At 46.2% G+C, this 123,023-nt stretch overlaps 1 protein-coding gene across 1 annotated transcript; it reads left to right on the forward strand.

Moving 5' to 3' along the window:
* The first annotated feature begins 306 nt into the window (after nucleotides 1–306).
* CENPQ (centromere protein Q) lies at nucleotides 307–81,640 on the forward strand. Its single transcript, XM_069232869.1, has 10 exons — nucleotides 307–390; nucleotides 13,025–13,157; nucleotides 14,433–14,549; nucleotides 20,669–20,723; nucleotides 33,339–33,459; nucleotides 36,921–36,989; nucleotides 49,296–49,425; nucleotides 54,269–54,394; nucleotides 77,573–77,644; nucleotides 79,150–81,640. Exons 2-10 carry the CDS (start codon nucleotides 13,035–13,037, stop codon nucleotides 79,315–79,317), a joined length of 981 nt encoding a protein of 326 aa, XP_069088970.1. The 5' UTR covers nucleotides 307–390; nucleotides 13,025–13,034; the 3' UTR covers nucleotides 79,318–81,640.
* Nucleotides 81,641–123,023: the final 41,383 nt, after the last annotated feature.

Here is a 123,023-nt window from a genome sequence, read left to right on the forward strand (position 1 = left end):
TATCCACACTGTGTCTTTGTAACGTTACTACGTGACGTCATGTCACAAGGGGCGTCATTTTTCAGTACTAACTAAAGTTTCCTTTTACAAATCTATGGGATTTCTTTAATAGGCTAGTTGCGGGGGTCAATGGAAAGGGCTGAGGATGTGATGGAAGTGGAAAATGTAAATTCACGTTGCTACCATTAGAAGTATAACAAGAAGTGTCAGGGCAAAACAGAGTGCGGGCGAAAGCGACAAAAACTTTCGTTGCCTATTGTGTTGGACAACAGAACTGGGCCGCGCGAGCCGGTCTTGTGTGGCCCTTCCGCGTCGTTGTGTGGGCGCGGCTTCATTCGGGCTTCTCTCCGCAGGCCGTTGGCCTCGCGCCCGTGCCCCGCTTCCGGTGCTGTAAGTTTCACTTTCGTTTGGCGGGAAAGTCGGGGGACCCCTGGGTGCAGCTGCGATTCTTCGGGGGGCCCCACCGCCTCCCGGCACCCCTGGGATCCGCGGGCCCACGCTGCCGAGGGTGTGTACTGATGCGGGCGGGAGAGGAGGGGATGGGGGGGGGTGATATTTCACCCGGACGGCGGCCGGGCCCGGGTGAGGGGGTCTCCGGGGCACGGCTGCGCCAGTGCCGGGCAGGCCCGGTGGACCAGGCCGCCCGAACACGACCTCTGGCCCTCCGAGTAACGGCAAAAGAGGCCACAGAGAAACCACCTGTGAAGTGCCTCCTCCGTGTCCGCAAAAGTGATTTTTTTTGTGTCACTTTTATTTACTTTAATTATCAGTCAGGGGTCAATGAGAAATCTCTAGAAAACATTTTATAGTGCATTGTTTTAATAATAGCTATTTTACTTGTGTACTGGGGAAAAATACTGTTTTAAGATGATTTTCCCTATTTTGTCTACTGTCTGAGACAGAACTCTGGGTAGGTCACCCCGGTGGCGACCTGAGCTCATGTCTGAGGCAAGCTGCAGTGGGGAGCTGTGTTTTGAGAAAGAGGAGACAGGGTGTACCTGCCAATGATGCAGCAGGTGCAGTGGCATCAGAGCTCCGGTTGCAGGCTACCTCCAGAATTGTCCAAAATATGGCACATATTGGCCCACCCAAACGCACCCTTGGCCCGTCCAGAGATAAATTCCTGGAACCGGGTCTGGTGACAGCGTTGGCCTTTGAGCCAGTCCAGGGGTGCAACCAGCAAAATTGACTGAAAAAACAAAACCCTCATGACTTTCTGCCATTGACAGATTTGGAGAAATAGAAATGGGGCTTGGGCACGTTTTTTTTTATTTTTTACGCCCAATAAGTTCATTGAGTTTTTCTTTTCCTTAGTATATAGATATCGTGACACGTATTGTAACAATACGTGGAATTGCGTCCTGCAGGTAAATAAACATCAGCTTAGACATAATCAGTGCTTTAAATGGAAAAATAGGTGTGTGGGTACTCACTGTTCAGAGTACCTGCTTGGACCTGAGAAGTGCCGGTGCTCTCCCATTAAATGTATTGTGGTAGTGCTGAGAAGTGTAGGTACTCTTCCTAGCAAATTAAAGAAGTGCAGGTACTCAGCACCGGACAGTACCTACCCATTTTAAGCTCTGGGCATACATATGTTTCAATAGTGAGGACAGAAAAAATTAGCGTTGTGTGTAAACGTCTGTTCACCTTAATCGTGTGCGTATGGAGTAACATATGTAATACAGACAGCTGCAAACATAAAAGGGTTACCGGAGAATCAACCCCACCCATCCACTGAAAAACTCAAAACGCATCTGAATAAATAACCTTCACTTCCCCACCACCTATCTGCCTCTCTGTGAATGAATTTTCTGGATCAGGTGATATATCATGCGGTTAGTAAATGTGGCGTTTACAGTACCTCTATCGGGGATACAGGCCATTGCTACACTCACCCCTCCTATCCCCGGGATGGTCCCCACCACGTGCATCCCTCTCCAACACCTGTGGACTGGGCCGATGCCTCTTGTAGGTCAGATATCATGGACAAGGTTAGGAACTTTTAAAAGGGGTGTGTGTGTTGGGAGTGGAGGGGGTGTTGGGGTTACCAGTACACACCATGCCATCTAGGACGTTAGGTTAGATTTGTTTGTACAAATCAGTGTCTTTAGGTGTGTTCGTGCAGTTGAAACGAACCAAAACTACAACACCCACAATGTTTTGTATTACTAAGGAAAGCTCATGACTGCAAAACCATGCACTTTGTGACATGGAGTTTATGTGATTAATTGCAGAGCTGCCAGGGTCCTGAGGAGGAAAGTTGTGTGTGAGGACATGGATTAGGGTCTTCAGAGCAAGGGGTTCTGAGGAAGAATAGTGGGGGGTGAATATGAACGCTGTAGCTGCCAGGATTCCCAGGTCCATGCGCAATGTCATGATCCATTGCAGGTTTTTTTGCCGTTGGATTCTGGGACTTGTTCCCATGTTTTATAATGGAATAAAAAAGTCTACAATTGACTAGGCATGGGTATGAAAGGAGGCATAGAAATCTGAAGAAGGTCAAGGCCTCTTTTTGAGATCCATGGACGTCTCATCCATCAAAAGCTTTTGCTTTGCACTGTTGAGATTTGTTCTAACATTTAGCACATTAAAAAATCCTGTCTACAAGCTACGTAATGCAATTCAAAAAAACTTTGCCGGGCTGAGCAAGTAGCTTATGGACTTGGGTAACCTGTGCGCTCTGGGGAGACTTGAATGTGGATTTTGGCGTCAGCAGACATAAGGGTCAGACACTTTCTAAGTGGGCCAAAGTGATTTGAGGAGAAACATTTGCGACTGTGAAGAGATGTAGCTGTAGAGGAGGGTTGGGTGTTGTAGGAGGGCCAAGGGTCTCTGAAGAAGGAAACTGGGACCTGAGGAGGGGAAAGGGTCTAAGGAGGGTGGGGGGTCTTTGTAGGGCCACAGGGACATGAGTAGAAACATTGGGGTATGAATACAGACAGGTTTCTTAAAAGGGTCTGAGCGCCTTAGGAGAGCGAAAGGTACAAGAAGAGAAAAAGAAAAACAGTGGTCTTTTTTTTTTTTTTTAAATCTGTTTATTAAACACAATCTTCACACAACAATACAATAGCTGTACGCCATTTTGCAATACGTTTGTACAATTGTATAATTTTACACAGCATTGCTACACCGTAAGATGTCAAAGAGAGAAGAGGGGAAGGGGGGATAGAAAGAGGGGAACGAGAATAACTGAAAGGGAGAACATTTATAACCAATCCTAAGAGTGCGAGAAAATTAAGGGCGGAGTGAAAGGAGGGTACAGTGGCATTTAGCGTGAGAGCTATTATGGGGAATGATTGCGGCTTAAGGGGGTCTGGCCAAACTCTGACGGCATCCGTAATTGAGGTGAATTACATCTCAAGGGTGTAAAAAGTGTCTGTGGTATTGACAGATACAAGGGCAAGAATATTTTACATGTTGTAAATGTATGTTACATGCCTATGTTAGCGCGTGGGGTGTGAATGGGTGCAGCTGGGAAGTGTCATTTGAGAGAGAAGGAGAATATTAGCAATGAGTTCAGTTAAGGACAATCAGAGCTGGTACCGTGTAGCTAAAGTATTAACGGCGTCAGCCCAAGCTGTGTTGTTTGTATGTTGTATCCTGTTCACGGGGGGTACATGTCATCTCTGGCCTCTATTGCCACCACAAACTTGTCCCAAACCTCCGGGCCCGAAAGAATGAGACCTCTGTGCTGTAGCAAGTGCAGCGTCTGGGCTTCAGCTTGAGATCGGCTATGTAACTCCCGTAGCCATGTCGCGTGGGAGGGGGTATGTGGGGCTTTCCAATGTGTTGCTATCAAACGTTTATACACCACAAATGCCAGGTCTATAAACCTGTGCGTATGTTTATCTTTTTTGACACGATGACGTATGCCGAGTAAACAGGAGTCAGGTGTGGGTACCAGGGTGTGAGATGAGATCTCTGCTGTGATCTCCGTCACTCGTTGCCAGGCCAAGTTTATGGGATGGCAACTCCAAACCATATGATAGAAGTCAGCTGCTGGTGTAGCGCATCTGGGACACGTTGGTGTTGTATTGGGGTAGATTTTTTGGATGCGAGCTGGTGATAGATATGATTGGTGAAGATAATTAAATTGGGTGTAACGTAGGCGAGGGTTACGGGATATTGATTTGATTGTTGCAAGGGCAGTAACCCAGGTCTTCTGTGGTAATGGGGTAGAAAGGACAGAGTCCCAACGCGCTTTCGCATGTGGCAGTGTTGTGCATATTGCCTCAAGCAATGCTTTATATAGTGTGGTAATAATGCCCTTTGAGCTGCCAATAGTTAGGATAATGGTGAGCAGTGAGGATTCGGGAGGTTCCGAGTCTCCTACGCCCCAGATGTTGTTGAGCAGTAGCTTTATAGCATTAAATGTTAGAAAGGCCCCATTTTGCATAATGCCTGCAGTCATCAGTTCCGCGAACGTATGCATCGCGGAGCTAGAGTATAAATCACCTATTTGGAGCCTATTCATTTCTCGTGTATCGTGGTGTAGTGACAGGGTTTGGGTACCCGGCAATTGAAGCAGTGGCAACAGGGGCGAATAGGGGAGAGATGTGGTCTTATTTTGGACATATCTGCGCCAGCAGAATCGGGCTGCCTCTAGTAATATTAGTCTGGGAAGCGTGTGAGGAGCGTTAGTTAGTATCGAGAGCAGCAGCCCCTGTGGTGCTGTATGTGTCTGTAACATCTTGCTTTCAACCGACGGGGTGTCACATAACCATGTGGACAGCCAAGATAATTGAGCGGCTGCGTAATATCTTTCGAAGTTAGGCATTCCCAGTCCACCCATCTCCTGCGGGTGTTGTGTTATTAACAACGCCACTCTGCTTCTATCCTTACCCCAGAGTAAATCAGTTAGCATTGATTGTAGCTTATTAAAAAAGGAACGTGGCAAGCACAGCGGGAGGGCTGTAAAGTAATACAAAAACCTTGGAAGGATGAGCATCTTGGCTATCGCCACCCGGCCCATTGGTGACAGTGGGAGTGAGCTCCAGAAGGATATTGAGCCGCGAACAGAGGCAAGGACCCTATCTATGTTTCCTTCTTTTAGATCTATAATGGAGTGATAGATCTGCACTCCCAGATATTTAAAGGTTATATACGACCAGGGTAATTTATATTGCGGTAGTGTCGTATGGTGAGCTACCGGGGATGGAGAAATGGGGAATATGCTTGATTTGGACCAGTTGACGTGCAGTCCAGAGGCGATGGCGAAGGAGTCTAGCAACTGCAATACCTCCGTCATGTGGGCCGCATGGTCACGCAGATATATTAAGGCATCTGCATACAAAGATACGATGTGGTGGGTATTAGACTCCGGGATGCCCCATATATGTGCGTAGCTCCGTAGTTTAATCGCAAGTGGCTCCATGGCAATAGCGAACAGCAATGGGGATAATGGGCAGCCTTGTCTAGTGCCCCTGCCTATGGGGAATGCTTCAGAGATGACTCGTCCATTTTTGACACGGGCAGTGGGCCTGGAGTAAAGCGTTTTGATCCAGTTAATAAAACCAGTGCCGAAACCAAATGCTTTGAGTGTGTGTAAAAGATAATTCCAGCTGAGTGTATCAAATGCTTTTTCTATATCTAGGGAAAGAGCCACTGCTTCCGAGTTTGCATTGCTGTGTATTATATGTAAGAGTCTCCTAATGTTCAGGAAAGTGCTTCTGCCAGGAATGAAGCCAGATTGATCATGGTGTATTAAAGACGGTAAGTAGGGGAGGAGCCTGTTTGCGAGTGCTTTTCCTAATAATTTGCAGTCTGTGTTTAGCAAAGAGAGCGGCCTGTATGATTTGACATCTAGAGGGTCACGACCCATTTTTGGAAGAACCACTATCAATGCTTCGCACATTGAGTCCGGTAGTTGTAATTTACGATGTGCTTCATTGAGTACTTCTGTAAGTGGGTGTAGTAAGAGGGCGGCGTGGGAATTGTAATATTCTATCGGTAGGCCATCTGACCCGGGTGTTTTATTACGTGCCATTTGTGATAGTGCAAGCCGCAGTTCTTCAATAGTGATAGGGCCGTCTAGGGTGGCGGAGTTGTCAAGGATAGGTTGATTTTGGGGGACCAGGTATAGTGTGTTAATAAGATGTTGCTCTGGAGGTTGTGGAGGGGGTGTATAGAGGGTGCGATAATATGTGAAGAAGGCGTCGTTTATGCCTGCTTGGGTATTAACGATGGTGTCAGAGTTTACGCGTATTGCGCCAATGGGTGTTGATTGTGATGGCTGCCGAGTCAGCCAAGCTAATAATCTACCAGATCTGTCACCTTCAGCGTGTTGTCTGGTCATATAGGGCCTGATTCTAACTTTGGAGGACGGTGTTAAACCGTCCCAAAAGTGGCGGATATACCACCTACCGTATTACGAGTTCCATAGGATATAATGGACTCGTAATACGGTAGGTGGTATATCCGCCACTTTTGGGACGGTTTAACACCGTCCTCCAAAGTTAGAATCAGGCCCATAGTGTCTATAATCATGTTTACTCAATCTATTGTCTGTCTCCTTGTGAGTAGACCTAAGCAGGTGTAGTGTTGCCAGTGCGGGTACTGTGTTATCGTTTGCATTCTCTGCGCTTCGGAGCTTTGTTTCTAAGTCTTGTAATTCCTTAATGAGTACCTTCCTGACCCCTACCGTAGCCGAAAGGCAATGACCCCTTATCACCGCTTTATGAGCGTCCCATTCTATGGCACGAGACGAGGTTGTGTTTTTATTTGATAGGAAGTAATCAGTTAAACTTTTGGAGATATCTTGTTGAAAAGGAGGATCTAGGAGGGCTTCTGGTTGCAGACGCCATGTTGGTATCCGAGTGTGCATGTGTCCCCACGTCAATGTCAGGCATAATGGGTTGTGGTCTGATATTGTGCGTGCCAAATATTCAGATAAGCAAATTTTATGATTAATAGTGGTGGATACAAAGAATATATCTATCCTAGTATGCAGTTTATGTACTGGGGAGAAGTAAGAATATTCACGGTGAGTGGGGTGGTGCACCCTCCATATATCTCTTAGTCCATTGTTTGATGCCCACTGCGCCAAAGTCTCTGAGGCGCGATTAGCGGGGGCTGCAATAAGTGGGGGAAATGAGCGGTCTATTTGAGTGTCCAGGACACTATTGAAATCACCCCCCCATATGCATTCCAGTGTGGGGTCGCTAAGGTTGCCAGTAGTGAGCGTGGACAAGAAGTCACGCTGGTTCGCGTTTGGGGAGTATAGTGCGACCAGAGCTAATGGGGACCCGTCTAAGGCGCCTTCAAGTATTACATATCTACCATTTGGATCACATTGTGTGCGAGAGAGTACAAACGGGACACTAGGTGCTATCCAGATGGCTACTCCGCGAGCAAAGGACGAAGAAGTGGTGCCGTATAATTGACCCTTCCATTTTGAACGCGCAGTGTCCAGGATGGATTTGGTGAAATGTGTCTCTTGCAGCAGAGCTATGTGTATTTGATATCTTGTAAGAAAAGCATGAATTCTTTGGCGTTTTCGAGGATTAGCCATACCCTTAACATTCCATGTGAGTATTTTGTATTTCAGGGTCCCTTGGTGCTTGTGAGTAGCCATAGTTGTTTTTTGTATATTATATAATCTGAATTATAATTATCTGTCAACCCGATCTTGACATTGTCATGGGACCCAGTCACTATGATTGGCTGACCAGTAAGTAACAAGCTGTCAGCTGTACATTTGTTACTACAGTAAGCGTTCCATATGTGTTTGCCGCTTTTTTTATGTTTAACCCGCCTACTGTAAATCCGTACTCCTAATATAGAGGTGCACACTAAAACAACATACAACAAATAAACCATTAACATATAGAAAACGATACCGGAAAAATCCAGTGTGAGATACTTGTCCATATGGAGCAGGGGGGTGGCAATTAGCGTTGGTGCAAGAGTGCGGTCTTACCCTGCCCGGGTTTCCTATGGTTTAGAAAACAAAGCGCACCAGTCGGGGGGGGGCACCCGTTGGCTGCAAGACTGCGCGCAAGAGCATTGAAGAAGCTGTGGTGAAAACTTTTAGACGTTAAGTAAGCAAGTCCGACTTTTCAGCAGATATCATCCGCCGTGCGTGGAGTGAGGAGAGGACCTCGTGTGGACTCGGTTGAGTCAGAGTTTGTATCCTGTTCCAGTTCGATTTCCGTTTGCAAAGGTAGTACAATGGTAGAAGCATTGACAAAATTAGATGTTGCCCGGAGGAGCTGAGAGCGCTCGGATTTTGCCTGCTCAGGTGAGGGTCCGGCTCTTTGTTTCTTGCGTTGTTTACGGTTCAGAGTAGAGAGAGATCTAGTGTCATCCTGAGTACTTGCATCCAGCGGGTCCGCCAGGCCTTTAGCATGCAGCCAAGTCCAGGCATCTTCTGGGGTAGTAAAAAAGAAAGTGCGAGAGTCATCCTGTACTCGAAGTCTGGCTGGGAACATCAGTGAATATTTGATATCGTGTTTGCGGAGGCATGTTTTAACACGATAGAAGGAGTTGCGTTTTTTTTGCACTTCTGCTGTAAAGTCCGCGTAGGCTGTTATCGTAGCATTTTCGTAGCACACTGGACCTAATTTCCGAAATAGTTGGAGGATAAGGTCTCTGTCTCGGTAGTTGAGGAGTCTTATTATAAGAGGACGTGGCTGTGAGCCGGGTGCTGGAGGTCTGCCTGGGATCCTATGTGCTCTTTCAACCGAGAAGAACTTCGGGATATTGTTTTTAAAGATTGTGTCTATGAGCCATTGTTCAATGAACAGTTCCACGCTTAAGCCTTCTGTGCGTTCGGGGAATCCGACCAGGCGTATGTTGTTGCGGCGGGACCTGCCTTCTGCATCTTCCGTTCTGCGCTTCAGGAGATCAACTTCTGTTGACAGCTGCGTTAGCTGTGTTTGCAGGTCTTTCATGGAGCCAGGTAAGGACGCCGTGTCTTTTTCAAGTTCGGATACTCTATCGGCCAAAGCATGTTGGTCCGTGCGAAGGATGTTGAGATCTTCTGTTACAGAGCCTATTTTGGCTTCCAAGGTGGTCTTAGTGTCTAGAATGGCTTGCAAGATTTTTTCGAATTGTGAAGTGTGTGATTGTAAAGTTAGCTCCAGCTTCTGTAACGTTGATTGCGCAGTGATGTGGGCTTCTGGAGGGGGTGTTATAGTGTGATCCATTTTGGTGAGAGGTGCTCTGGTGGTCTTTGGTTTCACCATTTGAGGGCTGCAGCAGTGTCCGTGAGTTAGTATTGGGTTTGGAGACCCTGCAGTGAAAGCCGCTTGGTCAGATGTTGAGGCAAGCCAGCCGATCTGGGCACACGTCCGACGAATAACTTGGGGAGGATCAGCCAGAAGCGTTGACTAACAGCTTAAGGAGGACGCAGTTAGTGGTGCCAGCCAGGTACCGCACTGTTGAAGAGGCGTGGATTCTGCGCTTTTAGACTAGATAGGAGCAGTGTCTGTGCCTGAACTTTTGAGTTTTTGAAAGGAATATTTGATGTATTATGAAGTTTTGATCTGAGGGGTGTCGCCAAGAGGCTCACCTTGCGTTATTGGCTGCGCCCCTTGTGCCGCGGGTATCTGTACGCAGTTTGTTCTGCAGCTACCCCTTCACTACTAAGGAGTGGAGTGCGGTAAAATTGGTGTGGGCACGGACTGCCTGTGTAGGGTGATTCAACTTTACTGGTTCTGTTTTTCTTGGTGTCATAGGAGGTCACGGTGGGGCTTGGGGTGATATTATCACACAAATATGGTCAAACAGTGCACCAGGCGTGCATAGCGTTTGTGGGGAGGGTGCTGAAGCAGTGTGATGCTCTTTGCCGACGAGTTCGTAATTTCTGGGCCGAAGGATCACGGCCCCACAAATTGTTAAAGCACCCAAAGTGGCGGCCACCGATTATGGGATCCTTTTGCGAGCAATTTTCCAGGACGACAGCATTGCTTGGCTTAAATTAATCCCAGATATGAGACAAAACGTCTGTGGGGGATGTTTAAGCAATGTGGTTTCCTTTGTCGATGGGTTCGGCACTCCTGAGCCATAGGATCCCGGCCCCACAAAGTTTTGAAACGCCCAAAATGGCGGCCTCCGATTATGCGGACGTCCGATTAAATCATTCGGTTTTTTTTTCTTCCCCCGTTCTTTAGGCCGGCAGCGGTGCTTAATTTAAATTGGTCCCAGGTATGGGACAAGTCTACGGGACGCGTGGGCGTCCGATGGGTGCCTGGGCAAGGGGAAGGAGCGGCACGAGCAGACGCGCTCCAGCGCGGCTCGAGATTGAGCAAGGCCGTGTACGGGAGGACTCGGCCGGCCCTGCGCACGCCGGGGAGCCCTCCGCGGGCTAACGATCAGCCCCGGCGCGCGTGGCGGAGGCGCAGCGGCGAGCTCCTACCTTTGTGGTAGCGACGGGGACTGGGCGGCAGCTCCAGTTCAACCGAGCATGCGGCTTCGATCTGCTGGGCCGCGCGGACTTGTAAGCGAGCACGGGTTTTCCTCCGGGAATACGGCGACTGCAAAGTCGCAGTCGCGGTTGGCGATACAGTCCTCCGGGGCCCCCCAAGCGGTTACCCCACCCTGCAACGGAGGGAGGGGGCTGGGGGCTCAACAGCAGGATAATTGTGCGGGCTGGGTGACGGAGCTGCAGTTTATGCTGCCGCTCCGATCGCCATCTTGGCCACGCCCCGAAAAACAGTGGTCTTAAGAGGGCTGGACGATCTAAGGAGGAGCATTGGGGTCAGAAGAGACATGCAAAGGTATTAGGAGGAATGAGGTCTGAGTGAGACAAAGGACTCCTTACAAGAAGCACAAGGGTCTGAAGGTGTTGTCAATGATATATGTCTATAAAATGCATGTTAAAGGGAGTATTTGGGATGATGGACTTGAAACTAGCACAAGGGAATTCCCTGAAAAGCCTTGCTCTTTCACTGGAGAAAGGTGTATATACCTGTGTGTGAGAAACCCCAGGGGGCCTTTAGTTTGTTCATAGTGTGTAAAGTGGAATGATGTAAGCAAATGCAAAGAGGAAATGACACACTTGTCCATAAACATAAGGTTTTGCCACACCCTAGTCCAGATTGGAAGATCAAACTTATAATTGTTATATGTTTATTTTGATATTACTGACTTCTTTTTGTGAACACACTGCCGAATTTTGCGATTCGCACCATTTGCGAATGCAAAAACGCTTGATTCATATGGCCCATAGTGTATTGGCTGGCTGTTCCTGAAGGACTCTGGAGTTGGGTAATTGGACCTTAAGAGTGTATTGCAAGTAGGAATGGTTGTCCCCACTCCACCCCCTCCCTTCTTTGCCCCGTTCCTTACGAGTTACACACAAGTGATTGCAGAGCTCAGGGAGGAAGATTTGTATCAAACTGTTCAAGATAATCTCAAAGTCTTTCTGGATATCTCAAGGTGGTTCTGGTCCTACCTTGATTGGAGGCATTTTTGGTAGCAGAAGTGACAGTGTCTGTTTCACTTCCAGTAGCATGTTGCTCAAAAGTGAGCTGTTGCCAATATAGACCGAGTATAAAGTCTTCATGCAGGAATAAACGTATTTTAACGTAATCAGGATACATTCACAGGAGAGAGACGATCCAGTCGTTGATCCAGATGGACCCTCCGCCAGAGTCAAAAACACGCACACACAGAATGTAGAAGGCAGAAGGCTACCACAGAATATGTCGCATAGAGATACTGACAAGATGCCTCAGATTTTCTGGTGTGATAACACTCTTCTTCATGTTCAGCTGTCAATATACCGACACTTGATGTTCGCTATAGGGACAAAGCACTTTGTCGATATTAATCAATATGCACTTTTGATACTCTGTGAAAGCATGATCTGTGTATCTGCCATCGGACATCTACCACAGATGTGCTGAAATTACCTCTGTTAGTCCACGCATGAACAAATTAGTAGAAAAATGTTTCAGAAAACTGAGCTTCCGCTCCAGAGATCTGTGTGCAGTCCACAAACCCTCGTCCTCTCAGGTGAATACTTTAACTATCATTGAGTCGAACGAACTACGCTATCATCTGTTGTCACAGCATTTAGAAGCTGAAGGGGTACTGCGTGAAGCGATACAGGCTGCAGAAGATTTTTTTGTTGAACTCTGCAAATTATAATGCAATGTACAGACTTTATACAGAGTCCAGCCTACGATCATCTAACACAGCGCATTGTCCGGGCAAATATATTTTGGTATAGTTTAGTACAAATTCAAAGGGAATTAAATACATAATTCTCCCAAAATCACTTTTATTTTGAAAGTCAAGACTAAGCCATAACTACAGCTGTGTCATTGTCGATTTATTGATCAGTTAATTAAAACCATTACAAATAAAAGTAAGAAAAACACTGAGTGGGTTCAAATTTGTTAGAAAACTGATAAAAATAAAGAAGGAAAGAAAAACAGTAAAAAATAGTCTATGTATAGTCTCATTTGCACCAAGGGAATGCTTACACACGGTGAGAACCCTTGTGTGTTCTGCTATTTAATCCAGCTGCCTGAGCTAGCAGCCTCCTGAGAGCGGTCACATATTTTGCACATCTTGCCAAAGCCCAGCTGTGTCAAACTCTGCTATTAAAACGTTTTGACTTCATATCTCTATGGCTGTCCTAGAACACATACTTCTAGGAAGCAAGGCTCACAAGAGATTGTTGCAGCCCATACCTAAGCTTAGTAATAACGGGCACTTTGAAAACCAGAAGACATCCTCTCTGAACTCTACCAGAGTTTTACCATTTCATCAATAGACTGTTTCACAAGAGACTACAAGTTGGTATTGTTTGTCTTCCATCCCAGCAGCCATTAGGTTGCAGAGGTGCTGTGAGGTGACCTCTCTGGCACTCTGTATGTCATACTCCGAGGTTGTGCTATCACTATTCGTCTGTATATCGTACATAGTCTGAGGTTTGACATTGCAAACTGCTCTGTCTGAGATCTTGTAACTGGTATTAAAATATTTGAAAGAGAAGACAGCAACTTGACACTTTTTCCCTTGATCACATGTTTCATCTTTCCTTTGTGATTACAATTCTTCCCTTGTCTTCCAGTGTGTCAGTGATGGGTCCTCGAGTTAAAACATCTGTCGCTAAACGGACCAAGTTAGCCAAAGCCAAGAGAGGAGGTGGGCTAGCGAAGCACACCGACCCCGCAGGCAAGCCACCAAGACCTGCTGCTACCAGGGTGAGAGTCTAGAAGTTGTGGGAAGCAGCGGGGGATTCCAAGACTTCTATTTATTTGTTCACTTCAGAAGGCCTTGGATTGTCACCTTACAGCTCATACACCGGGGTAGATTGCAGAGGATGTAAACTGGAGATACGTTACTTTTTGTTAAAGATCGAGCACCTTTCATTTTACAAATCATATCTTAGTTTGACTACACCTCACTAATATTCAAACTCCCACCAGTTCTAAAATAATCATGGATCAGACCTAAACTCAAACGAGGAAATTGTGACTTTTGCAACAATTTATGTTGCTTCTTTCCTTATGAACCACTAGCAAAAGTCTAGGCCCTCATTTGGCGCTTGCATTACCAGCCTAGTTGTTTGCATCTGTGACTGCAGGTGGAACTAAGCGACCATTGGAACAGGCATGGCTGCTGTTCTTGAAAAACGAAAGCCGGAAATTAATGCAGACTTGATGAATTGCCAAGCATCCCTTATTTAACTTTTATATTTGAGGATTTAGCAAAGTTGAAGAGACCAGGCTTTTACTGTTCAGTAGCCATAAGTGATAGAACATCTTTCAAGACAGATCATGTATCACACACAATTAATACAATATAATTGCATGCTAATGTTTTTGAAAATGCAAGATTTTTTTTTCACATTAGGTAAAATTCCTTAGTAGTTTCTTGAAGTCTAATGCTATCAGTAACTGGGGGTTTCAGCGGGGAGGAGGCCACAATATATGCCTGGTTTGTGCGAGCAAAACAGCGGTCTCTTTCTGCTTTGTAGGTTAGTGAAATAAAACAGTAGCTTTTGGGGTCCCATCAGTGTGAATGTGTGCAGGCACAACACAGGAAACGTCATTTCCACAAGCCTTGATGGCTTGATCTGGAAAAGCTCTGTGGGTGGAAGTTACATTTCCCATCCACCTGTGAGCGCCGAGGCATGAGCACCGAGCTAAGGAAATATTGTGGAGTGAGTCAGTCTGCATCAGCCAAAGACATTAGCTCAAAAAATGTAATTTATTAAATGACCTTAATGTTGAAACACCGAGTCAAGTCTAGAATTATTTGGACACCAAACTCTCCCTCATTAATCAGGTGGGATGCCTTTGGATCACATGAATAGGTTGGGTGGTTATAGTTTTGTTGTAAACTCCATAGTTGTTACTTTTCTGTTGGTACCTATAGCATATTTCTTACTTCACGCTTTAGCATCTTTTCGTGTTTGCTTCTCTCCAGCTGTCTCAGTTCTTTTTTACTCATCATTTTTTCCCCTTTGGCTTGAGGCGGTGAAAGGTCCCATTCCATCCAGCAAGGACGCAAGTGCACAGGAAAGGCCAAGAGATGGGAAAGCCAAGAGTGGCAGTAAACGACCAAGAGCTGAAGCAGGTGACGAGCAACAGGTACAAAGCCGAGGCAGGGGGACATGTGTGGTGTGCTGGCCGGAGACTAAACTGAACTAACACTGACCAGCAAGTGTGCTTTTAACCTGATGTGTCTTGTGCAAGGCCAGAGGCTGGATTTGGGAGTGAGGTGTAGTTATGGATATTATTACGGATATTAATGTTTATTGTCAACAGCAAAAAACTTACAATATAAAATATACTTGTTAAAAAATACATAATTTAAAGCATCTTAAGTGAATACAATTAATATTTTTATAAATGATACTCCAGGGCATACAGTCGACTCTGAGCTCAGCTCTCATGACTGGTAAATAATTGTGCTTCGCAGTGTAAGATGCCTCAAGCCTGAGGGCACTTACTCGACCCCCCCTGTGCCCCACCCCCCAAGGCAGAATGTTAGAACAACTGATATCTGCCATTTGCCTCATGCCATAAAATGTGTTTGAAGAAAGTAACCGTTGTTAAGTACTTTGTCATTTTAAAAGCAGAGAATATTGAATTGTCTCTTTCCTTCATAGGTGCAGTCACAATAGTCTCTACTCTCTTCAGGCCTCCTCACATACATGATTATATTTTGTAAAAATTAATTGTCGTATGGCTAAAGCTTCCAATTCATTTAATCAGGAAGCTTTTAACCATCTTGGTGCAAAATGGCAGAAAGTGCATAATTATCTCTTCTGCACCAAACGCTTAATCTCAGTATTCATTCTTGTTGGAACCTTCCTTATGTTTAGATAAAAAATAAAAAAAATCTGCAGTTCAGTCCTCCAGTTCATTCACTGAGACAGACTCTAATGATCTTAGTGCAAAGTTGCAGAAAGTGCCTGTTTATCTCTTTGCCTCCACATTCACTGGATATCCCCTGGTAGGAAAAAGACTCCATTCTAATCTTAACATATAGGGTGCTTTTCAATTCAGAAAGCCAGATATTTCTCAAACGCCAATTCTGTCTCATCCTCAGAGCATCCTGCAGATGGGCGACCTGCTCTTATACTTGAGATATCTTTCTCTGGCTTCGGGCATCGCTACCATCCCTGAACAGGTTCTACTGTATCTCGACCCTCTAGAGTAGGGGGCGCCAGAGATCTTCTAGTGGTAAAGTTGTTAGAAATGTCTAATATATGCCAACCAATTGCTTCTACTGCACCATTACAGTTTACCCCATGTAGGGCTGACATTAAATACATTGCTGCTTATGGGTTTTTATGTAACCGTACCCAGTACTGCACAGGTGTTAAAGCGCCAAGTCTGAGATAGCGCTAATACCTGGTTGCAGCTATAGAGCCAGGAATGGAGTTATGGACCAAACTTTAGCAGGAATGTTCTTTACCACTTGCTACTCATTTAGGTTGCCATACCCCCATAACTCTGCTCCGTGAATGCAGAAGCCACTGTTTTTTGTTCATAAATTGGGATAATTGTGCTTCTGTATTGACTGACCGCCTCTTATTCAAGTCCAAGAACAGCCATTGAGGTTTGTAGGAAGGTGGTACTTGCCTTGGCTGTCTGCTCTTTCCACCTGAGTTGCCTCTCAAATCTTAGGCCCAGGTCATCATTCGGTGCCACACACTGTATTTGCTCTCCGTATAACCTAGGTTTTCGCTTTAGACTTGGGTGCGGCTTCATGCACATAACTTTTGTTTTTTCTATTTATGATTAGGACCTTCTTAACTAAGTAGCCTTCCGAATTCTCCAATAATTCACACATTTAATTTTTAGTTCTGGCTAACGGACAGCATCCTCTGCGAAAAAGAGGGTCAGAACCTTATTTCCTGCACTTATTGGAGCATCGAGTAGGGAAACTGGATGGTAGTCAGATGACTACCACGACTACCTTTCTTACATAGCAGTACCAAGATTGCTGAACGCCAGGAAGGTGGTATCATGTCTTTAACAACAGCACTGAAAATGTTAGTACACAACACCTTAACTTAGCTTTGTAATTAAATCAGGACCAGGGGCTTTGTTCCTTTTCATGCTTAGAAGGGCTCTTTACACTTCTGGTAACAACATAATAAATGTGAAGTTTTTACCAGAAAAACCCTTGCCCTTGATTGGACTGTAACTCTTTTCAGAGATTTCTGCTCTCTACAGGTTCCTAAAATAGACGGACCACTGACTAGCCCCAATATGGCATTCATGTCCATCCTTTCCTCTTTTTCTTACATAGGTCACAACTTCCCAAAACCGTTTTGAGTCCTTCCTACATGAGGCTTCTTTTAGTTTGAGTCATAATTGTTGCTGTCTTATGTCTCTTTACTTTTGATTAGGTTTTTACACTCTTTTCTACACTGCTGGAAGAAGAATTCATTCGATAGATGACGATGGCAGAGTATTAACGCAGGCAAACATTTTTGCTTCTCATGTTAACACTCTACCTCATACCATCTGCAATTGTCATGGATGTCTGAAGTTTTAATAGGATGTTTTAATTTGTTTCTCCATCAATGTGCCAAAGTCACAACTAAAATTGTGAGGCTGTGCTTACGTCTTCCTCAGATAGTCAGTGTTAATATCAAATTACAAGATCCAGATGTACTACTACTTCAAACAGCTGTGGTTATTAGTTAGTGCTGGACCGGGTCAAAGACACAAGTTCAGGCCTACCTTGATGGCGCGAGGGCCGGTTACAGGGACCAGGTTAGGCCCACTGAGAATGGTACCTTATGTCCTTGATGTGAGGCATTGTGTTGCACTGCATCGATTCCGAGGATCGATGTGGGGTCCTCCATCAAGTTGCGATGCACAGCGCCCGTTCCTATGAGGATCTGCGGGGGCTTCGATATGAGAGTCCACGTCAAGTTTATTGTGCTGCACCACTTCTGAGGAATGGCTGCGATGCAAGGTCAAGTTGTCTCGCTGGGCCTGTTCCAATGGGGACCGCAGCTGGGATCTCATAGCACCTTAATCCACACTTCCAAGTGTCCAGGACTGTGGTCCACCACTTGGGAGTGCTGGAACTCAGCGCTTAGAGTAACCTTGGTGGTCTTGGGTTCAAGGTTCAGGTCCAGTTCTTCCTCTAGCAGCAGGACAGCAGATCAGCTCTTCTTGCAGCAGAGCAGTCCTTCTTCTGAGTCTTCCACAGGTCTGAAGAGTGGGTCTGAGGGTCCTATTTTTATACTTGGTGCCCCCTTTGAAATGAGAGAAGCTTCTTGAGTTTTCTTCCTAGAGAGGTGTCTGGAATTTCCTGCCTCCTTGTCCTGTTCCCAGTCTGTCTGGGGTGCACAATAGGCTAGTTCTTTGTGTATGAGCTGGGCCAGTAACTTTGAAGTGCAAGTGTTGTAGGTGACAGCTCCAACGCCCCCCCCCCCCATCCTGACATAGATAGCCCATCCTGTCAACACCCAGACACTAAGGCCCACTGACAACTACACCTACGCATGTGACCCTAGAACAGGCTGCAGGTACCGAAGCCAACTTTCTAAAAGTGTAATTTTCAGAATTGTGACTTAAAACCCGACTTTGCCAATATGACTGTCTTACCTGCTCCCAATCAAAAAGCATGACTTATTAAATGAAATGAGGTAACCCAGTGTTATTCTATGGGAGAGGTAGGCCTAACAAACGAATTTAAGAGTTTGTACCACAGATAAAGGTGACCCCTACATCGTGGTACTGCTGGAATTCTCTGACACCACCAAAAATTCCACACTCATCCACATCCTGAAGTCTTGAATGGAAGTAACTGGCTGTGCCCTTTAATGGTTCGCCTCCTACCTATCCAGATAACATCAGTTCATTCAAAATGGCACCTTCAGGTCCCAGACGATCCCTATCTGCACTGTACGCCAGAGTTCCATCTTATCCTCATCTTCGTTAAGATCTGAAACTCCTTAGGGCTCTGGTTCCCAAAATATAAACTTTCACACATACAATGATGGCGGACAGCTCTACTTGAAAATTTCCTCCGTTCTAGATATCATTGCCTCAGACACTGTCCTGTACCTCATCCATTCCTCCATGGCTTTAGCACCTACCTGAAGTCAGCCCCACCAAAACAACATTCCTGATATTCTCTAAAAAAAAACACAAGTAACAATTTGTTCAAGCATGGGCCACCAACATGAACCTGGATCTTCACCCTATGCCAAATCACTGGGATTCACCCTAGACACCAATATTCAGAAAAACATTCCCAAGAAAACCAAGTTGTCCTGATACCAGCATCCTCTACTGAAGAAAGTAAAACTGTATCTCCTAGAAAGCCACCTTTAGAACCACTTTTGACACCTTTGTTCTCCTGAATCTGGAGGTTAGCAGTGCCCTACTGCACTGATTTGCAGACACCACTCTGGCCTGCCTTTATTGCCCCTCACATCAGTAGCCTGAACAAAATATGACCACATCATCCCCTCCTTAATGGAATTCCAGTGCTCTGCTTGCCAACCCACACTATCTTCTAAATGAAATGCATCCTTCCCAAAGCCTTCACGATCTGCACACTGCTGGTCTGGCTGACAAGCGCACCACCTCTGGTGGCTCTCAGCACAACTGTAGCCAGACCACCATCAGAGTCAGGACACATAAGTGCCAAAAATAACATAACTACATGCAAAAACATAGATACATGCAAAAACACAGCTACACACCTTTTCCATCTGGTAGGGTAGTTTCTTGTGACCTGTCGACTCCCCAGGCAGCTGTGATTTCCACCCAGACATCTTTGACCACCTGAACAATCAGAAGCGGAAAGTGGCCCAGGGACTCAACAAATCCATTTGGTGCAATGATAAAGAGCAGCAGCACTTGTGCCTCAGAAATCTAAAAGCAGGCTGCATGCTGGAAGAGTTTCTTACAGCGTGAGACAGCTAATGTACGATTCTGAAATGTATGTCGGTGTTTGGAGTTATTTAGATCCAACCTAGCTTCAAAGGAGCAGTGCACTGTACAGTCGAACAGAGTACAACCAGCAAGAGTGGTAAAGGAAGGTTGGGATACAGCAGGAGAGAGTTGAGGGTAGGGTTGTGCTGTGATTGGTTGACAATGGCAGGTGCAGGGGAATAGGAAGGGGAGGGCTGGACTGGTGAGATCTGTTTCCATTAGGAGTTCCGGAGGGAATTCTTGTGTGTGTTCCCTAACTGTGTGGTTCTGTTGCGCAAGGTATTGCTTGAAGAATAGGGTCTGGAGCTTTTTTCTGAAGCGAGTGATGTTGCCTGCCAGATTCAACTGGGATCTGTTATGTCTTGAGAGGATGGGACGAGGAACCATTACTTATTTTTTCCTTCCTGCAGTTCGTGGTTTCCGATACGGCGATGTGGCTACTGGACATCTTACGTCATCCTTCAGATCTTGGTTAGCTCATTTACTCCAGAATGGCTCTATTGGCTCTCTTATAGATGATGCAGCAGGCCTTGAAGTTGATGTGGGCAGGCAGCGGTAGCCGGTAGATTCCTCTGGGACTAGATTTCTCCAACTTGCCTTTACTTCCCCCTCTCTCAGGGTAATCAGAGCCATGAGGAGAATTAATTGCAAAAAACTGTTTTTAGAAGATTCTGAGAATTGGTTGTTTGGCTTATCTCCAGTAACACAACATTTATATTTGTGAAGAGTACATTCTTGCCATGGTGAATGTACCCTAAAAAACAGATGCTTATATGGGCCTCAGAGTGTCTCTCCTCATCCTCTTGGCCTCCGATTTGACATCTGGTAGATGTTTGATGTAACTCAACTGAACCTGAGGTTCTTGAACTGAGGGGTTTCTACAGTGCCTTTGTGAAGCAGATAGGTACAAAGTGTCTCTACATAGAGCCATGCTAGGAGTCACCCTTAGCTCATACAGTCCACAGAGAACAATTCTGTCTTGTCCGGTAAAGCACCTGGCTTTGCGAAGAAGGTGCTCTAATATTGTGTGACTAATCTAAGCTCATAGATTAAGACCAGCAGTGCCAGTTTAACACTGACATTTATAGGGAAGAAGTATACATTTGTGAAGTGCGTGAGGGACTTGAAACATAAAAAGTTGTTGCTGGTGTGGCCTCTGTATTGCTTTTCTCTCCAGTTATACCTAAAGCATTGCATCCTTAACTGCTTATTTTCTCTTTGTAACATATTATGTAGCCTGTTGAACTACCCCATATCTGAAACCTTGATGCAAGTCTGTGAACATCCTTTTGCAGGTTGTGCCACCATCTGCAAAGAAGAAGAGGAAGCAGAGTCCCAGAGCTCAGAAAGGTAGGTTCTGTTCTCAATATAGTCTTCTATTCCTGAAGCATTCGGTGAATGGCCAATGTCTATTTGTCAAAAGATGACCGTCTGGGCTTAAAGCGTGGGAACCTTGGTGAGAGCATCAAGAGACTGCACCTCATCAACCAGAGGAGTTCTCACCTCTTTCAGAACAGGCAAAAGGAAACCTCTAAGTGATTGTGGACACAAGGACAGGGCACCAGCTAGCAGCCCGTATATGGAGGTGAGAATTAGAAACTGTAATGTTTCCTCAGTTGTTGCCTCAGTGCCAACCTCCCTGCCCAAGAACAGTCACACTGGCCTCTAGTGGTTTGTTGTGTTAGTGCAAACTGTGCCCCAAGAAGCAAACACACTGATGACCTTCTTGATACTTTCACCAGTGACTTGGGCAAAGCATTTGATCTGGCCCAGCCTTTCTATCTACTTATTATAATGCCAGCATCTGGACGGAAACTTTACAGCTGGATGTTGTATCATCTGCCTAGGCTTAAGGTGCAGATCCACCCCAGTGAGCATCTTTGCAAAAACATATCCTAATCTTGGTAAATGGGGTGGCCAAGGATTACCCCTATTTGGTCAGACAAACAGCCCAAGTTTGGGAGAGGATTGTTGTTAGAGTCCTGAAGCATCCACCCTTTGCAAGGACCTTGGACTTAATGATGTTGCAGCCATCTAGGCGTATCCATGTGGATATATCCATCATAATGTTGAGGGCGGTGGGGGATGTAGGACAGTGAGTGGTTTATACGCAGGGAAGAGGTTCATATCATTTCAGGATTCCCACGACACATTATTCTCTGTGGGAGCAGGTTAATATTTGCAAAATGCCAGGATTTCAGGGGCAGCCAGGGAAGTCTGGACTGGGTTCCCAGAAGCCTCTCCCCACACTGAGACTTTAAGGGTGCCAGGTTAACTGTCAGCTCTGGTGGGCACCTGGTGTTGCTTTCGTGTAAGATGTTGAAAATGGATAAAGTCAGGACAAACTTGAAAGTAAGTTGACCTGAGACGACGGCCAAGGTGAACCGTTTATGGACAAGGAGTGGACGACAACGCACTTATGAAGGGTGTATCATGCAACATTAGATTTAAATTGATTCACTTTAAATATGTTCATCGAAGTTACCTGACCTTGATAAAATTTAGGAGAATAAACCCAGGAAGAGCGGTGGCATGCCCATAATCTGGAATTGGGGGGTTTCTTTTCTTGCATTTTGTGTGGATTTGCAACGGAATCTTAAATTTCTGTATAGTGACACAATGGAGGGCATTGACAGGGATCACACTTGTTGTCACCCCACGGCACTCTCTGCTAGGTATTATTGCAACACTGAAAGGGAAAAAATGCAGTTCAGATTTTTGCACCTTACTCTGGTTCTGGCTAAGAGGCATTGCCACAGGCTGCTTGGACACCAGGAGACCCGTACTGTGTCTCTGGATTCAAGATACTACTGCGCGGGCCCTAGCGGATGAGATTCATATACAGATGTCTTAGAGGGATGACAAAGCAGTAGAGGATCTGGACATTTGGGCACCACACTGAGCATTTCAGGAGGTGGGGGCTCAGGGTGCCCGGCTAGAGTTGCAGAGGCACAGATAGGAGGGAAGTGAATAATAGTAATTGAATGTGGGAGAAAAGAAGGGAAATAAGCTGGCAAGAATTGCATTGGCGGGTCACAGGGGACTGTGTAAATCCACAGCTTATGGAAGTTATTGAGCTGTAAGCATGAGTTTCCATGGGTGGGAGGATGATCAAATCAGGTGCTGTAAACTTAGACAGTGCTTGTTATGACCTCTGCATGAAGTGGACTCTGTGAAATAAGTATAATTTGAAAAGCTTATGGGACAGGATGTGGTTGCCAGTCCACAAGGAACTGATCAAGTTAGCTTACACTGCTCCATTTTCCTTTAGAATCAAGACTGCAGTTTACTGGTTAAACCCTGAGTTACAGTCACCAGAAGTGGTCCCCTTGCAGTCTATTCAACCAGCTGAGTTTTATGACAATCTGTGGATCTCCTACAGAAGATCCACTCTTGATTTAGCAGGAATCCATTCTGTGACCTCACACAATTACAGTGATGGTGTTAGATATGGACATCTTGAATAAGATGGATCCCTTTGAGCTCATTGGTGAAACCACTTTGGTTGCTGTTATTAACTCTGGCTGTCCTCAAGGCTCCAAAGACAGCATTGCTCTGCCTGCCATATTAAGTATGTAAGCCCACAATTGACACTCCATCACTGTATCTCGTTCGGAAGCTCCTTGAGTAAATGGCTGGTCTCTATAGCTCAGAAAGTAGCAAGTATCAAACGTCTTTAATAACCCACCCTCCTCCCCCTCCAGAGGATCTAAATAAATCCTGCCTCATTTCCCAGTTGCCGGCTGCATTACAACATCCCTAATGAAGCCGGCGGTGTTGCGGCCGTGCGATGGGTGCAGCTGCACCCGTCACACTTTTCACTGTCTGCTGTGCAGACAGTGAAAAGCAGGGTGGGGCTGTGCCTGGGGGCCCCTGCACTGCCCATGCCAAGTGCATGGGCGCTGCAGGGGCCCCTTGGGCCCCGCAACTCCCCTTCCTGCCAGCCTTTCCATGGCGGTCTCTACCGCCATGGACAGGCTGGCGGGAAGGGAAGTCATAATCCCCAGGGCAGCGCTGCAAGCAGCGCTGCCCTGGCGGATTAAAACCGCCGGGACAACGATGGCGGTAAATAATATGCCGATTCGTACTGCCAGCCTGTTGGCGGTACGATCGCCAAAACAATGATGAGGGCCTTTGTCTTGTCTGACCTTTACGCAGGTAGGTTCTCTGTTTTGTCTAGCTGAAGCATTTAAAAAAAGCCATGTTGTGTATTTTCTCTAGGACACCCCCTAACATTCCCAGCCATTAATTAACTTAGCGCTTGCTGACTTCAGCTAAACATTGATGCTGATGTAAACCCATTTTGTGTTATCCATTTCACTGCTGCCACATCCGGCCCTGGTGCTGCACATGAAGCCAACACTTCAGTCTTTAGAGCCTATGGCAATGAAAATGCTGGGACATCTGCGTCACGGTGAGGGTGAGCATAGTGAAGATTATTATGTATTCTCTGCCATGGATGTGGGCATTGCCGGATGCCAATGCAAAGTTTCAGTGGGAATGCTGTCTCGCTGGGAGGACAATTTCCAGACCATGTCTACTGTGCAAGGCAAGAGATAAAGGCCACAGAAACACCAGTTATCCTGCTTCGCTCAGTGCAAACAAAGTCCCCCTTGATAACGAAGATTCTTTTGGTTAAGTAGAACTGGAAGGTATTCTTCCCTTCAACAATGATGAAACACATTTCATATATGTAGGAAATGCCACAATAAGTGGCTGCAATTTTGAGGTCCATTTTGCAGAAATATGTACCAGAGCTGATTGAAACAACACATCCTTTTACTGATAGCTTTACCAAGCTGTTTCTTTCAGGCCATTTGACTCCAAAGGCCCCCCCCCCACTGGCATGTCTGTTTGCTTGTTATGCGCCTTCCCTTTAATAAATGATCACTTTGGTAGCCCCAAGCCTTTTGGAATACATGGGTGAATCATTCTAGATTTTAGTATATTTTACTTTTAAGAAGTTGTGCCTGGATGCACATTATAGTGGTTTCTGAGATATCCAGGACCAACTTATCCTCTTGGATCGGCAGCGCCTTTTCTTTAAGAAACTCTGTGAAGTAAAGTGAGGCTGTGACTAGCGTGATGATGTGGCTTCTCCATCAAAACAATTTCATCCTCATGATGCAGCATTTAGAATCTCTAGTAGACGGTACCTGCGACAACAGCAGCAACTTTTTAATCCCTACAGAAGAAGGGGCACAAACAGAGGTGAAAAGGCTGGTATGTCTTTTCCTTTTCCTCCTGCCCTACTTCAGCGCCACATTGGTAGGGGGCCAGGTGGCGGCTTTTATTCTTCACTGGTGACAATCACAGTGGACTAATGGCTCCTCTGGTTGACAATCTGTTCTTTGCTGTTTCTAAGGCAATTGCCTCCCATCCCCTTCCATACTCTACTCCCACACAAACATCTCGATGAAGAGACTATTCTTTCTTCAGAGCAAGGCTGCTTTCGGAGTTAGTTCTGCCTTTTGGAGAGATGGAAGGGGTTGACTCCAGATAGTTTCTCTTACTAAAGAAACTGGGAGGTTTACACCCAAGTCTGGATCTGCAGTAAATGAACACATTTGCGAAAAATATAAGATGGTGACTGTGTAGCGTATTCACCTCTCCCACCAATCACAAGCTTGGCTTGTGTTGTTGGATCTCCATGAAGCGTATTTTCATATGCCAATGGGGCTGTGGGCACTGATGTGATCCTGGTGGAACAGAGGTCTGTCAAAACCCTGTGTGACAAAGGTATCGTATTAGTGTGCACCATCAAAATGTAATGCATTTATGTCATGAAATTAGTTTTGCCTGTTTTTGTCTGGGTAAGAGATCAATTCCCCTTTATTTTTTCTATTTTATGCTTCTGCCCTCTTTTCCCAATAATATTTTTTAAATTGTGATGGAGAACCATTCGATATATGCTCACATAGCTTTCTACCAACTATTTTAGTCTTGACTCTGCTTGCATCCCCTTTCCTCTCATCCCAAACAAAGTCATCAGCGCTAGAATTGTTACTGCGGTGCTGCAGTACCCCCCCCCCTACTTCCCTCTCCCTCACCGAAATAACCATGCTGGAGTTCAGAAGGTGAATGAACAATAAAGATGTCTTTACATTTTGACTTCATCTTGTCACATTTGCTGTGCATTCAAGAAAAAAGTCAAATGTCAGGCTGTGCCTTCTGAGAAGTTGCTGCTTATTTGTTTGAAATGGATATGTGTGTACACTGTCCATTCTCAGACTACAAAGTGAAAGGATTTTGTAAACTGAACTATGCGAAAACCTTGCTGGTGTACAGGGAGCGTGAAAGGAAAGGCTGTAAACGGGATGTCAGATTTTTCAAACACCCCAAAATCTAAATACCTGAAAATGGATTGAACAGACATTTCAGAATATGTCAATGGTTAAGAAAGCACAAAAAAAAAACTTTCCTTTGTTATTCTTAAGTGTCATGGAAACACACATTTTTAGTAGGATCAAAGCAAATCAAGTCACCACTTTACTTAGTGATGCGCAAATGATAATTATTCACTGAATCTCGACTTCCACACAGTCGTTTGTGCTGTATACAGTTTTATCAGTAAAGCTTTAAGTCTGTATAAACTTTGTAGCTAATACAATGAACAATAGTCAGTCTGTAAATGACAGGGAGATTGACAGGGAGCTACCACACAATGCTTTAGTAATCTATTTGTGTCAGTCTTCTTCAAAATGCACCACCGACTACATCCCACACCCTTACCACTCTCCTGCTGAATGAACGTGGCTCGTTTGCTGCCCTTGTTCTTTGAATGACTCTTGGACTGCTTGGGTGATGTAACATTGATGGCAGCTGCCCACTGATAATTCTTCCGTCCCCACATCATGTGGATATCTTGTTATTTTTATTATCATGTTTCGGTTTCCCTGACAACCCTTCACCCCTCACTCCTTTTCTTATTCACTTACCGTGTTTCTTCCTTGGTTCCCTCATCTGTTGCCTCTTTCTTTCTCTTCTTTCTTGACTGTTAATGCTATAAAAGAAAAGAAACCACTGCATCATTGTTTTTTTTCTCTTTCTACCCTTCTATATTTTTGTATATTATGTACCTCTAAACTAATGCTCTTTCAGGAATTGCAGGGCATTTGTATCTTTTTCCATTTGATTTTCACTGCGGACCCAGGATTTGCTCCTGTTTTTTTTTTTTTGTTTTTTTACAGATTCTCAAGTTTTTGTCAACCAAACAATTTGAGATTTCTCCAACTTTTAGACAGCTTTGTCATCAGGTAGTGTTTTTCCTTTAGGTGATTGTAGTTTAGCATAACATTAAATGATATCCTAACCCCCTCCACTCCTAGCAGAATGTGGTGAGGGACCCCTGAGACTTCCATAACTCACAAATATGCAAAGGCATTAGGCAGAAATGCCCCTCCCCGTGCTGCAGATGTTGGCGTAGCACCGCTGTGCCGCCTACCACACATCACATGCGTCCAGGCACCTATCACGGGGGGCGTGGCGTGCAGTATAACGAAAGAGAGCGCACAAGTTCAGTTCCATAGTTGCCAGCATTATGCTCCATGAGGTCCCTCATGACTGTTCCACCGCCTCATTACATTAGCGACCAGAACTCGAGACCAACTTTGCCAAGCGTAAGCTCTGGATGGTTGACGTGGAGTAGAGACGATGGCAAGGCATAGTGAGGTATTGAGGAGGCAATGCAATTGTGAAAGCCTCTGTCCCAGTGCCGGACCCACCAGTGCGAATCACCAGGTCCTGAGACTGGCAGCACCACACGCAGAGGCACCAACAAACTCTATAAAAAGAAAGGGAGGCAAGTAAATAATTATATATATATATTTTTTAAAGCAAAGAGAAAAAAAGATGCAGAAGGATGAATCACTGGTAATACTAACTAACTTAATAGTTCTTCCCATATACAGACTTGGGGAGCCCTTCCCCATAAGCCAAGAGATCTGCTAGAGGATGGCCTTGTCATAATGTAGGATGACCATCTGGCAAAGAGGCAAATCCTGGGCAGTAGCTGTAAAAATTCAAGACAAATGGCGACTTTCAGATAAAAAGTCAGTTTTACGCACACGTCTGATGTAATGCAATTCTGAAATAAAAGGCTGACAAGTACTAGTCAAGATAGTTTTTGTATTCTTTGGGTTGTTAGTTGTACTGATCAGACATTCACATGTAGCTGGAATTCTTTAGGAGTAGCAATCATGCCCTAAACAACATTTGACAGTGAATTATCAGTTTACAGTTTCATCCATGTAATTTGAATAATTGCTAGAAGCATCCTTCTGTTGCTGAATGTGAAGCTAGAGTTTATAGGGGGTAGGAAAAAAACCTTATTAGTTGCATTGCTGATAGGCCTGGAAAGTATAAATGACATAAATTGTTTTTACAATGGGAGCTTCACAATGCGACTTTAAGAAACAGTTTGTCACTACTGCGCAGGGTAGGTTGTTGCCTGTGACAACTTGCAGAGTAGGAGCAACTAAACTGTATTCGTTGGATAGGTATTAGAGCACCAGATGACGTGTAAGGCTAACAGCATCACAAACTTTGCAGAGTTACTAATAGGTTATAGAAGAGAAGAACATATACCGACAGGGCCATTGCTACACAGAGGCTGTTGTAAGAAGCTGGTTTACTGCACAAAGACAAATGGACATGACATTTTAACATAAGTCTTCGATGCTAGGGTATAGGCAGGACCACTGGAATTATGCAGCAGTGGATGGCCAAATAACGCGGCAGAGTTGACTAACTCATGTAGCATAAAAAGGTAAATTGTGCAGCGTAGTGCAACATATTTTGTTGCCATTACTTTGTGATTTCAACAAACATTACTAGGGTTTGGAAAAGGCTTGCTTCTTAGTGCCAATTTAACGCCTAGATACTGCAAACGGCAACTAAAAGGTGACCCGTCACCCTTACAAGGGGGCTGTCGCTGCGCAGGCTCTGATTCCATTGAAGTACATGAAGGGCTACGACCTTCGATCTGCTTTAGCTAGACACGTTGTTCGCTAAGATCAACGTATGCAGCTGAGGGTGGATTGTGTAGTGTAGGAAAGTACCATCTTGCCTGGCATGTTACCCCCATTTTTACATGTACGTCAGTTTGTTTTTGCCTATGTGTCACTGGGATCCTGCTAGCCAGGACCCCAGTGCTCATAGTTTGTGGCCCAGGTGTGTATAACTGTGTGGTGCCTAACTGTATCACTGAGGCTCTGCTAACCAGAACCTCAGTGTTTATGCTCTCTCTGCCTTTAAAATTGTCACTGCAGGCTAGTGACTAATTTTACCAATTCTCTTTGGCACACTGGAACACCCTTATAATTCCCTAGTATATGGTACCTACGTACCCAGGGTATTGGGGTTCCGGGAGATCCCTATGGGCTGCAGCATTTCTTTTGCCACCCATAGGGCGCTCAGACAGTTCTCATGGAGGATGGCCTCTGCAGCCTGAGTGAAATAACGTCCACGTTATTTCACAGCCGTTTTACACTGCACTTAAGTAACTTATAAGTCACCTATCTGTCCAACCCTCACTTAGTGAAGGTTAGGTGCAAAGTTCCTAAGTGTGAGGGCACCCTGGCAGTAGCCAAGCTGCGGGGATACCATTACACGCGTGCACTACATATAGGTCAATACCTATATGTAGCTTCACAATGGTAACTCCGAATATGGCCATGTAACATGTCTAAGGTCATGGAATTGCCCCCCATGCCAAATCTGGTATTGGGGTGCCAATCCCATGCATCCCCGGGGCTCCAGCCTGGACCCCGGGTACTGCCAAACCAGCTCTCTGGGGTTTTCTCTGCAGCTACTGCTGCTGCCACCCCACAGACAGGTTTCTGCCCCCCTGGGGCCTGAGCAGCCCAGTCCCAGGAAGGCAGAACAAAGGATTTCCTGTGAGAGAGGATGTTACACCCTCTCCCTTTGGAAATAGTAGCCTCCCCCAGCCTCTGGAAATGCTTTGAAGGGCACAGATGGTGCCCTCCTTGCATAAGCCAGTCTACACCGGTTCAGAGATCCCCCAGCCCCTGCTCTGGCGTGAAACTGGACAAAGGAAAGGGGAGTGACCACCCCCCTGTCCATCACCACCCCAGGGGTGATGCCCAGAGCTCCTCCAGTGTGTCCCAGACCTCTGCCATCTTGAATCCAGAGGTCTGAGGGCACAGTGGAGGCCTCTGAGTGGCCAGTGCCAGCAGGTGGCGGTAGACTCCTCCTGATAAGTGCTTACCTGGTTAGGTGGCCAATCCTCCTCGGAGTGCTATTTAGGGTCTCTCCTGTGGGTTACTCTTCAGATAACGAATGCATTAGCTCACCAGAGTTCCTCTGCATCTCCCTCTTCGACTTCTGCCAAGGATCGACCACTGACTGCTCCAGGACGCCTGCAAAACTGCAACAAAGTTGCAAGAAGACTACCAGCGACATTGGAACACAGGAGCTGGATCCAAGTGACTCCAACAGTCTAGACAGTCCAGTGGTCCATCTGTCCAAATTTGGTGGAGGTGAGTCCTTGCCTCCCCACGCCATACAGTAATCATGTGTACTGCGTGAACTGCAGCTGCTAGGGCTTCTGTGCACTTTTGCAAGGATTCCTTCGTGCAAAGCACAGCCCAGGTCCCCAGCACTTCGTCCTGCATTGCTCAACTTGCTGAGTTGACCACCGGCTTCGTGGGACCCTCCTTTGCAGTGTTGAGATGATCGCTGTGCTCAGTTTTCTTGAACCCGTGTTCAAGTACTTCAGTGGGTGCTGCCTGTTTCTGCGTGGGCTCTCTGTGTTGCTGGGCGCCCCCTCTGTCTCCTCTTCCAGGTGGCGACCTCCTGGTCCTTCCTGGGCTGCACGCTTTTTCTTCAACCGCGACCTTTGCAGCTAGCAAGGCTTGTTTGCGGTCTTTCTGCATGGAAACAACTTTGCATCCTCCAGCACGCTGTGGGACATCTTCTGTGCAAAGGAGAAGTTCCTGGCATCTTCCGTTGTTGCAGAATCTTCAGCTTCCTCCACCCAGAGGCAGCCATTCCTCAGGTCCAGGAATCCGTCTTTAGTGATTTGCAGTCTGTTGTGGTCTTTGCAGAATCCCCCATCTCGACTTTAGTGTGTTTCTGGGGAAGTAGGGTAACTTTACTCCTACTTTTCAGGGTCTTGGGGTGGGGTATCTTGGACACCCTTAGTGTTTTCTTACACTCCCAGCGATCCTCTACACACTACACTAAGTGGTTTGCATTTCACTTTCTTAGTATATGGTTTGTGTTGCCCCTAGGCCTATTGCATCCTATTGTATTCTACAGTGTTTGCACTACTTTTCTAACTGATTACTTACCTGATTTTGGTTTGTGTGTATATTTTGTGTATTTTACTTACCTCCTAAGGGAGTATATCCTCTGAGATATTTTTGGCACATTGTCACTGAAATAAAGTACCTTTATTTTTAGTAACTCTGAGTATTGTGATTCTTATGAGATTGGGCTATATGCTATAAGTGGTATAGTAGGAGCTTTGCATGTCTCCTAGTTCAGCCTAAGCTGCTAGAACACTACTAATCTACTAATAAGGGATAACCGGACCTGGCACAAGGTGTAAGTACCATCAGGTACCCACTATAAGCCAGGCCAGCCTCCTACATGTAGCATGTGTGGTACTCAACCCACCATAGTTTGCAGAATCGCTCAGTTCCAGTGGCCCTGAGCGTAGGAAGCATGGAAGCAACAAAGTATAACTTTTCATAAGTTTATCCCTGTACCTGTGCCCTACACAAGCTCAGCCTCACCAGTAAATATGTCAGGGAGGAAGCAAACCCAACACAGATCACCAGGGCGCACCAGCACAGATCACCAGGGCGCACCAGCACAGATCACCAGGGCGCACCAGCACAGATCGCCAGGGCACACCAGCACAGATCACCAGGGCGCACCAATACAACAGAGAAGGGAGAGATGACTGTAAACCCCATCGACACAGAGCGGACCAACAGGCCGGGTAGAAGCGAGAGAGTCCTTCTGGATATATATTAAAAAAAGATATTTCCAGGCAGAGCCAGTTAAAGTATTTGCTTATCAAACAAAAATGAGCGTTTACCTAATCCTACTATTATCCTATCAACAAAAACAATGTTCTACAAATCCGTGAGGACGTTTATCCATTCGCTGGGCGAACGGTAACATTCTTTGTAATGCTAGAAACCTTTAAGCAGCCCCAGGACTGCAGAGATAGGTGAATTCAACCGCTTAACCTTCATGCTTGCACCTTAGGACCAAAACCAGCCCCCTACTTTCACATATGGAAACATTTGATACAAAAGACAAAGACTGAGAGAGAAGTACTTTTGTTTGGGACTTGCTTGTATTATAGTTAAATATTTCCATACAAATTAGAATATTTGCTCATCAAAAAAAAATTGTTACCCAGTCTCTTACTACTCTCCTATTAACAAACACAATTTTAGACATGTCGGTGCAGTTTGAAAACAATCATCTATTTATTGACCAAAGCTTTATAGCATATCTTTCAATAGAACAGACCTTTAAGCAGACACATGGTCATGGAAGCAGCAGGATTTGAACCCATGGTCTTTTGACTGACAGTTTTAAACCCTACCCAGTAGGCCACAGCCAGCATTGTATATTTTTGGAACACAGTCCTCCTTTACCTGGCAGGCAGCAGCTTTTAAATAAAGGCCACACTCTGGGGGTCATTCTGACCCTGGCGGTAAAATCCGCCAGGGCCAACGACCGCGGGAGCACCGCCAACAGGCTGGCGGTGCTCCCTTGGGCATTCTGACTGCGGCGGTACAGCCGCGGTCAGAAACGGAAAACCGGCGGTGTACCGCCGGTTTTCCGCTGCCCTGGGGAATCCTCCATGGCGGCGCAGCTTGCTGCGCTGCCATGGGGATTCCGACCCCCATACCGCCATCCTGTTCCTGGCGGTTTTGTCCGCCAGGCACAGGATGGCGGTATGGGGTGTTGTGGGGCCCCTGGGTGCCCCTGCAGTGCCCATGCCAATGGCATGGGCACTGCAGGGGCCCCCGTAACAGGGCCCCACCAAGATTTTCAGTGTCTGCCATGCAGACACTGAAAATCGCGACGGGTGCAACTGCACCCGTCGCACCCCTTCCACTCCGCCGGCTCCATTCGGAGCCGGCATCCTCATGGAAGGGTGTTTCCCGCTGGGCTGGCGGGCGGCCTTCTGGTGGTCGCCCACCAGCCCAGCGGGAAACCCAGAATACCCGCGGCGGTCTTTTGACCGCGCAGCGGTATTCTGGCGGTCCCAGCCAGGCCGGCGGCTTCCGCCGCCGGCCGGGGTCAGAATGACCCCCTCTGTCTTTTACAGTATAAGTTACGGAAGGCAGGTCCATGTAAACAACTGATGAGTGGTCACCCTAACGCGATCTAAGATCACACCCACGTACACCTGAAAGAGTGAGAGTTTATGGGCCTGATTTAAAAGTTGGGGTACAGTTTACTCCAGCACAATGGTTACGGATACCCCGTCCACCAAACTCTAAATCCCATTCTATCCTATGGGATTTAGATTTCAGTTGGCTGAAGGACCATGCTTAGTTACTGTGTTGAGATCCTGGTTGAGAAGGGTTGTGGTGTGCTAGCCAGCACCAATCATGCATGTCACCTGTATCCACACTCCTGTCTGCTCGGGACCGGTGTATAGTGTAAACAACACTGAATGTGAGTGCATACGTTTCTGTACCATAGTTAGCAAGCATTATGTCTCATGTAGTTCCAGCTGCTTCACCCTGGTGGTGTAGTCCTGATTGCAGTGGGCAGAAACTTTACAGGTTAACCACCCACTTTGTTTTAAAGTGACAAATAATGATTGATGGGGCCACCATCGAGCCTTCACTAGAAGACCAACAGCAGAGCAATACATTCCTGGCCCCCTCAAGTCCTTTAAATTCACCTTTTGTAAGAATTGTGTTCTCTGGCCTCCCTGATGTGTCCTTCTTTTCATTTCTCTCTCAGGACATGCTCGTGACAAAGATGGGAAGACCCTACCTCTGTCCCCGACCAGGACAGCTAAGTGGAAGGTTATGTCAAAAGATAGCCAGGATTACTTGAAAACCGTGATCAGCGGGGCGGTGCTGTAAGTGTCTAGCCTGGTCTGCTTTAAGTGCCACATTCATTATTAACAACCATAGCAAGTTTGTGGAAAAATTCCAACATATGTATCTGAGTTCTTAATTGTTGTATGATACAGAATGTGCAGTTTCATGGCATGTGACAAGCTAGTAATTAAAATGCCTCTGGGCGGTGTGGGGGTGTAGGGGCCAACAAAGTCACAACAAAAAGGAGTGAAGAGCTCATCTGTTAGCTTTTTTTCTTCTATGTGCTATCCTTCTACTTTCAGACTCATGTGATGACCAGGAGGCTAAAACATGCCTTTTGCACCTTCTACAGTCCTGGAGCCTCTTATGTGATTGCTTCCCACTCTTAATTTATTCTCTTCTGCTGACAGCTGGATGTCCTTAGACAGTCTCTCAAAAGGGTTCATATGGCCCCTTTATAGTCCCAGAAGAGTTGGGCCTATAAATTCTGAATATGGAAAGAAGTGTGGCACCCGATTTGGTATCATTTTGAGAGTGAATTACAAGATTGCATGTGCCATTTATGAGTCGTTGTCCCCCTGCATGCATTCAGTTATGTATAAGTAATCAACTCAGTCCAGCCTATGACAGCAATTCCTCCGCAGCTGTACATTTTTATTGAATGCTCCCTTTGTTGAAATACAATAATTCTATGTGTAAAGTTACATGTATAACTATATTCACATAAAATATTCAGTCTCAACAAAGTCAAGGATGTAGCTGCCAGGAATGTAGCCGGTGCAGTGGTCCTGTGGTGTAGGGGGCCCACTGGACCCCAGTTATGGCTGGCATTTACTGCAAACTGTGGGCTGCAGGCCCATGTTTTATACTTGCCCAAGGGCTTATGAATATTTTGACAGTATTTAGTCTGGGAAATTCTTATTATTTCTTGGTATGCAACTTCCCACCTGAATTCTTGATGCATTTTCAACCTGTGTGTTTATTGGAAGGGTCTTTCTTGTCAGGTCATGGACTGATTGAAGTAGAGTCCTGCACTGGGAAACAGTTAGGTGTCAGAGTGACAAAGAAGTGTGGGACAGCCAACCACCCTTGTGTTTGTGAGGGAAAAGGAAAAAACAATTACTTATAGCAGAGGAACAGGGCAACTAATAGAGAAACAGGGCACCTAGGAAGCAAAGAGGAGGATTCATGAATGTAAGCATTTTTAGTGGTCTAACTGGAAATATGAAATTTCTCTCATTACTATAGCCTTGGGTTGTAGGTCGAAAGCAATATTTTCCTTCACATTAAGTCTGTGTCCTGGTGGCATTTTGCAAGAAGGAGCCAGTCATCATTTTGGAGAGAGAAAGAGACTTGTGGTTGTAGCTTATACAACTTTATCCAACCTGTGGTCAGTTTCTTTAACACCAGACCGCCAAGTCTCTTTTGTGGATGGTTACTGGAGAGTGTTTGGCTGCAACGTTGATTTTAACCAAGCATTTTTCTCTTTCTTTCCTGTCTATAAGGGCAAGTAGTTGTGGCATCATTGCACTTGCAGCATCATGGTGAGGCCTGTGCTCCAGGTTTCTGCCATGTAGTACGTGTTCCATGTAAGAAGTTGGGTTATTGGTTGAGGGGGTATGAAACCCTATGCAACCACAATCCTTGTGAGGGTGAAGTCACAAGCAAAGCCTAAATTAACCTGTGCTTAATCGTAGCTTGGCGCAAAGCAGTCAGACTTAACTTAGAGGCAACGCGTAAAGTATTTTTGTAGCACTTTAAACAGAATTAAAGTGAAAACACAACACAATACAAATTCCCACACCAATTCAGAAAAATAGTGTTCATTTTAATACATTTCCCCCAAAAAGTAACAGAAATCCTAAAAATAGAACCAAAGATATGCAATTTTAAAGGTTGTAGTGAAAATAGCTCCACAAAAGCACAAAGCGCTAATCGTGGTCATCTGGTTGCGCTGGACTAGGACAGAAGTGACAAGTTCAGGCTGACTGCAAAGGAGCGCTGGCTGGCTACAGGGACCCACCTGGGCCCGCTCAACACAGTACCAAAATTCTGGTTGCATACAGATTCCATCGTAGAGAATACGTCGCTCGAGAGAAAGGCGATGCGAGGTCTGGGTGAGGAGATGTCAGACAGCGACAGTTCAAAGGAGCCGTAAGCAGCGGTGCGAAGCCTTTGCGTGGAGCTGGGTCGTGCAGTGAAGGCGATGCAAGGTCCTGGCGAGAAGCTGCCTTGCGCAGCAGCAGGTTCCAGGAGCTGTGGGCTGATGCAAAGTCCTTGCATGGAGATGCATTGTGCAGCAGCGGTTCTGGTGAACTGCAATGCGAGATCCAGCAGAGGAGATGCGTTGGTTCCAAAGTTGATGCGTCGGTTCTTGTAGGAGATGCGCTGCGCAGCAGAGGAGATGCGTCGGTTCCAAAGGACATGGAACACACTGCCTCTCATCATTGATGCAGTTCAGGAAGGACGTCAAGATCTGGCTCTTCGACTGAGCAACACACCCACAATCAGCGCCTTGAGACCCTATGGGTGATTAGCCACTCTTTACAAATACATGATTGATTGATTGATTGGTTTTCCTCATTGTCCTGGTTTTTCCTCTGTCTCTGGATCAATTGTGTGCAGTCTATCACCAAAAGTAGCTCAATGTTTTGTAGCTCTTTGAGTCCATCCATCAAGCCCCTTGTAGTCTGGCGTGTCGGTCTGTGTAGCTTAATATGCAGTATATGATTTACGTTTGTGGTGGGTCAACAGTTAACGACGTGACTGGGAGCCTGTTTGTCCTCTCCACTGACAAGAATGCCAACAAGCCCCTGGGATGCAGCTTCTTGATCCAGTCTCCCACAGATAGTTCCACGCATTGGCTCTCTAATACCCACCACTAACTAAGACACGACCAAACTTACATGGAGGCCAAGGAATGAACTGACAATAGGGCTTTGAATACAGATGCAGTGAGACCAAGAACATGACAGCAGTAGAAAGAGAACGCATTGATACTGGGATGTGTGCCACTCTGACACATAGAATACAAGTGACACACTCACTGCAGTACGCACACTGTAGCTGGAACTCAGGACCCACTGTTAATACCCACACTAGGCTAGTGAAAGGTTGGAGGACTTACACACCCTTCAAATTCCCACTCATCCCCCACCTCCCTCAGGAATGGAATAACTCACTATGCGTAACCATACTCTAGAAGCGTAGAGGTACTGGGAGGGGCGAAGGCTACATTGGTCAGAAACCGCCTAGTACTCTTTACCCGGGCCTCGGTCTTCTCCTTTGTTAAGTCTGGCAGAGTCCGCTTCAGCGGGTTGTCAGACCTGTTGAAATCAATCTATTATGATAGTAATAGATCAGAGCAGTGGGTGAGCCCCTTTCAGCCATTTCTTGTTTCACTTTGCTGCTGGTCTGGACAGGAAGGAGAGAGGGCTGTTTCTCCAGCTTTCCAATCTTGATTACTTAGTGACATGTCCTGTGCTTCTTTCTGGTACAGGTCACTTTTGAGCAGGAACATTCCAGAGAAGGATGCTGTGCAGAAACACCTCAGAATCCTGGAGGGGAAGTGAGTGAAGAGTAACCTGATTTTGGGGGGGGGAGAGGGAGGTGGAATGCATGAATTGTTTTAGAACAATATGTCCTTAAAGGGACAGTTCAGAAGAAATTGAAAGGGAGTAAATTAGTCTGGGTTTGAACAGTGACCTTTTTTGCCTTAAAGTTCTATTTGAAAATGTTTTCTTTTATATGTTAACCACCGTCCTCGGTGACAGTGAATTAAAAACTTTGGCCGCGCTGAATTTGCAAGCACTGTGAAACGTTGTTTTGTTTCAGAATGGCTGGCTATAGCAGGTGCCATTTATATATTCAAGTTGCCTAAACTGTTCTTTGCTATTCAAAAGGAATGTTTTACTTCTGCTTACAGACACTATTGCTTATAAAGCTGTGAAGTTGATGATTGATTTGTGAATACAAATGTATTAGTTTCACAGAAACAATCATATTATTTTTAGGGAAGTGGCCACCAATTTTGTGGTCCTTCTATATTCATCAACTTTTACTTTGACCTTTTTCTGCTCTGCAGACCACCAAAATGCAACTTGGATCAGTGAAGCTGTAAGTATGATTGCACAAAGCCTTACGGTGATAGGTTAATTGTGTTTGACAGTTTAAATATTTGGTTGGATGAGCCTGGTGATTTCACAATTCAGACAATGTCAGCATTTTTTAAAATTGTTATGGAATTTTGAACTACCACAACAACAGATTTAATGCGACCAATGAGGCAGGCTTTCCTCTGTGCAATATTGACTTACATTACACTAGTGTTGGGTAGACCTGTCCACATTGCAGCACCTAAAGGTCAAAAATGCACATGCATGCCCCTTCAATCTACTGCAGCAATGCAGCAAGACTAGCCATTCCCAAAAATCCACACCTTTTATTCACTAATCAGGTTGGCCTATCATTCAGAGGGTGCAACAATGTATTCAACATCTCAACCCATTCATCCAAATTCTCAGTGGGCTTCTCATCCCTCCTCATCACCTCACCCTCTTCTGGAAGCCCTGTTACCATTGTTAATGCTCAGACGGTCACAGAGTTGCCTAGTCCTTGGCGGTTGTCCTTCGTGCAAGCACTGTGCTCAGCGCTAACATCCGCAACCGCTGTATCAGCAAATTTACGCTGATTGGGAGTATCCCAAAATGTTTGGCTTCATGTGCACCACAAATTTAGACTGCAGTTGGGTGTATCAAGGGATTGTAGCTGTCACCCTTGGCTTAGCATCAGTACCACTGGCATTTCAGTTATAGCTTGTGGTCCCAGTAGTTATGAGAGCAGCAGGAGAAGAAAGTAAGCAATGCCCCCAGAGCCATGTTTATCTGTTCTCCTTGTACATTTCCTAGCCCCTGGGAGCAAAAAAGTAACAGTTAATATTGGTACAAAAATGGTGAAAATATTAATTCCAACAAAGGTCAAAGGGTGCGTAATGTCACCTAGATTACCACTACCATTATATCTTATCAATATATTGATATTTATGGCCCTATAGTTGCCTCAGTTGATTAATATTTCTTTCTATCCGAATTAAGTACTGACCACATTGGGATCCAGACATTACTAAGGGCTGAACATACTAACATTTTTAGCCATGGCAAACCCTCTGATTCTCATATTCAGAGGGTTTGCAAGTGGTTAACAGTTTTTTTTCTATATACTAAACCCATCTAGTTTACAAAGTAGGTTTAGAAATAGATGCCAAATTGCAGTTTCCAGGGGGCATACTTATAGACATCCCTTCCAAAGTGCGTTTCAAAACTTTATGTACCAATGGTTTCTAACCGGACCGGCGTGCCAGGCTCCCAAGTTGGGGTGGTAGCTGATTTACAAAGTGAAAGGGGTCCTCTTTGGACCTCCTCCTCTTTGAAAATGGGGGTGGCTGCTTGAGGGGTGAATAGGCAATGGTCCAGGGATCCATTGCCAACCCTCACTTAAGTTGATTTTTTTTTTAATTTACCTTTGAGAAAATTCAACTCCTTTAAAAAAACAAAAATGTTTCCAATTTTGAGAGCAGTCACTAAGATGATGATCTGTCGAACCTTTCAGGTCAATCGGAGAAGATCTCAAATTGTAACCTGACTAGTTTTCATTAGGCACATCAATCTGTGACCCGCTACGATTCCTTATTGTGGAAAGTGACCAGTTAGTACATAGGTAGGTTCACAAAATAAGTTTAAAAAAAGTAGATGTGCAATTACTTTTTGAGACCAGGATTTTAGGACATTGCTCCATAAAGGTATTGAGTTGTCCTCTCAGTTAAACCACCTCAGTTTATGATGTTTGTGGAAGCTTGGCTCCTTTCAATTAATGCACATTTTGTTAAGATAGTGGAAGCAAAGTAGATGTGTTAGCAGGAAGCATCAACATTGTGACGTACAGGTGGTCTTTAATATTCCGCAATATAACATAAGATGGAGATGATTTTCATGCAGATGATGTGGAAGTACATGGTGCATGCAGTTACAATTCACATTTCACCCGGAAGCATTCTTGCTCCTCCACAAGTATCAGTGAAGAGAACAAGACATTTCTCACAAATGTTTTTTTCTTAGGGATATTCAATGACTGTCCAGCACCATCACAATTCTGTGCCAGTCCGAATCTGGTGAATGAGTATACAGTAGATTTTAGTAATCTGTCATCAAGCGGATCAATGCTCCTAGAAGCATCCTTCGCCACTTAGAAGTGCTTGTGGCGATTATTTTCTGAGTTTATTTGCTAGAAACTTATGTTCGATGGCATCTGTCGCTGTAGATACGCATGTTCTGCAATAGCTCGCCATCTGGTGTTGGGCCGGAGTGTTACAAGTTGTTTTTCTTCGAAGAAGTCTTTCGAGTCACGGGACCGAGTGACTCCTTCTTTTGTCTCCATTGCGCATGGGCGTCGACTCCATCTTCGATTGTTTTTTTTCCGCCATCGGGTTCGGACGTGTTCCTGTCGCTCCGAGTTTCGGAACGGAAAAAATAGTTAATTTCGGAAGATTTTCGTCGGTATTGTTGCGTTCGGGATCGGCGTACTTAGATTCAACACCGCATCGAAGATCGAAGAGCTCCGGTGCCCTTCGGGGTAGTTTTTCGATCCTCCGTCGGGGCCTGGTCGGCCCGACCGCGTGCTGAAGAACGCCGATGGAACGGACCCCGTTCCGTTTCTGCCCCAAATGCCACAATAAATACCCCTACACAGACCAACACTTAGTCTGCAACCTGTGCCTGTCACCTGAGCACAGCGAAGACACCTGCGAGGCCTGTCGTGCGTTCCGGTCCCGAAAAACACTCCGAGACCGTCGAGCCAGAAGACTTCAAATGGCGTCCGCACCGACAGCCCAACGGGAGTTCGAGGAACAAGAAGAGGAAGGTACCTTCTCGATTCAAGACTCAGACTCCGAAGGATTCGACGATACACAAACCGTGAGTAAGACGTCGAAAACCACACAAAGAAACATTTACAAGGCCCAGGGGACGCCACTGCCACCAGGCCATGGCTCGACCCATAAATTCGGTGACCGACCGTCGGCACCGAAAAAGGCCCAAACAGTGCCGAGATCGTCCGACTCCGGTCGAGACACCGGCACGCAGCCTTCTCGGGACCGAGAAAGTGCTGGAGACAAGCCTCGACACCGAGATGCCGGTGTGGACACGGCTCGACGCCGAGACAGCGGCACCGAAACAGATCGACGCCGAGAGGTTTCGGCCCCGAAAAGGAAAAAAGTCACCTCGGAGCCGAAAAAACACGCAGACAAAGTTTCGATGCCGAAACAAACTGCAAGCGACCCAGCTTCAGGCTCTTATACAGAAGAGCACTCGCTAACCTCCCAAATGCAAAAGCATAGGTTTGAGGAAGAGCTACAAGCAACTGATGTGGACCATACGCAAAAGCGTATCTTCATTCAGCAGGGGACAGGAAAAATAAGCACCCTTCCCCCCCATTAGGAGAAAGAGAAGGTTGGAGTTCCAGACGGAACAAGCACCACAACCAAAAGTGGTGAAAAGGGTTACACCACCACCCTCTCCTCCGCCCGTGATTAACGTTTCACCAGCACAAACGCCATCACACTCCCCAGCTCACACCACCATGAGCCAGGGTGACCAAGATCAGGACGCATGGGACCTATACGACGCCCCAGTGTCAGATAACAGCCCGGAGGCATACCCTACAAAACCATCTCCACCAGAAGACAGCACCGCGTACTCTCAGGTGGTGGCTAGAGCAGCACAATTTCACAACGTAAGCCTCCACTCAGAACAGGTCGAGGATGATTTCTTGTTCAACACACTCTCCTCCACCCACAGCTCCTACCAAAGCCTGCCTATGCTCCCTGGTATGCTCCGGCACGCAAAAGACATATTTAAGGACCCGGTCAAAAGTAGGGCAATCACACCAAGGGTGGAAAAAAAGTATAAGCCGCCTCCTACGGACCCGGTTTTCATCACAACACAGCTGCCACCAGACTCTGTTGTTGTAGGAGCAGCTAGGAAAAGGGCCAACTCTCACACATCTGGAGATGCACCACCCCCAGATAAAGAAAGCCGCAAGTTCGATGCAGCTGGTAAGAGAGTCGCAGCACAAGCTGCAAACCAGTGGCGCATCGCGAACTCCCAGGCACTACTTGCGCGCTATGACAGAGCCCACTGGGACGAGATGCAACATCTCATTGAACATCTGCCCAAAGACTTCCAAAATAGGGCAAAACAAGTGGTTGAGGAGGGACAGACCATCTCCAACAACCAGATACGTTCCTCCATGGACGCTGCAGATACAGCTGCACGGACAATTAATACATCTGTAACTATCAGAAGGCATGCATGGCTCCGAACGTCTGGATTTAAACCAGAGATTCAACAAGCAGTTCTCAATATGCCTTTTAATGAAAAAGAACTGTTCGGTCCAGAAGTGGACACAGCGATTGAGAAACTCAAAAAAGATACGGACACTGCCAAAGCCATGGGCGCACTCTACTCCCCGCAGAGCAGAGGGAATTACAGCACATTCCGTAAAACGCCCTTTCGAGGGGGGTTTCGGGGTCAAAGCACACAAGCCAGCACCTCACAAGCAACACCGTCCACTTACCAGGGACAGTATAGAGGAGGTTTTCGGGGACAATATAGAGGAGGGCAATTCCCTAGAAATAGAGGGAGATTTCAAAGCCCCAAAACCCCTACTACAAAACAATGACTCACATGTCACTCACCCCCTCCACACAACACCAGTGGGGGGAAGAATAGGTCATTATTACAAAGCATGGGAGGAAATCACTACAGACACTTGGGTTCTAGCAATTATCCTACATGGTTATTGCATAGAATTTCTACAATTCCCTCCAAACATACCACCAAAAGCACAAAATTTAACAACACACCATTCCAATCTCCTGGAGATAGAAGTGCAGGCACTATTGCAAAAGAATGCAATCGAATTAGTGCCAAACACACAAATAAACACAGGAGTTTACTCACTGTACTTTCTGATACCAAAGAAGGACAAAACGCTGAGACCAATCCTAGACCTCAGAGTAGTGAACACTTTCATCAAATCAGACCACTTCCACATGGTCACACTACAAGAAGTATTGCCATTGCTAAAACTGCACGACTACATGGCAACTTTAGACCTCAAGGATGCTTATTTCCATATACCAATACACCCATCGCACAGGAAATACCTAAGGTTTGTATTCAAAGGAATACATTACCAATTCAAGGTACTGCCTTTCGGATTAACAACCGCACCAAGAGTCTTTACCAAATGTCTAGCAGTAGTCGCAGCACACATAAGAAGGCAGCAAATACATGTGTTCCCATATCTAGACGACTGGCTAATCAAGGCCCATTCGTTAATAGAGTGCTCAAATCACACAAATCATATCATACAAACCCTCTTCAAACTAGGGTTCACCGTCAATTTCACAAAATCCAAAATTCTGCCACGCAAGGTACAACAATACCTGGGAGCCATAATAGACACATCAAAAGGAGTAGCCACTCCAAGTCCACAAAGAATTCAAAATTTCAACACCATCATACAACGCATGTATCCAACACAAAAGATACAGGCAAAGATGGTATTACAACTCCTAGGCATGATGTCATCATGCATAGCCATTGTCCCAAACGCAAGACTGCACATGAGGCCCTTACAACAATGCCTAGCATCACAGTGGTCTCAAGCACAGGGTCACCTCCTAGATCTGGTGTTAATAGACCGCCAAACTTACCTCTCGCTTCTGTGGTGGAACAACATAAATTTAAACAAGGGGCGGCCTTTCCAAGACCCAGTGCCACAATACGTAATAACAACAGATGCTTCCATGACAGGGTGGGGAGCACACCTCAATCAACACAGCATACAAGGACAATGGAACGTACATCAAACAAAACTGCATATCAATCACCTAGAACTTCTAGCAGTTTTTCAAGCACTAAAAGCTTTCCAACCAATAATAGTTCACAAATACATTCTCGTCAAAACAGACAACATGACAACAATGTATTATCTAAACAAGCAGGGAGGGACGCACTCCACGCAGTTAAGCCTGCTAGCACAAAAAATTTGGCATTGGGCAATTCACAACCAAATTCGCCTAATTGCACAGTTTATACCAGGGATACAAAATCAACTCGCAGACAATCTCTCTCGAAATCACCAACAGGTCCACGAATGGGAAATTCACCCCCAAATACTGAACACTTATTTCAAACTCTGGGGAACACCTCAGATAGACTTGTTTGCGACAAGGGAGAACGCAAAATGCCAAAACTTCGCATCCAGATACCCACACAAACAATCCCAAGGCAATGCCCTATGGATGAACTGGTCAGGGATATTTGCTTACGCTTTTCCTCCTCTCCCTCTCCTTCCTTACCTGGTAAACAAACTCAGTCAAAGCAAACTCAAACTCATATTGATAGCACCAACTTGGGCAAGGCAACCCTGGTACACAACGCTGCTAGACCTATCAGTGGTACCCTGCATCAAATTGCCCAACAGGCCAGATCTGTTGACACAGCACAACCAAAAGATCAGACACCCAGATCCAGCATCGCTGAATCTAGCAATCTGGCTCCTGAAATCCTAGAATTCGGGCACTTACAACTTACCCAAGAATGTATGGAAGTCATAAAACAAGCAAGAAGGCCATCCACCAGGCACTGCTATGCAAGTAAATGGAAGAGGTTTGTTTGCTACTGCCATATTAATCAAATACAACCATTACACACAACTCCAGAACATGTAGTGGGTTACTTGCTTCACTTACAAAAATCTAACCTAGCTTTCTCTTCCATTAAGATTCACCTTGCAGCAATATCTGCATACCTGCAGACTACCTATTCAACTTCCCTATATAAAATACCAGTCATTAAAGCATTCATGGAGGGCCTTAGGAGAATTATACCACCAAGAACACTACCTGTTCCTTCATGGAACCTAAATGTTGTCCTAACTAGACTTATGGGTCCACCTTTTGAACCCATGCACTCCTGCGACATACAGTTCCTAACCTGGAAGGTGGCATTTCTCATCGCCATTACTTCCCTGAGAAGAGTAAGCGAGATTCAGGCGTTTACTATACAGGAACCTTTTATACAACTACACAAAAATAAAGTCGTCCTAAGGACCAATCCTAAATGTTTGCCAAAGGTTATTTCACCGTTCCATCTAAATCAAACAGTGGAACTTCCAGTGTTCTTTCCACAGCCAGATACCGTAGCTGAAAGGGCACTACATACATTAGATGTCAAAAGAGCATTAATGTATTACATTGACAGAACAAAGAACATCAGAAAGACTAAACAACTCTTTATTGCATTTCAAAAACCTCATGCAGGAAACCCAATTTCAAAACAAGGTATAGCCAGATGGATAGTTAAATGCATCCAAATCTGCTACCTTAAAGCTAAACGACAGCTGCCCATTACACCAAGGGCACACTCAACCAGAAAGAAAGGTGCTACCATGGCCTTTCTAGGAAACATCCCAATGCAAGAAATATGTAAGGCAGCCACATGGTCTACGCCTCATACATTCACCAAGCACTACTGTGTAGACGTGTTATCCGCACAACAAGCCACAGTAGGTCAAGCTGTATTAAGGACATTATTTCAGACTACTTCCACTCCTACAGGCTGATCCACCGCTTTTGGGGAAATAACTGCTTACTAGTCTATTGCAGAACATGCGTATCTACAGCGACAGATGCCATCGAACTGAAAATGTCACTTACCCAGTGTACATCTGTTCGTGGCATCAGTCGCAGTAGATTTGCATGTGCCCACCCGCCTCCCCGGGAGCCTGTAGCAGTTTGGAAGTTACCTTCAATTATTTATATATGTATCATCTCAACCTTAAATAGGTGCATACTTAGTCACTCCATTGCATGGGCACTATTACTACAATTCAACTCCTACCTCACCCTCTGCGGGGAAAAACAATCGAAGATGGAGTCGACGCCCATGCGCAATGGAGACAAAAGGAGGAGTCACTCGGTCCCGTGACTCGAAAGACTTCTTCGAAGAAAAACAACTTGTAACACTCCGGCCCAACACCAGATGGCGAGCTATTGCAGAACATGCGAATCTACTGCGACTGATGCCACGAACAGATGTACACTGGGTAAGTGACATTTTCATTTAAGTGCATTGGGCATCTAGGTAGCTATGAACATCTTTAGGACCCCAATCGGAAAATCCACTTCTTAATGTTTTCCTACAAAGAGTGGGGTCATGTCTAGAAACAATAGGTTCTTCCCTAAATTCCTGTAAAAAAAAGTGACTTTAATTTTGTCTGCGGTGGGCTGCAGCCGGCTGTCCTCTGCCCAGCAGTAAAAGCAGCTGAGCCAGAACCTCAATCCTGAAGCAACTAAAGAAAGGTAAATTAAGAATAGCACTCAGAAGTAAGAAGAAAGGGGAGGCAAAATGCTCTTCTGCCCTCGAAGGAAAATAAACACATTTCAAGCCATCAATGAATCACTCGCAAAGCCGGGACCATTTGGCAAAATAAAGACAAGTGCACACAAAAGAAGAGTGCAAGCGGAATGAGGCTAACCTGAGGAGATCAGAAACTATCAGGCTAGTAGTAAATGAAGTAATAGGTTCACGAGGAGTATGCACCAGGGACACATAGTATCACATCAGTGGATAATGCAGAAGAGAGGAGCCACAGAAGCACTGGAAGTTGCAGGAGAAAGTAGTGTGACCAATGTGAAGCTCTGCTACTCACCCGTGCCGCCATGGCGGGGTAAGGGCCAAACGTGCCTCATTGAGTTTGAGAATTCAAATAAGATTCCGCCCCTTCATGGTATCAAATGCTTTGTAAATGTCTCAATATATTGGCAGGGCCTCCAGGACCTGCTATATCCAGCTGACTGTCCAAACCATGGACAAAACAGTTTCTGTGCCAGGCCAGGTCTTCACTTGCTGCATCACTAACCGCCGTAAAGCCGAATATGATGGCCAGATTACGTATCACCTGCAGCAGTGATATTGAAAGTGTGGAAACTTTGTGTCTCTAGAAATGGGAGAGTATTCTTTTCCTTAAGTTTATGGGAAACACTTCCTGTGAAAAGGAGGCTTTATAATGCCACAAACCGAGGCAATGTTGGTCGGCTGCTAGATAACTAGTTAGATGTTGAATCTAGACAGAAGACAGGAATGAAGGAGGTGCCTTCAGTGAATATATGAGGTTTGAGATGAAAAAGCTTAGTTCTGGGGCATGACCATCTGTAAACATCCAGTCTATGCCAGAGCGGAAAGGGCAGGTAAGGTGGCTACAAAGCTATCTGCGAAAACTGCATACGAGTCACAAAGTTTAGCAGTCTTATTTTCTATATTTTCATTTCAAAAAGTTAATGTTCCAGTCAATACACTTCCCTTGGGAAGGGACCATTATGGAGGTGGCAGAGCTCAGAGGGAACTCTCGTAGGTAGTCAGTCATTGCTTTTGACCAATTTTGTAGCTGCTAGTAGGAAGATTTGTGAGAGTAATCAAGAACTCTGCAAGGCAGGGATCCCGAGAGCCCCAGATTGACTGAAGAAGAGCTTTGCGTCTTCTAAGAAACTCTCAAACTCTGATGTGCTCTTCCATTGATCATCTCATTTCAAGCACTATGTAATGAATTGTCTGTTGAAAACCCTGAGCTATTCATTAGCTCATTTAGGGGGTTATTCTATCTTTGGAGGAGGTGTTAATCCGTCCCAAAAGTGACGGAAAAGTGACGGATTTACCACCAGCCGTATTACGAGTCCATTATATCCTATAGAACTCGTAATACGGCTGGTGGTATATCCGTCACTTTACCGTCACTTTTGGGACGGATTAACACTCCTCCAAAGTTAGAATAACCCCCTTAGTGTCTTGATGTAGAACTGTACAATGTCATGAATATTTGGGTTTAGTTATATTAGAATCTGACCCTACAAACATTTTGCTCCGAACAACCATTCAGGAGCTTTGATGAGCATGCTTTACCCCTCCCTCACCAGTGGGATAAGGTAGACTTACTGAAGAAGAAACAAATGCCCTGGAATCACAGACATTTCTAACTAGTTATGTGTTCTGTGTGGAAGCCTGTAATTTTAACAAATTACTTTTTTGTAACAATGATGAACATATCATTATCCAGACGTTTTGCTCTCCTTTGTCAGCTTTGTTTTAAATTTTCCCTACAACATCTTTGAAATAAATTTACCTCCTTTGCCCTTGAGTGCACCTAGGAGCCCCAGTTGTTTTCACACTGGTACAGCCTCTTTTAGTTTGTAGTCATGTGCCAAGACTGGGCATTGCTGAGTGAAGCACTTTATTTTTGTGAAAGACCCTTACCTTATAACTTGTTGGTCAATCGTAAAAATGGCAAGTGGTGAGATGGCAGAGGGCATTGTTGCTCAGACTGGGACACACATTGAATGCAAATAGCTACAAAGTCCAGGTATGAGTTCCGGGTGTAGGGACCACATTATTCTGCAGTGTGTGCTGACTGTGAGTCAGTGAAACCACCATTCCCTTGTGTTGAGCCCCATGAGAGGATCGGGGAAGTCTTGTTGAATGCTTTGCGACAGGATGGTCCGCTTAGCTCTAGGAGGAAAGTAATCCTGCGCAAGAGTCTGAGAGAGAAAAAGGATCTGACTGAGACAGGATGCTGAACACGGAACCTTTAGGTGGTGGCCGTAAGTGATGGTTAGCTGAGTGTAGTGCACAGGTGGGTGTGTAGATGCTAGTGCTGGTAGCATGACAGGGAGGAGAAGGGCCAACTGAGAATATTTAACTGCAGCCCAGCTGCCTGGTGGATTGTTATGAAATGAGGAAAGAATGTGACAAGATAAATAAGAGGCTGCACATGCGCAATATCATGATTTTTCTCAAGAGGGTAAAGTAGCACTCGACGCCGATGAGGGTATTGCTCTACTGTTTGCTATGGACCAAAATGTTGGTTTGTCTTTGCTGAATGGACTTGAAGCAGCATTTGCTCTGTCAATCCGTTCACTCCGCAAAGCTTAGAATTGTTTAGTTTTCCCCAACATACTATGGGGGTCATTCCGACTCCCGCCGGCGGCGGTAACCGCACGCCCGGCGGGAGCCGCCGAATGACCGCGGCAGCCATTCTGGCTTTCCCGCTGGGCTGGCGGGCGACCGCCAGAAGGCCGCCCGCCGGCCCAGCGGGAAAGCGCCTTCAACGAGGAAGCCGGCTCCGAATGGAGGCGGCGGAGTTGAAGGCGTGCGACGGGTGCAGTGGCACCCGTCGCGATTTTCAGTGTCTGCTTGGCAGACACTGAAAATCAATGTGGGGCCCTGTTAGGGGGCCCCTGCAGTGCCCATGCCATAGGCACTGCAGGGGGCACTGCAGGGGCCCCCAGGGGCCCCACGACACCAGTTACCGCCATCCTGTTCCTGGCGGTGAAAACCGCCAGGAACAGGATGGCGGTAAGGGGGTCGGAATCCCCATGGCGGCGCTGCAAGCAGCGCCGCCGTGGAGGATTCCCTGGGGCAGCGGGAAACCGGCGGGACACCGCCGGTTTCCCGTTTCTGACCGCGGCTGTACCGCCGCGGTCAGAATGCCCATGGAAGCACCGCCAGCCTGTTGGCGGTGCTTCCGCGGTCGTTGGCCCTGGCGGTCGGTGACCGCCAGGGTCAGAATGAACCCCTATGTGTCGTTGATCTTGTTTATGACCCTGAACAATGACCATCCCATTAATCCTATGTCTATACTGGCCACTTTGGTCTGTGCCCAGTTCTTCCGTAAAATTAGGTCTGCCATGCACAGCCCACTCCTGCATAAGTTGATAATTTCTTTGTTGCTAATTGTGTTTTTCCGCTTTCAATGCTAGGCTTCTCTCTCATTGCCAGGACCTGAAAGTTCCTCCTGCTGTACCAAAGCTGTACAAGAACATAGCTGGTAAACTGGCGCAAGAGAGCGAACAAATGGAATACAGCCAAGCGACTCTGGAAACACTGCAGGTGAGCAAAATGGAAAAGAGGGTGCTCTTTGAGATACTGTAGCAACCCTTGAATTGTACAGGGAAAATGTAAACAAATTTGTGTGTGTTGTGTTATTTGCAACAACTCATACGCGAAAGTGTATCTCAGCACTTTGCTACTCAGAGTCGGTATAGTGCAGTTAGAACATCCACGTTTTTAAAAGTCTTTGAACTTAGAAGGATCTGAACACATCCGAATTTGCAAAAGGAACTTGTTGCAGGGAAGTGGGGCAAGATATGAGAAAGATCTACCTCGAAATCTGGAGGTGCGGATACAAGGGATTCTTAGAAAAGCTTTATTTGCAGACCTGGTATACAATTATATAACAGAGGAGACATATGACTACTTGTCATCAATTGATTGTAAAGGGCTCCTGTCCATCCAGATTTTGGAGGAGCAATAGGAACTTAATTGTTCCAATATCACCTTCTTTTTGTCACAGTGTGATATGAACATTCAATTAAAAAAAAGTGATGCTTGTGTGTCCTCTGTGCTCTACCTGAGCAGTGGAATTATCTTGGAATATAGAACGATTTATTCAGTATATTTCTACGTGACACGCCAAGATAGTTACAGTTGGAGAATGGGAGCTGGATGTTAGAGAGACTTTCACATGAGTAGACATACAAGAGCAATATCAATGTTTCCTTATCTGTGGGTATTCAATAAATTGGTGATCATAATGCTGGCTCCCCACCCAAATGGGAGTATTCCCCCTTGTTATGAATAGAACCTGGTGCTGTGTTTTGGTCGCAGTTCTTTGTAGTACCTGAGGACCATACTCCAGATATTACAAAGGCAGCTTTTCAATGCGAAGAGGATTGAGCTCCAGTGTTTCTTCCAATCTATCAAATTGGTTATGATCAGTTGCCATTGACATTAACACATCCATCCTTTTCTCTCGCACCAAAGGCTTCTAACCCTGATACATTTCAGTGCTATATTGACCCCTGTAGGTCAGTGCTTCTTCGGTGCTCTTAACACAGAAGATGCTTTATCATTGACCCAGTAGCAGTCTCCTTAGCATATGTGTGAATGTTACTGCTGCAGCATGTTTCTTTTTACTCAGTACTTGAGAGTCTAGGGTAGCAGTGCCATCTGTGGGCATTAGGCACTTCGGCTTCTTCTGGTGTCTCCCTTCCACACTCTTCCAAGAATGCTTTCGCGCCTACTGTGCATACTCGAAGACCTCTCCAAACTGACATAATTCAGCTTGGCCAGCTCCATCAGAAGTCAGTGTGTGCACAATTATTTTCAGAGTTGTACGTGAGGTCATACGCAGTGCGTGACAAGCGTGCAAGTTATAGTTAGCTCAGTAGTCTATAACTGGTGAATTTCAGTGTTTTATTTAGTTTAAAATAATATTTTTAACTGACATTTTCATTTAACTATAATCTCACTTTAACCATTTTTTTTTACCGTCGAATTTCGACTTTTTTTTAACAGAAACTAAGATTATTACCCGACGTAACTATAATGTCACTTTAAGCTTTGTTATTTTCAATGAACTTCTGTTTTTTTTAAAAAACATAAAATAAAAAATTATTACCACCCCTACCTATAACGTAACTTTAACCTTTTTTTTTTTTTCCAGTGAATTTCTAGGGCTTTTTAATGTGAAGTAAAATTGAGCTCAGCCTCTGCGTAGTTGTGGCTCTCCCACATAATTGTACTCGTGGGTCTGAAGCGAGTGGCCGCTCCGTGAAGAGTGGCGCAGTGTGACTTATAGGGGATTGCCCACCTAATGAGGCTGAGGTCTGTGGTCGGAGTGGACTCTTTAAGCGCAGTCTGTCCTCTGAGCGCTGACTATGTATAAAAGGGGCGTGCCCACCTATTGAGGCTTGGAGTTTTGCGGTGATTGGACTCTCCTCACAGTCTTCACACTGAGCCCTGAATGTGCGTCGTAGGGGCTTACCCACCTAATGAGATTGAGGTCTCTGAAGGGGGTGGACCCCACGCAAGTCTGCGCACCGACTGCCTAGTGCAAGCCAAACCTCTTCAGTCAAACCCAACAGGTGGGTGGCTGCAGGGTCTAGTCTCTGACTCAACCCCGCTGTGTGTGCCCAACATCCTGCTGCGCCATCCCATCCCAGACGCACAACCCACATATTCCTTTCTTTTTTTCCTTTTAGGTACCGCAGTAGCCACCTCTCAAGCTTCACCCCATGGTACTGTCGTACGAGACATGCTTCCTCTGGGGAACTTGCGCATTGGAACCATGAGAGTGAAGCTTAAGTATCTCATGGGAGGGCAGTGCTCTGTCCCAGAGGAGTACCTCAGTGGTCACCACTGAAAAATAAATAAATACAAATAATTAAATTGCCTCGGGTGTCTGGGCGTTCCCACCATGTCCCCTTATTCCCTATTTTTAAAACTTAGTAGGACACAGGGACTGAGGGGGTCATTCCGAGGCTGGCGGTCTTGAGACCGCCAGACTCGGGGTGGCTGTCGGACCGTCGCGGTAGTGGTGGTCCGATCTGCCACATTCTGACTGCGGCTGAGCCGACGCGGTCAAACCACCGACGCCACCAGGCTGCAGTCAGCCTGCAGCCTGGTGGTCCCAGCGGTTGTAATCCTCTGGATTACGAGTCCCATTCTGCTAGCCTTTCCATGGCAGTTCACTGTAGTGGAAAAGCTTGCAGAATGGGGGTGCCCAGAGCCCCCATGCCCAGCCCATCGCACATTTCACTGCCTGAATTATGGGCAGTGAAATGCGCGACGGGTGCTGCTGCACCCACTGCACCGCCACATTGTCGCCGGCTCAATTCCGAGCCAGCGTCAATGTTAAGGCCCTCATCACTGCAGGGCCGGCGGGCGGATACACTATTTACGCCCGCCAGCCCTGCAGTGAACTTGTAATAGGGCCAGCGGTGTCCTGCCGGCACTAGCGGAATGACCACCTGAGTCTTTAAGAGCGGGCGCAATATTTTCTTCTGAGTTGCAGCGAGCCAAACCGATTGCTTGGTACCACAGTACCGAAATGGCCAACAGGAGAAAATTCTTGCTCTGCCAATGAGAAGTCCCCAGATTTTGAATTTATGGTACCGCAGATATCCTGCTTAACAAAGCGTCTACATATACCTAACTTTTTAACCTCTTCAAGCCCAACGGAAATCCATCTTTAAATGATATTTTCTCGTAAACAGCTGCAACGGATATACACCAGATCACAAAAAATATCCTGTCTGAATAATGTTCTGGCAATTTGCCAAATTTGCTGTAATTCCTTTCAGCCATTTATTCTATATCTCAGAGGAAAGATTCCTATGGGAAATCAGTGTTTGCCCTGCTTCTCACCATTTGTCTAGGCCCTCGCTTGACGGATCACCGCAAATCTTTCCATGACGGAGGGGAGGTGGATGAACCTTTTTTTTTTTTTTTTTTTTTAAAGTTTCGTAAAGGTTTGTTAAATGTTGCCAAAGTTATTAGCAAAAGGAAAAAACTTTCTTCCTGTGGAAACTCTGACATAACTATAACTACCTATTGGCAACCACCACAGTGTTTTATTTGTTTTATTTACATTGATATATATGCACAAGTGTACATATTCACTGAAAAAGACAAAGGTTAAAGTAAAGTTTTAATTGGCTTTAATATAACGCTTTAACATGTTTTAAAAAACATCAGAAATTGACATAAAACACATTTAAAAAACAGTTATGGTTACAGTTTAAAATTGAAAGCAAGTTATGGTTAGAACGACAATCCATAAATAGCGGAGCAGCCATCCAAACCGTAACTTGCACAACCAATGTCGTTCTCGTCATCTCACAATATTTATACCAACAAAGAACCACAGCTAAAAGCAAAATGTAATGAAATAAGGCATACTCAGTTCAGTACATTTTACCACTTTCATAGTTGCTTCTGTCACATTGATGAGGGTAATGTGATTGGTAATCTCATCTACAAGATGATTTACAACGTTCGTAATTGCACCTGTTTCTTTAAGGGTGCGGATTATGAGCATTGCGCTTGGTGTACCCCTGCCTCCTTATGTGCCGTTAAATTCTTTGATCGGGACGCAAGAACCATCTCTGTGTCCTGTAATAGCAGCCTCCGCTTTTCATGTTGTAGTAGGACCTCTCTTCTTCACTCGGGCCTCCCCGAGTGCAAGAAGCAGGGTGGGAGCAATGACCATAGTGTATCCCTGCAGGGGTTGATGTGTGGTTTATTATGATATTGCTATTCCTGCCCATGCAGTTTGTTGCTGTGCAGGTGGGTGAACATGGAACAATAGCACGCTGTGCCTGTTTTCAGGCCTCTCTAGCCATAATTCCAGTACATCCCCCCCCTCCTCAGCTGTGAACAAAGGAGGAGCTCCTTTATGGTTAGGGCTGCTCAGTGCATCTACAACCACTGCAAGTCAACTCACGGTTAATGATGGACTACTGGGTCCAGCTGTGCTGTCTGTTTCTGCTTGTATTGTATTACAAATCCTGTCCATTTAACAGTCTAAACCCCAATGTGCCAAATAAATATTGGCAGCACATCATGGTTCAGATGTCTATCTGTGCCTTCAGATTCTTTTGGAGTTAGTGTAGATGTGCAAAGCAGCTCCTGTTCCATTGTGCTATAAATGGTTGATGAGAGAATCCCTGACTGCTCCATTATTTTACAATCTGTACCTTGTCAGGGGTTTCAACCCCCAGTAAGTAAGCAGAGGAACATTGTATTCTGAACAGCATTGTGGTGTCTATTGACACAACACCTCGTCATACCGCGGTGCAACAAGACAGGGATGTTTTGTAGCACAGACTCCCTGAAGGGACCAATATCTAACTCTTCTTTGTCTCACCTTTTTCTCTTTTGACCATGAAAGGATAACTTGGACAAGTCAGTGCAGGCTCTGGAGCACATGGGGGAAGAAATTGAGACTCTGCAGGAGAAAATCAGTGTACTGAAAAGTCAACAAGATGACGAAGAAGAAGAAGAAACCTCTGGGGAGGTAAGTGGCCCTCTCTGCTAACTTACTGCTATCTTATCTCTTGCTGGATGAGGTCCTCTGAGGCTGGGTGTCTCCTGTGTCTTGATGAAAAGCAGGAGTTTGAGGTTGACATCTGTATTATTAAGAAACATATTTTATGTGCTCAGTTTCCAGGCCAAGTCTTACCACGGCTGCTGTCACTAGTGGAACATGTGGAACATGCAGACAGAAATTCCACACCATACCCATGCTCTGACCAGCTTACTCACACGTTGAAGATGGCCCTAGGCCCTTCAATTACAGACACTAAATACATAAGAATAACCATAGTATACATCGTTATCTCTCTGGGTTTAACCTCCGAGTACAGATAGGCAGCATTAGACTACTATAACAGCTATTTAAAGGGGGATTTCAAAAGTTGAGACGTGAAATTATCATAGAAAGGCAGCGTGAACGGCAGCTTGAAAGGTTCTCTTTTCTGTATTCAACAATCCCGCCCTTACGATTGCTAGCGCGCCTGGTCCTTAGTAAGTAAACTTACAAGGGGACGCGTGTAGGCCGATGAACCTTTTGGATCGCATGGAATATCCTAGCTATGTAGTAATTGATGACCATCAATAATTCAATATACAAATCATTAATCAATAAGCAAATCACTAATCATCAATCATGCCATGAATAACCACAACTCAATTATACGTTTTATCCATTTTATTTCCCTATTACAATACTAAGTCATAAGGTTACTTCAAATTTTATTTAATCAGCTCAGAATTAGCTCATTAGTGACCCACAATAACATAATCTAATTAGAATTTGAGAAGACATATGCTATAGTATTCCAGCATAAGCTAACAAAGATGAATATATCGGCATTAACAGCAGAGTTCAGCAATCAGTTTCGTCAATCATTTGTCACCGTCAACGTCACCCAAAGAATACCTTACCTAACCCAGATTTGCATTTAGCATGTGGGACTTCATGCGAAAGCAATTTGGAAAACATCTAGCTAGAAGGAAAAACGTATTCAAACAGCGCAGTTGGTACCTAGAAAGAAAGGCTCAAAGTTAACAGTCACATTGTCACAGCTACCTATCCACAGAATGGATCAGCAACAAAGTCAGTCTTCGTCTTGAGGTCATCAGTCGATCAGGAACGCATCAGGCTATCAAATGCATAAGCCCAATGACAGAATCTCTAATCGCGTCTTCTGACATCATCAATTCTCCCCTCGCATCTGAAGTTTTAGCCCCTTGTCATGACTTTTTATTAGAGTTTTTCAGTCCATCCCCCTAATTCCTAATTGGTCAATTAATCACCAGTTATGACTCTATCCAGTAATATTATTTTTGCAAATCTATGAATTCTAATATTTCATCGTTCTCAGTTCATTGATTGGTTCACTGTACGATGTCCTCATCATCCGGCTCATCAGGTATTGAAAATGTTGCATCTTCTTCTCCAGTCAATGTCTCTATTGTTCGAGTCCTGGGAAAGTACGTCAAGCCTGCCTTACACCAAATTAGTTACAATTTCAGTTCCATCATCTCCTGTTCGTCGGTAAATTGCAGAAAACTCTAGCAAAGCACGAGGCCTGGCAACTAGGCTACTACTTCGGCTAAGTTAACTCTACAATATAATGCAAAACATAGGTTATACATCGCAATATGACATACTACTACATTATTATTGTTCATTTTCAATATTTTATGCATTTTTAATCATTTTAGTACAAATTCGTATAAACTGACTGTCACTCTCCGTGGGCACATTTTCAAACATGCACATTCATTTCTCTACGTTTAGTTTTCTTATTAATCAAAACTCATAAACACTCATTAATAATTTCTAATTAGCATATCTGCTTCAACATGATGAAAGGAACTAGCTACAGTTAGCTGCTCCCTTACAAGGGTGCAAAGGAGAACATTCAAAGGGGCTGAGCCGACTAGACAGAAAAAGTTGTATAAAATAGAATGATATGTGTAATGACATGTTTTGTCTAGTTTTTACTGAATGTTTGTCATTGTCATTTTTTTTATTTTTTATTGTTTTGTCTCCAATTATTCCATTCCTTTTCTGAGTTTGCTGATGATATGAAAATCATATATAAATCCCTTCTCCGTGCACTGTTAATCTAGTCTTAAAGCCCAACAAGCGGCTATACCGGCCAGTAAAGGTCTGCTTCAGCGTTAAAGGACGAAGACGAGGGCCTTTAACAAGGGAGCGGGCCTTTAATGGCTGGTATAGCCCCGCTACGGCGGGAAACAAGGCTATTAGAACATTCCGCCCCTAGAAAGCAGATTGTTCTAATTAGTAAAACTAAGGCCTCACGGAGCCTGAAATTGAAATACCCTCGGGCTTCATGAGTCTTTTGTTCATAGCAATAGCTGTGAAAGAAAAACATTTGAATGTTGATGCTCTGGGCTTCTACCAGCCTCTAGAAGCCTGGAGCTCCTTTATTGTCTTCAGTGGAGTTCTCATCATTCTAGTGTTCTAATTAGCTGTTATAATTCCCATAAATCTCAGCAAAAAATCGCTGCAAACATGTCTAACTTTTTTTTGTCTATTCTGTCTCTTAAATGAGATGTTATTGTGTTTAAAGAATCTTGTTCAGCGTTTTATCTTCCATCCATCTAAGAGTTCGAATGCAGATGTTTGACAGGATCCTAAATAATCAAAAACCCATTTAGTAGAAAACAAATTGATAGAAATGCTGTTTGGTAGAAAATAATCGAAAGACAACCTTAAGAACACTTTCAAGGTATAAATTAATTTTCTTTAAAAAAAAAAAGATCATTAAGGATCTAGGACCAGGAAACCCTCCTTTGTGGGTTCTATTAAATAAAGAATAACACATACAAAGTCACATTGGTGCTGTGAGAAGTTTATTTAGAAACCCCTACAGAGTGCATGAAGCTGTCAATGACCATGACTCTCCAGGTACAAAGTGAATCTTATAGAAGCATTTTAATACTCAGACTGTACACATTCGTAGCTCTGTTGGTGTAGTTGGGCCACTGCACATCTGGCCAGTGACGATATCTCTCATCTTCTCCCTGTGGAACGTCTGTGCTCCAGGATCAGTAATAGTGTTTCATTTTATTTCTTTGATGACTTAGGATAGAACAGTGCTGAGATGATATTTGCCCAGAAACTTCAGATATCCTTACCGATGCCTCAGGTGCTGTAATGTGCTCTTCGGCTAAGTTCTTGTGCAAAATTCAGGTTTTCCTTTAAGGGATTTCAATCGATCAGTATAGCAATGGATAGTCCCACCCACACGCTGGGTCTGGAGCACTTTTATCAAAGTATACATTTCTGTGTTACATCTTTGTCTTTCTTCAGGAATGGCCAGGAATTTTAGTGTGACAAAAAACTAATTTAGCAGCCTGTAATGTAGGCTATATTGACCAAGTCCATTAACTTGCTTTAAAAATACATTCAAGGCAGCAACGTCGCTCAAACAGTAGGTGACATTTAACAAACCTCCTTTGCTAACCTTTTTTGAAGTAAGTGAAGGGAAAATTAAAAGGGCACTGTAGCCCAGTAGGCTGTAATAATGCTAATCTGAAAAGCGACACTGCACCATTACGGGCTCCCAGCCCTTCATCATGCCCTGTAGGTGGCAGCTGCCTGAGATTTTTTGGTTCCTTGTGACAGAATTCTGGAGGACTGAGCTCTGACCTTTCAAGATATTTTGTCTTTGAAAACCTTCCAAGCCTCGCTTTTATTGACGTCAGTCAACATCCGTTAAGGTTTAGAGCCATTTCCTTACAGCAGATATTTTCAGAGACAATGCCATTCCTTTGCTCTGCTTGCAGCTGGAAGATGGCTGGTACAGATGCCCACGGCTTGTACATTCTCTTTCTTCCACTTTCTCTTTTTACAGACAGATAGAAGCACTACAGGCCCTTCTGCTCTTATATGAGCATGAGAAGATTCACCTTCATTGGCAGAAAGAATGTTCAAAACATTTGGGATCCCTCTCTGGGAGCAAAGGAATGTCTCTGGTACCAGGAGAAGGTATTTCCTCTACCAGTGTTCCTCACAAGAGACAACAAGAAAAGGAAAGACCAGCGCAATTCCTGGTTGACCTTGGGAAGTTCAGAGTCTGGAAGAGATACTGCTCCAACATGTTTACTATAAAAGGCTGGTTCAATATTGACAGCACATTTAGCGTCAAAGAGGAGGTGACATTCGACGTTGAGGGACGCTGCAACATCGAGACATCATTCAACATCAGAATTCACAGAATCCACTGCTTCTGTGCAGAAAACTGTGAATGTGCTTAAAAGAGTGAAGTACAGAGTCTCCTTTGAATATTCCAGAGCCAACTCACCAACGAGGCAGTTTTCTCCGATGGTGACTCCAGACTCCCCATCGCTACCACATTTGCTTTTTTTGCCCTCCACCACCTCTGCCTTTCCATCTACCTCGGCCTTCACTACCACCAGTGATCCCTATGGGAGCCATCCTCACCCAGAGCTCCGGCTACGGTTCCTATGGAACTGTGGCCTCTTCACAGGTCTAGGCCAAGGTCACATTCCTGAAATTGGTCTTGCTGTTCCAGATCTAAACGATCAAGACCTTCTTCTTCTATGAGTTGTTCCAGACACAGATGACTACCCAGATCATGCTCTTCATCTTCTGCATCCTTAACACTCTCTGGGAGGCACTCTCCTATACTGACGGATTTCACCGATAGGCAACAATAACACTTTTCAAGAGGTCTTTATAAGAGATGTGAATAAACTCAGTCATCCTTTTCCAGCAACTATGTCAACTACTTCGGCCATCTTTCAGATGTTGCATCAACAGTTTGTCTCAAAGCATCTGCTTCCGCTAACTCCTCATTTAATGGAACTAGCCATGGACCTTTTCCTTGCACCAGGGTTTGTCAAAACAGCTTCTTCAAGGCGTCAAAAGAAGCACAGCCTCCAGTGAAGGATCCACTGCTACTCTCAGCGGCTTGGAAATACCACTCCATTGTCCCACCGGATAAAGAGAGCAAAACGTCTGATTCCATGGGAAGAAGAATGTGTAACCTCTCTGTCACTACAATGTAAACTGCATGTGACACAGTTTTCTAAGGCAACTATGATGGGTCATTCTGGAACTCCTTACAATGATTTATAAACAACCTGCCCTAAGGATCACTGTGATGATTTCTAGGAAATCATGAATGGGTGGCATGATGGTTTTCAACAGCGTCATTAGTGCTGTAGGATACACATCTATCTTGGCAAATCAGGGTTGCTGTTATGGCCATGCCTTACCGAGATCATCCTGTCTAAGACTCACAATTCTTAAACCGGAGGTTCAACGGAGAATTCTGGTCCTGCCTTTCTTGGGGAACACCTTGTTCAACTCTCATGCAGATAGTGACTTGTCCAGATTGAAAACCAAGCTGGAAACCGTGGAAGCAGTGGGCCTTGAAACAAGAAGGAAGCATAAGAAACACTCTTATAAGCCATAGGATCACCTCTGTTCTCCACAGTGGGCTCAGACCCCTCAGTGGTGACAGGGCAACAGCAACACTAAAGGCAGGCCTAACACTGGTAAAGCCACCAGTCCAGAGGTGGAGAAGGTCACCAACCATTTGCACTAGACTCTAACTCTCTAAATCTGCCCTAAAACAAAGCAGCAACTCTCCACTTTCCCTTCTTCTTTGACACACTGTGGTGGCGTGGGGAGCATCTCAACCTTTCTGGAAGAGTGGGAAGCCATCACCAACAACATGTGGGTTGTGAATCTTGTTCTGAATGGCAAATCCACCAAAGAAGTCATCCCCGCTATTTTGGGAACAACTTCAGGAAGAAGTCCCCATCCCCATCATCTTGCAAAAATAAGCCGTGGAGAAGGTCCCTTCTCCCAGAATGGATTGTTAATGTATTCATTCTGCTTTCTGGTGAAAAAGAAGGGCCCCAAAAATAAACTCAGACCCGGGCTAGATGTAAACCTGGTGACAAAATGTTTACGGAAAGAGAAGTTGAGAATGCTGGTGTTATACCAGCTCTTTCCCCCAGCTTCATCAGTAGAATTGGCTATACTCCATAGCCCTTCAAGTTACCTACTTTCATGTACTCAAAGCCAAGAAACATTGCACGTTTGTAAGATTTGTGATAGCATGCGAACATTACCAGTACAAGGCCTTTCCTTCTGTCATGAAATCTGCATCATGGACGTAGCAGAATATCGCAGGAAGATCTTTGTCTATGTGTTTCTAGATGACCAGCTGATCAAGATGTCAACTTTACAGCAAGCTTGTCAGCACTGAGTGATTTTATTTTCCCATCTCACCCTTATAGGATTATGGTCATGAAAAATCCAACTCTACCCGATTCATTCTCATTACCTGAAAGTAGTCCTGGACACATACACTACTGAGTGTAGACAGTGATGCAAATATCACCTCTGCTGGGATCAATGACCTCCTGTATTTTCCTCATTCCAATGTATACTCCCAATTGAGGCCATTGCAACAATGTCTGGAAGATCAGTGGTGCCCGTTCTCTAACAACTGGAAGGACAAGCTCATCCTGACTCCTCAAGCTACACAATCTTTTAGTTGGTGATATCACCCAGAGAATGAGACCCGGAGGCTGGAATTGTGCATCAACTCTTCAATGCCGCACTTGCAGCAATTAAAAATAGTAACATGACATCATAAAACAAGCAAACTACAAAGCAACCTAGGCCCTGCACTCCAGCCGCAGAGCCTGACTCTCGGTCCACTCCGCACCTCCCTGAACTTCCCAGAGCTGGAGAGACGCCCACCCGCCCCCCCCTCCTCACACCCCCACCCCAACTGAAGGAATTCTGAGGCAATGCACCTCATCTTTGAGTGACTGGACCCTTCAGGGGAGCCTTTGGGCCCCAGGGGTTTGGGGGGTGCCCTGTCTGGATTTCCACTGGAGGGTTCGCCCTCAGCCCCAGTCGGGCCCTCTTGATCTGGACCGACTCCGGTTGCGACCATCCGTGGCTGAGACAGTGCCTCCTTTCATCGACAGGCACTGTAAGGAGTATGACTGGGGGGGATCTGAGGGTCCCCAGGGGTACCCTAATTCCCTGGAAGAACTTTTTTTTCCCAAAGATAACTGGTATGAGGATTTGGCTGATGCCAGTGAGCTGGGCACCTCACCAGACATTGGCCTGGTAGCCTCCTAGTGTGGCTACGGAGGAAGGAGCTTCTTTCTCTGTGGTGGTGCTGAGGTCCTCATTCTCACACTATCCTTGGTAGAAGTCAGTGCTTGAAATGAAAAAATACAAGTGCAGGTACTCTGTATTAGAGTACCTGCTTGTTTCTGAGAAGTGCCGGTACTCTCCAATTAAAAGTATTATGCTTTTCTTGAGAAGAGCAGGTACTGTCCCTCTCAAAATAAAAAAGTGCTGGTACTCAGTACCGGCCCATTTAAAGCACTGGTAGAAGTCAAGACCAATGCCTTGACGGAGGTGCTTCAACAAGGGGTATCCCTTACAGAACCCATCCTTCTCTTCAGGGAAGCCCTCTATGATGTCTTGCTCAGGTCTGGGCCAAGCCCTCCATGGGCACTACTGTACATAGAACTTTCACACGTCGCCACCGTCCCTCTTCAGGGGACCCAGCTTTCCTCACTCATGACCCCTGAGATCCTGGTGGTTCAGTCCTCAACATCCAAGGTAAACCTTGGTGCGTTCTGTGCATCTCCATCAAACAGGAAATCCAAGAGGCTGGATGCCTTTGGAAAAAGGATTTTCACTTTCACTAACCGTGCACTGCAGTTGGTAACCACAGTGTATCTTCTGGGTTGATGTAGCCACACTGTATAGGATTTATTTGCACAAGTGCTGCCTATGGTCTCTGATGAGGCCCAAGCCATCCTGACCCAGGCTTTCGCCAATGTCAGGGGCGCTTCAAAGTTCGCTAGAAGATGAGGGCTGGACACCACAGACTTCCTGGGCAGTGCCATTGCCTCATCGTCGGCGCTCCGTCACCTTGCCTGGGTAAGATCAACTGGCTTCTCGGGGGATGTCCAGGTAGCCGTAATGGAGCCGAGTGCTTCAAGGAGAGTAGGGTCACTGCCTGGATGTTTAAGTGGCAGTGACCCCACGCCAACCACACTCTTCCTTTTGCTTCTTCACGGCTACAGTAGGGGCTACCAGCCACATCCTTTTCAACCCAGCCACCATGTCCAACAGACCCTTCAATCCTTCTATGGCCGCAAATGTAGCTCCACTCATATCCTTTAGGAACCAAGGCCAGAGATCCGCTCAGTCCCTGCCCTCCCCCGCAGCTCCCAACTCTCTTTAGTGTGCCTTCCCAGGAACATAGGCACCCTGTTGGAGACAGGATCAGGCACCACCTGCCCCAATGTCAAGCCATAATCTACTTCAAATTGTTCGGCGGGGTTACTCTTTTCCATGCTCAGAAACCCTGCTGCCCCTGTCATTGTCCTCAGATCGGCTGACGGAGGATCACCTCTCCTTGCTGCGTCAGGAAGTGAAGACTGTTTTGGCTAAAGGATCTATTGAGAGGGTACATGCATCAGGAGTAGGTCTTGGTTGCTATTACAGCTACTTTCTGATTCCAGAGAATGACAGAGGCCCCTGCCCTTTGCTAGTTCTGCAACCCTTCAATGCCTTCCTGAGAAATGAGAAATTCAAGATGATCACACTCGCTTAGGTCCTGCCTGTGCTAGACCCTGGAGACCGGATGGTATCGCTGGACCTGCAGGATGCCTGTTTTCATATCCCCGTCCTGTGGGCCCATTGGCTTTACCTACTGATCATGGTGAGTTAGGAGTATTTTCAGTTTGCTGTGCTCCCCTTTGGCCTCACCAGTGTCTCTCACGTGTTCACGAAGATGATAGCAGTGGCTGCAGCACATCTTCGGAGGCCGTGGTTCCTGTCTTCCTCTCCTCAAAGACTGGTTGCTGAAGGTGGGGTCGCCATAGGCAGTCGTCCCCCCACCTCCACACTACTGCAGACCTCTTGCACTTGCTGGGATGCACCCTTTCGTTGGAGCCATGCTTGACACTGTGTAGTTCTGTGCTTTACCTCCGTAGCGGAGAGTCCAGGATATGTGGGCTATGATCTAATGTTTCAGCCTCGGTCCTGGATCCCAGTGAGTCTGACTCTGAGGCTGCTGAGTTTGATGACCGCCTGCATCCTGCTATTGAAACTTGCAAGGTGGCACATGCAGGCTCTGCTGTGGGATATGAAGTCCCAGCGGACACAGCAACAAGGAAACCTTTCCAATCAAGTCCAGATATGAGAGGAGACTGCACAGTGGTGGCTGCTGAACCAAGATTGGCAGTGGTGGCCGATGTATTGCTTCAGGGATGGGGTGGTTATCTGGGAGGGGTGGAGGCCAGAGGCCTCTAGTCTGTGGCAGAGGCTCGGCTCCACGTCAGTCTTCTGGCGTTGAGGGCAATTTGCTTGGGCTTGAAATCTTTCCTGCCCTCCATCGCCAGGAAGCTGGTCCAGGTGTTCATGGGCAACACCCCCGTCATGTGTTACTGCAACAAGCATGGGGGGGTGAGGTCATGGACCCTATACAGAGAGGCTCTGTGCCTCTGGACATGGCTGGGACCAGGATTGGATTGGTAAGGCGGTCCCTCGGGCAATGGTCGATGGGCCAGTATCTGAGTTGCAGCTATGGGCCACTTTTCTGGACAGCGTGGAGGCTGATTTGGGATGTCTGTGCAGTTCAGATGCTGCCCAATGGGGCCCCGGGAGGGCCTTACTGGGGGCAGATGGGAGTGTATGATCTCTGCTTTACCAAGGGGGCAGAGGTGTCATTCCCTGTCTCCCCCTGGGCCGGCCCTGAATGTATGTAGATTGAGCAGGCAGTGGGCCTGAGCAGAGGGCCTCACTTATATTCGGCTGTGATTCACCAGTGTGAGAAGGTAGCCTCTTTCTAGCCTTGTTACCCCCACTTTTGGCCTGTTTGTGAGTGTATGTCAGGGTGTTTGTCACTGTTTTCACTGTCTCACTGGGATCCTGATAGCCAGGCCTCAGTGCTCATAGTGAAAACACTATGTTTTCAGTATGTTTGTTATGTGTCACTGGGATCCTGCTGGTCAGGACCCCAGTGCTCATAGGTTTGTGGCCTATATGTATGTGTCACTGGGACCCTGTCACACAGGGCCCCAGTGCTCATAGGTGTGCATGTATATGTTCCCTGTGTGGTGCCTAACTGTCTCACTGAGGCTCTGCTAACCAGAACCTCAGTGGTTATGCTCTCTCATTACTTTCAAATTGTCACTAACAGGCTAGTGACCAATTTTACCAATTTACATTGGCTTACTGGAACACCCTTATAATTCCCTAGTATCTGGTACTGAGGTACCCAGGGTATTGGGGTTCCAGGAGATCCCTATGGGCTGCAGCATTTCTTTTGCCACCCATAGGGAGCTCTGACAATTCTTACACAGGCCTGCCACTGCAGCCTGAGTGAAATAACGTCCACGTTATTTCACAGCCATTTTACACTGCACTTAAGTAACTTATAAGTCACTTATATGTCTAACCTTTACCTGGTAAAGGTTGGGTGCAAAGTTACTTAGTGTGAGGGCACCCTGGCACTAGCCAAGGTGCCCCCACATTGTTCAGAGCCAATTCACTGAACTTTGTGAGTGCGGGGACACCATTACACGCGTGCACTACATATAGGTCACTACCTATATGTAGCTTCACCATGGTAACTCCGAATATGGCCATGTAACATGTCTATGATCATGGAATTGCCCCCTCTATGCCATCCTGGCATTGTTGGTACAATTCCATGATCCCAGTGGTCTGTAGCACAGACCCTGGTACTGCCAGACTGCCCTTCCTGGGGTTTCACTGCAGCTGCTGCTGCTGCCAACCCCTCAGACAGGCAGCTGCCCTCCTGGGGTCCAGCCAGGCCTGGCCCAGGATGGCAGAACAAAGAACTTCCTCTGAGAGAGGGTGTGACACCCTCTCCCTTTGGAAAATGGTGTGAAGGCAGGGGAGGAGTAGCCTCCCCCAGCCTCTGGAAATGCTTTGTTGGGCACAGAGGTGCCCAATTCTGCATAAGCCAGTCTACACCGGTTCAGGGACCCCTTAGCCCCTGCTCTGGCGCGAAACTGGACAAAGGAAAGGGGAGTGACCACTCCCCTGACCTGCACCTCCCCTGGGAGGTGTCCAGAGCTCCTCCAGTGTGCTCCAGACCTCTGCCATCTTGGAAACAGAGGTGCTGCTGGCACACTGGACTGCTCTGAGTGGCCAGTGCCACCAGGTGACGTCAGAGACTCCTGCTGATAGGCTCCTTCAGGTGTTAGTAGCCTTTCCTCTCTCCTAGGTAGCCAAACCCTCTTTTCTGGCTATTTAGGGTCTCTGTCTCTGGGGAAACTTTAGATAACGAATGCATGAGCTCAGCCGAGTTCCTCTGCATCTCCCTCTTCACCTTCTGATAAGGAATCGACCGCTGACCGCGCTGGAAGCCTGCAAACCTGCAACATAGTAGCAAAGACGACTACTGCAACTCTGTAACGCTGATCCTGCCGCCTTCTCGACTGTTTTCCTGCTTGTGCATGCTGTGGGGGTAGTCTGCCTCCTCTCTGCACCAGAAGCTCCGAAGAAATCTCCCGTGGGTCGACGGAATCTTCCCCCTGCAACCGCAGGCACCAAAAAGCTGCATTACCGGTCCCTTGGGTCTCCTCTCAGCACGACGAGCGAGGTCCCTCGAATCCAGCGACACCGTCCAAGTGACCCCCACAGTCCAGTGACTCTTCAGCCCAAGTTTGGTGGAGGTAAGTCCTTGCCTCACCTCGCTGGGCTGCATTGCTGGGAACCGCGACTTTGCAAGCTTCTCCGGCCCCTGTGCACTTCCGGCGGAAATCCTTCGTGCACAGCCAAGCCTGGGTCCACGGCACTCTAACCTGCATTGCACGACTTTCTAAGTTGGTCTCCGGCGACGTGGGACTCCTTTGTGCAACTTCGGCGAGCACCGTTTCACGCATCCTCGTAGTGCCTGTTTCTGGCACTTCTCCGGGTGCTACCTGCTTCAGTGAGGGCTCTTTGTCTTGCTGGACGTCCCCTCTCTCTGCAGGTCCAATTTGCGACCTCCTGGTCCCTCCTGGGCCCTAGCAGCGTCCAAAAACGCCAAACGCACGATTTGCGTGTAGCAAGGCTTGTTGGCGTCCATCCGGCAGGAAAACACTTCTGCACGACTCTCCAAGGCGTGGGGGATCCATCCTCCAAAGGGGAAGTCTCTAGCCCTTGTCGTTCCTGCAGTATTCACAGTTCTTCAGCCTAGTAAGAGCTTCTTTGCACCAACCGCTGGCATTTCTTGGGCATCTGCCCATCTCCGAGCTGCTTGTGACTTTTGGACTTGGTCCCCTTGTTCCACAGGTACCCTCAGTCAGGAATCCATCGTTGTTGCATTGCTGATTTGTGTTTTCCTTGCATTTTCCCTCTAACACGACTATTTTGTCCTTAGGGGAACTTTGGTGCACTTTGCACTCACTTTTCAGGGTCTTGGGGAGGGTTATTTTGCTAACTCTCACTATTTTCTAATAGTCCCAGCGACCCTCTACAAGGTCACATAGGTTTGGGGTCCAATCGTGGTTCGCATTCCACTTCTGGAGTATATGGTTTGTGTTGCCCCTATCCCTATGTTTCCCCATTGCATCCTATTGTAACTATACATTGTTTGCACTGTTTTCTAAGACTATACTGCATATTTTTGCTATTGTGTATATATATCTTGTGTATATTTCCTATCCTCTCACTGAGGGTACACTCTAAGATACTTTGGCATATTGTCATAAAAATAAAGTACCTTTATTTTTAGTATAACTGTGTATTGTGTTTTCTTATGATATTGTGCATATGACACTAAGTGGTACTGTAGTAGCTTCACACGTCTCCTAGTTCAGCCTAAGCTGCTCTGCTAAGCTACCATTATCTATCAGCCTAAGCTGCTAGACACCCTATACACTAATAAGGGATAACTGGGCCTGGTGCAAGGTGCAAGTACCCCTTGGTACTCACTACAAGCCAGTCCAGCCTCCTACATTGGTTGTGCAGCGGTGGGATAAGTGCTTGAGACTACTTACCACTCTTGTCATTGTACTTTTTATAAGAGAAAAATATACAAAACAAGGTCAGTGTATATACACATAGCCAAAAAGTTTTGCATTTCCTCTTTTCACTCTTTTCTAAGTGCTGAAAAGTACTCCTAAACTTTCAAAAAGTTCTTAAAAGTTTAAAAAGTTTTTTTCTGTCTTTCCAAAAAGTTCTGAAAACTTTTTTCTCTTTTTGTATCACTTTAACTCTCTCTAAAAAATGTCTGGTACAGGCCAAAATGTTGAACTGTCCAAAATTGCATATGATCACCTTAGCTGGAAAGGAGCAAGGAGTCTCTGCATAGAGAGAGGTTTGAGTGTAGGGAAGAATCCTTCCTTAGAACTGTTAATTAATATGCTTAGAGTACAGGATAAGGCCATAAGTGCCCAATCTGTAGAAAAAGTAGCTAATGGTTCTCAATCTGATCCAGGGACTCCACCAGGAAAAGGTTCAGGAAAGAAACTTCTCAGCCTGCCCATTACTAGACAGTCTAGCATAGTTGGTACAGAGGTTGAATCACATCATACTGATGATGTGCTCTCACATTATGCTGGTAGCCAAGCTGTTAGGGTGCCCCTTGTAAGGGACAGGTCTCCTTCTGTTCATTCCCATCATACCTCTGTATCTAGAAATGTCCCTCCCACCCACCCTGATGACAGATTGTTAGAAAGGGAGCTCAATAGATTGAGAGTGGAGCAAACCAGACTGAAGCTCAAGAAGCAACAGCTGGATTTGGATAGACAGTCTTTAGAAATAGAGAGGGAAAGACAGAAGATGGGTTTAGATACCCATGGTGGCAGCAGCAGTATTCCCCATAGTCATCCTGCAAAAGAGCATGATTCCAGGAATCTGCACAAGATAGTTCCCCCTTATAAGGAGGGGGATGACATTAACAAGTGGTTTGCTGCACTTGAGAGGGCCTGTGCTGTACAGGATGTCCCTCAAAGGCAGTGGGCTGCTATCCTATGGCTATCATTTAGTGGAAAAGGTAGGGATAGGCTCCTTACTGTGAAAGAAAATGATGCCAATAATTTTACAGTTCTTAAGAATGCACTCCTGGATGGTTATGGCTTAACCACTGAACAGTACAGGATAAAGTTCAGAGAGACCAAAAAGGAGTCTTCACAAGACTGGGTTGATTTCATTGACCATTCAGTGAAGGCCTTGGAGGGGTGGTTACATGGCAGTAAAGTTACTGATTATGAAAGCCTGTATAACACAATCCTGAGAGAGCATATACTTAATAATTGTGTGTCTGATTTGTTGCACCAGTACCTGGTAGACTCTGATCTGACCTCTCCCCAAGAATTGGGAAAGAAGGCAGACAAATGGGTCAGAACAAGGGTGAACAGAAAAGTTCATACAGGGGGTGACAAAGATGGCAATAAGAAGAAAGATGGTGAAAAATCTCAAGATAAGCATGGGGATAAGGGTAAAACCAAAGATCCCACTTCAAATCTTAAACACTCTTCAGAGGGTGGGGATAAAACAAATTCTTCCTCTTCTTCCCAACCTGCACACATTAAAAAGCCTTGGTGCTTTGTGTGTAAAAATAGAGGCCATAGGCCAGGGGATAAGTCCTGTCCAGGTAAACCCCCTGAGCCTACCACCACTAATACATCAAGCTCTAGTGCCCCTAGCAGTAGTGGTACTAGTGGTGGGACTGCTGGCAACAGTCAAGCAAAGGGTGTAGTTGGGTTCACTTATGGGTCCATAGTGGAAACTGATGTAATCAGTACCAAGACAGTTTCTGTCACACCTAGTGGCATTGGCCTTGCCACACTTGCTGCTTGTCCCCTTACAATGGATAAGTACAGGCAGACAGTTTCAATAAATGGTGTTGAGGCCTTGGCCTACAGGGACACAGGTGCCAGTTTCACTTTGGTGACTGAAAACCTAGTGCCTCCTGAACAACACATCATTGGACAACAGTATAAGATTATTGATGTCCATAACTCCACTAAGTTTCTTCCCTTAGCTATAATTCAGTTTAGTTGGGGTGGAGTTACTGGCCCTACGCAGGTGGTGGTATCACCTAGTTTACCTGTAGACTGTCTCTTAGGTAATGACCTAGAGGCCTCAGGTTGGGCTGATGTAGAGTTTTATGCCCATGCAGCCATGCTGGGCATCCCTGAGGAATTGTTCCCTCTCATTTCAAGTGAAATGAAAAAGCAAAGGAGAGAAGGCCTGAAAACTCAGGATCCCTCTCCATCAACAGGTAAAAAGGGTATCACAGTATCCCCTAACCACCCTACCATTCAGGATACTATTCCTGTGGTGGGAGAAACCTCTCCTGGGGTGGCACCTGTTCCAAGGGAATCATCAGCTGGCAAAGCTGGACTCCCTGAGGTGGAAGTACCTCTCTGTGGGATAACTAACATTGGTGAGAAAAACAGCACCATTTTAGTTAACATGGAGCATCCCTCCAACCCTCCCAGAGAAACTTTAGTGCAGAAACCCTGCACTACCTCACAATACTTAGGACAGCATCCCTGCCCTAGTGTGGAGCTCATAGGACAGCATCCCTGCCCTGCTCCAACTCAAGAGAAACAGCATCCCTGTTCTCTCTTCCAGCCAGATGGACAAAGTTTTTGCCCAGCTATGGCTTTTCTGAGACAGCATCCCTGTCTGGCATTTCCATCACTACAAATAGGTTCAGTGGACAATTCCCACTGCTGTAAACTAAAACTTACTGATAGAAACTCTGAAAATACATCTTCACATTGTTGCTTAGCTAAAAAACTTCAAACAGGGTGGTTTACATCCCCACAGGGAAGTAACCATATAGTGGATGATAAAGGGAGTAACCAGTCTATTGCAGAGCTACTCTCTACTTATCACCACTTAGACAATAAAGTCTCAACTGGCCAAGGTTAGCCTTATTGTCCTTCGTTTGGGGGGGGGGGGTTGTGTGAGAAGGTAGCCTCTTTGGAGCCTTGTTACCCCCACTTTTGGCCTGTTTGTGAGTGTATGTCAGGGTGTTTGTCACTGTTTTCACTGTCTCACTGGGATCCTGATAGCCAGGCCTCAGTGCTCATAGTGAAAACACTATGTTTTCAGTATGTTTGTTATGTGTCACTGGGATCCTGCTGGTCAGGACCCCAGTGCTCATAGGTTTGTGGCCTATATGTATGTGTCACTGGGACCCTGTCACACAGGGCCCCAGTGCTCATAGGTGTGCATGTATATGTTCCCTGTGTGGTGCCTAACTGTCTCACTGAGGCTCTGCTAACCAGAACCTCAGTGGTTATGCTCTCTCATTACTTTCAAATTGTCACTAACAGGCTAGTGACCAATTTTACCAATTTACATTGGCTTACTGGAACACCCTTATAATTCCCTAGTATATGGTACTGAGGTACCCAGGGTATTGGGGTTCCAGGAGATCCCTATGGGCTGCAGCATTTCTTTTGCCACCCATAGGGAGCTCTGACAATTCTTACACAGGCCTGCCACTGCAGCCTGAGTGAAATAACGTCCACGTTATTTCACAGCCATTTTACACTGCACTTAAGTAACTTATAAGTCACTTATATGTCTAACCTTTACCTGGTAAAGGTTGGGTGCAAAGTTACTTAGTGTGAGGGCACCCTGGAACTAGCCAAGGTGCCCCCACATTGTTCAGAGCCAATTCACTGAACTTTGTGAGTGCGGGGACACCATTACACGCGTGCACTACATATAGGTCACTACCTATATGTAGCTTCACCATGGTAACTCCGAATATGGCCATGTAACATGTCTATGATCATGGAATTGCCCCCTCTATGCCATCCTGGCATTGTTGGTACAATTCCATGATCCCAGTGGTCTGTAGCACAGACCCTGGTACTGCCAGACTGCCCTTCCTGGGGTTTCACTGCAGCTGCTGCTGCTGCCAACCCCTCAGACAGGCAGCTGCCCTCCTGGGGTCCAGCCAGGCCTGGCCCAGGATGGCAGAACAAAGAACTTCCTCTGAGAGAGGGTGTGACACCATCTCCCTTTGGAAAATGGTGTGAAGGCAGGGGAGGAGTAGCCTCCCCCAGCCTCTGGAAATGCTTTGTTGGGCACAGAGGTGCCCAATTCTGCATAAGCCAGTCTACACCGGTTCAGGGACCCCTTAGCCCCTGCTCTGGCGCGAAACTGGACAAAGGAAAGGGGAGTGACCACTCCCCTGACCTGCACCTCCCCTGGGAGGTGTCCAGAGCTCCTCCAGTGTGCTCCAGACCTCTGCCATCTTGGAAACAGAGGTGCTGCTGGCACACTGGACTGCTCTGAGTGGCCAGTGCCACCAGGTGACGTCAGAGACTCCTGCTGATAGGCTCCTTCAGGTGTTAGTAGCCTTTCCTCTCTCCTAGGTAGCCAAACCCTCTTTTCTGGCTATTTAGGGTCTCTGTCTCTGGGGAAACTTTAGATAACGAATGCATGAGCTCAGCCGAGTTCCTCTGCATCTCCCTCTTCACCTTCTGATAAGGAATCGACCGCTGACCGCGCTGGAAGCCTGCAAACCTGCAACATAGTAGCAAAGACGACTACTGCAACTCTGTAACGCTGATCCTGCCGCCTTCTCGACTGTTTTCCTGCTTGTGCATGCTGTGGGGGTAGTCTGCCTCCTCTCTGCACCAGAAGCTCCGAAGAAATCTCCCGTGGGTCAACGGAATCTTCCCCCTGCAACCGCAGGCACCAAAAAGCTGCATTACCGGTCCCTTGGGTCTCCTCTCAGCACGACGAGCGAGGTCCCTCGAATCCAGCGACACCGTCCAAGTGACCCCCACAGTCCAGTGACTCTTCAGCCCAAGTTTGGTGGAGGTAAGTCCTTGCCTCACCTCGCTGGGCTGCATTGCTGGGAACCGCGACTTTGCAAGCTTCTCCGGCCCCTGTGCACTTCCGGCGGAAATCCTTCGTGCACAGCCAAGCCTGGGTCCACGGCACTATAACCTGCATTGCCCGACTTTCTAAGTTGGTCTCCGGCGACGTGGGACTCCTTTGTGCAACTTCGGCGAGCACCGTTTCACGCATCCTCGTAGTGCCTGTTTCTGGCACTTCTCCGGGTGCTACCTGCTTCAGTGAGGGCTCTTTGTCTTGCTGGACGTCCCCTCTCTCTGCAGGTCCAATTTGCGACCTCCTGGTCCCTCCTGGGCCCTAGCAGCGTCCAAAAACGCCAAACGCACGATTTGCGTGTAGCAAGGCTTGTTGGCGTCCATCCGGCGGGAAAACACTTCTGCACGACTCTCCAAGGCGTGGGGGATCCATCCTCCAAAGGGGAAGTCTCTAGCCCTTGTCGTTCCTGCAGTATTCACAGTTCTTCAGCCTAGTAAGAGCTTCTTTGCACCAACCGCTGGCATTTCTTGGGCATCTGCCCATCTCCGAGCTGCTTGTGACTTTTGGACTTGGTCCCCTTGTTCCACAGGTACCCTCAGTCAGGAATCCATCGTTGTTGCATTGCTGATTTGTGTTTTCCTTGCATTTTCCCTCTAACACGACTATTTTGTCCTTAGGGGAACTTTGGTGCACTTTGCACTCACTTTTCAGGGTCTTGGGGAGGGTTATTTTGCTAACTCTCACTATTTTCTAATGGTCCCAGCGACCCTCTACAAGGTCACATAGGTTTGGGGTCCATTCGTGGTTCGCATTCCACTTCTGGAGTATATGGTTTGTGTTGCCCCTATCCCTATGTTTCCCCATTGCATCCTATTGTAACTATACATTGTTTGCACTGTTTTCTAAGACTATACTGCATATTTTTGCTATTGTGTATATATATCTTGTGTATATTTCCTATCCTCTCACTGAGGGTACACTCTAAGATACTTTGGCATATTGTCATAAAAATAAAGTACCTTTATTTTTAGTATAACTGTGTATTGTGTTTTCTTATGATATTGTGCATATGACACTAAGTGGTACTGTAGTAGCTTCACACGTCTCCTAGTTCAGCCTAAGCTGCTCTGCTAAGCTACCATTATCTATCAGCCTAAGCTGCTAGACACCCTATACACTAATAAGGGATAACTGGGCCTGGTGCAAGGTGCAAGTACCCATTGGTACTCACTACAAGCCAGTCCAGCCTCCTACAACCAGTGTGAAATAATCAGTGCACAAAGAGTCCTGGCAGCATTTGCAACTTATTTGTCTCTGAAGAAAACATGCCTCAGTTAGACAAAGCTTCCCCTTCTTTTCATAATAATTAAAACACTGGAGAATGTTTTGCGTAAAGATGCAATCTGCAAATGTGTGCCACGTTTCTTCGGGTACCAAGGCCTATTTTGCATCCCAGTCCAACCCTGGCTGGAATGTCAGGACATTTTTCTTATCGTACATCTGGCAGGATTTCTAAACATCGGCGTGGACAAAGCCGGCCGTCAGTGCCTCATGGACCATGAATGGCATTTGCACCTGGCGGTTGCTTGAGGTCTTTTCCACAACTGGGGAGAACCTTGTCTCGGCTGCCGGAGACAACACGGCAATGTCAGTACTTCTGTGGGAGTATGGGACTCCTATGTGCCTTTTCGCTGCTACCTGTCCTCCCCAGAGCTCTGAAGAAAGTCAGGCCCGTCATCCTAGTGGCTCCGGATTGGGCAATGAGAGTATTGTATCCAGAACCTCTGAGCATGAGCATTGGTCCTCCGATCAGGCTGCCGTTTTGGGAGGATCGCCTTGTTGCAGCAAGAAGGGAGGATTCTGCACCTGAACCTGCGCACTCTCCAGTTTTATGTGTGGAGATTAAGCAGCAACAGTTGAAAGTTTTCAACCTCTCTCCCGAAGTCTGTGATGTCACTATGGCAGCTGTGCGTCCATCAACAAAGACCATATACACCTATCGCTGGGACAAGTTTGTTGCTTGGTGCGCTGCGAAACATAGTGACCCGGTTTCTACACCCCTGTCCAAAGTGTTGGTGTGTGTTTTGTCCTGAAAGGTCTTCAGCACATGTTCCTCTCAAACATTTTCCTATGACCCAATGGGACCTTAGTGTGGTTTGACCTTCCTGATGTGCTCCCCTTTCAAATCCATGCACAGTTGTCCTCTCCGACTGCTGACACTCAAGAGAGTTTTCTTACTGGCAATCACATTGGTTAGGAGGGTAAGTGAGTTAAAGGCTGGGTCTGTCCAATGTCCGTACACAGGCTTGTTTCCAAATAAACCTGGTTCTCTAAGCGTGCCTCTTTTTTGCTGAAGGTGGTGACATATTTCCATTTCGACCAAAGCATCACTCTTACCTGTTCTTTCACCTAAAATGTGCCATTGTTTCCACAATTGGCACACCCCTGGCACACAGATAAGTCCCTTGTAAAAGGTACCAGTGGTACCAAGGGCCCTGTGATCAGGGAAGGCCCCTAAGGGCTGCAGCATATGTTGTGCCACCCTAAGGGACCCCTCACCTAACACATGCACACTGCCATTGCAGATTGTGTGTGTTGGTGGGGAGAAAAAGGCAAAGTCGACATGGCATCCCCCTCAGGATGCCATGCACACAAAATACTGCCTGTGGCATAGTTAAGTCACCCCTCTAGCAGGCCTTACAGCCCTAAGGCAGGGTGCACTATACCACAGGTGAGGGCATAGCTGCATGAGCAATATGCCCCTACAGTGTCTAAGTCCATTCTTAGACATTGTAAGTACAGTTGTGGCCATATTAAGTATATGGTCTGGGAGTTTGTCAAAAACGAACTCCACAGCTCCATAATGGCTACACTGAATACTGGGAAGTTTGGTATCAAACTTTTCAGAATAATAAACCCACACTGATGCCAGTGTTGGATTTATAAAACAATGCACACAGAGGGCATCTTAGAGATGCCCCCTGTATTTTACCCAATTGTTCAGTGCAGGACTGACTGGTCTGTGCCAGCCTGCTGCTGAGAGACGAGTTTCTGACCCCATTTGGGGAGGGCCTTTGTGCTCTCTGAGGACAGAAACAAAAGCCTGCTCTGGGTGGAGGTGCTTCACACCTCCCCCCTGCGGGAACTGTAACACCTAGCAGTGAGCCTCAAAGGCTCAGGCTTCGTGTTACAGTGCCCCAGGGCACTCCAGCTAGTGGAGATGCCCGCCCCCTGGACACAGCCCTCACTTTTGGCGGCAAGTTCAGGGGAGATAATGAGAAAAACAAGGAGGAGTCACCCACCAGTCAGGACAGCCCCTAAGGTGTCCTGAGCTGAGGTGACCCCTGCCTTTAGAAATCCTCCATCTTGATTTTGGAGGATTCCCCCAATAGGAATAGGGAAGTGCCCCCCTCCCCTCAGGGAGGACGAACAAAGAGGGTGTAGCCACCCTCAAGGACAGAAGCCATTGGCTACTGCCCTCCCAGACCTAAACACACCCCTAAATTCAGTATTTAGGGGCACCCCAGAACCTAGGAAATCAGATTCCTGCAACCTAAGATGAAGAAGGACTGCTGACCTGAAGCCCTGCAGAGAAGACGGAGACACCAACTGCTTTGGCCCCAGCCCTACCGGCCTGTCTCCCCACTTCGAGAGAAACTGCAACAGCGACGCGCCCCCCAGGGTCCAGCGACCTCTGAAGCCTCAGAGGACTACCCTGCATCTAAAAGGACCAAGAACTCCCGAGGACAGCGGCCCTGTTCCAAAGAAACCAAAACTTGCAACAAAGAAACAACTTTAAAAGGACTCCACGTTTCCCGCCGGAAGCGTGAGACTTTCCACTCTGCACCCGACGCCCCCGGTTCGACCTGTGGAGAAACAACACTACAGGGAGGACTCCCTGGCGACTGCGAGCCCGTGAGTAGCCAGAGTTGACCCCCCTGAGCCCCCACAGCGACGCCTGCAGAGGGAATCCAGAGGCTCCCGCTGACCGCGACTGCCTGCTTCAAAGAACCCAACGCCTGGTAAAGACACTGCACCCGCAGCCCCCAGGACCTGAAGGATCCGACCTCCAGTGCAGAAGCGACCCCCAGGAGGCCCTCTCCCTTGCCCAGGTGGTGGCTACCCCGAGGAGCCCCCCCCTTGCCTGCCTGCAACGCTGAAGAGATCCCTTGATCTCTCATTGAAAACCATTGAAAACCCGACGCGTGTTTGCACACTGCACCCGGCCGCCCCCGCGCTGCTGAGGGTGTACTTTTTGTGCTGACTTGTGTCCCCCCCAGTGCCCTACAAAACCCCCCTGGTCTGCCCTCCGAAGACGCGGGTACTTACCTGCTGGCAGACTGGAACCGGGGCACCCCCTTCTCTCCATTGAAGCCTATGTGTTTTGGGCACCTCTTTGACCTTTGCACCTGACCGGCCCTGAGCTGCTGGTGTGATAACTTTGGGGTTGCTCTGAACCCCCAACGGTGGGCTACCTTGGACCCAAAACTGAAACCTGTAAGTGACTTACTTACCTGTTAAAACTAACATTACTTTACCTCCCCCAGGAACTGTGAAAATTGCACTGTGTCCACTTTTAAAACAGCTTATTGTGTTTTATGTAAAAAGTATACATGCTAATGAAATGATTCAAAGTTCCTAAAGTACTTACCTGCAATACCTTTCAAATGAGATATTACATGTAGAATTTGAACCGGTGGTTCTTAAAATAAACTAAGAAAAGATATTTTTCTATAACAAAACCTATTGGCTGGATTTGTCTGAGTGTGTGTTCCTCATTTATTGCCTGTGTGTATGTACAACAAATGCTTAACACTACTCCTTTGATAAGCCTACTGCTCGACCACACTACCACAAAATAGAGCATTAGTATTATCTCTTTTTGCCACTATCTTACCTCTAAGGGGAACCCTTGGACTCTGTGCATGCTATTCCTTACTTTGAAATAGCACATACAGAGCCAACTTCCTACAGTCTCTATCTAAGAAAATGCCTACAAATGGTTTGAGATGTCTTAATGTTTTCATTACCCTTCTTTTCTTATATCACAGGGGCTAGAAGTTAGTTTCGGAGTCCGTTAGGATACGTCTTTACAAGAGTATTAACAAGTAGTCATTTTCAATAAATGTAATTTTTGAACTTTGTCTTTATTTACTTCTGTGGCTTTTGGTCCAGTTTTACAAGGGTCATAGCATATTTTTTATTTGTAGCACGTGGTAAGTTGTGGTAATTCATCACTCACTGAAAGAATGACCACCTTCAAATTATGATGCACTGTTTTGGTGCCTTTAAATAATGTATTGCCATTGCTTTTCACAGGTATTTGACGATGTTGAGAACATTCTCTCTATAGAGCTCCCCAAGGCTAGCATTGACGCCCCCCTGCTACAGGTGAGCTGGTGTCCATACTGTTAGCCATGAGCATCCTTAGCAACATTGGGCAGATTCTTCTTTTGGGAGGGGGTGAGTGAAGGGCTTGTAAATATGAGAGTGATCTTTGGAAATAGTCAGGTGCTCGTAGAGAATATGTAGAGAGGAGGATGTGTGGAGACCATAGACATGTTTTAAGGTCAAGGAAGGCCCATTTGTGGGGAAAGCTTATGGAAACTTAATTAGAGTCACTATGGAGATAGATAATGTACCAAAGCATCAGACAGACAAGTATTCACATGGAGAGGAAGGTACCAAGAAAGACAGAGTGAAGAACTGGGGAAGAAGCTTTGAAAGCTGTTTGGGTAGACAATCGAACTATGGCAAGTTAGCAAAAGAGAACATGCTCCCATCCAATCAGAGGCAGAGCTGAAGATTATATATGTTGATGCCCTATGGATAGCTGTAAGGTTTCAATGTTTAACCATTGGTGTTTCTGGTATAAGCTTGCCTAAGATTGCACATTTGACTATGGTGGGCAGGAGGAACATGAAGCCTAGGTTAAGCAGTCATAGACGCCTTTATAAAGCAATAAAACAATTTAGCTAGCTCTTTCTACGTCCAGTTGTAAATGGTTCTCAGTTCTGCAGAATGGACCGGTTGTGATCAGAAACTTGTTCACACGGCACCCTTCTAAAATGTAAAGATAATCTTGAATTGGGCTGCCTTGAGGTTGTGAGTTCCCGTCGTGGAGGTCTGCAAAGGCCGCGCTGGAGGGTCAGCACCACAGCTTATGTTGGGGCTAATGGGGGTGTTTCCACTTCAGTTCCCTGTCTTCATTGTCTATTGTCCATCCTCTTTCAAGTCTCTCTCTTCCCTTCTTTCATGTCTATCCTTTCTCTAGTTAACCTTGATAATTGCTCCCCAGGCCGCCCAATCCTTCCTCTCCTGGTTTCCCTTGACCCACCTTCCATGTACATTTACTTGCCAACTTGCACACCTCTTTCCCTAATGCAGTCTTTCTCTGTCTCACTTCAAGTATCTTCTTGTGTTACTCTGTCTTGATTCCTCTCTGCTTTCTTGTCCCTACCCTTCTAACCTTCCCTCTCCTAGCCTGTTAGTACCACTTTCCTGGTATCTTGCCACCCCAGGGTCTACCCTTCTTTTCCTTGTTTTCCTAGACCCCCTTTTTGTAATCCGTTGGGGTTTTCTTTACCTGATTCCACCTATGAAGTTCCCTTTCCTAATTCAACTCAACAATTTCTACTCTGGCCTCTCTCTCAACCTTCACTATTTAAGTGCTGTTCAACACTTCCTTCAGTACCTTATATTTTGTCATCTAATTTGTGAGTACCGTCCCTTCCGCCTCCCTCTCCTTGCCCCGCGCCTTCATGATTGTATCGTCTGGCACTTGAGTTGTATCATCTTAACCTATTGTGGACTGCAGTGTCTATTGCTCTGTGTGTTTCATGTTCCCAACAAGGAGATATCTTTGTAATACAGTGACTGGTCCATTCTCTTCCCAGGAGGAAGTGCTAAAGATCCCAAACCAGGAGGCCCTCCTGCAGGAGCTATGCGCATCTAGGAGCTTGCCAGCAACAAGGAATATACAGGCACTGATTGAACAGGCCTATGCAGAGGTGGACAATCTCTGTGTCCAAGAGAAACCTGGATCTAGCAAAGAGCATCTCTAGCCACCAAAAGAAGCAGTGCCGAACATGTCAGCTATCAGTGAGCAGGGCCATGCTCCCAAAACAATCAGCATTACTATTCTTTCCTACAGAAAAATCCACTCCCTAAGCCACCACCCCACTAATGTCCGAATGCGGAAACTGTGGAACACCTTCTATAAGTAGCCACATTCATATTATCTCCCAACTGGAGAAGGTAAGTCCTTGTTCCTAAATCCACCAGGTTTTGCTACATTCAGAAGACTAAGACAAGCACAGCATAGCTCCTAAAACACTATACCAGAACTATTGTCACGCACAAAGATTGGGTGCAAGGCCTGGTCATAAAATCAAGAGATGTTCATCTTTCCCTGCTGGTGAACTGCATTGCCCAACTATTAAATTCAACAGCAGCACTAATCTCCTACTGCTTGGGTACAGTGTATGATTCTAGAACCAAACCAACAGAGTTACCAACAGGCACATCCTAAAGGTGGCCGCTGTACAGTTCCAATGGCCGGATCCTAAACCCTGGGCCTTGAAACACTTTCCTAACCTAATTCTGAGACCCTTGAGATGTGACCCTCTAACAGGTAGTGTATGTCCCAGATGGCAGACATTTGGTATTTCAACTCTCTCCAAACTAGCGGATGCTTTGTGTAGTGCCCTTCCGAAGGCATTACACCCTGCTAATGCATGATCACACCGCCAGCATCATTGTGTTTGCATTCCCCTATGCACAAGATTTTGCACTTCTTGCCTTTTAAGCCACCAAATATGAACATTACCCTAAGGACTCGTCTAATGCTCATGTCATGCGCATTTCATATATTGTATTCCATTTTTCCCACCAGTTTTGATTGGGGAGAAACTCCATGCAGGAAAAGGCTGTTAGTACATACTGATGAATTGCAGGGCCCACAAAGACGCTCGAACCACATCAATTTTACCTTCCACTGCAGCGCCTACTTACCAAAAAGTAGGCACTGAATTGTTGTTCTTCGCTTCTTCGTTGTTCTCTAGCTGGCAGGGCCTGGGGTAGTAAGCAATGTGCTGACTTTACCCAGGAGTAATTTTCTACTGCCCCTTCTCACGCTGCTGTGACTTGCATCTCTTCTTGTCGAGTGGTATCAAGCTGCCTCCTAGGGTGAAGCACTCAGTGTTGGTCAGTCTGGTTTTTATTCTTCACAAAGCATTGCCTCTCCATGGGTGATTGCAAAGACCTTCACATTAATATGTAAACTCACAGAAAATATCCAAACTGCAACTGTTCACATGAATATCTGCTGTATTTCCATCAATCTAGTTCTGTTTCATTTTGCGTATGGAGTTGGTGTTATCAAAGAACATCTCTTGTGCATGAAGTCTCTCTGTCTTTCTCTCTTACTTCCCTAGCAACCACAGTTTTCACAAGCAAACATTTGGCTTTGGAGCTGTGGTATAAACAGTGGCATCATTCGACTTCCTGTTCACAGAAGAGGTGCCCGCCCAAATGGACCAGTTAACTGCCAAGTTTATAATGCTTTTCCATCTGATTTAAATAGATTTTCGTATCTGACCTCAATACAAAAAGGCAATTTTTCTGGTTGGTGTGTGTGGTTCAGTTGTGTTACTGGGCTGGTAGATGGAAATTGATTGACGTGTGCCTTCTCGAACGACACTGGGTTGACATTATTATATAGTTGTTATTAGGACATGCTAATGGGGTGAACCATTCTGTACACATTGTTCATTTTAGAAGATTATAGAATGTATGTTGATGTTATGATAGTTAAGCTGCGTAGTGTTAAGATTGATTCATAGATTTACTTTGTCTGTTGTTAACTATGTTAAATTGATTATTGTGAATCTGATAACATTGAAAATAGCTTTACCAGAGAAACTAGTTACAATGATAATGTTTTGTGAATATGTATATACTGTACATTACATTTGAGAATATTTCAAAATGCTGTAAGTTGATGTAATATGTAAGTGTTTATATATGCCTTGCTTAATGAAATAAATAAGCAATATTATTACCGACTGTATAATAAATACTCCTGTCCTTAAGAGGATTGCATCAAAGGAAGTAGAGGGGCCTAAGGAACACTGACACTTAGAAAACTTGGCTCCAAGTGGGATTTCAGAAATTTTAACAGATGTTTCTAAGTAGAGGGTAGTTATGTTTGTTATGTTTTTTTTTTAGGGGTATTAGGAGTATAAAAGAAACAGAGAGAACTAGAATGATATGTGCAAGGCCCCCACAGGGGTTGATTATGATGTTACTGTAAGTACTGTGGTGTGATTGTTCAGATTGTTTAATGTGTTTATAAAATATTAATAAAAATGTATGTTATAGTTACAATATGGACGCCGGTTTTAGAAATTATTTGAGAAAGTATTTCTGACCTACGCAATAATTTTTGGGGATGAGTTCCACGAATATTGAAAAACTATCTTAATTTAATAAAGAAACCCCTCTGTAGGATAATAAATTATAAACAAGAGGACAAATAATTGAGATTGCGTAATAATTCCATGGTCCCCTTGTTTATATGGATCACTGTAAGATGATTATTGAGTGAGTCTTGTCTGTACCTCTTTCCAGATTAAGGGCTTGATTACAACTTTGGAGGAGGTGTTAATCCGTCCCAAATGTGACGGATATACCACCAGCCGTATTACGAGTTCCATAGGATATAATGGACTCGTAAAACGGCTGGTGGTAAATCCGTCAGTTTACCGTCACTTTTGGGACAGATTAACACCTCCTCCAAAGTTGTAATCAGGCCCTAACTCACTTTGGTAGTGCCCATGCCCATTCAACCTTGGGCATTTTCTGAGATTCACTTTACACCATTGATGCCTGCAGAAAGAGGACTACCTTCAGCGCCACAGTCAATACATCGTCTCTCTAAAATCAAGGAGATATACATTTGTACTTCATCCATCCATCGCGTATCAACATTATAAACATACCATTTCTGACTTCTGAAAAGATTAACATTCTAGCTGGAGAGAGGAACAAAGCTACTCCGGCCATACCAAAGTTTGCAGAGTATGGATCTAGCTTGTTTTAAATTTGAGGATGATAAAACTTAAACCAGAACTGTGTTACCCAAAGACATCTTTCGGAAATAGGGAATGGCAGAGAGTAAGGTGTGTGCCGGCCAAGAAGGTTGCATTACTTGCCTGCTTGGGAATTCTCAGCAATAGGAAAAACTGGAGAGCATTAAATATTTCAAAAATGAAACGGGCCTCCTCCTGCTTGAAAAACAATGGTGAGCACCTTTCAAGTGTGACAGTATCTCCACTTTTCCAGTCCACCACCACTCTCACGCTCTATAGCTTTCCAAAGTCTCTCACTGTCTCCTTGCGTTGTCTCTTTTCTACTCCAAATTTCCCATCTTGCTCTTATATTTTCTCTCTCTTTGTTTCTAATCTCTCGAATTTGTCCTAATTGCAATTCTTTTGTTTTCTCTCTTCCTATTCATCTTCACCCCCTAATTTCTCTATTTAAATCACACTCACTTTGCCCCCTCTTTCTCTTTTTAATCTCCTCCTTTGTTGCTCTCTTATCTTCACACTCTTGTATTGTGTCTCTTTTCCCCCGCTTGGTCTTTTTCTTTCTATCATTCTCTTCCTCTTTCTCCCCTTCTCCTTAAGTGCTGCCTACTGCACTCCAAAGCAGGGACACTTCCCTGTGTCTTGGGGCAGGATTTAGAAATGACTCTATTTGTATGTTCACTCCCAGTTTTTGATGCTGCTGGTGACTTAAAGACCATAGAGCCACACTCCATTTTTTGAAGGCCGAGGCTCCAATTTCTGCCTGATCATTGGTCTGTCTTTCTAAGACGTAGATCACATCTGTCCTTACCTTCTAGGAACATATGAAGGTGTGAAATCATTGAAACAATGACATTGATAAAACACCTAATGCAACATCAGTCTGGGACAAGTATTGTGTTATCTAAATTTCAAGGTCCGATAACACCAACAACATAAACAATGAAGTTTGAATTGACATTTTTACGATATTAGTTTATACTAATGCGTCTTAAAACTAGCATACTAATGCACATAATGGAAAAACAGTATAAAAGGCCCTTCAAGTGACCACTTAAATAGAAAGGGCCGTCACCCAGATTATCGCGCAAGACACTGCCAGCAATCCTGACAATCACTGCCAGATTGCCCTACTGCTCTTATGTGGAGATCTGATGTTGAGCCAAGTCTGAGAGGAGATGGATAGTAACCCAGAAAGCACAGCACCACATCAACTATGTATCGAGTAGGGTTGTGTGAGGCAGCAACAACCTGTACTTTCACATTCAAGCGTTGGTGCACTGAACAAAGTTCAAGCGTCCGTCAGACCTTGTAGACCTCTAAGCCAGAGTCCCAGTTTAAGCAATACTGGTTTTTCAACTCTGAAGGTGTAATCAGTACTGCCAAACAGGCCTCAGTGCCAGTGCTCTTGCCCTTAAAAAGGTGTATGTCCAGTTGGCCCACCCACAATTGATTTAAGTTAACTTAATTATATGTCTCCCAGTTTTCCGTTTTGACTGATTTGCACAGATAAATACACACAGAAAACAATGTGTTTCCTGTCTCTATTTATGTTTAAAAGTGAAACAACACTGAAACATTGTGCTTCTTGTGGGAGACTGTCCATGCTGTCTTTCGTGAATTCCAGGCAAACACTGTGCAGATAGACAGCAAGAAGAGTTAAAAACAGGATGAGAATTCCTTAAATACACGCATATGGTAACATACATTTGTAGTATAACGTAAATATAAATCTGTAGGTGTAGTGCTTTGTTATATGTGACTGCTTAATTTGCTAAAATGTGACAGCCATCCAACATATGTGTTCACATCTAACAATTAAATAAGTGTGAATATATATATATGTTCGATGGCATGTGTAGCTGCAGATACACATGCTTTGCACATCCTGCCATCTAGTGTTGGGCTCGGAGTGTTACAAGTTGTTTTTCTTCTAAGAAGTCTTTTCGAGTCACGAGATCGAGGGACTCCTCCCCTTTCGGCTCCATTGGGCATGGGCGTCGACTCCATCTTAGATTGTTTTCTTTCTGCCATAGGGTTCGGACGTGTTCATTTTCGCTCCACGTTTCGGTTTGGAAAGTTAGTGAAAATCTCGGAAAATTCGACAGTATTGTTTGCATTCGGTATCGGGTTAGTTACAACAGATCGACACCGAATTTTGAAGAGCTCCGGCGGCCCTTCGGGGTTTTCGATTCCCCGGCGGGGCCTGGTCGGCCCGACCACGTGCGTCTTCAAGGCTAATGGAACGGACCCCATTCCGCTTCTGCCCCGAATGTCACAACAAGTATCCTTATACAGATCAGCATCTGATCTGTAATTTGTGTTTGTCTCCAGAACACAAGGAGGATACCTGTGAGGCCTGTCGAGCGTTTCGGTCCAGGAAGACTTTAAGGGACCGAAGAGCAAGAAGACTACAGATGGCGTCGGTGCCGACAGGACAAAAACACATGGAGGAAGAAGAGGAAACATTCTCCATCAAGGATTCGGACTCGGAAGAGGTCGATCCTGAACAGACGCCGAAAACTGTGAGTAAGACGTCGATACACAAAACTCACGCAAAGACCACTAAAGCCCAGGGGACGCCACCGCCGCCAGGCCATGGCTTAACCCGAAAAATAGGTGACCGAGCATCGGCACCGAAAAAGGGGATGCATGTGTCGAAGTCATCTGACTCCGGTCGAGATACCGGCACAGAGCAGACTCGACCCCGAGACACCGGGTCAGAGCAATCTCGGCACCGAGAGAGCGGCACCGAAATAAGTCGGCACCGAGAGATCACTACGCCGAAGAGCAAAAAAGTGTTGTCGGAACCGAAAACAAGTTCCTACACAGAGGAACAAGGCCTGTCCTCACAAATGCAAACACATAGATTTGGACAGGAGCTAGAGACAATGGAGCCATATTACACACAAAGAAGGCTCCACATTCAAAAGGAGACAGGGAAGATCAGTACTCTCCCTCCGATACGAATGAAACGGAAACTTGCCTTCCAAGAGAAAGACAAGCAGCCACAGGCAAAGGTGGCAAGACAAGTAACCCTGCCACCATCTCCACAAAGCTCTCCACAACCATCACCAGTAGCTACTCCACCAATGATGCAGTCCCCAACTCATACAGGGATGAGTCAGGATGATCCCGACGCGTGGGATCTTTATGATGCGCCAGTGTCAGATAACAGTCCCGACTGTTATCCAGCTAGACCGTCACCACCTGAGGACAGTACCGCCTACACACAGGTGGTGTCAAGAGCAGCGGCGTTTCATAATGTCAGCCTGCATGCAGAGCCAATTGAAGACGACTTTCTATTTAACACACTGTCGTCCACACATAGCCAGTACCAGAGCCTCCCCATGCTACCTGGAATGCTAAAACACTCCAAACAAGTGTTTGAGGAGCCTGTGAAAGGAAGGGCCATAACTCCAAGGGTGGAGAAAAAATATAAACCGCCACCAACAGACCCTGTGTACATCACACAACAGTTAACACCAGACTCAGTGGTAGTAGGGGCAGCACGCAAGAGGGCGAACTCACACACCTCAGGAGATGCACCACCTCCAGACAAAGAGAGTCGTAAGTTCGACGCGGCTGGGAAAAGAGTGGCGGCACAAGCAGCCAACCAATGGCGCATTGCCAACTCACAGGCCTTGTTGGCGAGATATGATGGGGCTCATTGGAACGAAATGCAACATTTTATAGAACATTTGCCCAAGGAGTTCCAAAAGAGAGCACAACAAGTGGTGGAGGAAGGACAGAGTATCTCGAACAATCAGATACGGTCAGCAATGGATGCAGCAGACACAGCTGCTAGGACTGTAAATACAGCAGTAACAATAAGGAGACATGCATGGCTGCGTACATCTGGATTCAAGCCGGAAATACAACAAGCCGTGCTGAATATGCCATTTAACGGACAGCAGTTGTTTGGGCCGGAGGTGGACACTGCTATCGAAAAACTTAAAAAGGACACGGATACGGCCAAAGCCATGGGCGCACTCTACTCCCCACAGAGCAGAGGCACATTTTGAAAATCACAGTTTCGAGGACAAAGCACAGAACCCACAACCTCACAAACAAGGCCCACTTTTCAGAGCCAATACCAGCGGGGAAGTTTTCGGGGACAATATAGAGGGGGACAGTTCCCAAAGAGTAGAGGGAAGTTCCAGAGTCCCAAAACTCCACAAAATAAACAGTGACTTCAATGTCACAAATCCCCAACACGTAACACCAGTGGGGGGAGACTAACCAAGTTCTACAAAAACTGGGAGGAAATAACAACAGACACGTGGGTCCTAGCCATTATCCAGAATGGTTATTGCCTAGAATTTCTAGAATTCCCTCCAAATGTCCCACTGAAAACACACAATATGTCAAAACAACACATGGATCTCCTACAACTGGAGGTTCAAGCGTTGTTGCAAAAAGATGCAATAGAGTTGGTACCAATTCATCAGAGAGGAAGAGGAGTTTACTCACTATACTTTCTCATACCCAAAAAAGACAAAACTCTAAGACCTATATTAGATCTCAGAACATTAAATATCTACATCAAATCAGATCACTTTCACATGGTGACACTGCAGGACGTAATCCCATTGCTCAGACAACAAGACTACATGACAACACTAGACCTAAAGGATGCGTACTTCCATATACCAATACATCCTTCACACAGAAAGTACTTAAGGTTTGTATTCCAAGGGGTACATTACCAATTCAAAGTGTTGCCATTCGGGATAACAACTGCGCCAAGAGTTTTTACAAAATGCCTGGCAGTAGTGGCTGCTCATATCAGAAGACAGCAAATACATGTGTTCCCGTACCTAGACGATTGGTTAATAAAAACCAACACGCAGGAACGGTGCTCACAACACACAAAGTATGTCATAGAAACCCTTCACAAACTAGGTTTCTCAATCAACTACAACAAGTCACACCTTCAGCCGTGTCAAATACAACAATACTTAGGAGCGACAATCAACACAACAAAAGGGATTGCCACTCCAAGTCCACAAAGGGTACAGGCATTTCACAATGTAATACAGGCCATGCACCCAAAACAAAAGATACAAGTCAAGATAGTGATGAAACTACTAGGCATGATGTCCTCATGCATAGCCATTGTCCCAAAGGCAAGATTGCACATGCGGCCCTTACAACAGTGCCTAGCATCACAATGGTCACAGGCACAGGGTCAACTTCAAGATCTAGTGTTGATAGACCGCCAAACATATACCTCGCTTCAGTGGTGGAACACTATAAATGTAAACAAAGGGTGGCCTTTTTTGAAGACCCAGTGCCTCAATACGTAATAACAACGGATGCCTCCATGATAGGGTGGGGAGCACACCTCAACCAACACAGCATCCAAGGACAATGGGACACTCAGCAGAGACAGTTTCACATAAATCACTTAGAACTACTGGCAGTATTTCTAGCGCTGAAAGCATTTCAACCTATAATAATCCACAAACACATTCTTGTCAGAACAGACAACATGACAACAATGTACTATCTGAACAAACAGGGAGGAACACACTCAACACAGTTGTGTCTCTTGGCACAGAAAATATGGCATTGGGCGATTCACAACCACATTCGCCTAATAGCGCAGTTCATTCCAGGAATTCAGAACCAGCTAGCAGACAATCTCTCTCGGGATCACCAACAGACCCACGAATAGGAGATTCAACCCCAAATACTAAACACTTACTTCCAAAGATGGGGAACACCACAAATAGACCTATTTGCAACAAAAGAAAACGCAAAATGCCAAAACTTCGCATCCAGGTACCCACAGGATCAGTCTCAGGGCAATGCGTTATGGATGAGTTGGTCAGGGATATTTGCATACGCTTTTCCCCCTCTCCCACTCCTTCCATATCTAGTAAACAAATTGAGTCAAAACAAACTCAAACTCATACTAATAGCACCAACTTGGGCAAGACAAACTTGGTACACAACACTACTAGACCTCTCAGTAGTGCCTCATGTCAAACTACCAAACAGACTAGATCTGTTAACTCAACACAAACAACAGTTCAGACACCCAAATCCAGCATTGCTGAATCTAGCAATTTGGCTCCTGAAGTCTTAGAATTCGGACACCTAAACCTTACACAAGAATGTATGGAGGTCATAAAACAAGCTAGGAAACCAACCACAAGACATTGCTATGCAAATAAGTGGAAAAGATTTGTTTATTACTGCCATAATAAACAAATTCAACCCTTACACGCATCTGGTAAAGACATCGTCAGCTACCTACTGCACTTACAAAAGTCAAAGCTAGCGTTTTCATCCATTAAAATACATCTCACCGCAATTTCAGCTTATCTGCAAATTACGCACTCAACTTCACTCTTTAGGATCTCAGTCATAAAGGCTTTTATGGAGGGCCTAAAAAGAATTATCCCACCAAGAACACCACCAGTTCCTTCGTGGAACCTCAACATTGTCTTAACACGGCTCATGGGTCCACCGTTTGAACCCATGCACTCATGTGAGATACAATATTTAACATGGAAAGTAGCGTTTCTAATTGCCATCACATCTCTAAGAAGAGTAAGTGAAATACAGGCATTTACCATACAAGAACCCTTTATTCAGATACACAAGCATAAAGTAGTTTTACGAACAAATCCTAAGTTCTTACCAAAAGTCATATCACAGTTCCACTTAAATCAAACAGTAGAACTACCAGTATTCTTTCCAGAACCAGATTCTGTAGCTGAAAGAGCACTACATACATTAGACATCAAAAGAGCATTAATGTACTACATTGACAGAACAAAACAAATTCGAAAAACAAAACAATTGTTCGTTGCTTTCCAAAAACCTCATACAGGGAATCCAATATCCAAACAAGGCATTGCCAGATGGATAGTTAAATGCATTCAAACCTGTTATCTCAAAGCAAAAAGAGAACTGCCTATTACACCAAAGGCACACTCAACTAGAAAGAAAGGTGCTACCATGGCCTTTCTCGGAAACATACCAATGACTGAAATATGTAAGACAGCCACATGGTCTACGCCTCATACGTTTACCAAGCATTACTGCATGGATGTGTGAACAACACAACAAGCCACAGTAGGCCAGGCAGTACTACGAACTTTGTTTCAAACAACTTCAACTCCTACAGGCTGAGCCACTGCTTTTGGGGAGATAACTGCTTACTAGTCTATGCACAGCATGTGTATCTGCAGCTATACATGCCATCGAACGGAAAATGTCACTTACCCAGTGTACATCTGTTTGTAGCATGAGATGCTGCAGATTCACATGCGACCGCCCGCCTCCCCGGGAGCCTGTAGCCGTTTGAAGTTGATCTTGAACATTTGTAAATTTGTAAATATATCGCTTTAAAACCACATTATGTACATACATATTTACTCCATTGCATGGGCACTATTACTATAATACACAACTCCTACCTCACCCTCTGCGGGGAAAACAATCTAAGATGGAGTCGACGCCCATGCGCAATGGAGCCGAAAGGGGAGGAGTCCCTTGATCTCGTGACTCGAAAAGACTTCTTTGAAGAAAAACAACTTGTAACACTCCGAGCCCAACTCTAGATGGCGGGATGTGCAAAGTATGTGAATCTGCAGCGTCTCATGCCACGAACAGATGTACACTGGGTAAGTGACATTTTCCATATATATATATACCATTTGTACCACTGTGTTTATTCCCAAAACACAAAATAAATATTGATAAATACATGTAAGATGACCAAAAATAAATATGGATAAATACAGACGGAACTATCCGTAGTATATGGTACCAGGTGTACCCAGAGCCTGTAAGTTAATGGTCCCTCGTGGACTGTAGCATTTACTGTGCCACCGCAATTGTGGCAAAGCAAAACATGACTCCCAACCCGACATTGCCCGCCTGCAGAGCAGTTTTTTAACTGCTAACCCAACTTTGTCATTTAAACCAGTGGCAAAGCCCAAACCTTGCTTTTTAATATTTATAAGCGATCTGTATTGCAGGCCTACTGAGTCCCAAAGGCAGGGTGCATTATATTAAAAAGATATATATGTATTTTCTTAACTTTACTTGTCCAGACAGTAAAAAAAAAAAACCTTTGTCGGTTTTATTGTGAAAAGACTAGTAGCCCCATTAGTGAGTTAGTTACACACTGACAGCTCAGCAGTTCTGACTTGCAAATGGTATTACTAAATATGGTACTTGAAAGTAAAACAAATCACTGCATTAAATCTGCTAAGGTCTAACTTAATGTACTTTTTGCACAGATGGCAACTTTAGAAAGTTGCCAATTGGTTTCCCAAATTTTTCAGTAGCAGTTTTCAGTTGCACACAAGTTGCTCTCCTCGAAACAGCCTTCTGCTCTCCTGTAGAACGGTGTGAAAGACTCAAGAAGAGGAACATAGGATCTGCCAAGTGCAGAGGTGTGACCGTCTCCTGGCAGGATGACTAGATTGGGTGTGAGCCCAAAAGGTGAGCTTCAAAGGGGAAGATGACTTTGAAGGGCACATGGTAGTCACACATGTGAGGCTGCTCTTTTCTTTTAGAAGACAGGCTGGCATCTCAGGATAAGCCGTGGTTAGACCGTTTTTTTAAAGGGTATGTAATCCGCAGGAAGCCACTTCTCTGGTTTGGTCGGTCTGGTCTGCTAGGGAGCTCCACACACCAAGTGAAGGGTTCTACCAAGTTGAGTGCTGGCAGAATAGTGCATTCTAGGTCAGCAAAGTGCCATACTTTGCAGAAAGTCCTCATCTGGCAGGAGGACCCTGGTAGCCCATTGGCTAGTTAGTCGTCACATCCCATTTGACTCATTATGTGTAGAAAGTGGCACCCCTAGAACTCAGAAGTCTGTACTAGAGAGAGGACAGAAGGATGACTGCTCTGACGTTACCTGAGTCAAGGACAGAGAGGCTGCCCTGAAGGCTGGACTGCACCTGGTACCTCTTGGGCTAGCAAAGATAGGACTATGTATCTAGAGTACCACTCGAGGTGAAGTGGTCCCTCAAAAGTTGCACTGCAGTCTGCTAGACCCTGGAGAGTCGTCAGAGTGCAGTTTGGTCGCTCTGCACAGAATTACTGGAAGTGAAAGGGAACCAGTGGTTTTGCTGTAATCTGAGAGTAGTAGCAATTGGTTTTGTGCTAGACTTCATCTGGATTTCGCAGGAAATCGACCCCTGAGGCCGAAATCACCCGCTCTATTCGTTGATCTAGGGTTGGCCACGGGAAAACCCTGACACCAGCTCAGCATCTTGACCACTCCATTAACGCCTATGGCAGTTCATTCACAGGACCTGGAAATGGACTGCTTAAATTTCGAGGTAACTGTTCAACTGGACCTGCACCGGTCCCTGTGATTGGCTCCCTGTCCCCACAAGAATGCACGTATAGCCATTTTCAAGTTGCTTGTTATGGCTGACCCTAAATTGCGACTTGAAGTAGATAACATTGATTTACTGTGCTAAGTGAAAAAGCTGTGATTTATTGTTCCTTTAAAAATGTAAAATTTCCTAGCTTACTTAAAGGAAAGTTTCAGTTCTATTAAGGTAATTTGTTTTGCTGGAATCAGGATTGATTTTTTTATGTTGATGAGAAACCACAGGCTTTCCAAGAGGTCGATCGGGAGTTGGAGTCTCAACGTGGACTGACATTGATGCATAAGAAGGTCTGTCTAGAAGGTTGTCCACCAGATAAATGATCAGACGGAGACCTTGAGCTCTCAGGTGTTCGACCACTGTTTTCAAAACACCAAGGGGCCGAGGAGAGCCCAAAGGGAAGAGTCTTGAATTCGAAAACAGACACCCTCCATCAGAATTGTAAGAAGTGGCAATGAGGAGGAAAGATGGGGACCGTCAAGTACCTGTCTGAGATCTAGGGGCACCATCCAGTTGTCTGGGCGTAGTATATCCCTGAGGATGTAAATCCCCTCCATCTTGAAATGATGATACACCAACCAGCCATTTAACTCTCACAGGTTGATCACAGGACGCTGTCCTCCATCCCGCTCCTCTACCAGGAAGAGGTTGTTCAGGAAACCCTGGTGATGGAGCCGAGACGGGGCACTGGCCTGTTTGCAAAGCAGGTCCTCGGACCTCTTGATCTATCAGAGACTTCTGAGCCTCCGAGATGGTTAGAGGCCGAGGGCCTACTTGTTGTACCAGAGACCCATAAAACACTATCTGGAATCCCTGGACAGTTTGGAACACCTGGGCTTCTGATGCAATAGCCTGCCAGTTGTGCTAAAATTGAGCCAAAAGACCCCCATATTGAACACAAGAAGGGAACCTTACACTTACCGGATATAGCTCCTTGGGGTGGCCCTCTAGAGGAGCCTCTAGTGCCTCGTCCTCTTTGGCCCCTTTCTGGTAGGGAAGAAGTCCCCCGTTCGGGGTTGCTCTTGATCTTTGTGGAAGGACTGTCCTCTGGGAGGGCCTTGATAGTAGAAACGGCCGGACGAGCGCCCCCTGCCACGGCCGGCTCCGACAAAAAGGCGTGGGTGGAACATTTTCTTTATGGAGGTCTGCACCTTATCTAAAGATGTAACTGTGGTAACAAATGTTCCTAATTCGCAAACAAAAGGGTTGCCAAACAGGTTTCCCTTGGCCTGTCTCAGACGAAGCGAGGTTCAGACGAGGCGGGCCCCCCAATTTTGGGTCGTCCTTGATAAGTAGGGACCGGCGCCATTCCGTAGAAAGCACAAGAAAATAACAGCTTGTTTTTTTCCACCCCGATATCTCCTCTGGGGAGAGGGCGTTGCCAATGGCTTTAGCTTCCTCTGCCAACTCCAGGATCTTTGACAGGGGGCCTATGCCATCGAGGAGTTTATCCTGATAGGCCTTCCATGACCTGTCTACGCCCTTTTTGGGATCTTGGATGAACTTCTGCAGGAAGGTGGTCATCTGGGTATCTGGCCTACCGGCAGGGATTGCTGTGGACACTCTGCATGGAGTTTAGTGCACATCTCTTTCTCCTGGGGTTTTCTTAGCCTGTTGGAGACATGTTTGCCCACTTTGAGGGAAACCATTCTGAGAAACTGGGGTGGACCAGATCCTCCGGGTCTAGCATGTCTGAGGGGTCTCCTGCACCTTGGGAGTCTGAATGTGCAGTTTGTTCAAGAGGTGTGGACCACCAGGGTCTGGAAGGACCAGCCCCATCAGCGGAATCCATAGTGGAGTCCTCGTCATCCCAATCAACAGATGGCAATGGGGCAGGCGCCAAATTATGGCTGGCCAAAGTGTCTTGATCAGACTCCACCAGGGAGGAACGGTCTAAAGGCGCCTTTTTAAGTTTGTCAAAAGCTGCCACGTCCATCCCGTCTCTAAATTACTTTTGGGGGTGGGGGGGACAAAGTGCTTGATGGTCCAGCCCCTGGGATACCTCGTTAAGAGAATCTAGGGATGAATTGAGGGGAAGTGTTCACTTATAGGCCAGTTGTAACAGGCACCTTTCCTACGGCTCTATGGCGGAAGCTACCGCCTGATGAATGGATGCGTCCATGGCCTGGCAACATTTGTCATCTATGGGTAGGACCTAGATGGTCTCCTCCTTCTCCATATATTCTCCACATATTCTCCACCCTCCTGGGAAGCCATAGCTGGCCTGATACAGTGTGACACCTCCCACTAGTTGACCCGCCGGGAGTTTAACGGGGCCGGAGCCCGTATATCTCGCTAAGGGATTGAAACCCTGCAATTTATGAGGCCGTAAGGCTGATTGAAGGGTGGTAATAGACCAGTAAATTATCTGTTGTGCTCAAGCACTTGAGCTTATAGCAGGGGGTCAGAGAGGGGCTGTGCACCCTGTGATTCAGAGGGTCAGATTTCCGCCTGAGCCCTAGCCCCTGTGGCGGCCAATTGTGCCAGCTCTAGTGAAGGGGAAACAGAAAAAAAACGGGACCGAAGCTGTTTCCTTTTACAGACCCGTGATGGGCGTCTGCTGCTCTTCGAATAATAGGTACAGACCCTGTCCGTACAGGGCATCCAGCTTCTAGGCGGAGCGGGTGGTAACAGTGGCAGGGGGCTACGGATCGGCTGTCTCTGGCATTTGTACGTGTTTTTTAAGGAGACGCCTCCGCTGCAAATGACTGGCGAGGGTTGTCCATCATGCACCCTGTAGCATGGACCCAGGGTCACCACATAATGCAGCCCTGAGAACTTAAGGAGGCCGCTAGCGGAGTGCTTAATTTGTAAATAAAAAGGTGCCGGTGCCCAACGCTCTCCTCTTAAACACGCGTCTGCTGCAATTAAATGTGACAGCACTGAATACTGAGGCAGCGTAATCCTGAAGCCATCTCGGGCCTCTTCAATCCATTTACACCCCCTCCCTGCCCCTTCAGTTCACTCTTGCAGCTTTCTGATTTCTCCCTTTGTGACGCTTTTTCGTTTTTCTCTTCCTCCGCCTTTCCCATATGTGTCTTTTGCTCGCAGTAAATGCTTGAGGCAGAAGAATAAGCGCCGGCCCTCACAAATAAGTGCCGAAGCTCAGCACCGGAAACAACAAGCACAAATTAAGCACTGGCTTACTGTTTGCTTCTGCTGCGGCCCAAAATTGCCAGAAAGGAACGTTTGCGATACCAGATACTTACCAGGTAAGTGCGGCCTGAGCGGGCATTTACCCCCGTGCGCCTGCTGCGGCCTAAACTGCTTGAGAATACACAACCCCCAAATTGTATGCACGGCGCATACCACGCTTCTGAGTGGTGGGACTTAGACCCTTAAGAGGGTATCTGACAACAAGTACACGCTAGAAAAGAAAAGTTAGTAACGTAAGGTAAGGTAATAATCAGAAGGAAGGTACTTCCTGCAGTAAGCAGGAAGGAGAGAGGAACTGGTTACATGGACTGCTGCTGAGGCTCCGGATTGGTCGTTGTTCTGTTGGGTTTTCTTTTTTAAGTATTAAAGGGATAGCAAGTTTGAGCATGATCCTAGCCTCCCGTCTGGATATAGAATTGATATCCCTGGGAACTTCTGGTGTTTTTTTTTTTTTTTTTTTTTTTTTTGAGAAGTGTTTTTTTGTTTTTTCTTCAAATTTTATGTATACTTTGTAACACTCAGCAGTAAGCCAAAAACATTGCATCGGTCACGTTCAGTCAAGTGGACAACCATAAATGAAATCATTAACAGAGCGGTCAGGAATAAAGTCTGGTGGCGTGCAACATATCAAGCGTCGTTAGTACTATATGAGGCCGTACTAAAGACAATGTATCACACTACGTCACTGGGTCGACTATAGACAATGGTTTACGAGCAGCACTCGATTTCCCCTCAAGCTAACAGATATTGGGGGTTATTACAACTTTGAAGGAGGTGTTAATCCGTCCCAAAAGTGACGGATATACCACCAGCCGTATTACGAGTTCCATAGGATATAATGGACTTGTAATACGGCTGGTGGTATATCCGTCACTTTACCGTCACTTTTGGGACGGATTAACACCTCCTCCAAAGTTGTAATAAACCCCATTGTCTCAAGGGGTCACATTTGTCCTTAGATCAGGAATGATGCAGGAGTAACATACTATGGGTCTCAAATTGTGACCCATATTTATACTTATTTTAGCGCCTCATTTGTGTCATTTTTTGACGCAAAAGCATTGCAAACTTACAAAACATAATTGTATTTTGTAAGTTTGCGCCGCTTTTGCATCAAAATAAGTACACAAATGCAGCGCTAAAAAAGTATAAATATGGGCCTGTGTGTTTAATCCAAATTAAATCCTTCACCCAGTCCTCCCTTCTGGGCGGTCTGGATTCCCCCAAAATATCGCTATCCATCTTTTCGCCATCAGCAGCGTTAATGCCATGAACTTCCTATATCTTTTGGAAATATCTTGTACGTAGCCCAACAGCACTAGTAATGCATCGGACTGATCAGACACCAGTCATAATGCTCAGTTTTTCAAAAATCTCCCCCCGGTGTCGATTCACTGCTGAGCGCTCCTACGCCAGGTGATAAAATCCTCTCCCTGGGGCAGAACATCTCAGGCGTGGTGTACCCACTGTAAGGCCACGCCTTGGCATACCAAGCGGGATTATGTATACCCGTTACAAGTATTTGAAACGCACAGTCCAGCGCCTACCATTAGCGCATACCCTTTGCGTTGACATGCACCAATATGACCATGTGTCCTCTCCAAGATCACACCCACATCCTGGGCCCAGCTAGCCCTTACTCTGCATTTTGGCTCTTGGCATGTTCAGCCTTACTGTAGCATACATCAATGAGACTAATATGCTGGGGAGAACCTTTGAGCTCAAAAGTGTCACTAATTTCCATTCAGTGGTTCAGCCAGGTAAGGTGGGAACCGCTCCCTAACAGAGTAGTGTAGTCGATGAAATAGCTGTGTAGCTATTTTATTGTACGGCCCCTGCGCCTTATAGTCCTGCAATATCATAGAGGTGCCAGCGCTATACATAACGTCTATTGTGCGGCGTTGCCTACTAAATACTAGTTTTGTAGCTGCAGGGTCACAAGTCGCCTCTAATTGAGGATTATTCAATAAAGACATCACTGGGGAGTACATGACGTCGATCCCCGCAATCTTCACCGGTCTCGACCATGTCCATACAGTACAATCCACCATATTTAGGTCTCTCCTGGGTCTAGTGGGGGTTTCATGAGCACTGTGTTGAGCAGGAATGGGGCGCCCAGGCCGCTTTCCGCCTCATAATGATGTGCATTTGTAATATGAAACCTATTATGTGCATATTGTGCTAGAGCTACTTAATAGTAGACTTCAAAGTTTGGAGCTCCAAGCCCCCTAAATCATACAACATTTGCACTCACTCTAGCTGTGTTCACCGCCCAAGCAAGGTTTGCCATCGAGGAGTTCAGTGTGAAGAACAAATGCAGATTAAGTGGGAGCAGTAGGCTCTGGAAGGTAGAGTAGCTGATGGAGCATTACCAATTCTCCCAGCAACAGATATCAGTAGTTTGTTCTATGTATCTATATTAGTAGGCATCTTTTCCATACACAATCCATAGCTGGCTAGGTGTTAGGTGTCAATGTCTCAATAGTATTGTGTCCCTCGGTACCGAACCGGATCCTCGCTCCAAAGCAGGGGATAGTCCAGTGAACCTGCCTTAGTCTGCACGGTCAGAGCAACCATTATCGATTTGTTCCAGTTTATGGTAGGACGAAACCACCTGCCAAATGCTATTTTTCTAGTAATAGGATTAGTGCGTCTGGAGGATCCATACCCAGGAGCGGGATATCATCCACATAAAGCGCGCGCAGTGTTGTAAGGCTGCCAAACCTAAAACCCCTCCTCGCCATAGAACTCCTGCAGGATAATCGCTAGAGGCTCCACCACCAGAGCAAACAAAATTGGCCACAGAAGGCGACCCGTTCGCGTACTTCCCTTGCTAGGTATTGGTTCGGATAGCATCTCATTCACCCTCACCCTGTTTTTAGGTTGGTTATATAATATAGGGATCCATTTGACCAAGTCTCGCCCCAGCCCCACTTTTCTAACATTGTAAGGAGAAATGGCCAGGCAATAGAATCAAAAGCCTTGGTTGCATCCAGGAGTACTCCAACAGACGTGATGCCTGCTTTATTTGGTGTGTGATCGGTTGTTCGCAGTAGACCTGCCAGGGATGTACCCCGATTGGTCCGGTATTACCAATCTGCAAATATTGGAATCAGTCGCGCCGTAACACTTTTAGCTATAATTTTATTTGTCTATGTTAATAATAGGGACAACGGGCGGTACCATCCACACCTACTTGGGGGTTCATCTGTTTTTTCAAAGTGTAACTACAACTGCCTCATGCATCATCAGCGGTAGTCATTCCTCATCTAGCGCCTCCTCAAAGACCTTCAAGTGAGACGATCACTACTAGGTACTCTGTTATTTTTCAAGGTCTTGATGGCCCTGAGAAACCTCTGTAAAGGAAAGCAGAGGGAGTCCTTTTAAGCACTCTCCACCCATGCCAAGGTAATCTTGTCTAAGTACTGGTTGATATCTACAGTGCTATGGGACTCTCCCTATTCATACAGGTGAGTATTTTATTTGGTGAACTCCTGCATAATTGCCTCTGGCTGGTATGTAACAGTGACATCATCAGCCTCTATCAAGGCCAAAGTCTACGTTGCCAATCAAAGGCCCATATTTATACTTTTTTTAGCGCCGCATTTACGCCGCTTTTTGGCGCAAAACGGCGCAAACCTGCAAAATACAATGGTATTTTGCAAGTTTGCGCCGTTTTTGCGTCAAAAAAACGACGCAAAGGCAGTTTCGCCAACAAGTGTCCCAGTCCGTCACCCTCGCCATGTGCTTACGCTATTGCGTATTTGCTAAGGAATGTTATTTCCCTGTCTGTTTCGTCTCTATATTCTTGAATGTCTGCAGGAAAGTAGAGTATTTTGTGGCATGGCTGGCTAGCCTAACCATGTAATATTATCACAGTACCCCAATGATGATGATTCTTGGATTCACACTAATAAATCCTTTGGTCAGTCCTGGAAGAGTAACAAAGAGCAGGCAGGCTTCACTAGAGGAACATGTGCTAAGCATGTCAGAGTACCTACATGGGCGATAAGTAATTGACACGACTCGAAAGAAATCAGACACCAATTTATAAAAATAAAGTGTATTTGTATCTTAATTTTGACACCAAAATGAACAGAATAGCGTACATATAACCGGAGTTATAGATTTTAGAAGTAATATTAAATCAGTGCAAAATAAATACATGAAAAATATAACACTGCAGTCAATGGGAGAAACCACAAGTCATAATTGGTCACTTCGTGGTCATTACGTGGAACCCTTGCAGAGTTATGGTTGTGTGGGCCTTAGAACCACGCCATGACAGTCAGTTCAATTTAACCTAGCCTCTGGAGTCCGGGTGCAGAGTTGCCCTGGCTGTCTGGGGTGCTGAACGGGAGCCGCGGGCGGTGCTGATTTTACCTCTTACGCAGTTCTGCCCGAAACAAGAAGCAAAAACAAAGCAGACGCCTGGTTGCTGAGGTCTGATGCTGATTGCACATTGTAGTTGCAGCGATAAGTATGGGGGTCGGTTACCGGGCTGGTGACCAAAAAGAGTTGGCAGCAATAAGCAGCACGAAAAGCTTTTGAAACTTCAGGGGGAGTGATGTAGCGGCCTACATTTTTGGGGCAGGCGAGACTACAACTCCCACAATGCACTGGGCCACATGGATTTGGGCAATCTCACAGAGAGTTGGATGGCCAGCTATTCTTTGGATCCGGTGAGTGTTCTTATCTGCAGTTTGCAGGGGACTAGTGCCACTAGTCCAGGGGACACTGAGGGTGTTCCTGGCTTCCACAGGGGTCCCTCTCTTCTGGAATGCCACGTCTGAGCCAAGGACGAGGGTTGATCACGCAGTTCAAAGTGTGCTGCCACATGGACAGAGTGTCGCTTTTTCGCTTTGGTGCATTGGGCAAAGTCCTATTGTCGGCTATACAGGTCTCCTCTTGGTCCTTCCTTGAAACAAGCTGTTCAGATCTGAGTTTCTGGTGTCAGGGGTGTCCCTTAAAACCTAGATTAAAGGGACTTAGAAGTGCGGTGGCTAATAGCCAAAGGGCAGCTAGCTCCTGCAGCTAATCTACCCCTGAGGTGACCACATCTAGTGGGGTGGGTCACTTTTATTTTACCCAGAACCCTCTAGTCTGCCACTCCTAAACATGACAGAAAAGTAAATTTAGTGTACAGGCCGGGCTGCTCACCCTGGAGGTGTGGTCAGCCTTCTGGGGGTGTACACAGCCTTACATAGCTAATTTCCTACCTGTCCAACAGCAGGTGTGCCTGGGGCAGGGTGAAGGCTGTTTCCACTGGGAGATAGCCCTGATGCATATCAGAGGTGGTGCAGCCTTTGAAACTCACCGCCTTGATGTGCCCATTCATTGGCCTGCTGCCCAAACCTTTCTTCCTGCCTGCAGGGAGTGCTAAAACTTCCTGGCAGGAGGTTAGAATCATGTCTTGGCAGCAGCAGGCACAGGAAAGCGTAGGCTGGTCAGCCGGAGCACAGTGAAGCTGGGGCAACTAGGTGGGCAATCTGTAAGGTTGCCACTTGGGTGCATGCCACATCACCCAGGGCACACGATTCATGTCAGGGGTGAGAAGGAATGTTGTTTTGTACCACATATGACATATTTTAGTGGTACCATACTGGAGCTGGGAATCTCAAGGGTGCCCCGTTGGCAGCCCATGATTCTATGGACCGTTAACACTTATAGAAGTTTCCAATTTGGAACACGACTGTAGGGACAAATAGACTTGCACTTATATGTCCATACCTTTAATATAACCCTGCCTCCTGGGCTGAGGGGATCTACCTTAGGGTTGCCTTACATATATTATAGGCAGTGCGTTTGACTGAGCCACACATGGTAAGAGCACAGTTGAGTCCAAACAGTTTGCTCTGCTCCCCAGTCTGTAATGGCAGGCCTGGTGTCAGTATGCTTGGGTCGCCCAGGATGTGTCAAACCGTGCTGCAGCCCTGGGTACCCCTGATACCATATACTAGGGATTTATAAGGAGATTAAGGGGGTCATTCTGACCTTGGCGGACGGCGGAGGCCATCCGCCAAGGTACCGCCGTCAGAACACCGCACCGCAGTCGAAAGACCGCGGCGGTGATTCTGACATTTGCCCTGGGCTGGCGGGCGGCCGCCAAAAGACCGCCCGCCAGCCCAGGGCAAATCAACCTACCCACTAGGATGCCGGCTCAGAATTGAGCCGGCGGAGTGGGAAGGTGCGACGGGTGCAGTTGCACCCGTCGCGTATTTCAGTGTCTGCTGGGCAGACACTGAAATACTTTGTGGGGCCCCCAGGGGCCCCGCGGCACCCCCTACCGCCATCCTGTTCATGGCGGGAGAGCCGCCATGAACAGGATGGCGGTAGGGGGTGTCAGAATCCCCATGGCGGCGGAGCGCGGATTCAGACGGGCAGCGGAAAGTCGGCGGGTTTCCGTTTCTGCCCGTGGCTGAACCGCCGCGGTCAGAATGCCCAGCGGTGCACCGCCAGCCTGTTGGCGGTGCTACCGCCGACCTCCGCCATGGCGGTAATTACATTACAGAATGACCCCCTAAGTCTTTGCCAATTTGGGAACATAACAGTTTTGGTAGGGAGCACAGACACTGGAGTCTGATCAGCAGAGGCATACCCATCAGCAAGTGGGGCAAAAGGTTGGGGGTGCCCATACACAAAAGGGCACTTTCCTACAGTGTCTATTTATGCATTAAAAGACAACTTATTTGTAATAATTGGTGTCTGATTTTTATTGGGTTGCATTTTCCTCTTATTCAGCAGTTTGTGTACTTCTTAATGCTTTACGCATGTTCCTTTGATAAAGCCCAACGCTGTGAGCCACAGTTACCCAGGACAGAGTCAGGGCTTTACAAACAAATCTGACTAGACCTAATACAGAATTGTGCCATTATTACATGGTGAGATCGCAAAATCACACCATATAAACATACAGTTTCCCCATACATCCCAATGCACGCACTTTGTGTATCTGCAGCTTGAAAGCAATGCATCATTGCAGGAAATTCATACAATCTTGACAGTATTTGGTCTAGTGAAAGGCAAAATCTACTCATAGGCTCTGCATTTGAGCTTACGTTTAGCACAGACAGTGCACTTCTCTCCCTACGACTCCTGGTGCTGCCAACTTCAGAACTACTACCTGAATCTGAAAAGATGCACAAGGTTGTTGCAACATGTGCACCACATCCACAAATCTGCAAGATGCTCATGGGCGAGAGGTCTGGTACATAGCCAACTAATTCACCTCCAGCTGTATGCTAGACTTTAGGTTATAGATTCAATGCTCATAAAAACGTTCAAAAGAAGTTGCCCACCCCTTTGGAAACTAGCTTTAATTAATTGTTTTAGTGTAATGTGTTGCAGTGTGGCTCAGAGGGTCTTCACCTGCAGTTTTTGTCCTTCTCACCTCAGTTTGCACAAGTTTGCCATTTGGGAGAGATTCAAGATGGTTTCTGTTGAACAACAGGATTCATGTAGTTGGCTGTCAATTTTCAACCTGCTATCAAACCAAATTGAGGGTGGTAGTGTATGGATCGCACCTCCTGTGTGTAACAAGTATCAGGGTTGAAGTATAGACCAGGTAGCGCTAAGTGTATAGATGGATGCAAAATGTGATACCAGGCATCCTACTACCCGTGATACCGGTAACAGTGGGAGAACGCACTGTATCTTGAAATTAAAGTTCTTATATTACAGCACACTTCATTGTGAGTCCATATATATAAACACAGTTTATGCTTCACATAAAATTTGCACCCAAAGTTTAATACGCGATAGTACAGTCTCTAGTGTATTCCAGACAACATTACTCCATTTTCAGGGCCAGCCAACATGTGCTTCGTCACTGTTTTACTTTTCGCTAATGACCGAGCTGACAAAAATCTCTGGAATGCACTTCTTAATCCAAATAAGAGATTTATTATTTCACTACGCACGGTTCCTAAAGGGAGATTAGCATGTTGAAAGCACACGTTTAAAAATAGTCACAGCAATGAAATGAAAGCATATCAAAATGATTCTCCACTGCAATATATACAGCAAATATATGTATCTATATTATAATGCAAAGCAAATAATGAATTAAAAATGCATCACTGTAGGGCCTGTTGGGTGCTTCATCGTTCTCATGCCAGCAAGACGATGACCCCGTTCGACTGCGAAAGAGAAAGAGATCTCTACCCTCACGGGAAATATATCAGGCATCTGACGTCTAGAATCCTGATTGAGGCCAGTGACCCTCTCACCGTTGCACTGGGTCTTTTTATATCTTAAAAAACCCAAAGGAGTTTTCTGGAAAAAACCCTCATTTTGCGATTAAACATGCTGGCTAGTTTAGGTATGCTTTGAAAATAACACATTGGGGTTTGGCCACAATCGCAAGATGTCAAGTCAAAACAAGGCTGTTCCCTGCCGTCTGAGTACATCCTTATCAACCAAAGCCCTTGGTGAGGAAAAGCACGAAAACAAGGCAGAATGCACAGTTTGCAATGTGGAAAATTACGGGCAGCCTTTAACATGGAAGTGTCTAATGCTACGATAAAATCAATAGGCAGAATGAAGCTAAGGCTAAACTGAATAACTGGTGATCACTAGGGACAGTGTACAGCCAAGCGCAAATTGGTGCAACACAAAGTCAGTGGTAAAAACTCACATTTCACTACAGTCACTACAAGTGATTTTTTAAAGGCTTGAGTGTTGTATAATACACACCAGATAGGTAATTCGGAAGTGATCCCTTTGGTAATAATGATCTGTACAGTTACCACGTATGTACTCTTAACATGTTATTCAGGGGGAAGACGTGAAGTCAAAGTTTTGTATGGTCCCTGTGTGGTAAACGCTTACCTCGGATGCAGTGATCCAGGGATATCGACAGGACCCAGCATATCAGTGATCCGGATTATCAGAGTTTACAGTCACTTGTGGTGGGGACTACTGGACCACCGATCTTGAGTTCTTCTAAACCACCGACACTATGGGGAACTACCACACTGCCACCATACAAAACGTTGACTTCGCATCTTGCCTCTAAATAACATGGTATAAGGATGCGATGAAGAATTGAAACAGGGCTTCCTCTTAAAAATTGAGAGCCTCCTTAGGAAGTGGCTGCTGATTACCTGCTTGTCCTTAGCACTGCAGGTTTGCTGATAGCAAGGGCAAGGGGTGGAATTGCTTTTTCTATTTCTGTTGTTCAGGTGAGGAAGTTTCTTGGCAGGGGCTTTCCTTTTGTGTGCATCAGGAGGGCAGCTAGATATGATACCCTACACTCATGGCATACAGTGATATTGTAACACAAGCAAATAATGTTGTTTCCTTCTACAGTTTGCATGTTAGCTCAGAAAGCCCCTAGAATATTCTCAAAAACCCTGCATGAACTGACCTGGACTTAAAAATGTCAACTCACCTTTTTTTCAAATTAATGTCTCCTTTCCATCCTCTGTATGCCTCTGCTGTTTAAGCACAGCCTTCTCTACGTTGCATGCATGCCTGCCTTAATCCTTATTATTGAATCTCTGCAATTTGCCCACATCTTATTTCAAACATCACCGCCTCGCCTTTAAAAGTCACACCCAACAAAACCTGATTTCCTGTAGCTCATAGATCAACACCGCTCACCTGTGCATGAATTCCCATACACACTCCTACTAAAGATCACAATTAATGCCCACTGAGGCATGGAATGGTTTCCTGTAGAGTGCAAGGCTAGTCCCAGTAAGCTACAATAACCAAAGAATCTAACCCTGGGTTCCAGAGCAGTGTGATGTGGAGCGTAAAGTACAAAAATGCATTGTCAGGGGGTAGCAAGGGCTATGTAAATGCAATTAGAATACAAGACAATATATAATCCATTCTAAAACCAATACCAAAACACTCTGCAGTTAGAAATCTATTGAAGTTCATATGGTATTTATTATCACTTTATATTATGCAGTGACTTGTCCTTGTAATCTCACCACTATAATGTTTTCTTTTAGCAAAATTGATACCGAACAGAAGACCCTCTGTGTTTCTTGTAGTGTTTAAGCAACATGTCACCATTCCATCAGAATGTATATATTTGTAAATGTATTGTGATTGCACTGTATTCTTTTCCTACATTTCAAACTAATAAAGGTTTAACACATTGTGAGTGGTGTATTATATGCTGTGGTTGTGTGACATCACTGTGTAATATACTCACGATACCATCCTGGGTCTTGTCATGCTCATTTCTAAAAACGTTACCTCAACCATGGATAGCTGTGGCTTTGATCAGTCAGGTTTAAACAAGGAACAAGTGCAAAGAATTTAGAAGTACCAGATCAATTGAAAAGGAAAGTCACACAACAGAAAATAAATCTGACACCAATTTATAAAAATAGATCTTATTATGACTTTTCAGACACCAAAACAAACAAACCACCAGAGGGCTCTGAAGTTGTAGATTTTTAAGTACAACGTAAATCACTGCTTTTCACTCAAATGTCAACAAGCCTTGACACATGCTGTGGTTAGCAGAAACTTTGTAAAACTTTCATAAAGTTGTGTGCGGGTACTCCGCCCACTTTGGGCAGCCAACTCCATCAGGGAGCAAGTCAAGGGGGCACACCGAGGAATTGTAAAACAGTTACCTTGCCACCAAAACAGTCTCAAGTCCAGTTCCAAGCTCTATGGATGCTTCTCCATAGACATCAATGGAGTAGTCCTGGTGCAAGGGATGGTGAGGATGCCATGCAATTGACGACGGTCTTCATGGGGTAATCCTCAATCCACAGTTTTGGTGGGCTGACTTTGGCCACAAGGGTCGATATCCCCCTAAGTCCTGATTGGATTCTCTTGGGACTAGTAGACTCAAGTGCAACTTTTGAGCATCAAGTGTCGGTCTCCTAGGCTGCATGTCGGCGAGCAAGCGATTGTGGCTACTGACTAACCAAGCAGATTTCTTCAGTTTATTGTGGCCCATTAGCTGGGAACAGGAAGTCAGTCAATTCACTTGTGCAGTTACTTATTCTGTCTGGGGTTCAGGAGCGACATTTCCATGAACAAGACACCACAGGCACAGTCCTCACTTTGATAGCCAAGGATCAGCAGGTGCAGCCCGGCCTTTGGTGCAGCCTCTCTTGCTAGATCTAAGGAGCAGTAGGGCAGTCCTATTTTGGTTCTCTCGCCAGTCCAGATGTGATCAGAGGTCTAGGTGCCAACGTGCCAAATTTATGCCCAGAAACTGCTCCAGGCATGCAGCAATTACTAGCCAATGGGTTACCAGGTCACCTCCTGCCTAAGAACAACTTCCTGCAGCGTGTGGCATCTAGCTATTCCAGGGTGCACTATTCTGCCCACTCTCAAGTAGGCAGAACTTGTCTCTTGATATGTAGAGCTTGGTAGGCCACTCTAGAGGTGTGGCTACCTGAGGGCTACACACCCACAACAAAACCGGTTTGGGTGCTGGTTTCCACCCTCTGTCCCCAAAGCAAACCTGTCTACGAGGACAAAAGAGCAGTCCTCCTCATGTGTCCACCATTTGTCCTTCAAAGGCAACTTCCCCTTTGAAGCCCTCCTTTTGGGCTCACATCCTGTGTGGCTTTGTGCCAGGGAGAGGTAACACCTCTTCCAAGGGCAGGGCACCATTGCTCCCAGTTCATGGGAGTCATTCACACTTCTCACCAGAAGGGCAAAGGGCAGTCTGGTGGGCAGCATCTCTGAGTAGCCACTGTAAAGCTTGGGCAACAGAGTGGAACCTTTCTAAAAGTTGCTTTTACTGAAAAGTTACATTAAATTTGGCTTGGGCATCAAGGCTGGATTAATGTAATGATTCTTTTGATACCTTGAAGTACACACTTTGGTAGTCCCATTCAGGAGTTAGTACAGCTGAGTTGTCAGCGTGTAACCCTGTATTTGACAATGGGACTTCTACAGTAAAAACTACAATTTGGGATCTGGGGTGGGTGGCATGGGTTGGACTGGTGGCCTGATTGAAGCATGCGTTGTATGATGCAGGGGGTTGTTGTCAGACGTAGTGGCTTGGAAATATTGTATTTTATTTGAGTCTAAGTAAAAACCAACAAAAAAGTATTTAAAAAAACAAAACGTCAATTTTTTGTTTATTGTTAGGACATATAAATATACAGATTCTGCTTTTTAATATAAAGCACCCTGCCTTAGGACTCGGTAGGTCTACCTTGTGGGTCTATGTGTGTATATATATGTATACAGGGAGTGCAGAATTATTAGGCAAGTTGTATTTTTGAGGATTAATCTTATTATTGTACAACAACCATGTTCTCAATGAACCCAAAAAACTCATTAATATCAAAACTGAATATTTTTGGAAGTAGTTTTTAGTTTGTTTTTAGTTTTAGCTATGTTAGGGGGATATCTGTGTGTGCAGGTGACTATCACTGTGCATAATTATTAGGCAACTTAACAAAAAAAAATATATACCCATTTCAATTATTTATCATTACCAGTGAAACCAATATAACATCTCAACATTCACAAATATACATTTCTGACATTCAAAAACAAAACAAAAACAAATCAGTGACCAATATAGCCACCTTTCTTTGCAAGGACACTCAAAAGCCTGCCATCCATGTATTCTGTCAGTGTTTTGATCTGTTCACCATCAACATTGCGTGCAGCAGCAACCACAGCCTCCCAGACACTGTTCAGAGAGGTGTACTGTTTTCCCTCCTTGTAAATCTCACATTTGATGATGGACCACAGGTTCTCAATGGGGTTCAGATCAGGTGAACAAGGAGGCCATGTCATTAGATTTCCTTCTTTTATACCCTTTCTTGCCAGCCACGCTGTGGAGTACTTGGACGCGTGTGATGGAGCATTGTCCTGCATGAAAATCATGTTTTTCTTGAAGGATGCAGACTTCTTCCTGTACCACTGCTTGAAGAAGGTGTCTTCCAGGAACTGGCAGTAGGACTGGGAGTTGAGCTTGACTCCATCCTCAACCCGAAAAGGCCCCTTTGATGATACCAGCCCAAACCAGTACTCCACCTCCACCTTGCTGGCGTCTGAGTCGGACTGGAGCTCTCTGCCCTTTACCAATCCAGCCACGGGCCCATCCATCTGGCCCATCAAGACTCACTCTCATTTCATCAGTCCATAAAACCTTAGAAAAATCAGTCTTGAGATATTTCTTGGCCCAGTCTTGACGTTTCAGCTTGTGTGTCTTGTTCAGTGGTGGTCGTCTTTCAGCCTTTCTTACCTTGGCCATGTCTCTGAGTATTGCACACCTTGTGCTTTTGGGCACTCCAGTGATGTTGCAGCTCTGAAATATGGCCAAACTGGTGGCAAGTGGCATCGTGGCAGCTGCACGCTTGACTTTGATCAGTTCATGGGCAGTTATTTTGCGCCTTGGTTTTTCCACACGCTTCTTGCGACCCTGTTGACTATTTTGAATGAAACGCTTGATTGTTCGATGATCACGCTTCAGAAGCTTTGCAATTTTAAGAGTGCTGCATCCCTCTGCAAGATATCTCACTATTTTTGACTTTTCTGAGCCTGTCAAGTCCTTCTTTTGACCCATTTTGCCAAAGGAAAGGCAGTTGCCTAATAATTATGCACACCTGATATAGGGTGTTGATGTCATTAGACCACACCCCTTCTCATTACAGAGATGCACATCACCTAATATGCTTAATTGGTAGTAGGCTTTCGAGCCTATACAGCTTGGAGTAAGACAACATGCATAAAGAGGATGATGTGGTCAAAATACTCATTTGCCTAATAATTCTGCACTCCCTGTATATGTATATATATATCACTGGCATTTAGTTTAAATGGCACAGTCAAGTAAGCTGTTTAAAACTGCTCTTCCAGTCTGCAGTGGCAGGCTGGGAGACATGTTTTACTTTATCACACTCAGGGTGGCACAACCAGCTCAGCAATCCCTGGGGTGACCCTCTAAACCACAGGCCCTGGGTATGCTTGGTACTATATACTAGGTAGTTATAAGTAAATTAACTTATGCCGATTGGGTGTAAGCCAATCCAACATACACTTTTGGGTGTCAGGGCACTGGCACCGAGGTCTGGTTAGCAGGCCGCAGTGCACCCTCAGAGTCGGAAAACCAACAGCATCGGTCTGAAACCTTGCGGGTAAACATGCAAAAAGAGGCATTTCCTTACTTACATAATGTTTGTTGTCTGATTATTCTCCTTATGCCACTCTAGTCAGCTACAGAGAGAGAACTACTGGTGTCCACACTGACGTCTACACCACAGATTACATCAGTGGACAGTCTACCCATCTACCATCCATAGTCAAGTAAGTCTGTGAACATTCGCTATCTATTACTACATCTCACCATCTTTTATATGTATATAGAAATGTATGAATAGTTTTAATTTGTTATGGTATATCGCTTCTGTTTCATGCATCTCCCTCTGCACTGACATCATTGTGTCACTTACAGTTACCCTTTGTTTCATAACCATTTGACACATATTTCACATTATTCTTCATGCAGCTGCTGGATTAGGGGAGATTTCATGCCAGTGTCTTTGAGGACATTCAAAGCAGCTGATGTCAAAGGGTACGTCCACCAAGAAAGAATCCATGGTACTTGTAAGTTGACAATGCCTATATGTATGGATGTTGTGCATGGAACAAACCTTACCTTCATAGCTTTAAGTAGGCTAACATATGAATATGGTAAAGTAATACTTCAGTCAGAAATATTTTGAAACAAGTCTGGTGAAGTAGTTCGCACAAACTATACGTAATGTTTTCAACTTTTATCTTACTCTTGCAGGAACTGGGGACACTGAGCCCTACAGTGATCCTCCACCGTCCACCAGCGGAGGACAGGGCAATAACAGTGGAAAATTCAATCCTCCACCAAGCTGCTTTCTCTGTGGATGCCAGTGCAGAAGAGGAGGAAATTATTGGCCTCATGTAAGAACGCCTCATAGCCAGCCAGCAATCTTCCTCCGTAGGATTGCTAATCCCAAGCCACCAGCTAAAGAGCCACGGATGCTTATCCCGGCTCTGAAGGGCTCACTTCCAAACGGCCGTTCAGTCAACACATACTTCCATTGACTCACCTGCACACTCCTTCCATGCAGCTGCAACTCCATCTGTCTCACAATCATCTGAGAGAGCCCACATCCCAACTAAGAAGGAGCTTTCACCCTTTCTTCAATCTCTTCCCTGACAACCCTCTCTGTGATGGACAACTTGTTGGCAATGTGAGTTGGCCATACATGGGGAACAAATCCTATTTTCTGGCAGGGTCAGATTTTTAGGCAATCATCTGTGCAGGGATGTTAGTGACATAGAGATGAGTTTGCAGACTACCTTAAAGTACTCCCTGAAATGTTTAACAGCCAGACCCATGCCATGGAAAACATTGTGAAATGTTACCAAGACATGACCAAGCTGTACCGTGACCATCTTTCTTGAGAGAACTTAAGGTCAAGGCATGCACCAGGTTCAAAGGAGGCACCTCAACAAGCTTTCAGGCACACACCACCCACAAACCCACCACGTTAACCACAATCAGAGACGTGGACACCTCTAACCTCTACCCCTCCCCGGGAGACATTACAACTATTCCCCAAATCATTGCACTTTACTCCCAATACCTCACTCATTCGCACACACATTTAAATGTACTTTTGCAAGCACCATTTTGAAATTCCAGTTTGTAATCTGATTTATGTTCACCTTTGAAATTAACATTTTATAATAGCTAAAGTTGTGCAAGTGTTGTGTGTGTTGCCATGTAAAGTGCTTCTGCTAGAAATAAGTGTTTTGGAATTGGAAACTGTAAAGAAATGTCTCCCTGTTGCAGTTACCCCCCACTTTTTGCCTGATACTGATGCTGACTTGACTGAGAAGTGTGCTGGGACCCTGCTAACCAGGCCCCAGCACCAGTGTTCCTTCACCTAAAATGTACCATTGTATCCACAATTGGCACACCCTGGCATTCAGATAAGTCCCTTGTAACTGGTACTTCTAGTACCAAGGGCCCTGATGCCAAGGAAGGTCTCTAAGGGCTGCAGCATGTCTTATGCCACCCTAGAGACCCCTCACTCAGCACAGACACACTGCTTACAAGCCTGTGTGTGCTAGTGAGAACAAAATGAGTAAGTCGACATGGCACTCCCCTCAGGGTGCCATGCCAGCCTCTCACTGCCTATGCAGTATAGGTAAGGCACCCCTCTAGCAGGCCTTACAGCCCTAAGGCAGGGTGCACTATACCATAGGTGAGGGTACCAGTGCATGAGCACTGTGCCCCTACAGTGCCTAAACAAAACCTTAGACATTGTAAGTGCAGGGTAGCCATAAGAGTATATGGTCTGGGAGTCTGTCAAACACGAACTCCACAGCACCATAATGGCTACACTGAAAACTGGGAAGTTTGGTATCAAACTTCTCAGCACAATAAATGCACACTGATGCCAGTGTACATTTTATTGCAAAACACACCCCAGAGGGCACCTTAGAGGTGCCCCCTGAAACTTAACCGACTGTCTGTGTAGGCTGACTAGTTCCAGCAGCCTGCCACAACAGAGACATGTTGCTGGCCCCATGGGGAGAGTGCCTTTGTCACTCTGAGGCCAGTAACAAAGCCTGCACTGGGTGGAGATGCTAACACCTCCCCCAGGCAGGAGCTGTAACACCTGGCGGTGAGCCTCAAAGGCTCACCCCTTTGTCACAGCCCAGCAGGGCACTCCAGCTTAGTGGAGTTGCCCGCCCCCTCCGGCCACGGCCCCCACTTTTGGCGGCAAGGCTGGAGGGAACAAAGAAAGCAACAAGGAGGAGTCACTGGCCAGTCAGGACAGCCCCTAAGGTGTCCTGAGCTGAAGTGCCTCTAACTTTTAGAAATCCTCCATCTTGCAGATGGAGGATTCCCCCAATAGGGTTAGGATTGTGACCCCCTCCCCTTGGGAGGAGGCACAAAGAGGGTGTACCCACCCTCAGGGCTAGTAGCCATTGGCTACTAACCCCCCAGACCTAAACACGCCCTTAAATTTAGTATTTAAGGGCTACCCTGAACCCTAGAAAATTAGATTCCTGCAACTACAAGAAGAAGGACTGCCCAGCTGAAAACCCCTGCAGAGGAAGACCAGAAGACGACAACTGCCTTGGCTCCAGAAACTCACCGGCCTGTCTCCTGCCTTCCAAAGATCCTGCTCCAGCGACGCCTTCCAAAGGGACCAGCGACCTCGACATCCTCTGAGGACTGCCCCTGCTTCGAAAAGACAAGAAACTCCCGAGGACAGCGGACCTGCTCCAAGAAAGGCTGCAACTTTGTTTCCAGCAGCTTTGAAAGAACCCTGCAAGCTCCCCGCAAGAAGCGTGAGACTTGCAACACTGCACCCGGCGACCCCGACTCGGCTGGTGGAGATCCAACACCTCAGGAGGGACCCCAGGACTACTCTGATACTGTGAGTACCAAAACCTGTCCCCCCTGAGCCCCCACAGCGCCGCCTGCAGAGGGAATCCCGAGGCTTCCCCTGACCGCGACTCTTTGAATCCAAAGTCCCGACGCCTGGGAGAGACCCTGCACCCGCAGCCCCCAGGACCTGAAGGACCGGACTTTCACTGGAGAAGTGACCCCCAGGAGTCTCTCTCCCTTGCCCAAGTGGAGGTTTCCCCGAGGAACCCCCCCCTTGCCTGCCTGCAGCGCTGAAGAGATCCCGAGATCTCTCATAGACTAACATTGCGAACCCGACGCTTGTTTCTACACTGCACCCGGCCGCCCCCGCGCTGCTGAGGGTGAAATTTCTGTGTGGGCTTGTGTCCCCCCCGGTGCCCTACAAAACCCCCCTGGTCTGCCCTCCGAAGACGCGGGTACTTACCTGCAAGCAGACCGGAACCGGGGCACCCCCTTCTCTCCATTCTAGCCTATGCGTTTTGGGCACCACTTTGAACTCTGCACCTGACCGGCCCTGAGCTGCTGGTGTGGTGACTTTGGGGTTGCTCTGAACCCCCAACGGTGGGCTACCTTGGACCAAGAACTGAACCCTGTAAGTGTCTTACTTACCTGGTAAAACTAACAAAAACTTACCTCCCCCAGGAACTGTGAAAATTGCACTGTGTCCACTTTTAAAACAGCTATTTGTCAATAACTTGAAAAGTATACATGCAATTTTTATGATTTAAAGTTCCTAAAGTACTTACCTGCAATACCTTTCGAATGAGATATTACATGTAGAATTTGAACCTGTGGTTCTTAAAATAAACTAAGAAAATATATTTTTCTATACAAAAACCTATTGGCTGGATTTGTCTCTGAGTGTGTGTACCTCATTTATTGTCTATGTGTATGTACAACAAATGCTTAACACTACTCCTTGGATAAGCCTACTGCTCGACCACACTACCACAAAATAGAGCATTAGTATTATCTATTTTTACCACTATTTTACCTCTAAGGGGAACCCTTGGACTCTGTGCATGCTATTCCTTACTTTGAAATAGCACATACAGAGCCAACTTCCTACATTGGTGGATCAGCGGTGGGGTACAAGACTTTGCATTTGCTGGACTACTCAGCCAATACCTGATCACACGACAAATTCCAAAATTGTCATTAGAAATTGATTTTTGCAATTTGAAAAGTTTTCTAAATTCTTAAAAGACCTGCTAGGGCCTTGTGTTAGATCCTGTTTAGCATTTCTTTTAGAGTTTAAAAGTTTGTAAAAGTTTGAATTAGATTCTAGAACCAGTTGTAGATTCTTAAAAAGTATTCCAACTTTTAGAAGCAAAATGTCTAGCACAGATGTGACTGTGGTGGAACTCGACACCACACCTTACCTCCATCTTAAGATGAGGGAGCTAAGGTCACTCTGTAAAATAAAGAAAATAACAATGGGCCCCAAACCTACCAAAATACAGCTCCAGGAGCTTTTGGCAGAGTTTGAAAAGGCCAACCCCTCTGAGGGTGGCAACTCAGAGGAAGAGGATAGTGACTTGGAGGAAAATTCCCCCCTACCAGTCCTATCTAGGGAGAACAGGGTCCCTCAAACCCTGACTCCAAAAATAATAGTCAGAGATGCTGGTTCCCTCACAGGAGAGACCAACACCTCTGAAATCACTGAGGATAACTCCAGTGAAGATGACCCCCTGTTAGCCAGGATGGTCAAAAGATTGGCTTTGGAAAAGCAGCTCCTAGCCATAGAAAGGGAAAGAAAAGAGATGGGCCTAGGTCCCATCGATGGTGGCAGCAACTTAAATAGGGTCAGAGATTCTCCTGACATCCTAAAAATCCCCAAAGGGATTGTAACAAAATATGAAGATGGTGATGACATCACCAAATGGTTCACAGCTTTTGAGAGGGCTTGTGTAACCAGAAAAGTAAACAGATCTCACTGGGGTGCTCTCCTTTGGGAAATGTTCACTGGAAAGTGTAGGGATAGACTCCTCACACTCTCTGGAAAAGATGCAGAATCTTATGACCTCATGAAGGGTACCCTGATTGAGGGCTTTGGATTCTCCACTGAGGAGTATAGAATTAGATTCAGGGGGGCTCAAAAATCCTCGAGCCAGACCTGGGTTGATTTTGTAGACTACTCAGTAAAAACACTGGATGGTTGGTTAACTGGAAATGAAGTGTGTGACTATGTTGGGCTTTATAATTTGTTTATGAAAGAACACATTTTAAGTAACTGCTTCAATGAAAAGTTGCATCAGTATCTGGTAGACCTAGGTCCAATTTCTCCCCAAGAATTGGGAAAGAAGGCAGACCACTGGGTCAAGACTAGGGTAACCAAAACTTCCACTGGGGGTGACCAAAAGAAAGGGGTTACAAAAACTCCCCAGGAGAAAGTGGGTGACACTAGAAACAAAGAAAAAGAGTCCTCTGTAGGCCCCCAAAAACCAGAACAGGTGGGTGGGCCCCAAGACACAACCCAAAACAAAGGTGGGTACCAGGGTAAGAACTGGGATGCCACTAAGGCATGGTGCCACAACTGTAAACAGTCTGGGCACCACACCAAGGACACTTCTTGTCCCAAAAACAAACCCCAGAACAAAATTCCTGGGGTAACCAGTGTAGCCATGGGAGATGACTCCTCAGATGAGGAGGTCTTCCTAGCCTTCCACTGGAAACAGGGCCCAACAGGTGAGTTGGAGATTCCAGAGGGAAGTAGACACTTCCACCACCTACTGGTGAATGGAATCCCAACCACTGCCCTGAGAGACACTTGTGCCAGTCACACTATTGTGCATGACAGGCTGGTGCTCTCAAACCAGTACATCCCAGGTGAGACTGCCAGGGTAAGAGTTAGCCTAGACAGGGTCACTAAGAGGCCTGTGGCTTTAGTGCCCATAGAAGTGGGTGGCACTCTTAGCTGGAGAAGGGTAGTAGTCAGTACCGACCTCCCCCTTGATTGTCTCCTTGGAAATGACTACCCAGAGGTTAGTCAGAGCCCAAGAGAGGAACTGGTCCAGTGCCAGTCCTCTCCCAAGGATTCTGGAAGTCCTGCCTCTGCAGTAAATGCAAGCAGGCCCCAGAAGAAGAAGAAAAGAAAACAGAGTAGGAAGGGTGGACAACCTTTAGCCAAGGTTACAGCAAGCCAAGGAGATTCTGCTCCAGTAGGGGAGAACTCCAAAAATGGCCCTGATAAAGTCCAACCTGACCCACAAGAAGTCCTGGCTAGTCAGGCAACTGTTAAACCTGAGTGGGTGGCTCCTCAGCTAACAGAAGAAAGAGTGGAAGAAGGGTGTTTACTACAAGATGTGGTAACCCCCCACTCTAATACAGCAGACAGGCAACCTGAACCCAAAGAAGCCTGTAACTTAGCCCCTTCCCTTTTAGGTGAAGAGCTAAAGGTGTGGTTCTGGGCACTGACAGCTGTAAGTGGCCTCTGCTGGGTGTTAGCCTTTATGGCTGCACTATCCTTAGCATGGTGGTCTGACCCCATGCCAAATAGCAAGTTAGGCCCCCTGACCCTATTGGTCATGGTGGGGTTACTCCAGCTCTGGGTAACCTCTCTGGGTAAGCTAGGGGTAACCCTGGCCAAGATAAGGTTAGCAGAGGTGGATACCTCTAAGACCAAAATAGAAAGAATGGGTGGAGACATTGAAGAGGCAGACAAGAGGCAATTCAGACTAGGTCCTATCACTGTGGAAGTAGGTCAGTTCCCCAAAGGGAATGACCTGAACAGAAGGATGTAAGGCAGAGTAGGCCCTGCAACTAACCAGCCTATTTCTCCTACTCTTCCTCGCCTGACAGACTAGGAAGACTCTCCCAGCTTGGGCTGAGTCTCCTGGCCTGTGGGCTGGGGGGGGCTTGTGTAAGGAAATGGCTCCCTGTTGCAGTTACCCCCCACTTTTTGCCTGATACTGATGCTGACTTGACTGAGAAGTGTGCTGGGACCCTGCTAACCAGGCCCCAGCACCAGTGTTCCTTCACCTAAAATGTACCATTGTATCCACAATTGGCACACCCTGGCATTCAGATAAGTCCCTTGTAACTGGTACTTCTAGTACCAAGGGCCCTGATGCCAAGGAAGGTCTCTAAGGGCTGCAGCATGTCTTATGCCACCCTAGAGACCCCTCACTCAGCACAGACACACTGCTTACAAGCCTGTGTGTGCTAGTGAGAACAAAATGAGTAAGTCGACATGGCACTCCCCTCAGGGTGCCATGCCAGCCTCTCACTGCCTATGCAGTATAGGTAAGACACCCCTCTAGCAGGCCTTACAGCCCTAAGGCAGGGTGCACTATACCATAGGTGAGGGTACCAGTGCATGAGCACTGTGCCCCTACAGTGCCTAAACAAAACCTTAGACATTGTAAGTGCAGGGTAGCCATAAGAGTATATGGTCTGGGAGTCTGTCAAACACGAACTCCACAGCACCATAATGGCTACACTGAAAACTGGGAAGTTTGGTATCAAACTTCTCAGCACAATAAATGCACACTGATGCCAGTGTACATTTTATTGCAAAACACACCCCAGAGGGCACCTTAGAGGTGCCCCCTGAAACTTAACCGACTGTCTGTGTAGGCTGACTAGTTCCAGCAGCCTGCCACACCAGAGACATGTTGCTGGCCCCATGGGGAGAGTGCCTTTGTCACTCTGAGGCCAGTAACAAAGCCTGCACTGGGTGGAGATGCTAACACCTCCCCCAGGCAGGAGCTGTAACACCTGGCGGTGAGCCTCAAAGGCTCACCCCTTTGTCACAGCCCAGCAGGGCACTCCAGCTTAGTGGAGTTGCCCGCCCCCTCCGGCCACGGCCCCCACTTTTGGCGGCAAGGCTGGAGGGAACAAAGAAAGCAACAAGGAGGAGTCACTGGCCAGTCAGGACAGCCCCTAAGGTGTCCTGAGCTGAAGTGCCTCTAACTTTTAGAAATCCTCCATCTTGCAGATGGAGGATTCCCCCAATAGGGTTAGGATTGTGACCCCCTCCCCTTGGGAGGAGGCACAAAGAGGGTGTACCCACCCTCAGGGCTAGTAGCCATTGGCTACTAACCCCCCAGACCTAAACACGCCCTTAAATTTAGTATTTAAGGGCTACCCTGAACCCTAGAAAATTAGATTCCTGCAACTACAAGAAGAAGGACTGCCCAGCTGAAAACCCCTGCAGAGGAAGACCAGAAGACGACAACTGCCTTGGCTCCAGAAACTCACCGGCCTGTCTCCTGCCTTCCAAAGATCCTGCTCCAGCGACGCCTTCCAAAGGGACCAGCGACCTCGACATCCTCTGAGGACTGCCCCTGCTTCGAAAAGACAAGAAACTCCCGAGGACAGCGGACCTGCTCCAAGAAAGGCTGCAACTTTGTTTCCAGCAGCTTTGAAAGAACCCTGCAAGCTCCCCGCAAGAAGCGTGAGACTTGCAACACTGCACCCGGCGACCCCGACTCGGCTGGTGGAGATCCAACACCTCAGGAGGGACCCCAGGACTACTCTGATACTGTGAGTACCAAAACCTGTCCCCCCTGAGCCCCCACAGCGCCGCCTGCAGAGGGAATCCCGAGGCTTCCCCTGACCGCGACTCTTTGAATCCAAAGTCCCGAAGCCTGGGAGAGACCCTGCACCCGCAGCCCCCAGGACCTGAAGGACCGGACTTTCACTGGAGAAGTGACCCCCAGGAGTCCCTCTCCCTTGCCCAAGTGGAGGTTTCCCCGAGGAACCCCCCCCTTGCCTGCCTGCAGCGCTGAAGAGATCCCGAGATCTCTCATAGACTAACATTGCGAACCCGACGCTTGTTTCTACACTGCACCCGGCCGCCCCCGCGCTGCTGAGGGTGAAATTTCTGTGTGGGCTTGTGTCCCCCCCGGTGCCCTACAAAACCCCCCTGGTCTGCCCTCCGAAGACGCGGGTACTTACCTGCAAGCAGACCGGAACCGGGGCACCCCCTTCTCTCCATTCTAGCCTATGCGTTTTGGGCACCACTTTGAACTCTGCACCTGACCGGCCCTGAGCTGCTGGTGTGGTGACTTTGGGGTTGCTCTGAACCCCCAACGGTGGGCTACCTTGGACCAAGAACTGAACCCTGTAAGTGTCTTACTTACCTGGTAAAACTAACAAAAACTTACCTCCCCCAGGAACTGTGAAAATTGCACTGTGTCCACTTTTAAAACAGCTATTTGTCAATAACTTGAAAAGTATACATGCAATTTTTATGATTTAAAGTTCCTAAAGTACTTACCTGCAATACCTTTCGAATGAGATATTACATGTAGAATTTGAACCTGTGGTTCTTAAAATAAACTAAGAAAAGATATTTTTCTATACAAAAACCTATTGACTGGATTTGTCTCTGAGTGTGTGTACCTCATTTATTGTCTATGTGTATGTACAACAAATGCTTAACACTACTCCTTGGATAAGCCTACTGCTCGACCACACTACCACAAAATAGAGCATTAGTATTATCTATTTTTACCACTATTTTACAAGGGGAACCCTTGGACTCTGTGCATGCTATTCCTTACTTTGAAATAGCACATACAGAGCCAACTTCCTACAGAAACCAACGGGCTTACCACTACCACGAGGTAAGCTATGAAGCATTACATTTACAGTGCATACAGGAGTTGTAAGGGGTTGGAATTTTAAGTACAGGGATGGGTAGTAATAAGGGACATTTTAGGGATCAGGGTCGAGTAGTTGTGAGGGAATTTTAGGGTTCAGGTAAAGAAGAATTCTGGTGCAACAAGAAGTTTTTAGGGTGCACGTATGGGTAGCATAAATAGGTACTAAGGAGGTTTTTATGGTTCAAGGAAGGATAGTCTCAAGGAATAGTAAGGGTTCTTTAGGATTCAGGATTGCCATAGCACTTAGAGGCAGTAAGGAACTATCTGATAGAGACTTCTAGTTGCAGTCGGTAGGTGGCATCGGTCGACTCCGCGGGCGTCGTTGGCGTCATAGTCGCCATGATGACATCAGGAATAGTACATAGACGCAGCCTCAGCACAGTGACGCCAGTTCTTTTCTTTCCCACGCCATGCGCTGATCTGGAGAGAGCTACCCTGGTCTTTTTTTGACCAATTTCGACCGTTTTGTAGAGTTTTGAAGCCAGATCCCTCTCCTTTCCCCAGCCATATCTACCTATAGTGACAGATGCGTCACTTCTGGGTTGGGGCAGCCATATGGGAGAGGCGGAGATCATAGGACTCTGCTCTCTGGCGGAGTATGGGCTCCATGTCAATCTTCTGGAGCTCTGGGCGATCAAGCTTGCGTTGAAAGCATTACTTCCCTCTCTCAAAGGGAAGGTAGTGCTGGTGTTCACGGACAATACTACCGCAATGTGGTACTGCAACAAACAGGGCAGAGTAGGTTCCTGGACCCTTTGTCAGGAGGCACTACGTCTCTGGACATGGCTGGAACATCAGGGCATTACCATCTGGCAGGTTCTCTCAACGCCAGAGCGGACGAACTCAGCCATCGATGCACAGTCGATCATGAATGGCGTCTCCATCTGGAGGTGGTGCAAGGTCTCTTTCAGCAGTGGGGAGAGCCTTGGTTAGATCTGTTCGCCTCCGCGGAGAACGTGCAATGCCAGCTGTGTTGTGCGTTGGAGTTTCCAAGGCGGCACTCGCTCGGAGACGCTTTTCGTCTTGAGTGGAACTCCGGCCTCCTTTACGCTTTTCCGCCAATACCACATCTGCCCACAGTTCTCAAGAAGATCAGAAACGACCGGGCCCAAGTCATCCTGGTGGCTCCGGACTGGGCACGGAGAGTATATGGTATCCAGAGCTATTGAGTATGGCCATCGATCCTCCACTAAGACTGCCTCTTCGGGCGGATCTTCTGTCGCAGCAGCAGGGGGTGGTTCTCCACCCGAACTTGTCCAATCTCCACCTTCATGCGTGGAGATTGGGCAGCGCTAGTTGACGACTTTTGATCTTCCACCCGAAGTCTGTGATGTTATCTTGGCAGCCAGGCGTCCCTCCACCAAAACGGTATACGCCTGTCGTTGACATAAATTTGTGGCATGTTGCACCAACAAATCTGTTCATCCTCTCTCTGCCTCTCTATCTGAGGTTCTTTTGTTCATTCTTTCTTTGGCACAGCAGGGCTCTGCTTGGGCACCCTTAAAGGGTATTTATCTGCGATTTCGGTCTTCATCCTGACTCCTTAAATCTCCTATTGTGAGTATATTCCTAAAACGTCTCACCCATTTATTTCCTCCCACTCCATTTATCATGCCTCAGTGGGACCTCAGTCTTGTCCTTACTTATTTAATGTGTACTCCCTTTGAGCCGATGCACAATTGTCCCTTACAGTCCTCACCTTCAAAACTGTCTTTCCTGTTGCCCAGGTAAGAAAAAGAAGTCAAAGCAGTCTCATCACACTTCGACTTTGCCCCGTCGCTCGGCTGACGCGATGCGGGAGGAGTGTCGACGCTCAAGGCCTCCATCCTCAGAGCCTGCTTCTGGGTCTGCTCTGCGCTTCCCCGAGTTTTCCAGGAGCCTGAGCGACCCCCACCCAGCTTAAGGAATTCTATGGGGCCATGCGCCTCATCTTTGGGCGAACCGACCCCGATACGGTGCCTTCAGGCCCAAAGGAGTTTGGTTGACGGACCTTCAGGTTCTGCGCCAGCGGCTTTGGCTACAGCCACCGAGGTCCCCTCCGGATCAGCTCGGGGATCTGCACCGGCGCTGTTCGCACTACTGAGACCTTCCCTGGCGTTGGGTCAATTGTCGCGCTCCCGACATCGGTAGTGCCCACTATCGATGTCGACCTGATCCTTATTGCCGACGACTCGAAGACGAAGCGGCGTCGGCTGACACTGCCTGTGCCTACGATTTCCCCAACTCTGAACACTGGGTTGTTTGGTACCCACACTGATGCCAGTGTTGGATTTATTATAGAATGTACCCAGAGGGCACCTTAGACGTGCCTCCTGCAAATCTAACAGTCCTGGCATGGTTGCTGACTTTTTTTTACCAGCCTGTCACCACCGGACAAACGTCTGGACTCCTGGGGTGAGAGCCTTTGCTCTCAGGAGCCAGAACACAAAGCCTTTCCTGGGTGGAGGTGTTACACCTCCTCCCCCAGGCAGGCACTCTGCACCAGCGGTCAGCTTCAAAGGCTTTGCAGCCTTTGAAATCTGACCTCCCCCTTTGCTGCTAGCAACAGATGGTCGACCAACGCCCCCCCCCCACTTTGAGCAGGAAAACCAGTAGGAAAACTTAGCCAGAGTAGGAGAAGTGGCCACCCCAGCCTGCCCCACCCCCCAGGTGTTGCAGGCAAGGTGACTACTCCATTTCATTTTCCTCCATCTTGGATGGTAGGGAAATGGCCAATTAGGGTTAGGGATGTGACCCCTTCCCCATAGTGGCCCTGCTGACCTGCAATCCACCCTTTAAATAACCTGCCCCTGGCTCCAAGGACCCTAGGACGCATAACCCTTGGCTGACTAATCCACATTGCACCCGGCCTCCCTGGCCCCTGCATCAACAAACCATCTGGGTACCGTCCGAACTTCTTTGGCTGGCCCACAGGATATCTTGACGACCCTGACCTAAAAATAGAAGGTGACACTTGAAAGAACATTGCCTGATTTTATATGCGTTTTTAAAAGTTTTACCAATTGATTCCTATGGTGCATAAATACGCCCAGAAATAATATGTTTTCTAAACTTTGAAAAATCATAACTTAAAAAGTACTTACCCAGTTTTGATGATGTTGGTCTTAAAAATGTTATTAAAATCATAAGAATTGTTGCAAATTGGTCTTGAGTTATTCTTCAGAGTGTGTGTCCACATTTGATACTGTGGTTCAACAAATGCTGAGCACATCTCCAAGATATACCTAACTGCTTCCCCACACTACCATAAAAACTGGGCATTAGGTGGTCTGCTTTTTACCTCTGAAACCAAGGTGGGGTTGCTTGGATTCTGTACACAGTGCACATCATTCTTGTACACTATATAGAGAGCCAGCCTTCTACAGACACTATCACTAACCGCTCTGCTTTAAAAATGTCTGAATTTCCCTCTTTACCTTCATCAGTCATGTGAATACTACTTTTGCCTCTGTCAACCAACTAGGGATCCCCTGGACTCCCTGCACTGTGTATTTCTTTGTAGTGCACCATATAGAGAGCCAGCTTCCTACACTGTTCATACCTTTCATGGAACCCATAAACATCAAGGTCGACCCTCGGAGGAAGCTACCCAGCATGTTCCCAGATCCCACTGAAACCTGAGATGGGAGGAAGGAATCAGTCTTGTAATAGCAGATGTACATTTTCAACAGTTTCTTCACATTTCCACATTTCTATTGACTTGCATTGAGAGAATATATAAAATTGCATCTGATATATATAGATTTGAGCATTTTATAGTCCCACTGGATTTCGAGTGGACGCTCTGGTCTTTTGATACGATGATTGTTGCTTATTATTTTGCTTGCATATTGTCTATTGTTTTTTAGTTAAACACGTTAGACTTTTGCTCCTCCTGAAGGGTTTGAATCTGATATTATACATGAATAACAAATGTGATCCATTTGACTGCCCCATATGGTCAACAGTGGGGGTGCACCTATGGATGAATGAGGCAAGCAGTATGTATCCCTGAATTCTCACTTAAGTGTTTAATAAACTACGTACATTTTGAGCTACAAGTGTTAGTATGACTTTGCGTATATGGCGTATCAGAGGGGAGTGGATCATATTTGCTTCAAAATTGCTTCGGAAGGTTTCTTGAGAAGGCGAGTGATGGTGGCGTGTTTCTACATGTCTGGGAAGTGGCCGAGTTGATGGTAC

This window comes from Pleurodeles waltl, chromosome 4_2 (genome assembly GCF_031143425.1).
Source record: "Pleurodeles waltl isolate 20211129_DDA chromosome 4_2, aPleWal1.hap1.20221129, whole genome shotgun sequence".
Classification (NCBI taxonomy): domain Eukaryota; kingdom Metazoa; phylum Chordata; class Amphibia; order Caudata; family Salamandridae; genus Pleurodeles; species Pleurodeles waltl.

Bases quoted from the DNA above. Each gene is read 5' to 3' on its own strand.
- CENPQ (XM_069232869.1), top strand. From the start codon at position 13,035: ATGGGTCCTCGAGTTAAAACATCTGTCGCTAAACGGACCAAGTTAGCC. The intron at 33,460-36,920 runs GTAAGTGTCTAG...TTTCTGGTACAG, and splicing joins GTGATCAGCGGGGCGGTGCT to GTCACTTTTGAGCAGGAACA. The intron at 54,395-77,572 runs GTAAGTGGCCCT...TGCTTTTCACAG, and splicing joins AAGAAGAAACCTCTGGGGAG to GTATTTGACGATGTTGAGAA.